The sequence below is a fragment of the Hibiscus syriacus genome, unplaced genomic scaffold (assembly GCF_006381635.1).
Source record: "Hibiscus syriacus cultivar Baekdansim isolate YM2019G1 unplaced genomic scaffold, ASM638163v2 tig00110674_pilon, whole genome shotgun sequence".
Taxonomy (NCBI): Eukaryota; Viridiplantae; Streptophyta; class Magnoliopsida; order Malvales; family Malvaceae; genus Hibiscus; species Hibiscus syriacus.
The window spans coordinates 1-107126 of record NW_024062819.1 but is presented as its reverse complement, the minus strand read 5'-3'; the positions used below and the strand labels follow the sequence as shown (position 1 = coordinate 107126).

General features: G+C 34.9%; 10 protein-coding genes, 1 long non-coding RNA gene and 3 pseudogenes across 14 annotated transcripts; 6 read left to right on the top strand and 8 right to left on the bottom strand.

Annotated features, from left to right (window-relative positions):
* The first annotated feature begins 12761 nt into the window (after nt 1-12761).
* LOC120137493 (phospholipase A1-Igamma1, chloroplastic-like) lies at nt 12762-14442 on the top strand. Its single transcript, XM_039153228.1, has one exon. It carries the CDS (start codon nt 12762-12764, stop codon nt 14319-14321), a length of 1560 nt encoding a protein of 519 aa, XP_039009159.1. The 3' UTR covers nt 14322-14442.
* Nucleotides 14443-14542: 100 nt separating this feature from the next.
* On the bottom strand, nt 14543-19035 carry LOC120137491 (hydroxyproline O-galactosyltransferase GALT2-like). Its single transcript, XM_039153224.1, has 7 exons — nt 17581-19035; nt 16732-16964; nt 16319-16609; nt 15920-16048; nt 15574-15747; nt 15106-15213; nt 14543-14968 (listed from the first exon to the last, which is right to left on the bottom strand). Exons 1-7 carry the CDS (start codon nt 18485-18487, stop codon nt 14762-14764), a joined length of 2049 nt encoding a protein of 682 aa, XP_039009155.1. The 5' UTR covers nt 18488-19035; the 3' UTR covers nt 14543-14761.
* Nucleotides 19036-19144: 109 nt separating this feature from the next.
* LOC120137582 lies at nt 19145-19855 on the top strand (annotated as a pseudogene).
* A 13393-nt stretch (nt 19856-33248) lies between these two features.
* LOC120137488 (auxin response factor 6-like) lies at nt 33249-38908 on the top strand. Its single transcript, XM_039153222.1, has 14 exons — nt 33249-33862; nt 34372-34493; nt 35093-35191; nt 35272-35328; nt 35412-35567; nt 35659-35743; nt 35837-35927; nt 36027-36191; nt 36288-36410; nt 36682-36757; nt 36872-37019; nt 37125-38284; nt 38425-38615; nt 38710-38908. Exons 1-14 carry the CDS (start codon nt 33820-33822, stop codon nt 38906-38908), a joined length of 2715 nt encoding a protein of 904 aa, XP_039009153.1. The 5' UTR covers nt 33249-33819.
* An 861-nt stretch (nt 38909-39769) lies between these two features.
* On the bottom strand, nt 39770-42140 carry LOC120137495. Its single transcript, XM_039153229.1, has 6 exons — nt 42048-42140; nt 41783-41951; nt 41058-41627; nt 40433-40880; nt 40246-40327; nt 39770-40030 (listed from the first exon to the last, which is right to left on the bottom strand). The coding sequence occupies exons 1-6, from the start codon at nt 42075-42077 to the stop codon at nt 39827-39829; spliced, it is 1503 nt and encodes a 500-aa protein (XP_039009160.1). The 5' UTR covers nt 42078-42140; the 3' UTR covers nt 39770-39826.
* Nucleotides 42141-47490: 5350 nt separating this feature from the next.
* Nucleotides 47491-51282, top strand: LOC120137489 (annotated as a pseudogene).
* Nucleotides 51283-51481: 199 nt separating this feature from the next.
* LOC120137581 (solanesyl diphosphate synthase 3, chloroplastic/mitochondrial-like) lies at nt 51482-56066 on the bottom strand. The gene is made up of 13 exons (XM_039153304.1): nt 56027-56066; nt 55318-55433; nt 54726-54815; nt 54361-54441; nt 54189-54251; nt 53832-53963; nt 53651-53737; nt 53489-53560; nt 53295-53380; nt 52684-52816; nt 52431-52520; nt 52102-52200; nt 51482-51797 (listed from the first exon to the last, which is right to left on the bottom strand). Exons 1-13 carry the CDS (start codon nt 56064-56066, stop codon nt 51618-51620), a joined length of 1269 nt encoding a protein of 422 aa, XP_039009235.1. The 3' UTR covers nt 51482-51617.
* A 577-nt stretch (nt 56067-56643) lies between these two features.
* Nucleotides 56644-57734, bottom strand: LOC120137580 (transcription termination factor MTEF1, chloroplastic-like). The gene has a single exon (XM_039153303.1). It carries the CDS (start codon nt 57559-57561, stop codon nt 56644-56646), a length of 918 nt encoding a protein of 305 aa, XP_039009234.1. The 5' UTR covers nt 57562-57734.
* Nucleotides 57735-58183: 449 nt separating this feature from the next.
* On the bottom strand, nt 58184-66528 carry LOC120137487. Of its 3 annotated transcripts, none has more exons than XM_039153219.1 (8): nt 66377-66528; nt 65116-65365; nt 64666-64789; nt 63683-64026; nt 61816-63604; nt 61004-61245; nt 60809-60907; nt 58184-58487 (listed from the first exon to the last, which is right to left on the bottom strand). In XM_039153219.1, the coding sequence occupies exons 1-7, from the start codon at nt 66430-66432 to the stop codon at nt 60839-60841; spliced, it is 2874 nt and encodes a 957-aa protein (XP_039009150.1). In that variant the 5' UTR covers nt 66433-66528; the 3' UTR covers nt 58184-58487; nt 60809-60838. The 3 variants fall into 3 exon arrangements, with proteins under 3 accessions (XP_039009150.1, XP_039009152.1, XP_039009151.1); XM_039153221.1 differs by having other exon boundaries at nt 58184-58484; XM_039153220.1 differs by having other exon boundaries at nt 60813-60907.
* Nucleotides 66529-79592: 13064 nt separating this feature from the next.
* LOC120137499 lies at nt 79593-80858 on the bottom strand. Its single transcript, XR_005517436.1, has 5 exons — nt 80781-80858; nt 80476-80693; nt 80256-80378; nt 79749-80146; nt 79593-79664 (listed from the first exon to the last, which is right to left on the bottom strand). It is a non-coding gene; the product is annotated as an uncharacterized LOC120137499 (long non-coding RNA).
* A 2148-nt stretch (nt 80859-83006) lies between these two features.
* Nucleotides 83007-84412, top strand: LOC120137501 (H/ACA ribonucleoprotein complex subunit 3-like protein). 2 transcript variants are annotated; one of them, XM_039153236.1, is made up of 4 exons: nt 83007-83116; nt 83209-83287; nt 83763-83805; nt 84303-84412. In XM_039153236.1, exons 2-4 carry the CDS (start codon nt 83234-83236, stop codon nt 84398-84400), a joined length of 195 nt encoding a protein of 64 aa, XP_039009167.1. In that variant the 5' UTR covers nt 83007-83116; nt 83209-83233; the 3' UTR covers nt 84401-84412. The 2 variants fall into 2 exon arrangements, with proteins under 2 accessions (XP_039009167.1, XP_039009168.1); XM_039153237.1 differs by having other exon boundaries at nt 83080-83098.
* A 4199-nt stretch (nt 84413-88611) lies between these two features.
* Nucleotides 88612-100357, top strand: LOC120137579 (annotated as a pseudogene).
* A 276-nt stretch (nt 100358-100633) lies between these two features.
* Nucleotides 100634-102619, bottom strand: LOC120137514 (p21-activated protein kinase-interacting protein 1-like). Its single transcript, XM_039153248.1, has 3 exons — nt 101957-102619; nt 101119-101410; nt 100634-100842 (listed from the first exon to the last, which is right to left on the bottom strand). Exons 1-3 carry the CDS (start codon nt 102599-102601, stop codon nt 100784-100786), a joined length of 996 nt encoding a protein of 331 aa, XP_039009179.1. The 5' UTR covers nt 102602-102619; the 3' UTR covers nt 100634-100783.
* A 3873-nt stretch (nt 102620-106492) lies between these two features.
* LOC120137553 (glutaredoxin-C9-like) lies at nt 106493-106868 on the bottom strand. Its single transcript, XM_039153281.1, has one exon. It carries the CDS (start codon nt 106826-106828, stop codon nt 106493-106495), a length of 336 nt encoding a protein of 111 aa, XP_039009212.1. The 5' UTR covers nt 106829-106868.
* Nucleotides 106869-107126: the final 258 nt, after the last annotated feature.

Below are 107126 nucleotides of genomic sequence, written 5' to 3'. Positions count from 1 at the left end.
AATAAAATTATAAAATTTAAATTATAAAAATTTAAATTAATTTCTAAATTAAATAAAAAATAAAGTTTACATTTTAAATTAGAGATTAAATTATAAATTCTAAAAGTGAATGAAATATCAAATTAATATATATTTTAAAATTATATTTTAAAAATTATTAAAATAAATAAATAAAGTAACCCCTCCTTCTTTCCCCGATCTTTCTGCCTCCCCTTCCTCCTTCCCTCCAATGTTATTGTATGAAACAAAAATAAAAAATCTGATTTCACTCTCAACTTTCCCCCCTTCCTCCTCCACCAACCTTTCATTTTTTGAAACAAAAAAAAAATTACGGTTGAAAATTAGAATTATAGTTGGAATAACGTTTATAGGATCATGTGATCGGTGCAATCCACCGTCACCCTTTAAATTACGGGCGCGACATATTACTATTGATGTGAATCCATTACTTACCGTAAAAATCATGAAAATCGGTTTTGGATGAAAACAGTATCGTAATATCACGGACACTATTGCGTTTTTTGTTCACAATTTGAAACCTGGGTTATATATATATATATATATATAATTTTACATGGTGATGTTTGAATTCTTATCACTCGTTGGTCAATGGTTTTGACCTTTGAAAAATATATAAAGGGTCTGTTTGTTTAGTTGTAATTGGTTTTCTGAAAAACCAATTCCAGAAAACCAATTCCAGAAAACCAATTACGTTGTTTGGATGTTGCATTGTAAAATGTTTTACGCTGTTTGGTTAGTTTTCCTGAAACCAATTTACGAAATCTGTTTTTTTGTAAAAATGTATATATTTTTATATTTTTCTTGTTATTTACATTTTAATTTTTTTTAAGTTATTTTATAAAATTGTATTGGCTCAAAAAGGCAATTGCGTACCTTAGTACTGTAGAATATACTTCTTTATAATCCGTGATGTATCTTTGAAGTCATTAGCATGTTAATTGCTTTATCAGCCGTCACCGTAAGGGATCATTTTGGTTGTGTTTTTATTGCCATTTCATTAGTTAAATATCTAGTAAATAATGTCAGCTGCAATGTGATTAGTGAATGATGTATTGAGTTGCATTTGTTACTTTTTCCTTTGGAAGATGAAATTGAAATGCCATAAATTTTGGGTGTCGTTGTTTTGTTGTTATAAACTTCAAAGTTTCAATACGGTCATGCTAAATCACTTAAAACTTTTTCTTTAAGTGAGGCTTGAAAATAAGGATTTATTATATAATCAAACAACGTCACCATCTGACTAATTGGACATTATTGCATCATCTGTATAAAGAAAGGGGTTCGTTGTAAAGATACACATCTCTGTTGTGTCTTCTGCATCAAAACCTTGGGTTCATTTTCCTATTTGATATATTACTTGGACTTAGGGAGTAGTGCAGATACTACATTTGTAAGTATCTCGCATGGTAAATTGAGGAGAGTGAGATCTACATATCGTCTGCCGGATATTTATTTGGCCAACAAAATACTTACGTAAAATGAAGAGTCATTTTAATTGGGTGGAAAACTTGTCTTTGTTCTGTTTATGGTCATTTTGTTCCTGAATTTTAGTGGTACATTGGCACTGGCTTATAGAAAGCTTGAGGTGTCTGAGTAATCTGCTTGGAACAATGAATTTCAAAAGGCAAAAACTTCTATTGGATCCGATAGAGACATAATACTCGAAAAGGTGACAGAGATTATGGAGAAAAATTTGATTACAAACATTAAGATAACGATATTATACAACCATAATAATACAAAGATATTGTCTAATTCATAATTAGTGCTACAACACATCAAACCGACATATGATTAAAGTCTAATAATAGTACTACAACACATTAAAGTTTAAATACTGTCTAAGTCATAAATAGTAGTACTCCACATTAAAAGTTCACATCCTAACTTTGAGGAAACTTTTGAAGCCAAAGTTTCCTATGTTTTGATTTTTTTGCTAAGAAAGCTTTGGCCTCCAACTCATTTTTCGCCAAAAAAATCGAACACCTCACAAAGAAATTCGTCATCAAAGCTTTCTTTCTCCATCGACATAACTTCTTCATACAGATGTGGTGTCTGATCCTCTGTAAATTTTTTTAGCGCTTCTGCAATCTCACCAAGTTTCTCACTTACCAATTTAATATGATCATCATCGACATTGTCTTGGACATTCTTCCTTTTGCGTTTTGATGTACCAGATGAAGATAATTTTGTTTTTTCCTCATCGATATCTTGAGTGTCGATATTTAACGGCATTGAACCTTCATTAACATTATCCAACTCTATATCAGCAAAGGTTCTAGCAAAACTCCCTGTTGCCATATCTTGACCAACAACAAGAGCCATCTCATCATAAAAATCAATTTTTTGTTCAAATATGGTCCATATTTTGGGTGTGCTTGTTAAATATTATACACAGTTAGCATAAAAAGTAAAATTCAAATATCATTTATTAAAATAAGTATATAAAGATTACCGTCACTATAGCATCATATGTCACTTCGTCGCAAGTTATCATTCTCAGGTTCTCGTCCCACCCTAATCCACTTTCTTCACGAATTGTACATATGGTTTTCCATGTATTTTTTATTGTCCTCAAATGATTTTTCACGTGTTTGGTGGCACATTGGACTTGAAATTTTTCGGAAATAGTTGTAGCAACTCAATTTATAGAAACTGCTCTAAATGTATTAGATGGCTTATTACCTTTTTGTGTCTCCTCTGCAAGTATTTCGAGAAATAGACGTTCCATTGGTTTTGTCCACCTAAAATGTTTTGATGTGCTCATTTCTACATTAATAATCATAAAAAGTAAGTAATTAGACTACTAACAAACATAAATTATCCAACAATTATGTAACAGTTTGCAATATCAACCCTCAAATATACACCAAGCACCTAATACATAAGACACCAAACAATCAACTCCCAAGCATATGTAAATGTACAAAAAACATAAAACATAACATTTATAAAACCAACAAACTTTAAAATAATAATGTCAACATCCAACAAATTATATATTCAATGTCTAACAATCTAAAAACATTTTCAATTTCAATATCCAACAAACTAAAAACAACAATATCCAACATACGTAACAAATAAATACTGAACAAAATGTTCTAAATAAAATTAAATGTTTCTATGTATATAATCACTCCACATAGCTTCTGCAATTTCATCTCTCTTAGTAGCCCATTCTCTAGCTTCTTCCCTCTCTTCCCGTTGTGTAAGAGTTGATGTTATCGAATGATGATCGTGTTCCTCATATAATTCTTCGTTAATTAAATCATTAGGATCAACTCCCATTATATGATTATGGATGATAGTACAAGCCAACACTACATCTACTTGTGTTTGAAAATCCCAAAATGGTTCAGCATCCAACACACGAAAACGTTTCTTTAAAATTCCAAATACTCGCTCAACAGTGGTTCGCAATGATGAATGACGAAGATTAAACAATTCCTTTGCATTTTCTGGACGATGATTGGTGAACTCTTTTAAATGATATCTAACACCACGATATGGAGAAATAATTTCATTTCGGATGCCATATCCAGCATCAGCAAGATAATATTTACCTACAATTTGACAAAATGTTATTATTACTAAATATATTATGAAATTAAGTGAATTATTTTTTATTTAAAGCTAAGTATTACCTTCTGGAATACTAAATCCTCTTCGGCGTGTAAGTGCATTAGTTAAAACACGAGAATCATGTGCACTACCTTCCCAACCAGCTAGAACATAAGTAAATTTCAAATCAAAAGTAATGGCAGCCAATACATTCTGTGTCGTTCCCCCTTTACGACTACGAAATCTTCCTTGAATGTTAGGTGGAACAGATGCACGAATATGAGTTCCATCTAATGCTCCGACACAATCTATAAAATATGGGTAAAACCTAGAATTGTTTCTTATCTCAAGAGGAGTTGACTCATCGGGTAATCTAATGGCTAATTGATATAATTTCAAAATAGCTCTCAACACAATCCTAAAGTAACGGTGAATTGTTTCAATTGATCTATAATATCTTGATCCAATCACTCGAAATCTTACATTATGACCTATTATATGTAAAAATATGAGAACTTGCTCTTTAACATTCACCGCTCTTGTCGACTGTAACAAATTGTTCCTAGTAAGGATGCCACACAGATTAAAAAACGCAACCGGTCGCATCCGTATTATGTCGATACAATTCTGGTCTCCTCTATATAAAATACTATTGATGTAGTTTTCTCTTTCACAATCTCGATTCACATGATGTTCATGACTTATTTGCTTTCTAGATTTTAGTCTGTGAATCCAAAGAGCCCCAAAAGCCAATGCTGAAGCAGCGACTCCCACTACTGTTTTATGAATAGAATTACGTTCCATCTACAAAAAAAATATTGAACATAATATTTATGAATTTGTGAACTTTATAATAAATTATAACCACTATTGTTTTATGAATAGAATTATGTTCAATATTATGTATAATATTTTTATTTGTTCAAAACAAGCTGGAAAATCAAAATCAGTTATGTGCAACCTGCAGGATACCCAAGAGTAACTAAAAGAAACCTCAAAGGTTAATTCAACTGTAAGTTGGGCCGATTATTGCACCACCATATGGGTGGAATTAAATCCTGTAACTTGCATTCAAACTTGGCTAATTTCACTTGTTGGACTCATCTAGGCTACATGTCTAATAATCGCTTCATATTCCAATATGTGTCCAATTTTTATGAATATTTAATAATTTTAAGACAAACTTGAAAAAATTAATTAAATTTTGATTAGAAACTTGAAGATATCTTCAAAATAAACTTGATATACTACATGTCAAAACTTGATAAAATATCTTATTTCATAAGTTCAATTCTAAACAATTTTATTTTTCAATTTTATTTTTCAATTTTATTTCATAAGTATTAAGCTTTTACCTAAAGCTAAAGTTCATATTACATATTAGTTTTTACCTAAAGCTAAAGTTCATATTACGTTTAAGCTTTTACCTAAGCTAAAGTGGATGTAATTTATGTCAATATACTATTAAGAATTTATGTCATAAAGATATACGATGAACATGTTAATATGAGGTTTATTGTTTGTGGATCACCACGCCTATTGGTAGTTTCAAGTTTTTCCTTTGTTCAAAAAATAACATATGCTACTAATATTTTGTTCATCCTGTTTTATATTGGTTATTACTGTATGGCCTGCAGGACGCATCCCTATTGGGATCTTTGGAAGATGGACTTAATGCCCTCTTGAGCATAGAAGTAAGTTCATAGAAGTGTTTTTTTCCTCCTTGGATGTATATCTTTAGTTTACCTATTTCAACTTATATGTTTATTTCCACTATCATCTTTTGAACGTCAGAATATGAGAGATTAAACTAGTTATTGCTATATCTAGATTTGGGTAGTCAGTTGGTGAGTTTTAATGTCAAATACATGACATCACAAGATCTTATATTCATTCTTTATTTTTTTTAAAACAATTTCACATCTCCATTGTCTCATCCTAAATGTTCCAAATGATAGTTTTATTATAATTTAGTTAACCTAAAGCTAAAGTTCATATTACGTTTAAGCTTTTACCTAGGCTAAAGTGGATGTAATTTATGTCGATATCCTATTAAGAATTTATGTCATATATCATATATTGAAAAACTCACCTTGTTTCCCTTTTTTTATCAATGATATGCCAGGTTCAATGGTCGATCCTTGTAATGGAGAAAATTTTAACCAAATGTGCAGGTGGACTCCAGTAAGAATAACCTATCAGAAATATTACAATTAATAAGATAAGAACGTCAATAACAGAAATATTAATCGATGAGAACAAATTGACAATACGAAATATTAATCGATGAGAACAAATTGAGAATACGAAATATTAATTTTTGCGGAAAATCCTGATAACATCAACTTAGCATAAAATCCAGTGATTCAAAATGACAAGAACATCGTTCTCGTTTAGTTCTAAATTCAAAAGCCACTTAACATTGTGTTATTCTATTAGTCAGAGTATAAAACCAAAATCAAAAGCCGAGAGTTAGTAGTTATATGTGTGTGTGTGTGTGTGTTTCAGTTAGTTCCTACCATGTTATGCTTGATTCTAACACGTTGCACTGTCTTTGTTTTTTCCGAAAAGAAATTGTTCATGGAGAGCTAATTTCTATTTAATATTCCTATTGTAGGATTAGTTGGCATACTTTTAAAAGAACTTAAGGATGTTCTCACTCAATTGGGGCTTTCGAAGCAGGGGAAGAAGCAGGTCAATGGAATGTTTAGATTATGGACTGTATTTTAATCCTCTTGTTCGAAATGTCTCTGTGGAGTCTTCTTATTTCTCTCTGTTCATTGTTTGTGGTGTTTTCCTATCGTTTTCTAATTTCTCTTTATGTGGCTACTAATTATTATAAATTTTAATGGTGTTTGATGAGATCACACTATTTTTTACCATCATGTGACATTGGTTCTCATAGTGCTAGTATTTAGCTGTTGATATGCTTGTGTCTTTAACTCAATCACAGTCAATATTGCATATTGTTTTTGGCTTTAGTTCTCAGTAGGACCTTGTATCACTTGGTTTGTTTTTGTTTTGTGGGGGGGGGACGGGGTTGTACTGGTCTGTGGGATGTGATCAAGGAAAGTAATTATGGAACTCATTACATTGTTGAGAGAGGTTACAAACTACAGTTCAGAGCACAAGTTGAAACCAGCAAAACTATGGCTTGGTAAAAAAGGAAAAAAAAACATCTCCAAGAGTTGTCATGGCAGACTATATAAATCGGCTACCATGGCCAAAGCCCATGAAAGCTAGACATCGAACTTACTTTGAACTGCCAAAAGCAAAACCACAACTACGATGACTAGAGATTTTCAATCCGCCATTGAAGAATAGGAAAAAAGACCCAACCAGCACTGAACGTACCATAAACATAATAGAATTAACAGAAACACAGAACTTACAAGTCGACGATAACAACCGGACTCCGCTTTGCGAGCGAGAAGAATCTGACGAATGGTAATATGGAAATGGTATTCTGGAAAAGTTGAGTTCGACCTCCTAAATGGTAATTTGGAAAGCATATGGACAGTAAACAATGAAAAAGACAGAAAATTCATAAGCAGGAAACTATCACCACATTCAGAGGGAAAATGGCAGTGCGATTGGTACCTTTTAAAGAGATTTACCCTTGGAAATCAAAGAGAAAAGCAAAAGGGGAGGAAGAACATTAGGGATTCGAAATATTACCTTGGAATCCTATAGCTCCTCCCTTGATTTTGCTGGAAAAATCTGTTGATTTTGTTGTTGGTGAGAAGGAAGATGGTGATAGTTGATCGGAGAATGAAGAAGATCAAAGGCAAAGAAAAATGGGAGGCATGTTCGTAAAATGAATTCCCGATTTTTCCATGGTAAGTTGTTTTACGGGCAAAAGGAGTTTATTTTATGTTGACTGTAATTGGTTTTACATTGACCAGAAGCTTTTACGGGAACCAAACATCGGAATTGAGGGAAAACCAATTCCGGTAATTGGTTTTCCTGAAAACAAACAGACCCAAAAGTTCATCGGACTTTCACACGTTTGCGCAGACAAAGCTTTGAGCGACCTCCGTACCTTTCAGACCGATAAAACTTGACATGTTCCTTTTTATGTACCTATCAATGTTATAAAGTACACTCAAATTTATAATTACAGATACCACCATAATAGAGCAAATTTTTATCGATTCAATCTGATTCGAGAAATATATTCTCACTTTCTATTGATTCGAGTTTTAAAAAATCTTAAGTAATCAAATTTTAAAATAAAAATTAATATTCTACCTGATTTAATCTATAGAATATATATATATATATATATATATATATAATTTTTATTTGGCAAAATAAAATTTTAATAACAAAATTTATATAGAGATATTATAGTATTTATGTTTAAATATATAGAGAAAAAGTATACTAATATCTTAGGTCAAGTTAAGTTCGGTCGAAGGTTTTTTACTCTAAATCTAAACTCGACCCAACATCACCCTTTACAACACTCAATTTGACTTGAACTTATTTTTTTTTAAGAAAAGATCCTTAAATTAAATTGAATCAGAATTCGTCGAATTCAGATTAAATTGTCACCCTATTTATAATCTAAAAATATTTCAAAGTAGTATATAAATCATAATAAATGTTTTTTAAGCTTACTTGATCTGTAATAAGATTGAATTTAGAATTTTAAAAGGGTAAAGTAGATAAATGGTCACTAAGTAAATCAAAATTCCATGAAACAGTGTAGAAAAGAAAAAAAGGGGAGAAATTTGAATACCGACCCACTCCAGGAGACGGCCATGCGTTTCCCTATACGACGCTGACCCAAACTCAGCAAATCATTTAACTGCAAAATTTTATTAAACCCAGAGTCAAAACGACAAGAAGAATTGATGAATAAAGTGATAAGATCAGGGAGGGGGGAAATGGCTAATGTTATCGTAAACAGGTGCAAAACGAATTGTAGTGCGTTTGGGGCGGGATGCAGCTAGCAGTGGAACCGAGAGTTGAAGGCAAGACAATTTTTCTCTGCTCTGCTCAATTTCTGGATTCTTTTATGCCTTTTTACCTTCTAATGTTGTGGATTCTGATTAGATGATTATTACTGCCGATTAAAAGCAGGCCATTATTGCTAAGCCTACCCATCATCTTACAAACAGTAAGACCACAAAAAACTTCTAGTTTGTTTTGGTCACATAACTTTTAGGGTTGTTAAAGAAGAATGTGTGAATTTTATGGTTTTTCTTGGCGGGATCGTCAAGAAGAAGAAGATGAAGAGAGGTAACGGAAGGTAATATGCCACTTCAGATAAAACTAACGGGAGGTAACGACAGAGGCCTGATTGAAAACGAGCAAAAAGTCTAGTGATTGTATTGCAAGATTTAAAAGTTGGGTGACCAAAATGCAAGTATCCTAAAAGTTCAATGACCATTTATGTAGTTTACCCATTTTAAAATTATAAAAATATATAATTATACTATTAAATAAAATATTCAGATTTAATATTCGGATATTATGTTTATTATATTAATAAAATTAGGTAGGAGAAGGATTTAGGAGCTTTGACATTCAACGCGTGATATTAGCTCTAATATTTCAAACATATGTCCCATGCATCAATTTTATACTAATATATTTTGTGTTTTTTTTTCTTTTATTAATTAAATAATGAAGATAGTTATAATTTATAAACGTGTTTTGAGGGAGCATCGGCTAACATGTTATCTCAAACCTAATTTTCGTTGGATAATCAATTCAACTGTTAACAAGGACGGAACTAGGAATTTGGTGACAAACATTGGACTGTGAGTCTGAATCGAGGATCGAAGTGTAGTCGGGAGGCAACGACAGTGACGATGGTGATGACGGTGTGAGCCACCACTAATCGGAGGTGAGGTGAACGGGAACAAGAAAAGAAGAAGAAGGTGGTTTAACCGGAGTTAAGTGTCACGTCAGTAAAAACTAACAGGAGATAACGACATCAACCTTACTGAAAACGAACTAAAAATTCGATGACTGTATTGCAAGTTTCAAAAGTTGAGTGACCAAAATGCAAGTCTTCTAAAAGTTTGGGGACTATTTATATACTTTACCCTTATTTATAATACAACTGTTATACGAAAATGATACACACCTTAGTTTATGTAGATAATACCTTCCAAAGAAATTATGTAAATAACATTTGAGTCTAAAATATTATAGTTGGAGTAACAATTAACATTCCATCTTTGAATATAAAAGAATACGATATTATTTCAAATAATATAAAAGAAACTAAAGGTTTTAAAAGTACTTGAAAAAATTAAATGAGTCTTTACAAAACTATCTTAATTAATTCTTATTGTCTTAGAAAATTTTAATTCACCTTTCGTCGATAGAAAATATTATTGATCAATATAATTTAATTGTTAATGACAGATAAAATGACCTAGTGACTAGCTTAATTAAAAACTAATAACTTTTTGGATTAATAAGAATAATTTATAATAATAATAATAATAACAATGTATAATCTCTAACTAGATTAATAATATTTTAAAAGAGAAAATAACCTCAGTGATCAAAAATGTCTTATAATATACGATTTTAACCAATTTTTTATGGATTTGCCAAAATGACCAACTAAATCGCGCGATCGATAATTCGCAGCGCGATCTCCGGTATCGCAAATCAGTTTCCAGATTCGCAACGCGAACTTCGAATATCGCAATGCATTTGTTTCTTAAGAATTTTCTCTAAAAAGATAGTATTCGCGCGGACGTGTCGACGACCACGTATTACCACGACCACGACCCGAGACGAGACGAGAAGGCGGCAGCGACGGCGCGCGAGAGTCCCCCTTATTCTCTATCACTCAACAAGGAAGTGGGAAAGCCAAGCCTTAAATACCATTCACAATAGTGTTTCCAATACTATGTGGGATTGAGCATTACCAACACTTGTTCCCAATACTATGAGGGATTGAGCCTTAAATAGTGATATTATTTTTGAATGTTTTGCTTAAAATTACAATAATCGCGATTGATTGTAGATTGACTTTTAATTATGACATATTTAATCGTATAATACTAATGCAATTGGTTGTTGATTCAGTTGTTTTAAGGTGCATGATTGTTAATTGTTTCCTGAATAATCACATTGTATTGGAAACAAGTGTTGGTAATGCTCAATCCCACATAATATTGGAAACACTATTGGGAATGGTATTTAAGGCTTAACTTTCCCACTTCCTTGTTGAGTGATAGAGAACAAGGGGGACTCTTGCGCGCCGTCGCCGCCGCCGTCCGTCTCGGGTCGGGTTGGGTCTGGTCTGGTCGTGGTCGTGGTCGTTGCGATAGTCGACTATCGCATTGCGATTTACATATTCGCATTGCGATAGTCGAAGTTCGCGTTACGAATCTGGAAACTGATTTGCGATACCGGAGATCGCGTTGCGAATTATCGATCGCATTGCGATTTAGTTGGTCATTTTGACAAATCCAAAAGAAATTGGTTAAAATCGTATATTATAAAACATTTTTTGTCAATAAAGTTATTTTCTCATTTTAAAAAGTATAATTTAGAAAGGCTTTTGAATTATAAAATGTGAATAAATTTTTTAGAAATGAAAATCAAAAGCAGTTAATCATAAAAAGAGAGATTTTAAGTTTTCTTTCCCAAAAGAGAGATTTAAAAGCTCTTTTGAAACACGAATCGAGCTGCTTCAATGGTGAAAAACTGTCGGCATTTCTTGAAGTCCTGAGCATTAAGAATGTTAAGGGTGTGAACGTTCAATATCAAATGGTTAAGAGTTATATTTAAACAAATATTATATTTAACTTATTCCAGGATAGTAAAAAAATATTTATCTACTATTGCTTATCGAGTGTAGCTCAATTGTATCGTGGTTGATGCTTAACTGTTCAATATCATTTGATTTAAGGATAGAGAGAAGTTTTCAAAATTATTCTGATCCTTTTTATGCTCCATTTTTTAATTTGAGAAATAATTAAGTCTTTTTTAGAAAAGAAATTGCATAATCATTTTAACAACGGTGACGATTTTATTAATTTAAACTTATTAACAGCATTATAAGAATAAAGGATTAAATATTGAATTTTATTAAGGTAACATAGACATTGCCGTCATATTTAGACCAAGTATAACATATTCCAAGGTCATATTGAATACGTCCAACTAAAAAATTGACACAGCCAGCCCTCTATTAGGGTCGCTTGGCCCTTACGGGTGATGCCAAACTCTTTCTTTTTTAAGTATTAAATTGACCCAACCACCCCCGAAGGAATAAATTATATCAACTAAGGTTACTTTTAACTACCACTAGTTGTAGTTGCAACTATAGAAATTCACCAAATATTTTTTTCCTTGGATTTTTTTTAAAAAAGTTTTAAAATTACATTCAAATTTTGAATTAATACAAAGTTTGAAAATCAATTACGTAGGAAGAAGATTAAAACACGCCATTAACATTTAAAAATTAATAACTTATTTGAGAATTTATGTTATCATTTTCTAAGCAAAAAAGAAGATATTAGTAATACTGATAACAAAAAATAAATAATAGATACAAATAATGAATTAGCATGGTTAAAAATAAAATTGGCATACGTGCTATTAGTCGATGCTGAAAGCAAGATTGAAATGCCCTCTTCATTTATTTTTTACAATTGTATTTCTATACTATTGAGCAAATAATATTTTTATCATTGCAGTGGTGGAGCCACGTATAGGCGGACATGTGTCCATTCTGAAATTCAAAAATTTTTTAATTAATTTTTTATTTTATTGATGATTTCCAATTTAAAATTTTGTTTATGTCCACCCTAAAACTTTAATTATGTTTGCTCGTTCAAAAAAAATTGTGTTACAAACTTACTTGTGATTACTTTAAAAAATATTTTTAAATCTGATGCTTACCAGCCGCCGAGAGCTAGTATATGGTTAAGCCTTAACCAGATTCACTTTAACAGCTTATATATATGATTTGTTTAATGCATCCCCCAATTGACTTGTCAGTCTCCATCGAGATGTGGATGGCAGCTCGTAACTCAGAAAGTTCCTTGCTAAACCGCCTACTCTGAATCACAATTTTATATATAAATCCTTCCCTTCCATGGCATTTGCAGGAAGAAAAAGCACCCACTTTTCAGTTGACAGCACATAATATATACACACACATATATTACAAGCTTTTTTCCTTTGATCAGAAAATGGAGTTGTCGCCAATGAGAAACATGGGCAAGAAACCAGAAAAGCAAAGAAGTAACAAAAGGGTGTGGAGATTGAAACTCAGTGTTACATGGCAGCGTATAAAAACTGCCATGAAATCCCGTCTGAGGAACGGCCTTTCCAATCTCAACAAGCTCTCCACCCTGAAACTCAACCACCATGATCTGGCCATCATTAGGCCGATTCGACACGTGATGAAAAAGAAGAAGAAGACGGTACGTCCCACGATGCCTTTGGCTCAGCTCATCCGGTTGCCGTACACGGCGGCGGATTTCATCGACCGAGGCGATGCCATGACGCCCACCAAGTCACCTGTGGAGAATGTATCCACGCTATGGCGTGAGCTTCATGGTTTGCATGACTGGGATGGGCTAATGGAGCCACTCCACCCTTGGCTGAGGCGAGAGATCGTCAAGTATGGAGAATTTGTCGAGGCGACATACGATGCTTTCGATTTCGATCCCTTATCGGAGTTTTGCGGAAGCTGTAGGTATAATCCGAATAAACTGTTTGAAGAACTAGGCCTTACTAAGCACGGTTACAAGGTTACCAAGTACATTTATGCGATGTCACATGTCGATGTTCCCGAATGGTTCGAGAGGTCTTATTGTACTTGGAGTAAGGATTCCAACTGGATGGGGTATGTCACGGTTAGCGGTGATGCCGAAACCACGAGAATCGGGAGGAGAGACATCCTCGTGGCATGGCGGGGCACGGTGGCTCCGACCGAGTGGTACAGTGACCTAAGAACAAGCCTGCAGCGTCTTGGCAAGACCAATATCAAGGTCCAAAGTGGATTCCTCGGAGTCTATTGCTCAAAGGGAGAGTTCACAAGGTACAACAAGTTGAGTGCAAAAGAACAAGTCATGGAAGAAATCCAGAAGCTCGTTGCATTCTTCCGAGACAGAGGCGAGGAAGTAAGCTTAACAATCTGTGGTCATAGCCTTGGTGGTGCATTAGCACTCCTCAATGCCTACGACGCAGCGACTTACTTCCCCGATCTCGTCATTAGCGTCATCTCCTTCGCTGCACCAAGAGTCGGGAACATACATTTCAAAGAGAAGCTCAACGAACTAGGAGTCAAGACGCTAAGGGTCGTCATCAAGCAAGATATAGTCCCAAAATTACCCGGGTTTATACTGAACACCATTCTTAACAAGTTCACAGCAGTCACAGGGAGATTGAAATGGATCTACAGGCATGTCGGCATGCAATTGAAGCTTGACATGCACCATTCACCCTATTTAAGGCGCGATCCCGATTATACAGGATGTCATAACTTAGAGATATACCTTCATCTGTTAGATGGATACGTTAGCAAGACATCGAAGTTCCGTTGGAATGCGAGAAGGGATGTTGCCTTGGTGAACAAGTCAACCAATATGTTGATAAAGGAATTGAAGATCCCAGAGTGTTGGTATGAAAGGCCATTCAAGGGACTTGTGCTGAACCAATATGGTAGATGGGTTAAACCAGGGAGACAAGCTGAGAACATTCCTTCTCCACTTAGCATTGAATCCCAAAACCAACCTCCATTTTAGATAGATCGAGAGTTTTTTTTTCTTTTTTCTCTGTTAATAAGATTCTTTGAGCAAATATAATTTCTTGACTTGGTTTTAACTAAAAATGAATTGTTGAATTCAACATTACACGTTGGCATCCTATGAATTGTTGAATTAGTTTTAGTAAGCTGCAATGTGCACACCAAGATGATATCATTTTCTTCTTATCAAAATATAATCAAACAAAGTTTTTGAAAGCGAGAACTTGAAGGCAAATGGCTTTGCTACCAAGTATTCGAAAGACATTCATGATACGTATACAATTCCGGCTAATAACCTACTTATCAGAAGTTATCGCAGAACATTCCGTATCTTGCACTAGAAGGTTCGTTACTCAACACCGAATTGCACAAAAATGGGTAGAAAGCGGTGAAAATACAGGGTGGGGGAAGGCCACGCACAACAAGAATTGCCCGTTGTCATCTGAAGTTGCAGCAGTGTGCCTTACCTCTTGAAAGATTGTCCCAAAGACAAATCATCTGCCTAGGGGATTGGTAATGTGAGGTATAGTAGTCTACTAAGCATCCATATTGACAGAACTTCCAGCTGTGGGAATACTGGACGGCTGTGGTCTGGTTAAATTGTTCGACCCACATTCCCATACTCACATCCTCCATCTTGAAAAGCTGCAGATAGATAAAATAATGAAGTTGATCAATCTGAAGTGGTAGATGGGAACACAACAGATGTTTCTTTACAGTCATGAGAGACTAGGTAAAAAGAAATGGGGGTGGATTAAAAAAAATACAATTTTATAACTAACCCTTAATTTTCGATTGACATGTTGTGAGACAACAAACTTGGCAATATCACTGGAAATAACATATCCGGGTCCATTGGCATAGGGAGGATAAACTTCTTCCGGCCACTCCTGTTACATCAGAAAATAATCCTTAAGGAATGCTCAGTATTTAATTCAACTCTTGATGCAATTAACTCCTAGGAATGTTTCGAATACAGCAAAGTCGATAGTGAAAGACAATTTAGGATTATAGACGTTAAATCACGTATATATGAGAAACCAAAGCAACCAAAAAGATCATTTTGCAGTTTCTTATGATTACACAACAAAAGTTAACAGTTTCAGAAATCAGAATTGAGATACAACTTTGCTTTTCGTAAATGAGAAGTCCGAAGAAAAATGAAGTAAATTTGTCCCTTACAAAATGAAGAAAAACACACTAAGGTAAATCACGAAAGAAGTCGGAAAAAACCTGTATATCATGCATACCTCATAAGTAACAACCCACTTTCCATTTCTCAAAGGACGGTGCAGAAGGTTGAGATTTCCCATATAAAGTGACTTTCCAGGAGAGATGCCATCAATCTGTTTCAAGACAGTATCGACTCTAACAAATGTGTCATCGTCACATTTCATGATGTAAGCAGCTGAAACATTTTGCACCTGCATCGACAAATTCTGGAGATTTAGAATCACCTTTAAAAGAAATTCAACATAAATCCATAAAAATGATATCTATGGACCACAAGCACATAAATCTATGATAATAAATTGCAGAAAATAACAACAGCCGGACTTTCATAGAAAGGAAATGGACAATACACCATGAACTCACCCCATATTCACAAATTGCTATAGTTTTAAGAACCACAAGTTCATAGCGGTCCATGAATGGCAAAATTACAATATCACCAAAATAGGCTGCTTCCTTCTTCAGCACCGCATTCACCTCCTTCCTTGGATTCTGCAAGTCATAAAGAAGTAGAGACAAAAAGAAGGAATACAAACAATGTGCACATTAATGGCTAAAAAAGAATGTGCTGCAAAGGACAGCTACTCAAGAACCAGAAAGAGTATAGAATAGATGAAAGCCACACTTCCAGGGCAACTGACATTCCAACACATTTTTTCCATAACCTCACATAGATATTTGTGAAACAAACTGAAATGACGATTCATAACAGTTAAGCATTTAACAAGATCTTAAAATCTATAGAGAGTTCAACGACCTTACCAGCGCAACAAAGAATCGGACTACTACATTTAAAGACTTGATGTCCGAAGATTGCATCCAAGTTTTTCTAACCGCCATGCGTTCCGCAAAGTGATTGGTAGCAGAGAGAATCCCAATAAAAAGTTTAATAGATCTATTAGGCAAGGGAGAAGCTTTCCATTTTGGTGACATTTCCAAAACTCTTTGGGGGGAGAAACTTGGATGAGAGGTGGGAAGAGAGGTTGCATAAACTGAATGAACATCCACGTCTCCTTTTATGGCCAGCCCTGTTGCATCTTCAAGTGAAAAACCCTGAAAATATAGTTTTTATGTAATCTTAGTGAGATTTACAAGGCCACGAACCATGAAAGATGCATTGATATAGATATTGGAAAACACAAAAGTCACCTATTAACTAAAATGAATCAACATACCGTACGGTACGTGAATGAAGTCACATGTTGACCCCCAACATTGATATGATATCCATCAACGCCAGCACGAAGAGTCAGGATAAACAGTCTGCCCTCCACAAAAGGAAATGGCCAGGTAACTTCAGGTTTCTGTTCCCGTCCAATGAACCGTCTGAACCAAGAAGTTGTCTTGGACTCTTTTGAGTCTGCAACATCATTCCGGATCCATTTTTCACATCTTCGCTGTCCATCAACTGCCAAAATTATAGGTACTTGATAAACGTCCTTTGAAATTTTCAAAACTCAAACGCATACAAAAATAGAAGACATAAACTGAACAAAGTTACAAAATTACTACATGAAAGCTCTCTCATCCACATGCAAAATACGAAACATGTGGCATTCCCTTTCTCTTCTTCTAGCATGTAACCACATTAGAACTCAAGCACTACAAAAAATTTGCAACTGGAAACAACTTCCCTATAGATTACCAGCTTACATGCCTTCTTCTACTACTACTAGTAAGCACTTTCTAAGAAATACCGTTAAAAGCATTTAAGCAAAAATCATAAGTTTATGTAGATAATCGCAGGTTATCATCATTGATATATTATGGAAATTGAATCCAGTATGTAGAGAGTTCGTAGACAAACATGATTCATAAATTTCTGTGAAGTTCTTGTTTCTTGACTATGTAGTCACAAATTTATTTATCCTCAAACACACAATTGGCATAGCATGGCTTATTTTCAAAGAGTTATGAACTGCTTTGTTCTTTTATTCCTCCAAATAAATGAAAACTTAAATTCAGTTTTAAAACGAAGAAGAAATAAGAAAACAAGAAAAAAACTGCAAACTGGCGATGCTTACCAAGCATGTCTTCATCATCCTTGGATGGCAAACCATCACATCTTTGAGCCGTACCCCATTGCATTCTGTAGCAAGTGTTGTGCTCAATGACTGGCTTGTGACTCCAATCTCCTTTCAGTCTAGGATTCAAATGTAAAATCTTAGGTGGAGCTTCCCCATCCACAGACTGCAACCCTTGCAATTCAACCATGAACTGTGAGACCATCACTATGCCATTGCCATTCCTCAACTTTACAAGCTGAGGTACGTACTCTTGATGAGCATAACGAGGAGTACCAACAATTGTAATTGAAGATCCCGCTTTGAGACCGCATGGAAGGAACATTAGCCTGTCTCCACTCGCCAAATCTTCTCCGTTTACAGATAACCATGAAGGACACAACTCTGGCTTCCCATCAAACAAAGAATTCTGTTCAATCTCCTTTCCATCAAAGGTATCCACTTCTTCCCATGCTTTCAATCCCAAAGTCCAAGCCTCTTCCGCCATTCTCTCAAGCACCGACAATTCACTAGTTTTATTCATTCGCCGCAAAATCTCACCCGTTATTCGACCGTATGGATGCTGAAGCGGCTTAATGGGCTTTACTCCACCTCTTCCTTCCTCCAAGGGTTCCTCAGTAGGCCTCGTAGGAGCATCCTGGATTAGCTTATTCTCCAATTTCCGGTGAAACGTATCTTTATACACAGCAATAACCAAGGGTTTACCCAAATCTGCATCATTAAAATCCCCGACAACCTTCCCATTCAATCCATCATAGTTATCATCTCCACTCAAAACTGCTGTTATCTCCAAGAAATATGGAAGCCTAAAAGCTATGAAAATTAAGTATAAACCTCCTAAACCAAACAACAAATGAGACAACTTGAACCTCCTGACAGTGGGAATTTCACTTTTTACCCTTTTCATCTTACGATACTCAACAAGCAAAACCACGAAATAAACTTCATCTAACTCGAAATCCACTAATTTCTTTAAGCATGCAAAAGAACCGTCGAAAGAAAAGGCAAAATCTAGATTCACCCAAGCCTTCAAATTCGCACCTTTACAACCCTATCAACTGAGATCAATAAAGCCCTAATCCCCCCCCCAAAGAAAGAAGCGAAGAAAAACCAAACCTTGTTCCTCCAAATCTGGCAATGTCGCAATGAAACAAGGTTTGGGGACCGAAATTTGATCCTTTTCAGCGACGTAGAAGCCTAGCTCCTCAACATTTCGCCGGCATTCTTGATAGGAGGATCGGTCTCGAGAAGCGGGGGCCGAACTTCAGAGATTATTGTATGGGAAAATGCTACATTCTGAGTTTCTGAATTAATACGCAACTTGAAGGGACCCAAAAAAACGAAAAAACAGAAGAAAGAGAGACGGATACGGACCGAAATCTTTAACGCGTACAATGCGTAAAATGGAAAACTGTAAGTCCGTTAAGGGGGAATAAGTGAAAGTTGAAGGACTTAACTGCAAAAAAAAATTGAATCTGTTGGAGTGGACGGCATGTAATGTGATACTGTTAGGATTAAAAAAATGGTTCGGAATAATCGCTTTCTCCTTATTATTTAATTAACTAATGACATATTCACAAAAGAGGACGGCGAGTTCTTGGTGAAACATGGGGCACTTCCCCAGGAAAGGTACGCGCTGTAGAAACAGGAGGTTGCCCGCATGCTGCTGCTATCTGTGAAGACATCGGCATCAATCTCGGTCCTCTAGTCTTGAGGAGCTTTCTAACTTGTACAAAACAGATTCACTTCTTTGTAAATCCGGAGGAGGTAGGTACAATTTTTCTATTAAAGTGATTTGGCATGAAAACTTTGAGGACGCACCACATTTTGAAAGTACCGAACAAGGTGTTTTTGTGCTAATTGGAAAATGAAAAATAACTTACTGATTTAGTTATGCGAACTTCTATGGATGCAGATAATTTAGCTGCCAACTTCAGCAGAGAACTAGCTGACTATATTATCTATATAATAGATGTATCTGGTGGTGATAAGATCCCTCGGAAGGATGGCCCTGGCATAACCCAAGCTGATCTCCTGGTGTTTAATTTTATTTATTCTGTTGTTCCATTGCATTGAATGCACTTATTGGGAGTTCTAACATGAATTTGTAACATTTTCTTAATAGGTAATAAACAAGACTGACCTCGCACCTGCAATCGGAGCAGATTTGGGAGTCATGGAACGTGATGCGCTTCAAATGCGTGATGGAGGACCCTTCGTATTTGCTCAAGTTGGTCGAGTAGTCGACTGTATCCTTCACCATATTCTGAAATAAAACCATTGATATTATTCTCATTAGTTGCATCAATTACTCAATGGTTATGATATTAATATTCAACAAAACCGTTATGATATTAATACCATCAAACTTGTATCATCCTTGGAACCATTTTCTTAATATCCTCGACTCCAAATCCACCCTCAGATCTCAAGGAACAAATCTGCTCCCAAATAACACGAGAACCCTTAGTAGCAATATCTGACCCCTTCCAAAAGAAACGAGAACACGGCTGCTCCACACCTTTAATAACAGCTTGAGGCATAATCAATTGTCTACACAAATAGTCAGTTATATTAAATAGCATTGCCCTAAGCAGTTGGAGCCTACCGGTATAACTAAGGTGTCTTCCAAACCAAAGATTCAACTGACTTCATCGTTTCAATAAGCACAACACAATCTTTGTCAGAAAGTTTCTCCATAACCAGAGGAACACTCAAGTATCTCGCAGGCAATCACCCAAGCTTGAAACCAAAGACTCTTTGAATAGTCTTAGTCCTGCTACTAGAGAATCGACCACAAAAAATTCACGCCTGGCAGCATTACGCTTGAGACTGGACATATATACTGTTACTAACATTCTTCCCCACAGAGACATGTGATTTACATATTTTATACCATTGATTATTGAATCTGTTTCACTCAAGGGATCACCAGTTTCGTCCAGAATATATCGAACTCAAGTATAATATTTTTTATTTTTATTCAATTTGAATTATATTTAAATAATTATAAATTCAAAATTATTAAAATATATAATTAGAATTTGAATCGAAGAGGTTTCAACCTTGAGCAGTTGTACCTTGATTTATTCCCCCTATGTCCCACGCTATTTATCTTGATGGCCTTTCGAATATCTTAAAGAACACTTTACATTATTTATTTTATATTTTTAACTTAATTCATTTTTAAAAATAAATAAATGTATTGTATTTATTTAAATTATCTTAAGCCATTTTTTCAATTAATTGTTTATTTTTTAAAATATAATTTTCAAACGTTCACTCTTCTACATTTAACAAAAAAATAATATAATAAGATTTGCATCTGAAATTGGACATTATTTTAAAGATACCCGTACTTTTGTGCACCGGATTTGATGCAAGTGCTTCTAAAACAAATAATAATAATAATACAACATTAGTTTATACTTACTTAATAACTCAAATACCTCTAGCACGAATCAATTTACTTCAATGATTGAAGTAATTGAAATGTTTTTAGATATCATAATTTCAAGTACCAACAATTACAACAGAGTGATTGAGATTATTTAAAACATATAATATCTTTTATAATCACTTTAACTTAATAAAAAACTCTCAATATTCTACGATTAATATTAGAATTTCCATGCATATTTCAAAAATTCAAATTCATTTTGACGGCTAGTCTTTATTGTTTATAGCTATAATTAATTTAAATTGTTAGCATAATAGAGAGATTAATTAGGGGTGAGCATTCAAGTAAAGTCGAGTAAAAAATTTAAATTATTCAAGTTAACGAAACTTATTTTATATCTCAAATTTTATTTAAATTTTTTAGTCGAGTTAAATTTATGAAATTCAAGTCGAATCATTCCATGTTATTCGAGTTTTTACGTAAATTTAATTGTAAATACTTATAATATTATGATATTATACATATATATTTTTTCATATGTAGTATACATATGTCATGTAAAGTTGAGGACTCAACTAAAACTTAAAAATTAATTAATACACTAATTACTAAAAGATGCAGTCGTATTTTATAATTTGAATTTAAAATCTTTTAAGTTGAATTTTGTCACATCAAATCAAATTATATTTTTTTTCAAGTGTTCACCCCTAATACTAATACGACACTAAAACCATTTTAAGATATAGTTTAATGTTTTGTTGGAGCCTCTTTGTCACCCAAAACATTATCAAGAAATAGATCCTGTGATTTGTCGATCTGTGCCTTGCCCCCTTTAGACTGTTGTTGTTGTTAATTTAATCATTGATTAATGATGCTTTAAAGTTTCAACGTCAGTTACTGAGATGTTGTGATTGGACGGAACATTAAACGCGGTTAAACACACAAAGAGGCTCTAAACACAGTTAATGTATATTTTGTTGGCTCTCCATTAGTAGTGCATTATTTTGTTGTTGATGAACTTGTCTTATGCATATTAATTAAAGATTACAACACACTTTAAGTTCAATGTTTGAAAGTGGACATGGTGATTAGGACCAACCATTCTTTGTCTTAATTATGTCCTAATGCTTCACTAGGTTCCAACTTTGGCCATTACATAAGGCATATATGTAGCTAATGTTGAATGCATTGATAGCACTGTTGTCAAAGTAAGATTAAATCAATTGATTAAATATTTTTTTTTTTGCTCAAAATAGATATATTTGTGTGTGCCGAAAATTTATGCCAGAAGATTCACCTATCAAAATCATGTGTGTAACCAGGGTCGGTCAAGATTAATGGAACCGGAGAGCAACCAAAAAAATAATGTATGATTTTATATACTTTCATTGAATCAAATGATTTTTTAATAGTTTAGGGAGATTACAGGATCTATCTATTTGGGATATTTTGTAGTCATTGATAACAGACACACACCTGCAGACCCAACTGCTTGAACCAGTAACGCTAAGAAGAACGATATTTCCTAACTACCGAAACCACTTAATGAATTTTCGAATCAAATAAAATATCATTAAAAAGTTATATCTTACAATACATTAAATATTGATCAATATATATTAATGGGTGCTTATTGGGTTTGGCATCTCAATTTTCTTAACTAATACTCCAAATTATATGCTTCTGTATGATAGAAAGCCAAAAGGCATGTTTTTGAAAATGGATTAAGAAAAAGTTAATTAACAAGACAACCCTCAAAACTGTTTTTTTTACTGTGAAACAACCTTAAAAAGCAAGTAGTTCTCACTGTTAACAACCTTAAATTTATTTACTTCATTATGCCGGCAGGCCTATGTAGCTGTTAGGGAATTCTAAGTTCTAACTCAAAGGGAAACATGTGTTCTGGAAGGGTTGCCAGGTATGCCCTCCAAATAGTGAAAACATGTCATTGATTTTTTTTTTCTGAACCATATATATAGAGTTAAAAAAAATGTTTTAGGGCGTCAAATATCAAATTCCAATACCCACCTCAAGCTGCGGCTCCATCACTTAATTGTGTGATACGTCAAATACATAAACGTGTGTGATTATTAAAAAATTGTCGGTAAATAAAAAAATCGAAATTTTTTTTTTGCAAGAGTCTAGTCGCGCCGAACCGGATAATCATAGCGACGTCAATTTAGGGTTAGGGGAGGTGCGGACCACTAAATCTATGGGGTAAAATGGATGGACCCCACAAATCTGACTCGTGAGCTGTTGCTTTCTCGACATCTTTTCCACTTTCTCTCTCTTTCATTTTCTACGAAAACAGAATTATTTAGAAAATATTAGTTTTGATTTGACATATTAAAATTTTAAAAATATATGAATAATTAAGATAAAATTATTTAGAAAATTATATAAATCGTTGAAAAAATACACAAATTGTTGTGAATTTGATAACATTTTGTGTAGTTACAAGATCATATAAAATACTACCAAAGATACAAAAAATTATGTAAATTTTGCAATAATTTATGTAATTTCATACACTACAAACTCTGATATTTATATGATTTAAGAACATTGTGAGTAATTTTTCAATTACACAACACATTATCAAAATCGTAATAATTTGTATAATTTTTATAACAAAATCTGTAATTTTAGACACTCTTAAAAGTAAATTTTCCTTAATTTAATTATCTTACCCCTAGAACTAGTGTATTAGCGCATGGAATTTACGTAGGTTCACAGGAGTCGGTGTTAACTGTTGCGTCATAATTGAGGCATAAAATATCTTAGCCAATCCTTTTTTTTTAAAAAAAATCGATTACAATAATAATTAATGATATTCAACATATAGCCGACGTTCTTGATATATACAAAAATATTATGTGTGACAGTTTTAATATATAATTAAAAAAAGAAGTTATCGATTTTATTATTATTTTTTAATAAAAGTGGTAAAAGTTATCGAAAATATTATTATTTTTATTGATTTTTTTATTATTGAGCTATTTACCGGATTTGATAAAACGCTATCGGTTTTGTTATTTTTTCTATCAATTTTATTATTATTTGGCATTTTACCGAAAATGTTAAGAACATTAATGTTTTAGATAGAAATAATAATGTTTCCGGTAATTTTTATCGGTTTTGTTAAAAAATAATAACAAAACCAATAACATCTTTCCTTAACCGTATATTAAGGTTGTCGTAATGTAGAAGCCTCATCTGGCTACTTGGCTTCTTCTATATTAGAGATTATTTTGAGAAAAATATAGTTATTTAATAAAAAAACTATAAAATTAAATACAAGTATGCCAGTATGGTAATGGTTAATATATTAACATTAATATATTAGATAAACTATTATATATACAAATTTAAATTATTTTTTATTGCATGTCACCCACTTAATATTGATGATATGATAGTTCTTCTATCATTTACTGAAAAATTACCGTTTATACTTACTAACTTTTGTAGTCTAATTATTAAAATTTTATTTTGTACTTTATGGAAAGTTCATGCACTTTAATTTATTAAAATTTAATTTTTATATTTTCTATGAAATCTGAGAAGCTGGTCTAGTTACATAACATGTTATACTTTTTGTGATTTCATATAGTATGAGATCAAATTGTGACAAATTAGAGTATAGATTAATTCATAGTTTTTATAAAGTAAACTGGTGAAATTCATTATCATACCCATTTTTGGTCAAATTTGTATACCACTCACTATGTAGTCCACAAATTATGGATTTAGCTCAAATACTCTAATTCAGTCAAGGGCAGATACATAAGGGGCAATATTTAATGGTGGCAGATTCAAAAATATTTTTTAGGGTGGACACATATATATATTAACAAATAACAATACAACTTTTATAGGAGATAGGTAAAAATAAAATTTCAAAACGAGCATAATTAATCGAAGAAAATTCAAATTATGGGATGAGGAGTTACCTATGTAAGGCATGGATCAGACATGCAACAAGTAGGGGACGTGTCGCTAAAGGATATAATTTATTTTTAGCCCCTTCACATTTCAAATTATAAAGCTAAAGTAATGGAAAATTTTCCCTTTGGCCCTAAAAAATTATAAAGAATCATACAATTAAAATCTCAAACAATGATAAAATTACATTATTATAATTTGACTTTCCCCATAATAATGTTTTGGATTTACCCTTGAACTTGGTATTTTTTAGTCCATATACTTTATTCTATGATTAGTTCGACTGATTACATTAATTAATGACAGCCTTTTCAAATCAATATATTATTTTAAAAAGACTTAAAAATATGGGTGTTGATGCTCAAGTTTCAACCATCATTCTATAGGTTGAACAATCTTTTCAAAACTTCCAATCATCATTCGAGAGGAGTTAATTTTCTTTTTCCTCTTTTAACATTTCGTGTTACGAGTTGATAAGTCATACGATGTGGGCTCGACTCTTTGATGTGTACATATGAAAATGTCTACATGATTTGAGTTGTCTATTGGCCCCTTGGAAGACGAGTAGATTTGATCTTCATTGTGACTTCTAGTGGGCCTTGTCTTAAATTTCATCCTCAACCGTGAGAATAGTCTTGAAACCCTAAAAAAATAATTAATGGTTTACGAAGCTAGATGGGCACGTTTCAAGTTTCAGCATCATCGATTCTTTAACCCTAACGAATCGGGGTTTTAATATAAATTTTATTGTTGTTTAAATCTCGTCATACGTAAATTGTACATAAATATATTCTAAATATTAATTCAATCGTATTTTATAGTAATAATTAATTTTAATAATAATTGTTCTGTTGTATGTTATTTATGATATAGTTAACTTTGGGTTCTCTTACCGAGCCGATATTTAAGTGACACGGTCAAAATAATCAAAATTAGTTGGCCATAGTGGGATTTAATTATGATATCCCAAAAAGGTCAAAATTCACTCATAGATGTCTTTTTTTCTTTAACAAAAACCCTAGAATTTGTCATCTTAATGGGGGGAATATTATCACAAGTCTTCTTCAAACCATGATTGAAAAGGTAAATCAAAGCTTTCTATTCAAATTATTTTTTAAATAACATTAATTATATTTATTACGTTTTATATACTGCATCAAGAAGATGTAATATGCATAGAGATGAAAATAACATTATTCCACAATTAAATAATCAATAACATTTAGTTTTCCGTATTTGCACGAGCCAATAGATTTTGGAATTAAACCTAAGTACAATGTAGTATTTATTCGAAGATAACTCTCAACCTTTTAATATTGAACGCTCACACCCCTGGCATCTTGGTGCTCGAACTCGAATCCTCAAGAATAACAACGATTTTTTTTACTATAGAGGCCACTCGATTCGTGCGTGTATGTATCGTTTTAAATAAACTTAAGTGATTAACTGATTACAAATAATAATATTTTTTTAATTATTGATAATATTTAAACACTTTACGGATGTAATCGTTTACTTTTTTTAAATAATATAATATTTTATTATTAAATTATTTAATGAATTATGGTTTAAAATGATTTTAAGGCATCCTTATCCATGGAATGAAAATGAAATAGTAATAATAATGCACATGAAGATGGAGCCATTGGCCAAACACATTCAAAGTGGTTGGGAAGTTGCAGCCAAATAATCATTAATTCAAGACATCAATCCAAAGGGATCGTATGGCCACTGCGGGTCACCCCAAATATTTTCTTGGAAAAATGTCAAACGGAATTCCAATAATACCCTTTAACATTTACTAATATTAATAAATGTTAATCGCCATAACAATGAGTATTACAGTTCAAAGAAAAACTATAAGTTCATATCTTGAAACTAATATCATTATAAAAGATGATGATAATCAAGCACTTCAATGGTACAAGCCATATTTGTTATTGCACCTTATCGGTCGATTGGTCGTTATTTTTGTTTTTTTAAAGTTGAATTTGACATCACACGATTAATCATTATTACGTTTTGTTTGTTTTCATGTTGATTTATCTTTTTTAGACTATCGGATTAGATTTGGATACAAAATTTGTATTTGTGGATAGTATTTTCACGTTGTTCAATTTTGATTTATGATTTGTCGATGGACTTTAAATAGCTTTATCTCTTTTTATGATTCGTTTGTCGATGCGGTCAGATTTATTTGTATCTACTTTTTATCCGAGTTTATTTGGTTAGTTTTTTTAACCTTTTTCTTGTATGATCTATATGATCTTAAGTGACTAATTTTCTCGTGTTTGGAAAAAAATATTTTTATTATATGTTTAGTTTACTATTATAGTTGAAAACTTTTTCATTGTAATTTAGATAAAAAAAATTTTAATAAAAGTAACTGATTCTTTCCAAAAAAAAATTATAAACCAATATGAAATTGAAATATTATAATCAAATTCGAAAAATAATTTGTTGAATACCACAATTAGCAATCAAGCATGTCCGTTATCGATCACGGATGCAAGACTTCTTAAGGGTGAATATATATCTATCTAGAAATTTAATTTTTTTTATGTTTATTGTTCATTTTATTAATGGTGCATACACTATTTTTTTTGTCTAATACAAGAATATTTTGTTATTAATATATACGTACTAATCTTAAAAAGTATTTATAGATCTGTCATTAGGGCTGTAAACGAGTTAAGTAAAGTTTGATTTTTGTTGAGTTTGACTTGTCTCGAAAACTCTAAAATGAAACTCGAGTCGGCTCAAAAACTTACGTGCCTAAAATTTTCGAACTCGGCTTAAAATCGTGAATTGAAGCTTGTAAAAGCTCAAAATGGGGGAAAACCCACTTGAGCTCAAACTCAAACATTAACCTTAAACACATGAAAATTTTATATTGCATTTAAAAAACCAATAAATAAATGTTAATATTATTAATAATTTAATTTAAACAAAAATAAAACCTTATTATATTATATTTTGAGTTGCTCGAGAGCTTTTCGAATCGAGTATTAAGTAATTCGTTTTAACTCATTAAGAACTCGGGTCAAGTCAATTTAAATCAAATATTTATCAAATTTTAATCAAATCAATCTCGATTAACTCATAATTTATTTCATCTCATTCATCTCTCTCTGTGTCGCTACCATGACTTATGAATCATTAGGAAACAAAACAAATCAACCCAAGAAAAAGAAAATAAAAGAAAACGGGAAAAATAGTTGGTGAATATTACAATTTCTGCCACTTTGTCACTCAACTCTTCTTATATTAATATAGTTTGAGATAAAATAAGGGTATATTATACAATTAGTCATTAAATTATGTTAAATTTTAGGAGTTGTAAAATAATTGTTAAATTTATCAAACTAATGTAAAATTATCATTATAGGTTATAAAATAGTGATTGATTTCAATACGCTTAAAGATATTTTGTAAGGGTTTGATAAAGTTGAATGATATAATAATTGTATAACTTTACGTGGCTAAAAATAAAAATGTATTTTTTATGTTCCGACTGAATGGACCCTGTGAAATGATGTAACGAGTCATCGAATTCGAATCTAAATCACATGGACCGACTTATAATTTCCGAAAACAATTTTGCCTCAAATACTGCATTTTCATGATTCGGGCGGACCCAATCCTTAAATTACCCAAAAACTTTTTCTAAATTCTTATATTATATCATTTAATACATAAAGTAAATCAAAACCATCCATTTTGTATGGAATCGGATGCAACACTTGCTTTTGTGTTTGTTTAGAGAGAGATACAAAGGAGGGTATGTAATGTAATTTTTTTAATGGGTAAACTACGCGTTTAATACATAAACTATTAGTTTGGTTCGTTTTAGTATCTAAACTTTTAGTTTATTTTTTTAAAACCATATCTCACGTTTAATTTTTACTTCATTTTAGAACCCGTTAAAAACTTAACGTTAAGTTTTGATTTTTTTTAAAGCTTTGGTACTAAACAAGTTAATTTTTTTAACGGCGGATACTAAAATGAAACAAAAACTGAACATTAAGTATGATTTAAAAAATTAAAAATTTAGGTACCAAAATGGACTAAAATCAATAGTTTAGATAGTAAACGCACAACTTACCCTTTCTAAATTTAAATTTTTTAGATTGTTAAGTAAATAAAAATGAATGATTAAGACTAATAATAAAAAATGATAGATTTTTTTATGTAAAAACCAGTAAATCATTTTCAATTTAAAGAATTTAATATCAATTATTGAAATTAATTAATTTAAAGATCCAAAAACAATGTAAATTTATAAGTTTTACGTTATGTGAGTGGATCTTAATTCTTATATATAAAAAACAATTTGCCCCCCTCATATCACGCACGATTTCAATTTGAATAAAACTGTATAATTTTTGATATTGTTATGCATTTCATTTTAATCTTAAATGGCATGAAATGAAAAATAATTAAAAAAACCTGCCTTATAAACAATAACACATCAGAATACATCCTTTAATGGCTTAAACTAAAATAAAATCCTAAATTTGTTCACTTTTTACTTTAATTCCTTAAACTATTTTTAATTGAAACAAGTCTTTAAATTATTATATATAACCACTTTAAGTACATAAATTATTTTTTTGTCAAAATAAATCTATAAGTTATGACTTTTATTTCTTTAAGCCATTAAATTATTTTTTGGTTTAAGTAAGTCTTTAAACTATAATATACAACTACTTTGAGTATCTATTTTTTTTTGTCAAAATAAGTAGGAATGGCAACGGGTCGGGTTTGGGGCAGGTTTTGCTCGCCCCATCCCCGAACCCGAAATGAATCCTCATCCCTGACTTGATCCCCGATGGGTTTTTTATCGGGGCGCCCCGTCGAGGATTTTTTTTGCCCCAACCCTGAACTCGACCCGAAATATTATACCCAAACCTGAACCCGAACCCAAACATATTTTATATACAATTAATATAAAAATATAAAATATTATATATATAATTAATATAAAAAATATAAAATATTATATATATATATATAATCGGGGCGGGGATACCTTGCCCCAAACCCGACCCGAAAAAATCTCTGAAAAAATCTCCGATACCCGACCCGACCCGAACTTGACCGGATTTCGGGTTTTCCGTCGGATTTGTGTCATACTGCCATCCCTAAAAATAAGTCTTTAAATTATGACTTTTTTTTGCTTTAATTCTCTACACTATTTTTTGTCAAAACAAGTATATAATTTTGTGTCTGTTAATATTTTATTGAATGATTTTCTTAACTTGAAAATATAAAATTTAAAACAATTACGTATAACTTGAAAGTAATCGAAGAGCTTAAAACAAGAAAATAATGCACAATCGTATTAAAAAAGGGTAAACTACACGAGTAACCACTCAATTATGGTCAAATATTTCTTTGACCACTAATGTTTCAATTTGATCAATCAGGCGACCTAACTATTCAAATGCTTCAATCAAGTCACTCTATGTTAACATTTAACGGAAGAGGTGACATGGCAGTTAAAATTTTTTGGTATACTTTATATAATTGGTCCCTATTATTTAGATATTGTTTTAATTTGATCCTAATTAAAGAAAATTATAAATCACACAAACATGCAAGTAGAGGGTTTCAAACCCCTATCCCTTGGGTTGAATTAGATGGAGCCAAACTATTAAGCCAAGGCATGCACTTGGTATTTTATGGACAACAAAGAATATATTTTGTATTAATGTAAATGATTTACTCAAAATTAATAATATTTTATATAGCTCAAATTTTAAAAATATCTTTTATTTTTTTAATTTATTAAATATATTTTATATTTTTCCCAACTTATATTTTATTTTAATTTTAACATAAATATATTTAATAAATTAAAACAAAAATAAAATATATTTTTAAAATTTTAGATATATAAAATATTATTAATTTTGAGTAAAACATTTACATAAATACTAAATATATATTATTTGTTCTCCATAAAATATCAAGTACGTGCCTTGGCTCAATGTTTTGTCTCCATCTAATTCAACCCAAGGGATATGGGTTTGAAACCGTCTGATCGCATGTTTGCGTGATTTATATTTTTTTTCAAGAGGGTGACACATGACACCTCATGATTGGAAGATTAAATTTATTTTAATTTATTAAAATTAAGATTAAATTGAAAGAATATATAAATAATATGGACTAATTGTGGAATTATACCAACATTTTTTAACTACCACGTCACCTCCTCCGTTAAATGTTAACAGAGAGTCGTTTGATTAAAGCATTTAAATAGTTAGATGGTCTGATTGATCAAATCAAAATACCGGTGATCAAAATAATTTTTGACCACAGTTGAGTGATCACCCATGTAGTTTACCCTTAATAAAAAGATGTCATTTTTAACAAGCAAATTTTTCTCATAAAAGAACGATTTCGAAATTATTCTCATAATATTACCAAATTTTTATTAATTATAAATAGGTAAAAGTGCTCATATAATGCTACTTACAGTATTTAATTCCCAAACTAACGTGCTTCCAACATTATTTCCTGATCTAACATATTTTCTACAGTAATTACCTAAAGACCCAAGGATATCTCGACGTCTTTGGGCTAAAATTTTCATGGATTACTCGACGTCTCTGTTTAATGTGTATTTTTGGAGTTTTTACGAAAAAAATACTTTTTCCTTAAATATTTACATTTCAGACACCATTTGAGATAATATTTCCGATCTAACACCCTTTGACACACGCACCAGATAGGCACGATGCATGAGTCGCGCCTTGAATAATTATATATGTATTTATCGACTTTTAGACTTTTCTCTCGGCTATGAATACGCTCTCAATCCGAAAACATTCACAGCAATCCTCTCAACTAGAAGAATGTCGTCGCTTCAGTACATATATCCAACATCATTGTTTCCGTTAACTTATACAGATTTTCATCCAAATGAAGCAGACCGATTTTCATTTTATAACTGTAAAAAAATAGAATATTTAAATAAAATAATAAAAAAATTAAATAATACAATAATTAAATAAAATATTAACAAAATATTAAATATAACGAAGCAGACTGCTTTTTATTTTATAACTGTAAAAAAATAAAATATTTAAATAAAATAATAATAAAAAATAATACAATAATTAAATAAAATACTAACAAAATATTAAATATAACGAAGCAGACTGCTTTCCATTTTATAACAGCAAAAAAATAAAATATTTAAATAAAATAATAAAAAAAATTAAATAATACAATAATTAAATAAAATACTAACAAAATATTAAATATAATAAAATATATCTTATAAATAAAATTTGAACGAGGTTTGGTTTTTGAGATAATTTGAAAGGATTTGATGTGGTGAAAATAGTTGAGAGTGAAGTATTTATAGAATGAGATGGATGGTGTGAACAATCAGTTGGGTCGGTAAGATGGATGATGATGATTATGATCCGTAATATTTTATAAAATTATTTATATTTTAAATTATTTAATCTTAAAGTTTTCTTAGAATATACTATACGTACAGGATTTTGAAAGGATAAAAAACGTATCAAAAAATGTCAAGTGTAATTGGTAGACATAATTGTATTGTATAATTTAATGCAGAAATAATTTTATAAAAAGTATTTAAAAATTTGTTAGATTCGTAAAATATTATTAAACAATACCTAACAAGTAAATAATTTATGTTAAGGTGATATTTATGTAAAAACACCAATTTTTTGTTTTCTGCCAATAGATTCCAAAACCTTATAAAAAACACCCTATATCAAAAATGCTAAATTCTTTTTCTATCAAAATATCCCAAAATCTTATAAAAAACACCTTATTTCAAAAATTAATCGAATAAATTCATTAATTTAAGAATTAAAAATTTCCACATTATTATTTGGGCACTTTTACCATTATAAATATAACGGCGGAAAAGGAAGAGTAATGGCGGTCGTATGTTCATTGATTAGTGGAGCAAAGCAATAAGGGGGAAAAAAGGGAGTGAAAGAGGAAGAAAGCAAACAGCAATGGCAAAGAGCAGTAAATAGTACAAGTAGTCAGCAGCACGAAACTCTCTCTCTCCTTTAGTCATCAGTCACAACAACTATTTCCATTACTGGAAACAAGAACAGCTCCCCCCCCCCCCCAATGTCCCTTAAATCCCAGTTAAAAAACTTTCCCCTACTCAACCGTAGTCCAATGTATAACATAGATTCTACTGTACCAAAAGTATCTACAAATTACCCAATACTTCTTATAAACACAATTGGAATGCAAAACAGTAACAGTACTTGTGTTTTGGTTTGTGAGTGAGAATAAAGATCTGGGCTTTTTTTTTTCATTGTTGGTTAGGGATTGGGGCAAAAATAAATCTTTATATCCGAGATCTGTTGGGTGTTTTTTGGTTGCTGGGGTTAGTGGTTTACAAGCTTCGAGGAACTCAGAGAGAGGGAAAAAAAGCTCAGTGTTTTGGTGTCACACTTTTAAGGATCAAAAGTCTTTTTTTGGGAGATGAAATGTGGGGATAAAGATTTGGAAACATAGCAAAAGAGAAGATTATGTTGTTTTAGCATTAACGTTTCGGATCAAGAGAAAGAACACTTGGGTTCTTTTGGGGTGAGGGAGGAAGAAGATAGGAGGCGGATGAGTCCGAAAGCTATTGTCTTTTGTAGTAAAACCGGTTTCGGTTGAATAAAAAAAGTATTGGGGCGTTGAGTTCTTTGTTCTGTTTTTTTAAAGCCTTTTTGCTCAACTGGAGTCGGTTCTTGTTAAGGCATGGTGTTTTTTTTTTGTGTGGACAAAGGAGTAAAAAGAAAGGTTTTGGGGTTTTGGTGTCGTTTGGAAGACTCTGGTCTGGTTAAAGGAGGTGTTTTGGGATTTTAAAGGTGTTATTCTACTTACTTGAAGGAAAAATGAGACTTTCTTCAGCTGGAGCCAATCCACAACCTCAGGAAGGTATGCTTCTATTTTTTGTGTGTGTATTCTCTATGTGTGTAAAGGAATAGATTGAGTTCCTTGGGAGAGATGAAGTTGGAATGATCTTATGGATGCTGATAGTGGGGTGCCAATTGGCTTTGTTTTTGGCTTTAGAAAACATTGGAAGAAGCTGAAATCTTTAAAATGTTAAATCCCAGATCAGTAATTTCAGTTTATTTGGATTTTCATTTGTTGGCTTGTGGAAGTTGTTTTTATTAGTTCCTTTTCTGGGGTGAAGAAGATTTTTAAAACTTCATTCTGCCTTTGATTTCATTACTCTTTTTTCCATGTCAAATTCGTGTATATATATATATATATATTTTGCTCTTCTCAAGCCTTTCTTTGGAGCTTAATGCAAACCCAAATTTGTTGGAAGTTTGGATTTTCCATCTTTCAAGCATCCCCTGACCTTTAGATTACATGCTTGACTTTATTTATTTTATCTTTTAACTTTTTGTTGAAATGGTTTTACATTATTGCAAGAACAGACCCCTCAGGGGAGGAGAGAGTATTGAACTCTGAGCTTTGGCATGCATGTGCTGGTCCTCTTGTTTCTCTACCTCTGGTTGGAAGTAGGGTTGTTTATTTCCCACAGGGCCATAGTGAGCAGGTTGGTATCCTTGAATTTTGGCTTAGCTTGTTCTTGGTAATGGATGGTGTGTATATATCAACTTGTATTTGCTTTATGGAGAATAAATCATGAAATATTGTTTCACTGTCTTTTCCGAGGAAATAAGTGAAAAAAAGTTATTTGCAGGCATCATATCATCATTACTGTACTTTTTCCTGTATGGATTTTGAAAGAATGTAAATATCTAAAGTGTGATCTTTAGATGTGTCTTTGTTAGCACCAAATACCATTTTACTGTATTGGCTTTTTGTGTGACATGAGCACATCCCAGCCTGGCCTGGAATTTTCAAACTTATCGGACTCTTAACACCAACATTAAAAACTTGCAATATACTTGTAATTATATTTGAAAATCCCCGGGAAACTCAGATTGTTTATTGTGAGAAAAAACGGTTCATCATATATGGTGGGAACCATCGGATGTTTTACGTTTAGTGCTTGCATAGCCATGGATCATAAGAAATTGTATGTGGAGCTCTATGAAATACATTTCTGGATCTTTCCATGTACTGTGGTTCGTTGTACTTGATTTGACATCATATTCAGTAACCAAGCATTTATTGGGTTTTTCTTTGTAGGTAGCTGCCACAACCAATAAGGAAGTGGATGCCCACATACCTAGCTACCCGAGCTTACCTCCACAACTTTTTTGTCAGCTTCACAATGTTACCATGCATGTAAGGCTTGTTTAATTTGGTTTTCCGATGCTATCTTCCATTTGGTTTGTCTCTGAAGCCCTGGAATTCGTAAACTTCAGGCAGATGTTGAAACAGATGAAGTATATGCACAAATGACCTTGCAACCACTGACTCCGGTATGCTATTTTATGTTGGGGTTTGTCTTGAGTTTTTTAGTCTTATCGATTGTTTCAAGTATTGAAGACTTCTTGTTCTGCAGCAAGAACAAAAGGAGGCTTATCTGCCTGCAGAATTCGGTACTCCCAGCAAACAACCGACAATTTATTTCTGCAAAACATTAACAGCCAGTGACACAAGTACTCACGGAGGGTTCTCTGTTCCTCGCCGTGCAGCTGAAAAAGTGTTTCCTCCACTGGTATACCATCGTTACCATTAGTGTTGATATCCCTTTTTTGCTTTTAGTTGCAAGGATGTATTTGTAGTTTTATTCTTTTAATCACTTACAGGACTTCTCCCAACAACCTCCAGCTCAAGAGTTGATTGCAAGGGACTTGCATGATAATGAATGGAAGTTTAGGCATATATTTCGTGGTTAGATTATTAAGAATTCCCATTCCCTCTTAAAATATGGATCTTTTTTCTTCATATTCCTTAACTAACAGTAATTGACTTGTCACCATGCAGGCCAGCCCAAAAGGCATCTCTTGACAACAGGATGGAGTGTATTTGTAAGTGCTAAAAGACTAGTTGCGGGTGATTCAGTGCTTTTCATCTGGTAGGTTGCTGGCTTGTCTTCCATTTTAGCTTGCTCCAGTGGAAATTCTAGATTGTAGGTATGTTGATGCTCAAACCTGTGTACGGGTTATATTGATAGGAATGACAAAAATCAATTACTTCTTGGTATCCGGCGAGCTAATCGACCTCAAACTGTAATGCCTTCATCAGTCTTATCAAGTGATAGTATGCACTTAGGGCTTCTTGCTGCTGCTGCTCATGCAGCTGCAACAAATAGTCCCTTCACTATATTTTATAACCCAAGGTATGATGATACTGCTATGCTTCACAGATTATTACTATTGCTATGTTCTGATTATTGATTCCTTAATCCATCTAAATTTATTCCTGTTCGATCCAGGGCTAGTCCATCAGAATTTGTTATACCTCTCTCAAAATACATCAAAGCTGTCTATCATACTCGAGTTTCTGTTGGTATGCGCTTTAGAATGCTGTTTGAAACAGAAGAATCAAGTGTTCGTCGGTAAGCTTCTTTTTATTGGCTTTTAACAGTTGATTCTTCTTAACAGTTGATTTTACAAAAGGATTTGATTATCATCCTTTTAACCTTGGAACTGATGCCTGACTGGCTTGGATTTCCTTGCAAAGGATTAATTTGCAGTCATGCTAAGATATGCTGTTCCATTTATGCTCTCTTCTAATGCCTTTTTCAATGATTCTTTGCTTGTGTCCCATTTCTTATGTTTACATGTGAACATTATTTAATTTGTATCTGATGATTGTGCATTGCCTAGATACATGGGGACGATAACTGGCATAAGTGACTTAGATCCTGCTCGGTGGCTAAATTCACATTGGCGATCAGTTAAGGCATGTTTAGAATGGTTGCATTGATCGTTTGTTTTTTTTATTATTTGTACATTTGTTGTTTTTGAGTTTCTATCTATGTTGATGATAGCGTGGAATTTGAGCTTATTCGTGCAGGTTGGCTGGGATGAATCAACAGCTGGTGAAAGGCAGCCGAGAGTTTCCTTATGGGAGATTGAACCATTGACAACATTCCCAATGTATCCATCTCCATTTTCTTTAAGGCTCAAGCGCCCATGGCCACTGGGATTACCTTCTTTTAATGGTATGCTAGCCTACTGCTAATTCCATGGCTGTACAGTGTAACTACTCAGTTTTCTTATTTCTGTAGCATCCTTATCCCTTTTGATTTGTCTCTCTTTGTTTATAGGCATCAAGGATGACAGTCTAGGAATTAGTTCTCCACTTATGTGGGTAAGAGGAGATGCAGCTCAAGGAATGCAACATCTCAATTTTCAGGGGATCGGAGATACCCCATGGATGAAGCCGACGCTAGAGGCCTCCATGTTGGGTTTGCAGAGTGACATGTACCAAGCTATGGCTGCTGCAGCATTGCAAGAGATGAGGGCTGTGGATCCTTCTAGATCAGCAACTGCTTCCCTTCTGCAATTCCAGCAACCCCAAAATGTCCCCGGCAGACCTGCCGCTCTAATGCAGCCCCAAATGCTTCAGGGTGTTTTCAAAGACAACCAGCATCAATCTCAGCCTCAAACTCAGCCACATGTACTTCAGCAACATTTGCAGCATCAGAATTCATTTAGTAACCAACAGCAACACCAGCAGCAGCAGCATCCGTTGTTTAGTAACCGACAGCCCCAGCATCCGCTGTTTACTAACCAACAACAACAGCAGCCACAGCAGCAACTGGTTGATCATCAGCAGATTTCTAATGCAATGTCTGGCGAATCGCAGTATGCTTCAGCCTCTCAATCCCAATCATCTCCATTGCAACCCATCCATTCACTATGCCAACAACAGAGTTTTTCTGATTCAAATAGGAACCCTGTTACCAGCCCTGTCGTTTCTCCTTTGCATAGTCTGTTGGGTTCCTTCCCCCAAGATGAATCTTCCAATCTGCTCAATTTGCCCCGAACCAACCCCATAATAACTTGTGCTGCATGGCCATCTAAGCGGGCTGCTGTTGTTCTCTCATCTGGGTCTCCACAGGTGGAACATTCGTGGCCATCCCAAACAAACATGTCTCAAAATTCAATCTCATTGCTACCTTTTCCCGGCAGGGAGTGCTCAATAGACCAAGGGGGTACAGAACCACATAGCCCTTTCTTATTTGGTGTTAATATAGAGCCTTCATCTGTTCTAATGCAAAACGGGATGACAGGCCTTAGGGGAGTTGGCACTGATAGTGATTCCTTTTCTATACCCTTCTTTTCTAATTATATGAGTACTGCAGGGACTGATTTTTTGGTTAATCCAACAATGACACCTTCCGGTTGCATTGATGAATCTGGATTCTTGCATTCTCAGGAAAACATGGGACAAGGAAACCAACAAACTAGAACCTTTGTTAAGGTTTGTTCCTTTTACTTCTTTTATTTATATGAGTTCGACTAGGTTTTTGAAGTTTTATTCGCTTCATCATGTTGCAAGTCTGATCTGTCAGCTGTGCTAAATGTGTTGATAATTGATACGAATGTTTTCACCATGAACAGGTTTATAAATCAGGGTCCTTTGGGAGATCATTGGATATTTCTGCATTCAGCAGCTACAATGAACTCCGCGGTGAACTTGCTCGTATGTTTGGCCTTGAGGGCCAGTTGGAGGACCCCCTGAGATCAGGCTGGCAGCTTTTATTTGTTGACCGGGAGAATGACGTTCTTCTCCTCGGCGATGACCCTTGGCCGTGAGTTTCCATTCTCCTTACTATTGTATAGATGTTTTCCACTGCCAACTTTTTCTTTAAATCCGGATTTATCTTTCGTTTTTTCTTCAACCAGGGAGTTTGTTAACAGTGTATGGTGTATCAAGATACTTTCTCCACAGGAAGTGCAACAGATGGGCAAACGAGGCAAGGAGCTTCTGAACTCTGTGCCAGTTCAGAGGCTCACAAATGGCAGTTGCGATGACTACGTGAATCGACAGGACTCCAGAAATCTGAGCTCCAGATTCGCCTCTGTTGGTTCTTTGGACCACTGAACGAATTCTTGACCGGTTATGAAACTGTTTTTCTCCTGTAATATCAGTCTTGCAAAAAAAAAAAAACCTATCATAGTATGTGGAAGCAGCTGCCTAACTAGCTTGAAGAGTGTATATTCATAAAAGCTACACACCATACATATATATTTATTAGGATATATCAAATATCTATGAAGCAAGCTTAGCTTTTTCCAACTCATTTCTTGAGTAACCAATTGTCAATGAACTTGATGTTCAACTATTTCTTAAGTCCCCCAACTTCTGATTTTTTTTCCAGCACATAACTCGAGTGTCATATGATGGGCACCATGAAGGCAATGTGCTGCAAATTGTCTGCCAAATTATGACCATACTTGGTTCTTAGAACTGAAAAATTATTAAGATTCTTCTGTTTTAGTTGGAAAAATAGGGAGGAATTCACATGCAAGCCGATGACAATGGGAGATTTTCTCAATGATTTCCATTAGAATCTAACTGAGATGGGACCAGGGGTATTGATTTCGGCAGACCATGACATGTTACAGAAAATGGCTATAAGTTTGAGCTAATCGACTCCAATTATTTGAATTTTTCAAATTTGAATAAGTTTGAATATTATTAGACCAATGTATTTCTTATTTTTGGTTCAACTTGATTTGATTAAAAATGTTAAATTGATATAAAATATGATTCATCAATTAAATTAACTTCAGATTTTTTCACTCGATTAGATCATACTCGAAAAAGACAGGGCCTTACCATGAGTGCAAGGCCCTTACACTAGGGGAATTTGGCACCCATATAGATACTCAAGGAGCCCAATTGAACTACTAATTTCATCCTTTTCATGCAACACAAAATTACGCCACACCATAAACACAAAAACCGTTCTTGGCCCATTTGTATCATCAGTTTTGCCTTTTGTGGATTGCTATAGTACTACACCCAACCACAACACGTGAAATGCGACGACGGCAATCGTCCAGTCCGGATAATATATTCTACCTGTGCAGCAGTTCTTTCGGCATCTAGGTTTTTTCTGGCCTCGGCCGCAGCTCGTTTCTCCTCCGCTCTTTGACTTGCCATTGCATTCTTCTTTACCATATGTGCTTGAGCTTTGGCCCTCATTTGCTCTACTTTTGCCTGAAAAAAAAAGACTTGTAACTATTTCCAATAGCTATATGATCACAAAAAATTACTGATACTTCGGTGATTGATTGCAGCTGATTCGGTTACGAGAGAAGACTCGAATCATATGCTTTAGATCTTATGAAGTCATGTGATTAAGTTAACTGCATGATCTCAACCGAAAACCAACTGCATTTCGAGTATGTCATGGTGAAAGGGCTTCTAAATACCTCGATTCTCTGCATTTCAGCTTCTAGTTTTGCTCTCTGCCGACTCTCCCATGCTTGAATTTTGATCTCCTCGCGCTTATACCTGAAAAATCGAAATATGCAATCGGAAAACGTAACTCGACGGGAGATAGTTTTAAGAGTATACATCATTATAAACGATTTGCAAAATGTTCCGTCGTATTAGAACCTTGCGGTATGCTTAGACTTCTTGGCTTCCTCCCATGCAACCGCTCGCTTTTCGTATTCAATTTGTTCAAGCTCCTTTATGTTAGTGGCTTCAACCGAAGGCATGCTTTTTCCCGTCTCGTCTTTGCTCGCCCAAGCGGCGATATTCATCTTCCCAAGCTGTACACCAAGGGCTACAATCTCTCTTCTTGTTTTCAGCTTCATGTCTTGTTCGGACAACTCTTTCTTGCTGTTATCAAACGGATGATGCGAGTCGGAAACCGTTGTGTGATTCAAAGGTGTCGATGTCGGTGCCACTCTATGCGGAGTAGACGGGACTGAAGATGTCGGAGTTCGGAGTGGGGTTGTCGCCCCTACAGGTGTGGAAGTCCTTGATGGCTCTTGACTTGCAGCAGGGGTCATTTCAGTTCCCATATCTCTCATGCAAACCGATCGAATGGTAGGCAAAACTACAAGCACAAATCAAAAGGTATGAGATTAAGATTATTCAAAACGACGATTCAGACATTTCGATGTTCTTAATAACGATTTCATCATGATGATCAAATCATACAATATTTCTTTATAATCAACCAGGAAGCACAATATGTACAATCTCCAAGTAGCAAATATGTAATCAAAGCTACCTGTTGTATCTTCTGCCGGACTTTTCGAACAAAATATATCTGTCCGAACCATTTCCCTCGGTTCCCGGCTTAGCATCTGCATTGGAGGATGACCGAAATCGAGTGTCTTAGCATCGGTTACCCCATTAACATTAAATCTATGATCAGAGTTTGCAGATTCCGGAGCAACTCTCATATTGGTAATTGGAATTCGATTAGCTTGGTTTTGAAGTGCATTCTTCTTAGCATTCATATCTTGCACGTTTTGCTTGTTCAATATCCATTTCTCGGCGTCATTCCACTTCGACGACATCGGTCTAGAGTACGACCTTGCCATCGAAGCCGGTACCGCTCTCTCCCCTCTATGAAACTCGAAGCTCGATGAACTGGCGTTACTATCCGAATCAGGATTTTCATCTTCAACCGTTCTAATTGGATGAATTGAGCTCGAATTACCGTTATCGATCTTCGAAAAACGCATGGATTTCGCTCGGCCTACTTCGATGCTCTCCCCTGGCAATGATTCTTTCGAGTGGCTAGTGATTTGCTCGTTTAGACTACAATCCATCATTGACTCATCGGACACTTTAACTGCATAGGTTTAGATAACACAATGCTCAAATACTAAAACAATGTTTACCTATAACTAATTCACAGACACCATGAGAATTCAAAAGTGGAAGATTTTCACCCATATTTCCAGGAAATGAGAGAGGATCATGAAAAAGAGAGAGAAAATAACAAACCTTGTTCATCAAAGTGTTCATTTTTAGAGGCTAAGAGGCTGTTGACAAACTCAGAATCTTCAATCCTAGAAGGAGATGTCCTCGAAGAATTGCCATTTGATCCATCTTTCTTTCTCAGATGATGAGGCCCCATCAGCTTCATCCTCAGTTTACTTGGTGAAATACCACTCTGCAGGTGTGGATAAAGCAAGGGATTTTGAAGGAAAGAAGAAACAACTCGTAAAACACAAACTTCAAAACCCACCATTAACATACAGAAACTTACCTGAACTTTGTCTATTCTTTCATACTCCATTAGATGTTTCTCTCTCTCAAATCACTTTTTTTTTCTCACTCTAAAGTTGCTGTCTTTGTAGACGGAGAGGGTAAAAAACACGAGAGAGACTATGTTTTTAGTGTTTTGTAGTTGACAAGTGTATAGGTCTTTGACCACTGTTCAAATCATGATTTTTTCTTCTCCACCCACCTCATCATCAACCTTCTGCAACTTCCATCCAATAAGATCTCGCCACATCATTACAATGTGGTTTCACCTGACGTGGCCGTATTGGCGGCCCCGACGCCGTTTTAAAGTTTCAAACTCTGGACTCAAATGGAAAAACAGGGAATTCTTCCATTACTACAAGAGTGAATTACAAATTGTACCACTGAGCTTTATTCTTGCTACTATATTGGTTACTAAAATTTACTTTTTTCAATTTAATCACTGAATTTTTCAAATTGCTCATGTTTTGAACTTCTTTCAATTTTTATGGATTCCGTACTCTGTCTACCGTGACCAGGGATGGAACCAGAATTCTTTTTCAAGGGGAGAAACATATAATTAACAATAAAATTAGAAGTGACAAAATCAAAATATATCAAAACTTAAAAGTCTAAATATGTATTTATCACTATATATTTTTAATAATAAAAAATTGGGGGCAGTGGCCCCCCTTGAAGCCATGCATAGTTTCGTCACTGACCGTGACTAACTATCACGCTGTCTATTGTCGATCATCACCAATGTCAAAAAATTTCATTAAGTTAATTTCACACTTTCGAACGAAAATATAATATTTAAATCAAATGAGATTACATGCTAAAATATTAGATTAGATATTGATTATTAATCAATCGATTAGGCAATGATTGTGTTGATTTCACACATTATATGTCTATTGTATTAAGATCTCACAATGAACTAAGGGTGCGTTTGGTTCACGGAATGTAAGATTACCAGTGGGAATGTAAGATTACCAGGGAATAGGATTACTGGGAATGTTGTATTTTGTGTTTGGTTGACTTAGCAGGAATGTAAGATTACCGTGTTTGGTTAAAAGAATAAAATATTATTGAATGTATATTTGACCAAATTGTCTTTATTATATATTTGTATAATATTACAAATTGGAAAATATTTATATATTTTCTTTAAAAAAAATTAAATTTATAATATTTATATATTTTTTACAAAATTAAAAATATAAAAAAGGTTTAATGAAAGGGTAAAATTTTATTTTAACCCCTGAACTTCATATAAAATTTTAATTATAGATTTTTTTTTATAAATCTAAAATAATTTAAGGATAAATTTGTAATTTAACCTTCGTATAATTTTTATTATTCAATGACAGAAGAATAATATTTTTGAAAAAAAATAAAAATTTAAGGGCATTTTAGTCCAAAACGTCGGTAATCCAACAATACCTAAGGAAAGGGAGGTAATGACATTCCCGGTAATATACCCCAAAAAATCCACTATTGGTAATCTTACATTACCGGGAATGAGATTCCCGACCTAACCAAACGTGGGAATGTGGATTCCATTCCCATGGGAATCCCACATTCCCCCATCCAAACACCCCCTAAGGGTGATGCCACTGAAGGTTTGACACTTAAGATAACCGGTGAGAGTTTGGGGGTCTTGAAGAATGAGGTGAAACTGATTAGGGTTTGAGATTTAAAAAATAATAATGTGAGGTAAGTGATAGTTTAGGGTCGAGACGATGAGTGTTTAAAGTACAAATAATTTAAAACTCGAGTAAGTAAATTTAAAAATTAAACTTCAACAAATAAAATAGGAATAAGGGTAAAATAAAGTGATTAATTTTGTAATTTACCATTACTACAAACAACTAATCTTTGTAGCAATGTTTTAGTTCCTCTGAAAGGGGTTTTAAACCAAAATACAAAACAAATTCATGGAAATGATGAAGACCACCATGGCCTTCTCAAGGACAGTAATGATGGGGGGGGGGGGAGTGGGAATTTCATTTAAGCATGTATAGTAACTTGCATGGCCTGCCGAAAACAGTAACAGAATCACTGTCAATCATTCCAATTGGAAATCCATAATCATCAACATTTCTTTTTTTATTTACATTGCTGGATCATGGCCTGCAAAGGAACAAGCTTGACACCCTTTAAAATTAAAAATACAAAATTGATTCAGTTTGACTCTGAAATTATGCACCAGAATTGGCAGAACACATAAAATAGAGTAATAGACTGCAATTAATAAATAATATGTTATAAATATAAGGTAAAAAGATACCTAACGCCTTCGTACTTAAAAGAAAAAACTAATGTGGCATTTTACTCTTTTTTTTTTTTACCTAATGTGCCCTCTAAGTTAAAAAAATTTAATGTAGTAATTTGATCAATATTTTCTGTTGTTAACTAACTGTTCTGTTATTTTGTGATGTCGTAACACGTTAAGCAGAACATCCTATTTCTCTATCTTAACAACTCAAGAAAAATAACTTAATCTGACCCTCCTATTTGTTTGTCTTCTATTTTGTTCACTAAAATTTAATTTTTTTAATTTAATCACTCAACTTTTGAATTACTCTTGTTTTAATCATCATGATTTATTTTCTTAATATTTATGTATGAAGCAGAATTTATTATTCTTATTTTATTAATATATGATTAAAAATTTAAGATTATATTGAAACAAAAAATATTCCAAAATTATAATTAAATTGAAAAATATTCTTTATGCTTTATATATTTCCAAATCTCCAGTCACCTCTTTATCCTCTCATTTCATTTTTCTTCCTTTTGAACCAAAGATTTTTTTCCTTTCATTGCCCGATAAAATAGCTCATCCTCAAATTTTTTTAATTTTTTTACAAGTTTAATATGAGTTCATTGAATCTTGTAATGAAAGAAAAAAAAGAAATCTTGGGTTGAAAAGAAAAAAATGATACATCATACATAAATGACACATCATAAATAAATACTAATAGAATAAATCATGATGATTAAAATAGAAGCAATTCAAAAGTTGAGTGGTTAAATTGAAAACTTCTAAATTTTAGTGACCAAAATAGAATAGAAACGAATAGGAGGGCCAAATTGAGTTATTTTATCGAGTTAGAAGACCAAATTGAGATAGAAAAATATGATGTCGGTCTGCTTAACGTGCCACATTAGCACAAAACTTCGGTGCCATTGATTAAAGATGAAAAACATTGGTCAAAGAACCATATTAGGTGCAAAAAAAGTTGACGGCCACGTTGGTTTTTTTAAAAGTACAAGGGCCTTAGGTATCCTCTTGCCTAAATATAGTAATATGTGACAATAAAAAAAATTATTTAAATAATAAAAAATAGAATAAAAATAAATATATGATTAGAAACGCGTTGAAGCATGTATTTACATTGTTTTCTTAAAGATAGATTTTCGGTCACTCGATCGTATGTCTCTCAAGATACAATAATTAGATGATCAGTTACAAATGCACTTTTTTTGAGATCACGAATTATTCCATTGCCTTCATCTATCACAAAAAACTAAATGAGAAGAAAATAATAGTTTTTTGAGTTATTTTAATTGTGTTTAATCTACTATGTTTATATGATATTTATAAGGATTTCATATTGTGAAAGACCTAACAAAACCTTTCATTAATGGGAATCAACCAATTTCTAAAATTATAGTTTGATTAAAAGAACCTTTTAATATTTATTCTTTTAATTTTAAAGTATAATTTATTAAAATGCATGTTTTATTTGATTTAAAATATTCGTAAACTCATAGAAAACTCTATCGTTTGTGACATTCACGTTACTCACGCCGTATACATCTACATTTTTATACACCAACAATTAATTCTACATTTTCCTCAACAACTTAAATCAATTTTAATTTTTCATTTAAAACTCTAAAATTATCCAATTTTCCCCCACCATAATCATCATGTAAGTTATAACTCTTTTCTTTACCATCAATGACTGCAAATTTAGACTGTTTTCCTAAAAGGAAGATTGTGTTTGTTTCTTGTGGTTTGACCAAATTGCAAGCAAAAGATAACAACAGTTCTGCTGCAGAAAGGCAGCAGAAGAGATTAAAATGATGGCAGTGGTTGAGATTTTTGAAAATATTTTGGCAAAATGAGGCTTTGAATCTGTGTCAAAGGTTTGGTGAATGATTGAAGGATTTGCAGGGTTTGTTGTTCCTTGTGAGTTTTGACATAATATTTCAGCTGATTTTGTGCAACATTAGATTTGGTATGGTACAAAAGTCTTCAAACTTGGTCCTCCATGAAAGTACTTCTTCATTAACGAGTATAAAACATTATTTTCATTTTCAAATAAAAATTAATATTATTATCTATCATTAAATATTGTATTTGAATTTTGTCACTGTCGACCTCATAAAAATGTATCTGTTTGTCAGGAAAGCTGGTACCTTTTGGCTTTTGCTTAAAGCCGAAAGCTTGGAACCTCTCTATCCATTATTATTAGGATAAAGTATATCAAATGTTATTAAATTATGATCAAATAATTATTATTGATTTGCCCTAAAATTATTGAATGCATTTCTTAAAGGAAAAGATGGTAAAAGAAAAGGCATAGTTTCGTTTCTTTTGAAAAACCTGTGTGTTTATTCCCTCCAATTTCATTCAATCAATGAAAAAAAAACCCCTTTTTTCAAACTTTCTCAACTAATTGGAGAAATTTTAGACCAACTAGACATGCATGGCCTAGGGGTTTAGAAAACAACAGCTCTTATTTGAACTTGATTTTGCTGTGGAAATTCCATTTGCATGTGGAGGGAATAATAATGATAAGTTGGACTTGTTCAAACAAAGGGAAAATGAGTGTTTTGAAAATGGACAGCATGATTTTAATCTGTTCTCTAGTGGGTCCCTTTTGTTTCTCAAATAGGTCTCTCTTCTTCATGTGGGTCATAAATTTATTGGCAAAGAGGTGTATGAACAGATACAAATTATGTTAGAGATATGAATCATTAAGAAGTATATTAGAAATTTAGAAGTACAAAATTGAATCATCAAAAGAAAATATAAAAATAAATATTTGAATTATGAAAAATTAACATTTTTAAAAAATGTGATCACCTTTCAACATCCCAACGGTCTATCTCTGGGCATGGCCTTCAAAAAGCTTGGGACTTTATGTTGAAACATGAGGAAACATGCAGCAATTTGGGGCTAAAAAGTGATTCAAAAAGTTAATTGATAGCTTGAGGAAACATGGCTCAAAAAGTTTCGGCCTTGGGATGAAAAAAAAAACTAATAACTTTAATGGGCTAAAGCATTATACCCCCAAAGTTTGAGGTCCAAGGCCCAAATCCAAGCCTCAAAGCGACGCCTATGGAGCAGAGGAAGGTGCAAAACGAGACGGACCAACTTTGATTGGGAGATTCGAAGAAGCTTGGCGAGCTCAACTGAGTCCCTCTACGCAAATATACCAAGTTTCCCAGGTCACATCACTTTATATTTTTCACAAAATGCACTCTGGTTTCTCATCTTATCATATATTTCAGAGAATCCTAGCTCGGCGTTCTAAATGTGTTGGTTTGTTTCAGTTTCACAGTTGTTTTTATTGTACTAAGGTTGGTTTTGTTGCAAAAAAGCTTTCTTGTGAGCCGACAAGCAGATTTTATGATTACCAAATTGTCTATATTAGATTTAATGCGTATTTATCATATTCTTCTGAAAGGAATTTCAATCTTGATTCTCGTTTATCGAGTGATTCTAGTGTTAATAGTGTGGAAAGAGATGATTTTGATGAGGGAAATATTGGTTATAGTAAATTTAGAGAGATGGGTGTTAAGGATTCTGGGGAGTCGAGTTCGTCTGGTGACAATGATGGTCGGTGTCAAAAGAGTCAAAGCCTGAATTTTGGTGGTTTTGATGAATTTGAAGAGGGAGAAGGAGAGACTTGCTGTGACATCGACGATGACGATTTTGTGGCATTGAATTCATATAGTGTGCAGTGTGATAGAACTGATGATGTTTGGAAAATTGAGTTAGAGGAAGATGAATTTAGGCATCCTTTGGTGAGAGAGATTAATCGATTGATTCAATTGAGGTTGTCTTGGAATTCGAAGCTCGAAAGCGATATGAGGCACCTGTTGAGAAGCCTCAGACCTCGTCAAGTTTGTGCTGTCTTGCTTTCTCAGGACGACGAACGTGTTGTTTTGCAGTTCTTTTATTGGGCTGATCGACAATGGCGGTACCGTCACAACCCGATTGTATATTATGCAATGCTTGAGATCCTTAGTAAGACAAAATGGTGTCAAGGTGCTAGACGGGTTCTTCGGCTCATGGCACGTAGGGGGATTCAGTGTCGGCCTGAAGCATTTAGTTATTTGATGGTATCATATAGTAGGGCTGGTAACTTGAAGAACGCACTGAAGGTTCTGACTTTACTGCAAAAGGCTGGAGTCGAGCTGAATTTGGCACTATGTAATACTGCAATCCATGTTTTGGTGATGGCAAATAGGTTAGAAAAGGCACTGAAATTCTTTGAAAGAATGCAAATTATCGGAATTATCCCTAATGTCGTCACCTACAACTGTTTAATCAAGGGGTACTGTAATCTTAATCAGGTTGAAAATGCTTTGCAGTTGATTGCTGATATGTCATCGAAAAACTGTTCACCAGATAAAGTTAGTTATTACACCATAATGAGTTTCTTTTGTAAAGAAAAACAAGTCAATGAAGTGAGGGACTTAATGGAGAAGATTGTGAAAGAAAGTAATCTGTTACCGGACATGGTTACGTATAACACTCTTATCCATAAGCTATCGAAGCATGGCCATGCAGACGAGGCTCTTGATTTTTTACGGGAAGCTGAAGCGAGAGGATTTCAGATCGATAAAGTTGGGCATAGTGCAATAATTCACTCTTAATGCAAACAGGGAAAATAGAGGAGGCAAAAAGTATCGTGAATGAAATGTTGTCAAAGGGTTGCAATCCTGATGTGGTGACTTATACAGCTGTTGTTGATGGTTTTTGTCGCTTTGGGAAGGTGGACCAAGCTAAAAAAATGCTTCAGCATATGTACAAGCATGACTGCAAGCGCAACACGGTATCATACACGGCTCTGTTAACTGGGCTTTGTCGGTGTGGGAATTCGTTACAAGCAAGAGAGATGATGGATGGTAGTGAGGAAGAGTTTTGGACCCCAAATGCCATCACTTATAGTGCCGTGATGCATGGACTGCGTAAGGAAGGAAAATTATCTGAGGCGTATGATGTAGCGAAGAAGATTATTAGGAAGGGCTTTTTCCCAAACCTGGTTGAAATTAACTTGATAATCGAGTCGCCATGTCGAGAGGGAAAATGGATGAGGCTAAAAGGTTTTTAGAGGAGTGTCTGAATAAAGGGTGTGCTGTTAACGTTGTAAACTTTACTACTCTTATTCATGGATATTGTCGAAAAGATGACTTGAAAGCGGCTTTGTCATTGCTTGATGATATGTATCTAAGTAACAAACATCCGGATGCAATAACTTATACGGCAATAATTGACGCACTCGGAAAGAAAGGTAGAATAGAAGAGGCAACTGATCTTACCGTGAAGATGCTAAAACAGGGGTTGCTCCCAACACCTGTTACATACAGAACAGTCATTCATCGATTTTGCCAGATGGGAAGGGTGGAAGATCTGTTGAAATTATTGGAGAAAATGCTTTTAAGGCAGAAGTGCAGAACAGTTTATAATCAAGTCATTGAAAAGCTCTGTAGTTTCGGGAACCATCAGGAGGCTGATAAATTGTTGTCTAGGATTTTGAAAACGGCATCCAGAAATGATGCCAACACCTGTAACATGCTTATGGAAAGTTACTTGAGCAAAGAGATGCCTCTATCAGCATATAAAGTTGCTTGTCGAATGTTTAACAGAAATCTGATTCCCGATCTTAAATTATCTGAGAAGGTGAGTAAGAGACTCATGTTAGAAGGAAAATCTACAGAAGCAGATAACCTCATGCTACAGTTTGTTGCGTGTGGACACGTTTCACCTCATTGTGAATGATATTTGGATATTGAGGCTGTTCACTTTCAGGCTGCTGTAGATGTGTCTCCGATGCCATATTCCAAATTGTAAAAAATGTGGGAACTTTCTCTTTGAAGTTCAATGTCTTAAAAATGGTAATCCTAAACTCTTCTTCTTTTGGTTTCGCCTTTATTCGGGTGGGGTCTAAGCGCACGTTAACACTTTCATTTAAATTTGTGGGACAAGATAAATAACTTCTTTGTATGTTTTGGAGCTTCTAGTGAAATTTGGTACATCCTATAGTGTCTAAAGTCTAAATCAGATCTGCTAAATGTTAGAACTTCATTCCCAAGGAAAGTTGCTTTGACGCAAATGCAGGAGCTGAAAACATATGCTTAAAAGTACACATTTACTGCAATTCTATAATCATGTAGATTTTCGAAGGGTAAGGTGGTTGTTTACTAGAGAATTCCTATAGCAGGTGTGTCAGCATATTAGAATGGACTCAACTTCCATCTTGATTGATAAAATAAATTGATAAGCATAACTGTCATATTTGCAAGTTATAACCTACCTAGTCTGGATATATGGTGAATGATGAATAAAACTAACATTAGTTTCTTACAATAGTTATATCTAAAATGCAGATTAGCCAGGTGCTTTGTTGTATTTGTTTATTTGGTTGCATGGTGCAGTTAATTCTGGACAGAACATGATTAAGAGATTTGGAGATGGATCCTTGGAAACAGGATTACATATATGCAAACAATAGTTTGTACACGGAGAATATTACTCCTGAGACTGGAAAATCCTTTTGCTCACTGAGGTGCCATTTCCCAGTGCAAATTTGCTGCTGATGTGGACTCATATGACATGCAAGTATAATGATTCAAATTGGAGGTATTGCAGTACAACAGTGACCACTTCCTTGATGTTAGTCTTTAAACAAAGCCAAACCTGGTTGTTCTCTCATATGGCTAATCACTATGTTTTCATTTCCGTCCAAGAAAAATATGAATTGAAATGAGGTTGGCTAAGGGGAAGCAGAGATTCTTTGCAGATGGAGCTATGTGGTCGTAAACAACGGAATAACGGAAACTGGAGTTCAGAACAAACGGAGCGTCCTGATCATCAGATGTCTACATGTACCACCTAATTGTTTGCAACTACTCATTGAAAGCATCACTCTGTTGAAATGAGCCAAAAATTATAGGAAAAAGGAGAAATGCAAAAGGCTGAGGGCCCTGGTTTAAGAAAATGGTGGCGTTCGAAGTTTAGGCTCTTTTGTATCAGAGTTTAGGATCTTTTGCTTGTAAAACTTATGATTACTCTGTTCAGGAAAAAGATATTCACCTACCAAAGATTATAATATTCTTTTCCTTTTTTGGTGTATTAATGAAATTTCTTTATCCCAGAAACTACAATTCACAACAACAAAAAAATTATTATTATGAAATATTTTGTAATAATTGAGCCAGACTCAAACAAGCAGGGGGGTTTCCCCTTAACCTTGAAGAAACAAAGATCAACAACAATAAGCAAAACCTCTTGACACAATGCAGAATGAGTTGGTACAAGATGAAAGTCTTCATCTATCATGTCTCACTTGTTTCTTGTGATTACACTTTGAGTAAGTTCCAATAGTGCCCGCCTTGACTTCATCACATGGTCGTCATTGCTCTCCGGTATAGACTCAATTGCCGCAGCAGCGAGGTTAGCATGCTTCATGGCTAGCTCTCTTGTCCTTTGTATTCCATGACTCTTCCCAAGGTACTCGAGCACCTATATTTTTCATACATAGACCAGTTCAAGTGAATTTGGACAAGATAAAGGTTCATATAGTTGCAAAAACATATGTTGTCAAGAATTAAGATGAAAGAAGCAACAAAATGATGACCGACAAGTCAAATCTGCAACCATGTAATAAGTAAACGGAAATTAATCACTTGAAACTCCTTAAGTAGTATACTTCCCTGGTCATCGATCGTTTGAAGAGAAAGAATGCATTCTATGCAGATTCACAAATTATATGCAGAGGCCAAAGCGAATATAAGTAATGTTTAATACATAAGTTATATATACTTACAATGTTGATGTTTTCAGGGCTGTCGAAACCTTTATAAACAACAGCATGTAACTGGGGAAACTCTTCCATGGAAAACAATATTGGAGCTGTTACAATTCCCTGCAACAACAGATGGTTGTGATGAGCTCACCATTATGTCAGCCATTTAAAAGCACATTGTGAACCGAGTATGTCCTAGAAAAGAAAGGCTTTGTCAAAGTAGGTGAGAAAATGATCTTTCTACACTTCCTACAGAGACACTAGGCAAAAAGGTCTTTGACAAGAGTAGAAAACAATACTAGCTTAAAGGCATTTAAACTTTGCTCAAGACATCAAGGATAAAGAATTACCTGCCGGATTTCTGATAGAGAACCCTTTCGGAGCAATGCTGATGTGCCGGTGAAATCAAGAACATCGTCTATCAATTGAAATGCCAACCCCTGAAAAAAGGGAAACCAATAGATAGATAGATAGAAGGATTTCAGCCACTTAAGAGGTTATTGCCAGGTCAAACATCATTTAAGTCTAATTCACCGGGAAGCATGCCGATCTTGCAATTTAGGACGTGTTGAAGGTAAGTGAAACATAAACTAAAATACAAACCAGATTTTTGCCGTACTCAAACGCCAACATCGCAACGTCAATTGTTTGCCCAGCAAGAAGTGCAATTGCCTCGCAACTGTTTGAAATCAGGGAAGCAGTCTTGTAGTATGTCTTTTGCATGTAATATTCCATGCTGCATATTGAAAATTGTTCCAGTAAATACAAGCAAAAGATCCTTAAATCCGAATCAGATCAAGAAGATCTACCTATCAGCAATTATTTGCATGAAAATGCATAATGTCGGATAAATAGAAACCATTCTCACTCATAGAACCATTATTACAAATTCCATAACAATTTATGACTATAAAAGCAAGTGTTATCTTCAATATAAAACAGCGTGTACTAAAAGACGGACACTTAGTCGAAGTTTATAAATCTTTAAGCTTTGTGGTAACATTAGACTACTGTAAGCTGTAACTATTATTCACTTATTAACTCGATAAAAGACAAGCATAAACATATGAAATAATATATGCATGCTAATCGTGTTATCTGGTTTGCCGCTACCATAATGACCATCACAGGACCCAAACATAGCTGGACATCCAACTAATTAAACACGGTTACAATACAACGACGTATCGGTACAGAGCAATAGACCAGCATACCTACAACGTTGTTCAGATGAAGTATTCATTTGCATGGTTTCGCCCATAACCAGATTCTCCACAACTGTTGCTAATAATGATACAACCTGCAGCCATTACAAATTTACAAGCAACTGATTTTTAACTCAACATTTACATTTGCAAATTCACCACACAGACCATGTAAATGGTAATAAAAAATAAATTAAAAGCACCTCTGTATCTTTTAAAGCAGCAAGGGCTACACAAGCCTGTGAAAGCAGAAAATCTCCTGCTAATACAGCCAACTGCATTATAAACAAACTGGAATAGTTGAGCAATTGCTTAGGCTACAAAGTTTTTCTGTCAGTCGCAACAAAACAAGAAAAGAAGAGTACCTTATTGCCCATTACAGCATTCAATGAATTGATACCACGTCTTTTTTCTGCGTCATCCAGAACATCATCATGGAGGAGGCTAGCAACCTAGATGGGGAAATGATCATGTTAAAGGGAGTTATGAAGAAGCATCGGCGCATGAAGCACATGATAAAGAAAATTTAAATAGCGAGGAAATGACATGGATCATCTCTGTTATCTCGGCTATAGACTGCTGTCTGGTACGCAATTCAGTTGTCAAAAAATCTCCTGCACCAGCAGCAGCCGGTTCGGGTATATGAACATTCAAAGCTGTAGCCATCAAAAGCAAAACCTGCATAGAACATAAACAATAACTATTCTGGAGATTTCCATAAAATTATTTGTACATAAAGAAACCATCTTGATAAAAAAGTAACAGAGAATAAGATTAATTTCGGTGAAATGGGTTTCAGTTTGAAATGAGTCGAGAACTGATTGTGGCTAAGTTTAATTTTTATCAAAATTATAATAATCTGCCAGTAACCTCAAGATTAACACATAGGTAACGATACATTACCGTGGGACAGAATCTCTTTCCTTCCACCTCCAATTTGAAGAAATACTCAGCAGCTGAAGCAAGCTCATGAAATTTTCATAATGCGACAATTTTTTCTTTTTCTTTTTTGCTTTCTTACATAAGGAAATGTAATAAATTCATTCGGTAACCATGAAAAAGAACAGCATGATACCTCAGCAACAACCATGGCCCGTAACCTGTTAGCGACCAGTGACAGCTCATCGGCAACAAGTGAAAATGGGTCAAGTTCCTCCTGAAGGAAATGCCATGCCATCCCAATATTGCAGTAAACAAAGACGAGATCGAAAAAAGGGTGACATGCGTGAGAGTGGAGAGGGTACGAGATACACAGACTAGTAACCAACAATTAAGAACAACAAACATGACAAAAGGGAAAATAATCAACTTAAGACCAAAGTAGTATAAAATGTTTCATCTTTGAGAACTAGAAAAGTTGACATATTAGAAAAAATCATATCCATGGCAACCACGACTCTTGTCCTAAAACTGTAAGGAATTCGGCAATGAAAGGATAACCTCTATCACGGAGCTGCTCCGATGAATTTGTCGTCCAAGGCCAAGCAGTGAAGGCAAACTCCAGGATGGAGTTCCTCGGCCACTACAAACCTACTAATCCACAGAAACAGCAACAAGAAAAAGGATAAGTGATCAGTACATATACAAGATTTACAATCACTCTTTCCTGTCACACATTTCATCAAAAATAAATTGATCGAAAGAAAGAACCGGACGACAGATCAGAAAAAATCGATCTATAACATAGTCATCTTAAATTATCCATTTGATTCAGTCATCATGTAACCTTAATTCACTGTACCAACTCCACTTTGAATATAAAGAAGTAGCTTTGACCACCGATTCATTCCGTGTAGTGACAACATCATTGCATTTCAAAAGTGCACCCAATACATGCTTTAAGGATTAACATTAAAACCCAAGGAAAGAATAAAGCAGCATATAATCGATTAACAAAATAGATCAACTCTTACTAATTAATCAATAGTAGACAGCTGGAATTAAGGAGCAGCTGCCAATTACAAATTTGTAGTCTTTCAAAACTTGAACAAAAGAAACCGAAGAAAAAGCGGAGGGTAGAGTCAAGGTATACCTTTATAGTAGAATGAACATACTGATTAGAAAAAACGGATTGGGGAGGGTCAGCTGAACGAGAGAGAATGAAACCGACCGAGTTTTTTCTGGGAATTGCAGAAATCCTGGAAAAACCTCATCTTCACCTTGTTTCTCTTTCTGTGTTTATGTTACTAATATTTTTCCAGGAACCCAAACAGAAGAAAAAACAAAAAAGAAAACCCAAAAATTAAACCCTTTTTTGCTTAAAGAAAAATCTTGGGGTTTATGATACCGAAGCAGCCCAAACCTAAAGTCTGCTGAAGAGTAATCTCGCGTGTCTCAACACCGCTTTAGCCACGTAACAAATAAAAAAAAAAACCCATCTTTTTCCTTGTATTAGTTTTCTTTTGCTTGTAATGGAAACCTTGTTTTTAGTTTAACTAATTATTTCAGTGAAAATTTTATGTTTTTGATTGGTTTAGCCATTAACATGGGTTGATGAAATGAAATGAAATGCGAAACCCTTTTGGGACAAATTAGTGAGCTTTTCACTAACGTGAATAGCGATCACTCTCAAAATAAGAAAGTGGGCATTAATAGGAATCACGAGGTTGGGGACTTGATTCCTAGAATCACTTGGTTTCAAGTAAAATTATGGTTTTAATTGAGTTTTGTTAAAAAAAATTATAAGAACATTTTCGTATTAATCTTTTCCAAATGATAATTAGTGACGGACGGCAATTAACCATGGTTGCCGTTGGAATCATCAAGCTCGAGTGCCCCCATGATTATCTGCTGCGCATCTTCTCGACCGCGCCAACTGAAGTTCAGCGGCTGCTCGAGAGAGACGTACACGGCCCTGCTTATCCTAGAGCTGTGTACTGTTAATTAGGCATTAGCCTCCTTTCAATTAAAAAAAAAATAATTTATGACTGTAAAATGACATGTAAACAAAAATTCAATGCTTAAAAATGAAGAGTTTTAAAATTTAATAATAAAATTGATACACAAATTTAGGTCCACAAGGGAAAAAAATAATCACACATGTCTTTAATGATTTAACGATCAATGCATATGTTAAAATCAAAATTCAGTATTACAATTGAAATATTTTAAAATTCAGTCATAAAATTAATACATATACTAAGATTACTGAGATTTAGAATTGTTTACCCAAAACTTTATTTTAAGCTATCCCATTCCAAATCCAAATCAGGGGATCTGAATTTTTGAGAGAACAAAACTATATTTAATGAAAAATCTTTACTGCTTTGGATTATTTTCCGACCGCCGTATGAAACTGCCAAATTTACATTTGAAACAAGGTTCACAAACAAGAATATAAACATACATATGATCATCATCAGCTATTAACCTCATTGTTTCTCAGCAACTCCTTAAACTCTTCATCAGTGCTCTTTAGAATGTTAGCCAATGGCAATTTAACCCCACTTTTCATGACTTCAACGTGCCTTGGTTTTATCCTCTTCTCTAAACTAAAAGCAAAGAACTGGGGGAATTCCTTCAACTCCTCCAAATTCCCATTCATCTCCTCCTTGAAGTACTCAAATTTGGGCTTGTAGTTGTTCTCTATGCTGAAAGTGAACAAACCAGGGCACCTCAACACCATGCTTTTAGCCTCACCTGTTGAAATCCCCATACTTTCCAAGAACTTCAACTTGGGTATCAAGGTGTGTTCCACACTGGACACTAGCAACACAGGGTCTTGATAAGCCAAGGCTTCCAAGTCTTTAAACCCTAGCCTTTGGAGATAGAATAAAGCTGGTTTCAGCTGGTCTCTGACACTTGAAGTAAGCAGTCTTGGACACTTGTTTATGACCTTCCTGTAGTTGTTTTCTGGGACATTAAGGTCTTGGGAGAGGAAACTGAAAACTGGGTTAAGGTCAGTTTTGATATTGGAGGTCAGGATTTTGGGGCACATGCCAAAGATTCTAGGGAGGTCCTTTTGATGAATGCCTTTGGATTGCAGGAAGGAGATGATGGAGTTGAGGGAATCAAGGGAAGTGGTGCGGAGAGAAGGGTTGAGTGAGAGTGCTTTACCTGAGTCAATGCCCATGATTTCGAGGCATAGGATTTTCTCCTTGATTTGAAGGGAGATGTTGTGGCGAGCCGATGAGTAGAGTGGGTGTTTGTGGAGGAGGCTTTTTGGTTTTGATGCTAAATGGGTTTTTGGTTCCTGGGAATTTGTGGGAGAAAATGAAGGTTTCTGGGAAGAGATGCATAGGGAAGATTGGAATGCTGTTGCAGCTGTTGCAGACATGGTGAAAAAACAGGGAGGGATAGGCTTGTTGTCTGAAAACTGATCTTATTGGCCGTTATTTGTATGTTATGTGGCAATGACACATGGAGATTGAGCTGATAAATGATTGGATGAAGCTGGATTTCTTTTAGATGACTTAACTGGATCCTGAGTGGACCTTGAACCACCCTATCCTATCGGTTGCAACTGCTGATTACCATCACTATAATTGCCTCAAGTACTTTAAGATCAAATTAAATCATAATTTAATTGACATGATTACTATTACAACATCTTAAAAGTAGCAAACTTAAACATGTTTAAACATATATTAATCTTTCACTTCAAGGTAAATTTGATTTAAAAATATTGAGTAATCATTTCAAACCATTTTCGTTTAACAATCTATAGTATTTGAACACAGGAGAGGGAGCGGGAAAGCATATATAAGGAATTAAAATATGTTACTATGTCATACTAAGATTGATCAAATACCAACTCAACATAGTGTTAAAAATTAAGTGTAAACTTCAGGTACCATATCTTAAAATTATTTGAAGTAAATATAAATCTTATGTAAGGATAGCTAACAAAGTTTACATCATCTATAAAACAATCCAAAATCCTGAAGGAGGAGAAGATCTTAAGAAAAAAGGGATTTTACTTGACAGCAATGTTCACTGTCACATAATAATAAATATTCATAATGTTGAGAAGAACCAGCTTAAAGACAAAAATATAGATCATCTATGCAGCAAGTATTGACACAAAATACTTGATCATGAGATAAGAAGGGAAAGTAAGAAATGACAGAAGTTCCCCTAGGGATGGTGCCAGCTCCAACCGTTGAAAATGCCTTATTCCACGCTCTACATCAGCACTTCCCCAGGGGGTAGTGGAAGACAATCATGTTTGCAGTACAAGGTTTGTCCAAATTTCTTGTTCTACTGACCAAATCACAAAAATGAAGTTAGAACTTATAATTTCATACTTCATATTATAACATCATTGAAAATATTGGAATAGAAAATCTCTTTTTTCCCCTTCGAATCTAGCAGGTTTACATGCATTGTTGTCAATTATTTAACTTGGGGATGCCAAAACTTTGATGCATGTTAATGAACATCTTTCTCCATTTTTTACTGGAGTTCAGAAGGTTGCCTTTGTTGCTATATTCAACTTTAGGACACGAAATGCATAATGTTCATACTATACACGTATGCCTCTGTGTTTCCCTTATATTTTCTTGTGATCTTTTGATTTGACCGCATCAATAAGACAATAAATTATGTTCGGCATTTAGACTTTCAAAACTTCAGCTCCTAGCCCCCTATTTCATTTAGTTGTTACATAGAAAGTCGAGTATTTCACTGCTTTTAGACTTCCCGAATATGGCCCCTCTTACAAGAGAATTAGACGACGGTTCGTTGGAATATTTATGAAGGAATTGAAATCTATAAAAGAATTGAAATCCAATTCCATATTCTATTTGGTTGATAGGAAATGGAATTGAAATCCAATTCCATATTTTGTTTGGTTCGCAGACATGTCAGATGAATTTGATTTCAATAATATAAAATGACAAAATTACCCTTCTTATTTTTTTTCTCTTTATTTTAGTTTATTTTATAACTTACATGTGATAATATATTATAAAAAATTAAAATATATTAAATTTTCATTTTATTAATTGATTATTCATTTCAATAAATTATAAAAATCATGCTAATAAATATTATAAGTTAAAATCATCGCAATCAAAATATGTTAATAAGTTACCAAAAGATAGAGCAATATTTCGATACATTCCAATCGGAGTATGTTAATTACTTACCAAAAAATATACCAAAAACTATTTTTATTTAATATATGAATTAGAAACTCGACCCGACACGACTCAAAATAATAAAAAAATTATTTTTATTCAATAAAAACATTGACTTAATTGGAAAAAATTATATATAAAGAGATATTATTATAATTATTCTTAAATATATAAGATAAAATTATATATATTTTTCAAAGTCGATCCTATTTTTTTCGGGTCAGTCCGATTTTTTCACCCTAAACCCGAACCCGACCCGAATATCACACTTAAAAAACTCGACCTGAACAAAATAAAATTTCATCCGACCCGACCTGAATATATGAATTAGAAATCCGACCCGAAATAATAAAAAAATATTTTTATTTAATAAAAACAGTGACTTAATTCGACCTAAATTATATATATTTTCGGGTCGGTCCGGTTTTTTTCACCCTAAACCCAAACCTGACCCGAATATCACACTTAAAAACACCCGACCCGACCCGAATATCTCACTTAAAAAACCCAACCCGAACAAAATAAAATTTCATCCGACCAGACCCGAAATAATAAAAAATTATTTTTATTTAATAAAAACAATGACTTAATCCGACCCGACCTGAATTATATATATTTTCAGATCGGACCGATTCATTTCACCCTAAACCCGAACCCGAATATCACACTTAAAAAAACCCGATCCGACCCGACCAAAATAAAATTTCACCCGACCCAACCTAAATATATGAATTAGAAACCCGACCCGACCCAAAATAATAAAAAAATATTTTTATTCAATATATAAATAAGTTACTAAATAATTGATGAGAGTAGTATGGTCAAATTTCAATTCCCTCCAACAAGGGAATTGAATTCCATCCATTTTTTGATTGAATTCACTTTCCCTCATTTGATGGAATTGAATTCCATCAGGGATTCCAATTCTCTTGAAAAACTTGAACCAAACATGGGAAAGTAATAGAATTTGATTCCAATTTCCACCAATTCCAAGGGATTCCATCCAACCAAACGTCACCTTAAGGTATAATCAGATCATAGTCAAGATTCTCCTTCCATTTTGGTATCAACAAGATCCCTTCTTAAAAGAGTCAAAGATATGTAAAGAACTTTTATTTACTGCCAAAAAGAAATGTTTGTAATAGCTGTGTAATGAACAATTAATTGCATAAAAGCTAGCACATATAAATATATATGATCACCCCCCCTTGCAACAGAACCTTATTTTAGTTTTGTTAACCTAAGATCAATTATCCTGATCTTTTATACATAGCTTATACACTGTAGATTTGGACCAGAATAAAATATACACTCACATATAAATGAGAATAGATCCTAAACTTTCAGGACAATGATCCAAATCCAATTAAAACTACGATAACATGAAGAAAGATGCATGATTAGGAGCTACAACCAATCATTTTACATAAGTGACATACTTACTAGCCATTGCAGGTGTCTTTACACTTCATGTTACTGCCTGTGATTTTTGTTCGTAGGATGCCGTCGATGGAGCTTTTTACCAGGAGTTTGGTGATCATCCTGCAAAAGAAAATTGACAACAACTAAGGAAATAAAGGGTTATTGTAGTAGCCTCTAGGCCTGGATTTACGATACTTCAGTACCAAGACAACAAACCTTATGCAATGATGCAGCAGATTCAGATTGTCCTGTCTGCACGGGAATATGCCCCTGTGACCGCAGGGCATCCAGAGCATCCAAGGTCAGCTGCCACCCACAAAGTGCAACGACATCAGCACTGGAGCTACTACAACCAGCAGCAGCAACAGTTCCATTCACCCATGGACAGAATTGGTTGTGATGAATAATTGGATCAAATTCTACAGTTTCTTCATAATTGCTTTCTCCTTTTGGTGGGCCTAAAACACAAGTAGTCTTGATAAGGTATCCGGAAGAGACATAAGGGAAAAGGAAACAGAGAAACACATCCATTGAAACCACATTCAAAATGTCATACAATTGAGTGAAACATGAATTCCCATACAAACGAAAAGTCGGATATGATTAAACCAAAGAAAGTAACATCAAATAGAACTGAAATGACACACATTTCCTTGCACATAGGGCTCAATGCTAAATGCTAATTAGATAGAAGTAAATGATCCAGAAAATTTTAATTAATTCAGGCTCATAAGACATTGTTATGGTCCTGAGAATAGCTCGTTCTTACTGCTTCAGCAGCAGAGTGAAAGAAATTGATAAACCAAACTACAGGGTTACCACTTAAACCTATTGCAATCTGAAGAAAAATTAGATCATACCTCTGCACCAAAGAGGGGAATCTTCCTTTTGTCATCTTACTTATTAAAGTGAAATAAATAAATAAACAAAAAGAGGGCCAAGCCACCCAAAGTGCCTTGGAAGTAAATCTGTATATTAATTGGTGCTGAGGCGTTTCATTACCAGAGTACATAGTCATAAGAGTTTACCTATTCCATTTGCAACAGCATAATCCAACTCCGGCTCTGGACAATTGTTTATGGAAGATGATTTTCCAGCATCTTTGGCCTCTCTCTTGGGTGTTTCATTACCAGAGTACATATTAGCATTGCAGGAAAGAGACGGATGAACAAAGTTATCGGGGACTACTTTGCAGCTTTGGCTTATCTTTTCACCACTTTCAACAGACTCTGCCTTAGCAGAACCATCAACTTTTGAACCATTGTCATCCCTTCCCAAGGAGCGAGACAACATTTCCTGGCTATCACCATGAGGATCCTCCCTATTTATTTCACCAGGGACAACCTCATCCATCAACCCAGGATCTGGAGCAGATTCTCCAGTTTGACCCTGATTTTCAGCATCTTCCATTCTGGGTTCTACGTCGCTAACTACACTATCTGTTCTATGCACAGAGACATCTGCTCCATGGATTTCAGCTTCATGGCTGGCACACATACCAACACTCCCCCCACTAATTCCAAAACTAAACCCATCCCTAGCCTGTACTGTCACAGTTTCAGCATTAAAAATTTCCTCACCGTCATTTGTGCTACTGATGCCCATTTCACCTGGAATTTCTTCAGCAGCTGGTTGGAAATAAATACTCTGCTGAGCTTGATTACTGTAATTCAACTCTGATGTTTCATTCATGTCAAGGTGGCCATATGTGCTAGAAGAGGGAAAATGAATATCATCAACATCCCCACGATAATTTTCAACACTTTCCATAGAGTCACCATCAGCACTGTGACACAAAGTATCCATTGCAATGACAGAGGATGCGCGCATTGAATCTCTGGCTGATGGGATTTCAATAATCTTGTTACTTCCTTGCCTAAACAGAGCAACTCTATTACCACCATCTCCATAAGCTTCAAAATCCACCGAACGGCTTGGGCCTGCATCAGACGAGTCTCTTGGATATGGTGAGCAGAAAGTATCAAAAGCATCTGAATCACGAGCACGTTTTGAAGGCCCGGCAGAATATTGCTTGCAATCATTGAATTTCTCACCATCACGATCAATGACAGTTTCTTCAACACTATCAGCCTGTTGTGGACATAGCTGTGGCCTATCATCTGAACTGGCACCTACTTCCAAGGTTCGCTTGCGAGAAGTGGGACCCCGTGATTCATAAGAAGCTGCACGATCACCAACCTCACTACCTGATGGTTGCCTAATAATTAGATCCCGACCCATGTCTGCATCATTCCTATTTCTGGATGTTGTGGTTCTACCCAACATATTGAAAGACAGACCCCCAGCCATTGTAAGGTTCAAATCAACATCTGCTTTTTGCACCAATTTTCTCTCATCAGTTGTTCCTACTTCATCACGGTCTTCAGTCTGTTCTTTCCCTGGATCATCAGCAGCACCCCAACCACTAATTCCACTGGCTGCACTTAATCCGCGTGTCAATCCCATTTTCTTGGTTGTACCAGGAATATCAATGTTGTTGGGAGCAACACGAGCAGGTCGAGGAACAGTTAAAAAATCCAATATCCTGACAGTAGCACCACATAAGCTACAGTCTAACAAGGGCAGCCTGAATGAAGATCTAGACTCCACGACTAATAACTTATTTTTCCCCGTGTCCTTGGCAGAAGGAGCAAGAGCATTTTTGCTAGGTCCAGGATCCTGTGAAAGAGGGACTTGTGTTCTGTTAGCGCCAAAAGAACATCCATTTCTAGCTGATTGAACAGAATGTTCCTCACAGTCTTGAACATTTAGAAGCCATCTTGGTTCCCATCCACACAAGCTTATGAGCTTCTGAGACTGTTAAATCGTAAAGCACATAAGAGCACAGAAACATTGCCAATTACAAGCAGATAAAAACATGTTAAAATATCTTACATGAGAGTACAGACAAAATGCACCATCTCGAGTAGTATCAAGTTCTGGTACGCTCTCTGATCTGGATTCAAACTCTGCCATATAATTCTGCAATAGGGACAGAAGGTGATCGACCTGTGGACCCCGAGAAGCTTGCATATTCTCCAATGCGGACTCAGCTATTATGGGAAGAGACTGAAACTGCATAAGTCCATCACATCTATCCTTGTATCCTGCAATTAGGGCAGACTGGGGTGTTGGAGGGAATTGGACCAGGCTTTCTGGACAGATGTTTCCTCTCCAAGGACAAGCAACTTTGTGACCAACATCCAACTGCTTGGAAAAGGCGTCACCAGCATCTTCAACTTCAAACCAATAGAGAGAGGTAAAATTCAATAGTGTTTGAGAAAAGGAAAAGAAGAGAGAACAAAATATCTTGTACCATTAGAAATCAACTGCTAGACAATCCCCCCCCCACACACATACAAAGAAGAAGAAGAAGAAGATAATATTAACTTCAAGTTTAGACAGTCAAACCGCCCAAAACAGTTTAGTTACTGAATCCAAAACAACTGTTGCAGCTACTGACCTATCATAATAAGTAAAAGCTAATGCAACACCATGTACAAATCGAACACACAAATGGTTCACTTCATCAATTCCCTCACTGACGTAAAAAAAATGAATGATCAAAATAAGTATTTAGAATCAATCACTTAGAAACATATACCATGCCAAATTATTGTCATATTCCTTGGACAGGCAAAGAACTAATGTTTCCAATAAGCACAATTAATGGAAAATGACCGTCTGTGAAATTAGCTCTTTCAGTTATCTGTCCATTACAATGTTGCTCATCTATTTTCTTATATATAATTAAGCACATCCCAAAGTATCATTACCTAGAAAGGTCTGAGGTTTTGTGATGGCCTTACTACAATGATTATATATCACCAGGAAGCTGCAAGTAAAGGAAAAGAAATGGTCGCATTGCAATAGCTAACCTTCAGAAGGAGTCCAGGATGGGGAGGATGCAAAATGCAGGCTTGTCCCACAAGTTTCACATTCAATTTTATCAACATCTATATTTATCCAACCTCTCTTAGCACAACCCAATGAGCTGGCAACCTACAATTGATTTGAAAAAGGGAAGTTTGTCTTAAGACCAGAATAAGCATATTCAATAATTAAAAGAAACTAAACCTTTTATGTGCTGTACTCAATGAATATACAATCACTTTAACACCAAGGAATAACTTAAAAGATTATATAACAAAGTGTATTGATGATGTCCTTTGTGATAAGGGTGACAACCCAACTGTGCTGAATATAAAAAAACAATACAAATGAGAGGGGGGAGGGGGAGGGGGAGGGGAGAACATGCCAGACAAAATGCAAACTCCACAGGACTAAATTTCTACTAAGGAGATTCAGCAGCTGAATCAATTGTGTACCTTGGGTTTCCCCAACCAATTCATAGGCTTAAATGTAGCCAAGCGCCTGAGAAGATCCCCTCTTTCCCATGGTCGACATGAAGTTCTTGATGATCCAAGGGCAGAGCCACCAGCACTAGTACTTACTGAAATCCGTGGAGCTTGCGATCCAACACAAGACTGAGAAGCTGCTTTGGAATTCTGACCAGGACCAGACCAATCTACACTGCCAACATTTGTTTGAACAGCCGGTGAGGATGCCCCAGCAGAACTGATAAAGAACAAGATGCGTCATTTTTTCATAATTCTTAATGAAGCATGAATGGGACTATTTCTCTTATTGGTCAATATGCATGATTTTCTTATGATCCCATATCTATTTTTGAATATCACTGAATAGTAGAGGGTTGATACTATCCATTTTTTATACTAGTAAAGGTACAATCAATAAAAAAATTAAAGAAAACTTCAATCAATGAGAACTTTTTATTTCCTATCAGGGGTGGGCACCAAGCATGTCAGGGGTAAAAAAATAAATAAAGAAAAACCATGTCAGGGGTGGGCACCAAGCATGGGCTTGATCAAAATGTGTCTTGGCTGAAACGTTCTAAGGTACTTTAGCAGGAAACAAAAACTTTCCTGCCAATGAAATGGCATGCTCCTAGTTGACATAGTTGCGTGGACCCTGTTTCCATCCTCTACTATACGTCTATACCAATAAAAATTATCCAAAAATAGCATAAATAATGAGTTAATGACCTAGCAAGTTAGCAAACAACCATAGAAATGATAAAAAACATTTTTTCTAGATCATCAGCACTTTCATAGGAAGCCATAATTGTGTACATAATACATACATAAACCTAATGACCTAGTTATGACTTCCAAATGCAAAAGCTTGCATCTTTTCTTTTAATTTGGGCATAGAAAAGAAAACCAAGTTAATTCAATGCTTTCAATTTTCCCTTCTCCTTACTTGGATTCTACCAAAAGTGTGCCAAATCTCAAATTTAGGATCTCTAGCCAAACCCCCAACTTATGACTCGTTTTTCACTTCCTAACAAACAACCATTTCCCCTTTCTAAAACAATCAACCCAAACTTCCCAGTCTTCTTCTCACCCCGCTTTTCGCAGCTGCTAAAAACAGCCAACGAACCTAACCCAAAACCTAAAATCACGTCGGAAAACAATGAAAGCCCAACATTCAACCAGAAAAAGGAAACCCTAACCTGAGAAAATTGAATCGCAAAAGCAAGTAAAAGGGGTAGCAAGAGTTGGGTACCTCGCAGCAGGAGCGGGATCTATGGTCCCACCAGAGCTAATGGCCACTTCTCTCATTGCTGCACCAGGCGCCTTCTCGCAGTACTACTCTCAAAAACGGATACCTACCGACTCGAACTCGAATTTTGAAACCCGAAGTGCTCCGTTCGACATTGTCGGCTCCATTTTATAGCGCGTGTATATCTACTTTCCAGGCCGGAAACAGTATTTATGTTCTCTCTCTTTCAGTGGTGGGGATGGGCCCTGGAGTTTTCTAAGTATTTGGGCCTCTCTTCCTTTTATGGCTCATTAATTGATAATAAAACAAAGGGTCAACTACACATATAATTATTTATATTTGTGTTTTAGCTTTTGATCATTGATTTCAAAAAAACATAAGATATAGTCACTTTTGATTTTATTTAATTAAGATATAGTCAGTTTTATTTTTTATTTAATCAAGATGTGGTGATCACGGGTTACCTGTTGTTAACAATTAACAGAATATGTGACGTGATAGTTGGTATAATCACACATTTAATCTTTGTTATTTACATATTCTCTTAATTTAGTTATGCTTTTAAATAAATTTTAACATATAATATATATTTTTAAATGAAAATAAAATAAATTATTTTAAAATTAAGTTAATAATAAAATATATTTAATAAGTTAATATAAAAATACTTTTTAATATATTAAAAAATTATGAATTTAAGTATTTATACACTAAGATACAAAATATATACATCATGTTGTCTACTTTAGACCAAATAATGGTCTTGCCTTAATGTTTGGATACATGTTTAGTTTCCTAAGTGACCAATGTTTAAATCTTTTTTTCCCCAATTTGTTTTTCTTTGTTTCTTTCAACCAGAGTGTGACACATGTCACTCTTTGATTGGTGGAAATAAATATATTAAATTAAAATAAAGTTAGTCTTCCAACCGAATGATTACACGTGGCATGACATGTGACATCATTCAATTGGAGGATTAAATTTATTTTAATTTATTAAAAGTATACCAAATTGAGATAATATGTAAATAACATGTACTAAATGTGTGATTATATCAAAATATTTAACTATTGTTAACGAAAGTTAACTCGAGGTGACCGCACCTTAATTAAATAAAAATGAAAGTGATCATATCTTATGTTTTTTTGAAATCAAAGACAAAAAATGAACAAAACACAAACATAAATAATCATTCATGTAGTTAACCCCAAAACAAAACTGAAAGTCCTTGAATTATCATTCGAAACTTCAAATTATTTTGAACTCACTACGACTTCAATGATTAAAGGGAGTTTTAATTGTAATACCTGATTTTCTTCCGATCTACTTTTTTCTAAAACATAAACATTTTTATTGAAATTGATTTTGAAGCACGAAATGTCAGTCGACTTGCAACAAATTTTCAAGCAATATTTGTACATTTTCAAGGTATGATGTCTTGAAATATGACCATATTTTAGTTAGCTTTTCAACGTATTTTGAAAGACCTCAATCAGATGTCAGAAACTCAAGATATACGTATTTTAGCGAAGACATCACATGAAAATTGAATAAGGACCTGATAAGGAAATTTTAATTTATTACAACTTTTCAATAAATTTATTAAATATTTGTAATTAAATTCATTTATACTTTCCATAATTTATTTAGGGTAATTTAGGATATTTTATTGTTTTAGTTTTTTAATTAATGTATATAACATTAATGAAAATATTCTAGAATTTTATCTTGGTATAATGCAATAAAATAACTAACATTTGACACTAGTGTCAAACTTGCATATATTGTTTTTTTTTTGGAAAATTTGACCAGTGAACGTTTAGTTTTGGGTCAGAAACAACCAAGGGTGGATGGAAATCGTCAATCAACTGATAGTCAAATCCAGATGCTGATGGAACAAGCACACGTGGAGGGAAAAGTTAACGTGAATGTTCAGCTCATTGGGATTTATGACGTGGTAATGCCACGTCAGATTTTTTTTAAAAAAAATAAAAATTATTATTTTTAATTATATTTTATTAATTATGACCAATCAGATAGTGACATGTGACATGTGTCACTATTTGACTGGTTATTATTTGATGGATTATGAAAAGGTCAAATGCATGGGGGACTTAAACCTGGGTATAAGGGATGAAATGGGATTCAATTTGCCACTGGACCAAGATGGTTACTTGGTTACTTAAAGAAATAAAACCTATTTAATAGATTATTAAGTTTGAATTTAATGAGAAAAACACGCCCTGCTATTCCCCTTATATCTTCTCACAATTTGAATTCCTCATACCCGATTATGCCTAAAAAATTAGGGTTTAGGGTTTCATTAACCCTTTTATTTTTTTCAAATTCATTGAAGCTTCCTCCCCAGTCGAAAACGAAGGTGAGTTTTCTTATTTTCCTATCGATTATTCGCATAACATCAATGATTTCGAATGTGAGTTTAGTTTTTTGAATGGAATAATGCACTATTTCCTTATTTTCGAATGGGTTTTCAAATTAGTTTTCTATAATGTTTGGGGTTGTTTCTTATTTTCAAATGAGTTTTATAGATGTTATGAATGAGTTATTCATAAGCCTGGAACATTGTTGTATATCTTAGTTCGAAATGAATCGGTTTGGAACATAATGATAGAGTAATTTTTTTTGTTTTTATTTGGGTTTCTAGTAAGAAATAGTATTGATAGTATGTTGAAAATGTATGTAGGGTAAGAAACTCTCTAATGGACAGATTCGATTCTCCAAGTATCTTTAGTTGTTCTCAACGAGATTTCGTGTACGATGGAGAACCCAAAAAATGTTATTGCAATAAATTGGATCCCAGAGAAACTTTATGGAGTGATTTAAACCCCGAAAGAAGGTTGATACTTTATTTTTGAATGTTAGTTGGCTTATAATAAGAAATGTATATATGAGCTGGTAATGGAATTTGTTTTTCCCTTTTTGTAGCATGGTTGTAGGTATTTTGAATGATATGATGATAGCATGCCTAAATGAGCAAATCAATTACTACGACAATTACGTGACAGTGAACAAGATTTAGTGAATGAGAATAAAAGACCTAGAAGACATATTAGAAGTTGTGGAGGTATTTCAACTGGTCATGCGAACAATATGCCATTGGAAGAGAATGAAAGTGTGCAAAGTGAAGTTAATGACAATGAATTAAAATGAAAGATTAAGAGCATTAATGGAAAAACTAAAGCATTGAAGAAGAAAAAAAGATTTTTATAAGACAAAGTTCATTTGATCTATATTGTGTGTCATATGTATCTTTGTGATAATATTACTTCTAGTAGCAGTTTAGTGTTTAAGCTGAATTAATATGTTGAAAGGAGTTTATGTTCGTCTATTATTCACAGTTCAGATTTTATTATTTAGTGTTAATGTCAAATATTAAGTGTTGACAATTACTTTTTTACAATGAATTATTTACTGTTGTGATAACCTATTTCATTCACAAAATAATTGACAGTAATTTCCATATCCAAATGTTTGCTAGTATAATTTCATCCATAAATAACATGTTTCATGAACAAAATGATTGACAATATTTGTATCATTTTCTTATTATTCTACCCAAAAAGCATCTTTAACAAAAAAGTTATCCATATCCCTAATAACTACTGCAATTCACAATTCATTTCTTATCATGGTAAACAAAAATGCATCTTTAACCAAAAAGTTATCATATATCCCTAATAACAAAAAAGTTAGACAAATATTTGGGTTTAGGCACAAAAAGCAACAACACCCGTATCCCTAATAACTACTGCAATCAACAATTCATTTCTTTTTCTTTGGTGCAATCGATTCTTGAATACCCATAGGTTCGTCAACTCATTTCCTCTTCTTTGGATTAAGTGAATTAGACTGTTACAAAATAACAATATTAAAATATTCATGAATTATTAATAACAAAAAAATAAGTTTAAAACTTGATCTTACATAGAAAGCCTGCTCCTTAGTCCTCAAACTAGTGTAGAGGCTTATCCCGTTGTATCTTCTATTTCTTGTTGATCTATCAAAATAATTATTGACATTTTCTTTTTTCTTTTATTTCCTTGAAGCTATGTACTATTTGATACCGTTGCACTTGTTGATCTTGCTAAAGAAATGTTATCCATATTGCTCCCCTGAACAAAAAAAGACAAAAAAGAAAAATTGAATATATAAATGGAACACAATTAAAAAGTAAAAAAAAGTCCTAATAAATGCAGCTTACCTGGTTTGTAGTTTTAGGTTGAGTACATGATCTTTTATTATGTCATTATCCACCACAATTTCTACAACTCATAATAAGATCAACCCTATTTAGATGTCCAGGCTTGACTTTTTTTTGTTCATCTTTTAACTTCCTTCGATTTTTCTTAGGCCTTCCAGGCATATCTCTATCAACTGATGGAAGAACAGGCTTAATTCTATATTTCTTCCAAACTTGAGGCCTATTAATAGGTTGTAAAACATATTTATATGTTTTACTGTAAGTGTCCTTGTGATAACAGGAGTACAAATACTCATATGGGTCCCCACCACTATGTCATATTGCACAACAAGCATGAGGACAAGGAATTCCACATAGTTTCCACTTTCTACGGGTACATGTCTTTTCATTCAAGTCCACGATATACTGTTTCTGTAACACTCATTTCCCGTACACAAGTCACAGATGTCACATGACTTTTAAAAACATTTTTCTCTTTTGAAAACTAGTAAAATTTTGTTTTATACCTAAAACATTTTAATGTAATAATAATAAAATGTTCATTAACTTATAGTATGTAAAATAGTCTTAAAATTCTAACATATTAAATATTACAGTCATCATAAGTCAAATACTTTCCAGAGCATTATCATAAGTCTATTACATGCTATCTACTAATATCAAAAGTAGACATAATAGTTATACAGTTACTGATGAGGCAACATTTGATTGACGATGTCAGCTGCACTCCTTACTCCACTTGTACTAATACCTACGCGTGAAACCAATACACGCTAAGTATTCACTTAGTGAGGCATAATAATAATGAGGTGAAATCAAAACATAAGTGTATTATAAAATATCAAAATACAAATTGAATATTTCAACTCATTATAAATTTCATGGTTTTGCACACATAGTGTCGATACGGTAATTCACAATCCCATTATGAATTACGTGGGTTGCACACATATACATTAAACAAAATACATCTATGACCATCATAACATATAAATACATAATAAATGCACTTACCTAGTTTGCCTCATTATTATGCCCAAAATGTAGTTCGACTATTCAGCGACTTTATCATTGCCTTTATGTTTGCTTGACTAAGGAGCTTGATTACGATCTACACAAGAATCCATAATCACACATTTAAATATGATGTCAGATTACTTACTAACATTTATCCAAGGTAATAATACTCCAAAGTACTATAAATTCCGAATTTTATTAAAATTCATCCTAACTTAAAATTCCCGACTGAATAGTATCGGTACCCCTCTTATAGTATCGATACTTCTCTTTTATAGTACCGATACCCACTTCGGTATCGATATCATTATAACATTATGGAATTTCATTTTTGATTACGGTATCGATACCTTCATATCGGTATCGATACTTACACCTTAATATCAATACTTCTTTAAATTGATATCGATATTGTTCATCAGAATCCTTCAATTTAACCTTATAGTATAAGTACTGTTCTTCCAGTACCAATACCCTTACCTAGATTTTACTTCGAATTTTACACAAATTTCACCTAAATATCTTACTTTTATCTCTAACCATACCATTAAACTTATTATCACTTATCTAAACTAACTTACATTTATAAATCTCTAAAGAATACTCAAAACTAATAATCACCCTAAATTTTCAAACATGTTTTCAATCACTTCTAAGGCTCCAAATCTCTTATTTACATCTTTAACAAGTCAAATATGCTTTTAAACTACAATAATTGACCATATTTCATCAAATCACTTAAAACCCCATTTTATTAATATTCGATCCAACCACGTTAGTTTAAGCTTTAACTCTGCACATAGGCCACCGTCTCCAGTTAAAGATAATCTTACGTCCATAGCTCGTAAAACTGCAAACGTTTTCTTGCTCAAAGCATCTGCTACCACGTTAGCCTTTTCGGGATGGTAGTCAATTATCACATCATAATCTTTTAAAAACTCAACCCATCTTCTTTGCCTCAAATTAAGTTCTTTTTTGAGTCATCAAATACTTCAAGCTCTTATGATCTGTATACAAGTAACAACGTTCTCCGTAGAGGTAGTGATGCCATATCTTGAGAGCAAACACTACAACAACCATCTCCAGATCATGTGATGGATAATTCTTCTCATGCGACTTTAATTGCCTCGAAGCATAGGCTACCACCTTACCTTCTTGCATTAGAACGCATCCCAAGCCATTATGGGACGCATCACTATACACCACAAAATTATTACCGGATTCAGGTTGAACCAATACAAGAGCTTCTGTCAAAATTTTCTTTAAAGCTTCAAAACTTTCTTGGCACTTCGAAGTCCAGATAAATGGTACATTCTTTCTCATCAGCTTTGTTAAAGGTAACACTATCATCGATTTTTTTAACAAATATTCGATAATAACCTGCAAGTCCAAGAAAACTCTGAACTTACGATACATTCTTTGGAACTTACCAATCCATTATAGTTTTTATCTTTTGAGGGTCCATCCTAATCCCATCTGCAGAGATCACATGACCTAAGAAAATTACTTCATTTAACCAAAACTCGCATTTAGACAATTTGGCATACAACTTCTTATCTCTGAGAACTTGTAAGATTATGCTCAAATGTGCGCTATGCTCTTTATTGGATTTCGAATACACTAGTATGTCATCAATAAAGACAACAACAAACTGGTTCAAATAGGCCTGAAAAAACATGTTCATGAGATCCATGATATCCAGAGCGTAAGTCAACCTTCAAAAATATCGAAGCTCCCTTTAATTGATCAAACAAGTCATCAATTCGGGAAAGGGGATACTTGTTATTGATTGTCACCTTATTGAGCTGTCGATAGTCAATGCAAAGACGCATTGAACCATCATTATTCTTAACAAATAACACTGGAGCTCCCCAAAGTGACACACTTGGTCGAATAAATCCCTTCTCTAGTAACTCTTGCAATTGCTTCTTCAATTACTGCAATTCTTTCGGAGCCATATGATAAGGTGCCATTGCAATAGGAGTTGTTCCCGATATGACTTCAATTTGAAACTCTACCTCTCTATCTGGAAGTAATCCTGGTAACTCAGCAGGGAACACATCAGGGAATTCTATGACTATCGGGATCTCATATAACCCTTTCTCTTTAACTCTTGTATCTACTACATTTGCAAGAAAACCTTGACATCCTTGTAGCATCAACTTCTTTGTTGTCATTGCCGATATTACATTTGCTAAAGGATTAAACCTTTCACTGATCACATTCACCTCTATTCCTTCTGGACTTCTCAGGGTTACCTTTTTCAATCTACAATCAATATTCCCATAATAACGAAACATCCAATCAATTCCCAGAATTACTTCGAATTTATCAAAAGGTAGTTCCATAAGATTAGCAGGAAATTTAATTCCCTAAATCCTTATGGGACATCCCTTACAAACTTTATTCACCCGAGCACTGTGCCCTAAAGGGTTAGTTACTATCACCTCATTACTCGTAGCTTCTAATAGCATTCTTAATTCTTTTACTAATTTACTACTAATATAAGAATAATTGGAACTCATATCAATCAACACCAATACTAATTTATCATACAATTGGAAAGTACCTGCTATAACATCGAGATCATCACAGTCTTCACTTGTCTTTAAATTGTATACCCGTGCAGTAGAGAAAATTTTAAGTTGTGTAGAGGATTCAGATTGATTCCTCCCTCTACCTCTTCATCGTCCTCGTTGTGAGGCAGAAACATTTCTTTGAGATGGTGCAGGCTCACCAACCATTAATGGACAATCCCGAATAAAATGTTCGGCCTCACCGCATCGAAAACAGACTCCAGAAGTCATTCGACATGTTCCAAAATGATTTTTCCCACAATGATGACATTGTCTCGCTTGACCTTGAGTGGCTCTCCCAGTACCGGATCCCACTAATTGCATCTGCTAGCTCTCATATGACTTGCTCCTCTAGCAGATGTTGCAATTGATTCTGATCTAGCTTGAGATTGGAATCTTGAATCTCTTCCTCTTTTAGGTGGTGTTGTGCTTGAAGAAGCACCAGTCCTCTTAGATGTATGAACTCTTGAGTCCCCAAATCTTTTATTATGAGCTCTCTCAAGGTCTTTAGCACGATTAATCACCTCTTGGAATGAGGACAAGTTCAGTACTATCAACATCTCTTTCAATATAGGGCATAAGCCCTCCACAAACCATTCACAAGCGTCTTTCTCTGTAGTAACAAGCTTAGCTGCAAATCGACTCAACTTATTAAATTCACATTCATATTCATATACGGAGCGATTCATCTGTTTCAAATTCATAAACTCCTGCTTCATTTGCTTGATGAATTGATCTCCAATATACTTGTGTTTAAACTCTTCCAAGAATAGAGACCAAGTTACTTGATCACTTGATATCCTCATGGTGACATTCATCCACCATATTCTAGTTTTTCCTCTAAGTAAAGACACAGTTCTATCCAACTTCCCCACATCAGACCAGTGGAGACCATCCAACATGATTTTCAAATCATTTAACCAAAGATCCACTGCAACCAGACCTTCATCGACTTCTCCCTTAAATTCGGGAGCTCCTAATTCTCTCAACTCCTTTGCTATATTTACTCTGGGAGTTGATGGAGCAAGAGGTTAGAAACGCGTTAATACCGCATCTAACGTTCTAAATAACACATATTGATCAGCTACAGGCACTCCAGAAGATGCATGTTCTTCACCTTGCCTAGCCAGGACAGGTGAATTACTACTTTCAGCGGACCTTTCATCTCCCGCCTCACTTCTAGAACTATCATGTCCGGATATCTATTAAGAATAAACATATAATTCTATTAGCACAACATATTCATTACTATACCAGATCAGAAGTTTTCACTATTTTGTTGGCATGTATACATTATAAGACATTCTAAACTTCGGTTTATGAAAATAATCGACTAAATCATAGCTCTAATACCATTAAATGTAACACCCCAGCCCGTACCCGACCCAGATACGAGTCTGAGATGTCACATTAACTTTTTGAAATAATATTCTTACAAAATAACAAAATATTTGAACTCATATTAAGAAAATATAATAATATACTATTAAATTATGTTTCATTATAAAAAGTTAAGGCAAAAATGTATTTATGAACAATACTATATGGTATGAATAGTACGTGAACCGTACTAAATAGTACCGTGAACAGTGCTACAGTGTATCGATGCACTACTACAATGTACCGATGCACAAAAATATCGAATATAAATTGTATATCGATGCACTGCTATAGTAACTTTCGTAAAACGTACATAAAACTCGTAAAAATTTAACCTTTCATCGCTATATAGTTACATTTACATAAATACGTTTAAAACATTACAAAACTCGATCAGAGCATAAATACTTAATTTACCGACTTTGTTTACATGCCAACCTATTTATCACATAATAAGACATATTGTTTAAGTTTCTTCTGATCTGATAGTTGTAGGAGAAATGTTGTCCCAGCTGTCTAACATTGCTTGTCTATTTTTATGATCCTACGTGTAAAACACTCACACGCTAAGTCATCGACTTAGTGAGGCATAATAATAATGACAATAAAATATAATGAAAATGTCATAATGAAATGCAATATCATAAAATCATATATTCAATCCATGCAAATTGCATAATCATGTATTTTACCCATAATCTGATCAAATGAACCATCATGAATTAATATAATAAGTTCAATAGCCCATTATACAATACTGAGAACCTGAGGTATGTGAGTACTGTGAGGTTGTGCACTATGCTGTCACCACAGCTCATATAAATTGCACTAAAGTGCCACGTAGAATTTGTCCTGAAGGACAACGTAGAAATTTGCACCGAAGTGTCGCGTAGAATTGCACCGTAGTGCCATATAAGATTGTCCATAAGGACCACATAGAAATTCCTTAAGAATCATATACATATACCAAAGATCAAGTAGGCGTCTCAAAAGACCTCATACATGTTCCAAAGAATACATATATGTCCCGAATAACCACGTAGAATTGTCCCGAATGACCGCGTAGACCCTCTACTATTGGCATGCCAACTATAAATATAGTTCTCATCTACATAACATGGGTTTTCATAATTCACATAGTGTATCTCATAGACATATCATTTCCATACCTTTATCACGTAGCTCATATAACTTTTCCTGCATATTCATGTCACATAATGCATATAATATGAACTCATGTCATGTATCATACTATGGAATGCATTCATGTACCAATGATATTGGAACTAGACTTATCACAAGTCTAGAGTTTAGTAGGCTATTATAACCATGTTATGCATATGCACTAACATATATTTCCTTGCCTTTTCCTCGATCGATCTTACTTGTCACTTGTTCCGGAACTCATTTAGGCTCGATATCTACATAAACATAAATTCCGAGACGATTTTCAGAAGCCTAAACTTGATAACTTGGTATTAATAACTTCGGCTAATTTAATGAACCAAAATTGGTCTTAATGCATCGGTACCCATTCATAGTGTATCGATGCACCTGTTAATAATAAACTGGTTTCACCCGAAAATTCCACAACTTTTCATTAAATTTCCTCGTATAAAACTCCTTTCATGCCACTAAACTCAACTACAACCATTTTAACTAACTTTTTTCATTTCAATACCTTATTATCTTCCACATCTAATCCAAATTCTTAAAGCTAAGAATCATACCAAATTTTCCATGTTATCCAAACTTAATTCCAACACTTATAGCTTCTTATTCATATTGATGACAAGTCAAATTCCATCTCAAAGTTCATTTATTAACTCTTTTTCAGAAATTCACTTTGAAACCCATTCTCTTTAATCTTTCATATCTTCTTCATCTTTTGATTATAAGACAACTTAAGTTTTCCTTAAGCTTAAGTATCACCTAAGGATCAAAACTAGGGATTGCAAAAAAAACCCGAACCCGACGGGAAAAAATAAAAACTGAATTAAACGGGGACGAGAAAAAATTGTTTATGCTAAATGGGGATGGGGAAAAACTGTTTATGCTAAACGGGGATGAGGACGGGTTTAGTAATCCCTGCCCCGATTACCCGATTACCCAGCTCGATACCCGACCCGAAAAATATTAAAAATAATAATAATTATTTATATATATATATAATATTAATAAATTTAATTTAAATTAAAAAATATATATATAATATTTATATATTTAATTTAAATATATATACCCAGCCCGATACCCGTTTAAATAACTGTTTATGCTAAATGGGGATACATGTTTCCCCGCGGTTTTCCCTGATTACCTGATAGGGATCCACATTTAAATCCCCGTTGTTTTTTAAGTGGAGACGGATACGGTTTTTTTAAACGAGGACGGGGACGGGGGGACCAATACCCGGCCCGAACCCGGCCCGTTGCCATCCCTAATCAAAACCCACTCTTGAATTTTAAGGATTAACCAAAATAAATCAAACTTACCTTGGCTTGTGGCTTCACGTTGGAGAAGAGAATAAGATGAAGAAGATAATTGTCTGGAACTTGTTTCCCAAAACATATGCTCCACATGGGTATTATAATACTCATTAATTATTATTTTATTATTTCCTTTGTTTAATGACCCTTTTGCCCCTTTCCTTCTCCTTCATTTGTTAAATCATCCTACACAATACATTTCAAATAATTTATTCACTTTTCAATTTATCTAATTTGGTCATTGAATTTTAAAATCTTACACTTTAATCATTAACCCGGTATTGAGGATGTTACAAATGTTATGTAAAGGGGAGCAATTTTTTAGAGAAAAAAAAGAGAAAAAAGAAAACCACCATAAGATTTGTAAGTTGAGAAAACACAAAGTATAAAATAGAATTTTTAATCAAATGTAAGTCTTATTTATTTATTTATTATTTTATTCTTGCTATTTTACTTTTGTGAAAATTCCATAGAATGAGAAGAAATCAAAGAACGAGAAAAAAATTTCGAATATATTTTCTTAAATAGTCTTCCTCGAGGTTTCTCGGTGGATATTGACAAATTCTTTTTTTTTCTTTTGTTTTTATTGTTTCAATCAATTTCAAACTTACTTTTATTTGAAAATCACATTGAAAAAGAGAAACTCGATGAACAAGAAAAAAAGTTTTCCGTTGAATCTTCTTAGATTTAGCCTTCCTTTAGGTTTCTTAACGAAGAACGACAGTGGATCTTTAGTGAGATTTTTTTAAGGAAAAACGAATCAGTATTTTAAGATTTTGTAATTTGTACTCAATTGAATGAGCTGATAAACCAATTCGAATATTTATGGAATCCATGTGTTTTTACACAGATAAAAGATAATTGTTTCCATGAATCTTTAAAATTGTTTTTAATTGTTTAGGGTCTCCTTCCCATAACCTAGTCTTAATTTATTTCGAATTAACTTTTCATTTTTTATTGTTCATTTTGCATTTTTTTAAATTTATTTAATTTACGTTTTGTTTTTTAATTCCTTTTTAATTCCATTAATTTCATGCTGATTTGTGAATTACCGTCTTATAATTTTATTCATTTAACTTAATTAGATTTTGTTTTACTCATTTTACATTTTTATTTTATTAATTTAATTTCCTTTTAAACTTATTTAATTCTTGTCATGCGTTTGCTTCCTTTATTTTATTTATTCTGCCTTAATTTAATTCTTTTTTATTTTCTTTTTCATGTTTAATTTATTTTTTATTAAAATTACTAATTTGAATCTTTAAATTCTCGAGAATAAATATTGGCAATTCACTGCTTTGGTTGGAAAAGAGACGGACGTCGTACTACTTCATATTATGTAACTAATTCTCTTCAGTTAAATGCAACGAATTGTTAACTTTTTTCTCTAAAATTTTAATCGATTAAATAGCGTTGTATTTATTCAGTTAAAGGAGATCGTTAATTAAATTAGATTTGAATTCTTAATTTTTCATTGCAAAAACAATAATTAATTGATTATATATTAATTTCCGGACATTGTGGGATGTTAATCATTCTTCATACGTTATCGTAATAGGTAGTGCAGGCCTTTCTTCCCGCCATTCGAAAACGAGGTTTTGAGAATACTGCTACCGAAATCATGCACACAGACTCATCATACCATTTGCACCACCACCAACACTACAAAACCACATTCCATATGTGAGAAAAACACACCGAAAAAGGAATCGGGATCATCAAGGGTAACATCGGCTTGCTCGAACCTTGGCGGTTTATATATCCTTTCTTAAACCACTCGTTCTCGAGAATCTCGGAGATTGTTATCCTCTGGTTTAATCACAAAGAAATGAAGAATGAAGCCTATATATCTGCATACACCTTCAAGAGAACATCGAAAACACGAGTAAAAGGAGAAAGTCACATACGGTCGACGGATTAGGATCGAGAAAGCTCTTGATTAAGACCCTTGCACCTGGCGAGAATCATGAAGTAAAATTGAGGTTTGCCTTGAATATCTGCAGGCAGACAGGGAACTCCTTTAGAAGACATAAATCAAATTGGTCACCAGCATGACAGCATTGTTCTGTGTAAATACAAACATCGCAGGTGTCTGTTTTCTGTGCTTGTATGTGTTCATATGTTTTCTTATTTATATTTCCGAATTCTGGCTCGGTAGGGGATTAAGAATTCCGAGAGACGGACATGGAGGGAATAAGTACCTGACTATACAGACATATCAAATTGGAGTCATCAAAAGGCAGGTAACCAGCCATTAAGACGGAGTATAACACCACATGACCACACATCTGCTTTAGCTCCATGATACCCTTTATTTTTGTCACCTAGAAATCAAAGATAAACGGACCAGTAAGAAAAGGAATCTGGTTTACAACGAAAGCCGATCAACCGTTTTTGCGGAGAGAATGAACCACGTCTTACCTCTGGAGCAACATAATTTGGTGTTCCACATGTTGTGTAAAGTAAACCGTCCTCCGACACAAAAAGGATAAGATGTTGTATGTATATTATCACACACACACAGAGAAATGTCATAAGACATGAAGACGACGTGCTAACGCGAACTTTTACGATAAAACAGTCAAACCAAAATCTGAATCTTTAAGCACCCTTTTAGAATCTAGAAGCAAATTCTCAGGCTGCAAATGACAGAAGACAGATCCACTATATCAGATAAATTCACAAGGCAAAGGGGTTATTGAACATAATAAAACTGTATCCCACACCTTAAGATCTCTATGGTAAACACCTCTGCTATGGCAATAATCTACAGCATTAATAATCTACACCAATTATATATTTCGTATTCAAACACCGATGAAGAAACATAGTTGTTTTGGTTGCTATCTTACAATTTTGTCGAAAAGTTCGCACTGGTGACAAATTCCAGCATGATGTAAATCTTCCTTTTGCTAGACATTACCTCGTACATGCGGATGACATTCGGGTGTCAAATGAGCTTCGTGGTTGAAATTTCACGTTTAAACTGCAGAGGACAAAGAATTAACTGGGAATAAATCAGTGAATTGAAACGTTAAAAAAAAAAGAAAATATTTACCTGAGCAGTCATTTTATGCTTGGAAACTTTATTTTTTTATCAATAATCTTGATTGCTACGCCCTCTTCAGCCAGGAATTTCACCTTTGCGTATGTTCCTTCTCCCAACGTCCTCCTTAGCTCGTACTTCCCGACACGTATCCCGCTATTCGAATTCGTCCGAGTCGCCATCGTTCGTTTTTTGTTTGTGTGTTACAACTAAAGCTTGCTATTGATCAAGGACACCTCTTCTTTCATGATTGCCATATCTGACTGAGACTTAGACACCCTCATTTCCTTTTCCTCCTCAAAAAATTATCAAATTCAACAACATTAATATCCTATTAATGAAGATTAAAATTGGAAGAAGAAACAATGCTGGATGATTAATGGGGGCCGGGAATAATAGAAAGAGAGCAGAAGAGGTGGACGTGGAACCTATGAAATCGGTTCATTACCAAAATTTAATGTGGACTAAATTGATTGAGTAGATTGAATGACATGCACGAATTTTCGAGGACTAAATACACGCACCAATAATAATTAATATTAATTTGATTGATATCGTTGCTTATATAACTCAAAAGTTTTTATTAATCAAAATTACTGTCTCTGCACACGCATATAGACCAACAAAAGTCTAGGTCAGTGGTCATCTGTCCAATACCTTGTTGAAGAAGGAAGAAAGGGTTTAAAGAAGAAACAAAACTGGAAAATGAATTGAAGATACATCTTCAATACATAGTTTTCTAGTTATCAAAAATCGAAAAACTTGACACTCCTGTGAAAAAAACATATGGAGTCAGCCGTCACTGTGGTGGCTGAAGACGATGAACCAGCAGCAGCAGGAGCCGCAGGGACTAAAGTATCGGTGTAGCTGTCATCTCTATCCTCTTCAGTAATAGTGTCCAACATCGTCATCGTTCTTTTCCTCATCACGGTGATAAACCACGGCGGAGCAACCTCAGAGGTGAACCTATGGATTAGCAAATTCACCATGTATGTAACAGATTTCTGTAAGAGATTTGGATATGCAGAAGGTAAGAGCTAAGGTGAGGGTTATATAAGAACATGGCTTGGCTTAAATTGAGAGAATGGTCGTTGTCTCTCATTAATGAAGAAAAATTACCTCATAGTGCCGCCACTTACTTTTTGATGTTAATTTGCAAAAGTGATGTTTCAGAAACAAGATCTAAAGAGATAAAGTACACAGTGGGGGACCTTTTTGTAGATATGAAAATTGTTGGGGGATCATTGATTGCTTTGAATTCGCAGATTTATGAGCTCAACCGGCCATCTTCTTATTTGGTGCCATCTGCTATTTGGTTTGCCTCGTCCTTTGTTGCCTTTGTGGAGTGGTGAAAGGGCAACTTGGTTACGTGCATGGCAAGACTCTCTCAAATAATTTATTATTTTGCCTTACGTGTTTGTTTCTCCGACATGAGAAGAAACTTGGACGTTAATGTTAATTATCGTTAATCACATCTATTAAATTTTTCATATACGAGTAGTCATTGTAACTTTATATTTGACGTTAATGTTAAAGATTACTATAAAATTTCAAATAAGGATTTGACACCATATTTTCTTCTTTTTATCATTCTTTTTAGAAATACAAGATCTCGAAGAAATCAAAAGACTTCGATAATAAAAAAATTATTATTATTCTTTAAAAATCTATTAAATTTTGAATTGACGAGACATATCTTATAATTTAAATTTTATTTTAAAATTTTAAAATTAAATCTAATATATAAAACTTAAATTGAATTGATTTTTCAAATCGAATTAAATTTTACTTATCCCTATATTCTTCAAGGATGGCTCGATAAGTATAGAATCAATGAGGTTCTCTATACTTATGGCCCAATTACAAGTTCAGCTTGTGTTCATTAAGCCTGTAATGGTCCATCACCCCTCACAGAGTCACAGTTGCAAAGAGTAAACCCTAGAAAGCCTCTAAATTTCCTTTCCCTTTAGTTGCTTCCCCAAGCCTCCATCAGAGAAGGTGCAGCTCCATAAAAAGGTTCACAATTTCCTTTCTATACCTAGTTTTTCTTTCTGGGTTTTCGTTTAATTTCATGAAAGTTCTAATATTTCCTTCTTCTTTTTTGACAGTTTGCTTCTCTTTTGATTGTATAAGATGTATCTCCAGTTTTACATAAACGAGAATGGAGACAAAGTTTACACCACTAAGGTAAATCCCATTGACCCATGATCTCTTTCCATTGATAATTAGGTAAAACTACAGATGAACATTCTTAGGCATGTAGAAATTCCTTTACATGTTTTGTTTGTGGTGTTTGAGACTGTGGGAAGGTCAATCTTGTGTGTACTGAAACTGAAACCTTCTTCAGAAATTTCACTTTGAAGTTTAACCCTTTGTTTTATTTTGGAAATCGAGGTTCTCTGCGGAAGCTAAGAACTTATTGGTAGGATATGTTTACATTTCCATAATAATTTAGGGTGTTTCTGGCTGAATAAACTTGTTATATAATGCATCGAAGTTCCAGACAGTACTTAAGTTTTAATCTCTGCACTGCCGTCGAACGTCGACTGGTCACCATCATATGATCTTGTTATAGCAATATTTTAAGGTTTCTGATTCATGGATAATGAATATTTCATTAGTTATTTCTCTATGTTTACGTTTGCATCGACTTTGTGTGCAGAAAGAATCACCATTGGGGTTGCCTACTCAGTCTGCTCATCCGGGTAATATGGCCTGAATCATATATTTCCTTTCTGTCTTGCATCTTATGTTTGACCTGGGTTCCTATTGATGCATATATATGTGTATATCAATAAATATATATGCATACATACATACATATATATATATACACACGTGCATTCATATTACCTTCTTTGATCTACATTTTTCTTGTCTTGTCGGCCTTGATTTGAACTCAGCACAAGATGTCTATTGTGGTTGAGAATTGTAAGTGTTATGAGTTCTGAGCAAAAGGTACCTCTTATTTGTCATGTATTGGCAAGTTGGTACCTCTTCATGTCTTCAGTGGCACTCGACAGTAACGGGTGATAACATTGGCTTGCACTTGTTAGGCTATTATATGATCTTTTTTCTGGTTGTGTTGAAGTTAATAGGATTAGGAAATTTTGTTGAAAGTTGCACAAAAATCTTACTCACAAGTACTGTAATTTTTTTTCTGATGATTGTTTCTTTTTCTCTTTTACCAACATTTATGCAGCCCGTTTCTCCCCTGATGACAAATTTTCAAGACAGAGAGTTCTTTTGAAGAAGCGTTTTGGATTGTTGCCGACCCAGCAGCCGGCTCCGAAATATTGAAATCGTCGAAAATGTCATGCATGTTGTACTTCTATCAAGATATATGATCTTTGGATCTATAATGAAGTTTCTAGCGCATAGCAGAGTCTCTTTAGAAGGAGGAGGATGAGTTAAAATTACAAACTCTTTAATGTATGGTTCCAAGAACATCTTAAGTAATGCAAGTAGTTTTATTTTTCGAGATTAACGATTATGTTAAGTGGTGTTATCCCACGTTTGTTATGTTTTATTCAAATGTTTAAGCGTGCTTAAACATGCAAATCCTAAATTATCGGGTGTTGAACTTGCAGGACTTACTGAATTGAATCTTTAATAGGTTCAAGCATTTTCCAGCATATGCCAGAGAGCACATTCCACAACACAGAACGCATAAAACAACAAAATCCTGATAGCTGATACGACCAGCAGCTTGTTTGAACAGAACAACGGCGAAAGCAGAGCAGCCATTGCTGTGTTATCTTCACCTGTGCCGTATCCATGAGGGCAGAAACCGAAAGCCAATTGTCTAATACGTCCGGCAGAAACCGAATGCCAATTGCCTAATACGTCCGATCCAGATACCACCAAATACCAGCTTTTGGGGTTTGATTGACCTGACCTTTCAGTCTTTTATCAGTAATAAAAATTCAAAAAGTAGGTTGAAGACACAACTCTGAACTTGGCATTTAAGACCGAAAGCTTAGCTGCAGTACCACGGCTGAAGTCCCCTATCTCTTGCTGTAGTAACGCGTATGGAAGACATGTGCCGTGTCTACCAAGGCAAACAATGGAAACAAAACGCCAAATATGTCTCAATGGAAAAATCCTGAAGAAACTGAAAGATCATAGATCTTTTATCTGATAATATTTTATAATAAATATTTTTATAACACACAAAATAACATAAAACCTGATAGCTGGTCATCAGCAGCTTGTTTGAACAAAACACCGCCAAAATCAATGCAGGAGCCGTCACCGTATTATCTTCACCGGTGCCGTTCCCATGAGGGCAATGACCTAAAGCCATTCGCCTGATATGTCCGATTCAGATACCTCCAAAAACCAACTTTATCCGTACCAAAAAGGCAAAAAAGGGGTTGCAAACAAAGCTCCAAACTTTGCATTTAAGACCCAAACCCCACGGCTAAAGATCCCAACCTCTTACAACTTGTATATAAATCAAGCATGGAATTCACCATTTGTTCACATTCATTCATTCAAGTTACCATAATTTCCTCATGGCTGATATCATCTCTGTCTCCACTCTCCAACAAACCCCCTGCATAGTTTCTCCACCACCTCTCACTCCCTTTTCCGCCGTCGTGCCGGCCCAGTTCATCTCCGAACATAGGCTCAACATCCATATACCACTAGAGACCATTCATGAAGAAGAGGAAATCAACATGGAGAAGGAGTTACTCCAAAATCCATCACCAGCTGACATCTTTTTCATCAACCTGTTTTTACAAGGGAAGAACGGCCCCTTTCCGTCATGTAATCATCTGTTGACAAACATACATCTGATGTAATCCATATATTCTTGTCTTCTTTTTCACTTTTCCCCTTCTGAGGGTCCTAATTTTAGCAACAGCCTATAATTCACTTTTTGACTTGTCTGAAATTTAACTGTCCATGTTCATTACATTACATAGAATTATCTGTCCTTTGCATTTATTATGGATTACTCAAACAAACATAATGCGTTACTACCTACCTTATAGTTTCAATCTCCCATTAAAACATAAATAAATAATCCAAATCTTTTAGCAATTTGATTCAACATACATCTCCCAATCTCAATACAAATTCCCAGGTTAACACCAAAAGCCTCATTCTCCTGCAAAACAACAATGGCAAAGGATATTAGATACATGCAAGAATTGGAAGAAGTAACGCCACCTCTCATAATATCTCACCATAAATCTAAGAGTTGTCCTCGATTGAAGCCCATACCCGAAGAGGAATGTGGTGATGTACAAGTGAAGAAGACGGTCTTCGTCCTTCTTCCTGTTCTTCTTTCTTTGTCTATCTGTGTTTTCTCGTAGGTGATGGCTCAAACTTGAAAATCTGACCAAACCCATTTGAGTTTAAATCCGATCCAACTCGATTTGATCATGAAAATCAACGATTATTCAAATTTGTTTAATCCAAATTTAGATTGACCTGGAACTTGGTTTTACCTCTTATTCCTTTTGTATCTTTGCATTTTAGCTTATGCTTTGTCTTATCGATACATTGTTTGATCTTTTTAATGAAATTTCTAATTTCTTTCTCAATTCACAAAAATCATGATGCGACTCCTTTAATACCTTATGTTAATATTATAATTTGATTACGTTATTTTACTAATGTAATTTAATACTAAACGACATGCTAATTAAAAGGTACAAACGAAATGAAACAACAAATTTGTCCTTAATAGCAGATTGGGGTAGCCAATCATATGTAACTTGAGCTCCCCAAGCAGTCATTGCCTTTGTTGCAAGTCTGTCCCTGATGGCCACCTAAACAATACAATACTGCCTTCGAATGGTAAGAGTACACCCCCGTTATGCCATGGACCTTTTCCAGCTGATCTCGCAACTGGGGAAGAACACAAATTTTATATTATGTAATTCCAAGGAAGTCGAGAGTTCTCTGTTAGATTTGTAAAGTTTATGGTATTTTTTTTGGTTGAAATGAACATTAGATTCATGTTCAAGAGATAAAAAAAATTAATGAATTAAAAATTTCGGAATTTAACTGTCAATTGATGATGATCAGCATTGACCGATGAGGGTAGTAAGTGATGACCGAAGTAAAGGGACTTTGGTTAGATTCATTGGTTAAATCGATTTTATATCTAAATTTCCAGAGTCAAATTGATATTTTATCTATTTTAGGGGTTAAATTAAAATTTTATCCAAAGTTTAAAGGTCAAATCAAAATTTAACCCATTTTATTAAATGCTACATTTCCAAACTAACGACATTTAACATCCAATAATTAAAATATTATAAATCAATAATATAAATAATTAAAAAAATTACAAATGAATAACATAAGCTATCAAAACGTTACCATTTTAAATTTAATGATAAAAATGAACACTTATAAAATAAAAGTGGTTATTTCAGCCGTTTATCCTTCTTTTCTAATATTCTTCTATGATCAATTAGTTCCTTTTAGTTTAGAAAATTTTCGGTAGCTTTTGAAAAATTCCAAATATGGATCTTGATTTGTAAAAGAAAATTATAGATTGCATCATAAAATAAAGGCTTAATGCCAAAATAAATGCCCAAACTATGCTTTTTTGCCAAGTAACTGCCTATGTTTTTTTTTTCATCCGGGTACCTAACGTTACAAACGTTACACTTTTAGGTGTCCAGGCCGTTAACGGTGTTATTTTTCCCTCTAAGTGACATGTGTCACAATATGGTAATTTTAAATTTTTTATATGAAATTAAAAATATAAAATTATATATTTTTTAAAAAAGAACACATAAATTTTGAAATAACCCATAAACTTTGAAAACCTTCATTTCAACCCCTAAACCTGCACCGACTGCTGACCGCCAGCCTTTGCACTCGAAGAAGCTCCACCCGACCTCCCCTCCCCCCGGCGACCAAAACTCCTATGAAATCGTGACCAGTTTGATGACTGATTGACGATAAATCGACGTTTTAAATCCACGAAACCTAGGATGAAAATTATGATCTCACGAGATTCCGATGGTGAATCGGCGACAATTATGGAAGCATATAACTAGGATAATGGCAAGGACTATGTCGACGACGGTGGTCGTGGCCGGAGAAGGCGGCGACAACGGATTAAGGTTAAGATTTGGGATTTTGGGTTGTTTTATAATATAAGAAAAATTATAGTTTTTTTATAAATATAATAATATTTTTTATATTTTTTATAAAAAAATAAAATTTAAAATTACCATATCATAACATGTGTTACTTAACTGTTAAAACTAGCTGTGTTAATCACTCAGACACTTAAAAAAGGTCACATTTATAATATAAGATACTCGAATGATTTAAAAAAATATTGACACTTATTTAACACTATAATTTGGCCACTTATTGAGCATTAAGCCTAAAATAAATCTTTTGGTTGTAAGCCGCCAAACGTTGCCTGCGGATAATAATCAAAATGCCTTGAATGCAGAAAATCTTTATTGAGAGGCACCAACAAAGTCAAAGTCACGTGTGCGATGCAATAGTACAAAAAAAAAAAAATCAAAATGCTTTCCGCTCAAGGATCAAGCCATGTTGTTAGCTCATTCCCACGCTTTCTGGCCACCCAAACAAGGTTATTCAGCAGCATCGTTTCCTCTCTGTTAAACTTATGCAGCAAACAACGCCATCTCCCACAAATCCAAGCAAGATTCGTCCTCCATGGCCTTCACCAGAACACATAAGATTCTGTCGCAACCGTCTTTCGGTTGGGCCCGGAATTGGGCTTCGACTTAGGAAAAATGGGGTTAGAGTCGCCACCGATCATTTATTTTATTAAATAGGTAGATCAGATACCTTATTTCTTACCTGATCTGCATCTTACCAAAGATGTGTCGGATTCGGGAGTCGGTTACAGTCAAGGAAGGATTAGCACCCTTGAACCGCCCTTTCGGTACCAATTAATTTATCGGTTGTCTTTGATTGCGAAAAAAAATTAAATTTAAATTTAAAATACCCGATTCAAATTAATTACATTTGATTAGTTGGAATTCTTCTAAAAGAGTCAAAAATGTTAGATAAAAGATAATAAATAAATCAAAAAAAGAAAAAAGAAAAAAATACAATAAATTAAAATAAGATAATATAAAAAACTAAATAAAAAAGGAAGGCAATAACAATAAAAAAATTCGGACGCAATCGTGTTGAAGTTGATGATGTAAAACTACACATTTAACATCTTTAGGAAACTGTTAACAGATTAAACAAGAATTTAGCATGGTAGCCAAGTATAAAATATACGTACTTTCCAGGGATGAAAAACGAGTGCAGAAAACTTCATATTTCAATTCACCGTTTGCAATGTCAGAAGCCCGCCATAAACTCGATCGAAGCATGTTGCTCCACCTCATCATCGGCAACACCAGATGATTGGCGCAGATCTTGGAGTCTTTGCGGATGACCTTGCTCGGGTGCTTCTTTATCCATGCAACCCAAACAGTGGCCGTAATGGCGGTCACGTGTGCCATCGTCAAAGGATTTCACGACCATGGCTTTGCGCTCGGCTTATCGACCTTGGAGGACGATGACTGCTTTGTTGGGTTTAAGAAACTTAACCATGGAGAATACGGGTGCAACGGCTCTGAATCGATGGATTCTAATGCATCAGATGCCCGGTTGAGTGAGAATGGAGGCCATTGGAACCATTTCGTTATGGGTGTGTTCTGTTCTCCTCCAAATCGCCCCCTCCATTTTCGTTTGTGCAGCCTCATTTAATATTCCTTTTAGTATGTAAGCACCTTTTCCCTTCCCAACATTTGCCATGTTTCCATAACACTATTTGATGAGCTAGAACCAAGTGCATATCTTCATCAACTTCGTGTGAATCATGTCCACTACGAGGCACGATACCAAGCAAATAAGACGGTTATTGCTTCACCGTATACACGAAAGATTTCTCGGCAGCCACCAAAAAAGCATCAAAGTAAACCATGGTTGGGAAAGTTCGATCACCGATGCTTCAAGTCCACGCATCCCACGTAATGAACTGCTGGTTCTTCCATTAACAGGGTTGACGCTACTTCCGTTGGTGTTGTTGGAGCAGTGGGGTTATAAAAGTGTGACAATGGTGAAGAGAGAAAATGAAGAGGGGCGAAGTTGATCCAAGCAAGAATCTCAGATCTTCCCATGAAGTAGGCCCCATCCCCCATTTTTTTTCTTCTGAAAAAACCGAACACCCCAGCTTGATTTCCTCTCTCCCCTTGCTCTTTTCTGGTTCGGGTTTGAAATAAATCGACCCCAAACGCTTGAATATGGTGAGGTCTCTAGATTTCTTTCGCACCACTGATCTCACACTGTCACCGTTGGATCTTCACAAGGTCGAGATATATTGTTACCCCCGTCATCACCTAGCTCCTCGCCGTTGGAATTTACAAACTGATCGCCGGAGCCACCACCATCTACAACCTCAGGTAAGGTTCTTAGCCTTTTATTTCTTTCTCGAAGTTTAACAAGTGTAAACGACTTGTGTTTTTTCTCTGTATTTTCGTCGTATACTCTCTGTGATCCTTCCCCCTTGCTTTGGGTTTACACGTTTTATTTATAATGAAAAGAACACCTATTTTTAGCTTGAGTCCTATGTAAATTGAGACTCTTGATCTGTTGGTTGTTGGTGACGTGCCGAGAAGAACGGCGTCAATTACTATTGTGGATCACTGCTCTATGTGTGGTGAAAAAAGGCTCAGTGGAGGGGGTGGGAACGAAAATTTAGTGTCTACAGCTGCCCCTCTTTGTCCTTTTTCGTGGAACGAAAAATAGGGCAAAGATAAAAGGACACAAATTTTTGTTCGGTGAAGTTGAAAAATGACTCTGATATTTCAATTAAGAATAACTCCCTGTCGATTTGAGTTGCGGATGACTCCTCCGTCGTGAAGTCGAGTCCATCTTGAGGCCGTTAGTTTGGAATTTGAATCGAAATGTGGCTCATTGTTGTAGCCCGCTTCAGTTTTCTTCTCGGTTTATAGATCTTTGTTCCAAAAATTCGACTTGAAAGTAATTCTTTAACTCCAAGCTGTGGTTGACAGGCCCTTGAGATGAATGAAATCGAACTCGAAAGGTCTTCGTTGACAGATAGCTTTTCTTGACTTAAGCAATGTTGTCGGGAAACGTTTTTTTTGTTACTGAGGCACGGTTAACCTGGGTCTTCTTCTCGTCTTGAAAAACCTCGATTGCAACCGGACAGTAGTGAATGATGTGTCATCGAGCTGAATAGAATCGAACTCGACAATCTTATTGACAGATAGCCCTTCTTGCCTTGAGATATGCTGTAAATGATGTGCCCTCGAAGCTGAGTGTAATCGAAATCAAGGGTTTGGTGTTTCAAGAGAAACTGTCTCAAGAGAGACACCAATTTGTTTCAAGGGAAACTGTCTCAAGGGAGACGAATTTTGTTTCAAGGGAAACTGTCTCAAGAGAGACAAAATATGTTTCAAGGGAAACTGTCTCAAGAGAGACGAAATTTCTTTCAAGGGAAACTGTCTCAAGGGAGACGAAATTTGTCTCAAGGGAAACAATCTCAAAGGTTTTTGTTGACAGATAACTCTTCTAGTCTTGAGTTATGCTGTAAATGATGTGCCCTCGGAGCTGAGTATAATCGAACCCGAAGGTCTTTGGCAGATAGCCCTTCTCGACTTAAGCTATGCTGCAAATGATGTGCCTTGGAGCTAAGCGTAGTCGAACTCAAAGGTCTTTGGTTGGCAGATAACCCTTCTCGACTTAAGTTATGCTGCAAATGATGTGCCCTCGAAGCTGAGTGTAATCGAAGGTCTTTGTGGCAGATAGCCCTTCTGGCCTTGAGCTAAGCTGCAAATAGTTTGTTTTTTAAAAAATGGCTTCCCTTAACGGGTCGAAGCCGGTCATGATTCTTCAGGTGGTTCATTTGAACAAGTCTGATCAAAATGAAACGATATTTGAATGACTCCCTTTGACGGAAAAAGCTCTCTGATAAATTCTGACAGCCAGATATTTTCCGTTATAGAATTGAAATCTGGCTTGGAGACGTTAACTGGAAACATGTTGCTCATTGTTGAGTTGAACTGAACTGAATTTGATCTGAATTGGTTCTCGAACCTATCTGAAATTGGTTCTGAAATTGGGAAGTTGTTTAATGACAACCAGCGGTCCCTTCGTCGTGAAGTTAAACTTGCGTTGTCTGGAGTCCAATATCCTTCGTTGTGAAGTCGAAATTGGCTCTGAAATTGGGAAATGTTTATTGACAACCAGCAGTCCCTTCGTCGGGAAGTTGAACTTGCGTTGTCTGGAGTCCAATATCCTTCGTTGTGAAGTTGAAATTGGCTCTGAAATTGAGAAATGTTTGTTGACAACCAACGGTCCCTTCGTCGTGAAGTTGAACTTGCGTTGTCTGAAGTCCAATATCCTTCGTGGCGAAGTTGAAATTGGCTCTGAAATTGGGAAATTGTTTATTGACAACCAGCGGTCCCTTCGTCGTGAAGTTGAACTTGTGTTGTCTGGAGTCCAATATCCTTCGTGGTGAAGTTGAAATTGGCTCTGAAATTGAGAAATGTTTGTTGACAACCAGCGGTCCCTTCGTTGTGAAGTTGAACTTACGTTGTCTGGAGTCCAATATCCTTCGTTGTGAAGTTGAAATTGACTCTGAAATCGAGAAATGTTTGTTGACAACCAGCGGTCCCTTCGTCGTGAAGTTGAACTTGCGTTGTCTGGAGTCCAATATCCTTCGTTGTGAAGTTGAAATTGACTCTGAAATCGAGAAATGTTTGTTGACAACCAGCGGTCCCTTCATCGTGAAGTTGAACTTGCGTTGTCTGGAGTCCAATATCCTTCGTTGTGAAGTTGAAATTGACTCTGAAATCGAGAAATGTTTGTTGACAACCAGCGGTCCCTTCGTCGTGAAGTTGAACTTGTGTTGTCTGGAGTCCAATATCCTTCGTGGTGAAGTTGAAATTGGCTCTGAAATTGAGAAATGTTTGTTGACAATCAGCCGCCCCTTCGTCATGAAGTTGAGCTTGTGTTGTCTTGGATTCAAGATCCTTCGTTGAGAAGTTGAAATTTACTCTCGAGCAAATTGTGAGTTCGAGAGAAAATTTTCAATCTGTCGAGTTGGTCGAAGTGTAGCTTCCTGCTGCCGAGTTAAGCAACCACCATCGTTCTTTAAAGGCGCTTACGAATCAAGTATCATTGACTCTAAAAGCTGCAAAAATCATGTATACTAAAATGAGGAATGTGATGCACCTAATTATGTCTAAGATGCATGCAACATGAATGAATTATGATTTATCTCTTGGATTGGAGTCTCGTGTTTTGCCTGCCAATCTGGTTCATGGATTTGATCGTGCCCCATTTGCTTCTCGAGCTTTGGCTTTACAGACCTTTTATATTTGAGAATGTCCCGTTTGAAAATGTTTTTTCCTTTTTCTTGTTTTAAGAGGGAAAAAAGATAAAAATTCTGTAAAATATTGTTCGCAATTGAATCAAATTAATAAACGTGAGTTCAAAGAATATCAAAGGAATCAATAGCTCTTTTAATGCTTTTAGAGTTACAGCTCTTTGACAGATGCTCAAATGAATAAGTTGGCTTTAGGTTGACCATAAAAAAATGTCATTGAAACATGTTCTTTCTTTGGCTTGGTATTTTAATTGGATGCGGACAAAATGACGCAACTAGCATTATCAATTACTTAGACCTTTTACTTCGGTTCTCTGAAATCTTCCATTTGTTCAAGTTTTATAAGCTCCTATAACAAAGGTAGTGCAAAAATATCGGTCTAAAAATGAAATTCTTGAGTGCTCGTATGAAATTGACTATAACAGGTGTTTCTTGACTCCCTTAGTCCATCATTACCGAAAATTTTTTGCTTAGATAAATTTGATTTAATTTGCCGCGTTATCTGGCTAGCTGAATCCATAAAGCCGGGGCGTTTAACCAATTGCTTTAGAGGGACAACTTAATATTATAATCACTTTTATCAAGTTAACTGAAGGGTTCATCTCATCACAAAGTCTTCAGCCTGACAAAAGCAGTGGAGCAAACACCGAATTGCCAAGTGTTCGAACAATGTCATGGTTTGAATGTAATCTATTCATAAAGCCAGGGCTTTCGAGTTTCCTCTATAACCAATTGCCTTAGTGGAATAGCTCAGTTTTACGGATTTAATTTCTTAAGATTGTAAAGAAGAACCTGTTATAGTCTAGGTGTTTTGTTGAAAGTTAAAAAATTTCATTTTTAGAGTTCAATTTCCAAGCAACTGACCTAAACTAGATTCACCTGCTCGACTATTCCATCTGTGAAGATCATTATCATCACTGAACGTCTTAAATAAAAAGTATAATAATGTCATATGCAAAAGGATGCCCCATGTTGTCCGCACCATATGAAAAGAAAATGTTATATTGATTAACCGCAAGAGCAGGGTACAATGTTTGAGGGTATATTCTGGGTAAGGTCAAAATCCTTGTTTTAAACTGCGTCAAAGATCTGTAACTTTGAACCATTTACATAGTTTCTTAATTCATATGATATTCAAAGAATTGTAAGTTTGCAAATGTGATTCATTGCTTAACATCTTTAAAGTAGCATAAACTTCTTTAAAAGTCTTTACAAAAACTTGAGAAATAATGAAAAAACAGATTCAAACAGAATGCCTCAAATGATGAAATGATCTTCCTCACTTGGATGCCCTCAAGTTGTTGAAGTCGATCCGATTCTTGTTACGTATTTTCTGTATGATTCTCTTGATTGTGGAGTAATTCTCGATAGTGCGCCCTGGGACTCCGCTATGATTTTCGCAATGAGCGTTCTCATCATACCACCTGGGGTACGGGGCTTCATGGATTTCCCTGGATATGGTGACACCACATGTGTGTGTCAAAAGGTTATTTGTAGAGCTCTTTGTAGGTCATGGGAATAGGGTCGAAATGTTCCCATTTTTTATGAAACATGTGAAGATAGTTAATGTGAATGTAAAGAAATGAACAAAATGCAAAATGTTTAAATGCATGATGCATGAAATGTCCGAGGCATTGATCCGAAAAATGTGCCTATTATCCTGAATAATCCTTATTGGGGACAAGAATGTTACGTCTGAAGAGACAAAAAACTCTTTGATGGTATAGATCCCGCACAACCTTGGGAAAGTTGATTCGTCTTCCGCTTTTTCACCGGTTGAATATCCTGTCGAACCATTCCGGTTCCTTTGGCTAAACTTGTGCGGGTGATGAGTTGCTTGCCCCAAAAAAAGTCTCGAATCACTGCATCTCTGGCCTTCACTCTATGCCGAGCTCGTTCCAAACGAAAGTGCCATTGGAGCCCTCCATCCGAAGTTTGTTGACTTGTTTTTGGAATTCATCAATGATGGTCTCCGGCTTAGCTAGGGTTTCACCATCTTGTTCTCGTAATTTTTGAAAGGACTCTCCGGGTCAGTAACCGTTTCCTCGTCTTGCCCCTGCAACCTTTGCCTCTGAGTATTCTTTGATCACGGTTAGACTTCTGAGATTTTTATCTCTTTGTATTATAACTCCTTTGTCCATTAATGCAGATTATTTATGTTTAACAAACACATTTTTGGTGGATCAACACCTCGTTTAAATGATGCGAATGATGAAAACAAAACAAAAGAGAACAATTAATGAAAAAGGTTAGTGAGGTGAAAATAATAAAAAACAATCATGAAAATAAAAGTCCTACCCCACATGATATCTACCCCACATGCTTATGATTCCTACCCGGACATGATCTCTATCCCGCATGTTAATTTTGAACTAGTCCTAACCGTATACATTTCTAGTTCACATGCTTTGAACAAAAAGTAAAGCAGGAAATAAAATCAAAGCAACCTAGGGTTTGGAATGAGGTTTCGGGGTGGGCTCTAATTCTCCATAATCTCCCGGTTTAGGTTCTAAAAAGGTACTCGAGTTCTCCTTGCTGGTGCCCCTTGGGGTTGCCAGACCCTTAGTCCTAAGCCCATTACAAGCTTGTGTGGACTAAGTTAAACTCGAGAGGAAACATTCCCTTATGCCCGCACGGTGAATAAATTCACACGAAAACATAAGGTACATGAATCCCGAAGGCTACTTGCTAGGCCCGCACGGTGAATAAATTCACACGAAGGCGTCGCTTTTACCCCCACTTAAATAGGGTTCGGAGCTCGGGTATAGCACCTGAGATAGAAACTTTTCAAAAAATCTCTGAAATCATAAAAAAAATGTTAGTACAACTATTTATTTGAAAAATAATCAAAGGTAAATAACTGGAATCGAATAAATAAATTTAAATTTACCATTTTCGCATAAAAAGACAACCGAAAATTAATTTCGGCCTGACTCACTTACCTGTCCCCAGCAGAGTCGCCAAGCTGTCGCAACCGTCTTTCGGTTGGGCCCGGAATTGGGCTTCGACTTAGGAAAAATGGGGTTAGAGTCGCCACCGATCATTTATTTTATTAAATAGGTAGATCGGATACCTTATTTCTTACCTGATTTGCATCTTACCAAAGATGTGTCGGATTCGGGAGTCGGTTACAGTCAAGGAAGGATTAGCACCCTTGAACCGCCCTTTCGGTACCAATTAATTTATCGGTTGTCTTTGATTGCGAAAAAAAATTAAATTTAAATTTAAAATACCCGATTCAAATTAATTACCTTTGATTAGTTGGAATTCTTCTAAAAGAGTCAAAAATGTTAGATAAAAGATAATAAATAAATCAAAAAAAGAAAAAAGAAAAAAATACAATAAGATAAAATAAGATAATATAAAAAAACTAAATAAAAAGGAAGGCAATAACAATAAAAAATTCGGACGCAATCGTGTTGAAGTTGATGATGTAAAACTACACATTTAACATCTTTAGGAAACTGTTAACAGATTAAACAAGAATTTAGCATGGTAGCCAAGTATAAAATATACGTACTTTCCAGGGATGAAAAACGAGTGCAGAAAACTTCATATTTCAATTCACCGTTTGCAATGTCAGAAGCCCGCCATAAACTCGATCGAAGCATGTTGCTCCACCTCATCATCGGCAACACCAGATGATTGGCGCAGATCTTGGAGTCTTTGCGGATGACCTTGCTCGGGTGCTTCTTTATCCATGCAACCCAAACAGTGGCCGTAATGGCGGTCACGTGTGCCATCGTCAAAGGATTTCACGACCATGGATTTGCGCTCGCCTTATCGACCTTGGAGGACGATGACTGCTTTGTTGGGTTTAAGAAACTTAACCATGGAGAATACGGGTGCAACGGCTCTGAATCGATGGATTCTAATGCATCAGATGCCCGGTTGAGTGAGAATGGAGGCCATTGGAATCATTTCGTTATGGGTGTGTTCTGTTCTCCTCCAAATCGCCCCCTCCATTTTCGTTTGTGCAGCCTCATTTAATCTTCCTTTTAGTATGTAAGCACCTTTTCCCTTCCCAGCATTTGCCATGTTTCCATAACACTATTTGATGAGCTAGAACCAAGTGCATATCTTCATCAACTTCGTGTGAATCATGTCCACTACGAGGCACGATACCAAGCAAATAAGACGGTTACTGCTTCACCGTATACACGAAAGATTTCTCGGCAGCCACCAAAAAAGCATCGGAGTAAACCATGGTTGGGAAAGTTCGATCACCGATGCTTCAAGTCCACGCATCCCACGCAATGAACTGCTGGTTCTTCCATTAAAAGGGTTGACGCTACTTCCGTTGGTGTTGTTGGAGCAGTGGGGTTATAAAAGTGTGACAATGGTGAAGAGAGAAAATGAAGAGGGGCGAAGTTGATCCAAGCAAGAATCTCAGATCTTCCCATGAAGTAGGCCCCATCCCCCATTTTTTTTCTGAAAAAACCGAACACCCCAGCTTGATTTCCTCTCTCCCCTTGCTCTTTTCTGGTTCGGGTTTGAAATAAATCGACCCCAAACGCTTGAATATGGTGAGGTCTCTAGATTTCTTTCGCACCACTGATCTCACACTGTCACCGTTGGATCTTCACAAGGTCGAGATATATTGTTACCCCCGTCATCACCTAGCTCCTCGCCGTTGGAATTTACAAACTGATCGCCGGAGCCACCACCATCTACAACCTCAGGTAAGGTTCTTAGCCTTTTATTTCTTTCTCGAAGTTTAACAAGTGTAAACGACTTGTGTTTTTTCTCTGTATTTTCGTCGTATACTCTCTGTGATCCTTCCCCCTTGCTTTGGGTTTACACGTTTTATTTATAATGAAAAGAACACCTATTTTTAGCTTGAGTCCTATGTAAATTGAGACTCTTGATCTGTTGGTTGTTGGTGACGTGCCGAGAAGAACGGCGTCAATTACTATTGTGGATCACTGCTCTATGTGTGGTGAAAAAAGGCTCAGTGGAGGGGGTGGGAACGAAAATTTAGTGTCTACAGATTCCTCTCATCTAATCGATTCCTACGCCAATTTTGGCCTCCTCAACCTCTCTTTGCAACTCTTTGATTCCATTACCAACCCAAGTCCACACCTTTACAGCACAAAGTTAAGAAATTTAGTGACTTTGGGCGAATCTAGAAGGACCCTGTTGGTTTACAAGGACATGGTAGAAAAAGTGTCCATGTACCCTGATGAGAACTCTTACCCTTTTGTTTTAAGAGCTTGTTCTTGTTTGTCAGAAGTTGAGTATGGGAAAATGGTTCATGGGCAGTTGACAAAACTGGATTTTGATTCATTTGAGGTCGTTGTTGATGTTTTGTTTGAGTTTCAGCATAAGGTGGTTTATGAAAAGGCTGTTAGGTATTTGGATTGTTGGAAAAGTGGTTGATGAAAAGGCTGTTAAGTATTTGGATTGTTGGAAAAGTCTGGTTTTTGAAGCTTCCTCTTTTATTAAATTTTTAAGGGCTAGTGTTGATTTTGGTTCATTAAGAGCAAGGAAAGCTGTCCATTGTTTGGTTCTAGTTAGTGGTTTAAGTAAGGATTTGTCTGTGAATACTGCTTTGTTGTCAGTGTATTCAAAACTAGGTAGTCTCAGAGATGCAAGATTGGTGTTCGAAAATATGCCTGAGAAGGACTTTGTTGTGTGGAACATAATGGTTTCTGCATATTCTCAACATGGAAAACCAAAGGAGTTGGTCAAGAATTTGAGGTGCATGGTAAATTTTGGGATTAGAGCTGATATGTTTATTGCTATTCCTGCTATTTCCTCTATCAGGCAGTTGAAATCTATTGGGTGGGGCAAACAAATGCGTGCTTATGTGATGAGAAACGGTTTAGATCAAGTGTCTGTTCTTAATTCTTTTATTGATATGTATTGTGAATGCGATTGTTTAACCTATGCTCGAAAGGTTTTTAAAAATTTAGCCGAGAAAATTGTGGTTTCATGGAGCTCAATGATCAAAGGATGCGTAAACCATGACCAGAATCATGATGCTCTTTCTCTTTTCTCCAGTATAAAAACAGATGGAGTTAAAGCAGATTTCATTATGGTTATCAATATCTTGCCTGCATGTGTGAATTTAGGGGTCATAGAACAAGTTAAAGCCCTTCATGGATACTCATTGAAGCTCGATCTGAATTTGCTGTCATCTGTTAATTCTGCAATTCTTATCGGTTATGCGAAATGTGGATGCGTAGTTTTGGCCAGAAAGCTTTTTGATGAAGAGGGAATTGATGTCAAGGATATCATAACATGGAATTCAATGATCAGTGCTAATTTGAAACTGGATCAAGTTACTTTTCTTGGCCTACTGACTGCTTGTGTCAATTCAGGGTATGTTAAAGAAGGTCGGATATTTTTTAAGGAGATGAGGGAAATCTATGGTTGCCAACCCAACCAAGCACACTATGCCTGCATGGTGGATTTACTAGGGCGCGCCGGACATATTGATGTAGCTAGAGAACTTATCGACGAAATGCCATTCAAACCTGATACTCGAGTGTGGGGGCCCTTGTTGAGTGCATGTAAACTGCACTCAGAAACCAAGTTAGAGGAATCTGCAGCCGAGAAGCTATTAACAATGGAACCTGAAAAAGCTGGAAATTATGTTTTACTATTGAACATATATGCAGCCGCCGGGAAGTGGGACAAATTTGCTAAAATAAGGAGACTTCTTAAAGAGAAAGGACTAAAAAAAGTCCCCAGTTGTAGTTGGCTGCAACTAAATGGACATGTACACGAGTTTCTTGTTGCTGACAAATCTCATCCAAAAGCAAATGAGATATCTGCTTTACTTGGAATCCTGGAATTTTCAATCAAGGAGGCCAGAGAATACAACTGCAGGGAAAGTATCCCAAATGCTCATTTCATTCATTGGTGAATCCACAATAGATTTTAGCTAGTTCTGATCACATGATTAACCTTTAACATGTTGAACGAAAATTTACGTCGAATATATTGCCGTATCCGGCACAAAAAAATGAAGCAGGTAGCCCAAATTGGTGATGCCTTTTTCTCTGAACCACTTACATAACAGATTATTATGCTCGGAAATTTTCTTCATGGTTTCTAATGAATTTCACTTCCATATTTAATCTAAAATATGGAATTTAGCCTCAGCTTCTAAAATTTGGCATTCAATCATAATGGAAAGTTTAATGAGAACCTCTATTAAGTAAAAAATTTAAATAAAATGATACAACTCAGCATTCAAAATCAATATGAACAGAATTATCAGCTGTGTCAATCAAAAACAGGTACAGCAACCATGAGAGAGCTACTAAAACCCCTTTTGTAAAGTTCAACCTCACCTGCATAATTTGTTATACTTATTCTGCAGCATCGTCTTCTTCGGGTGCGCTTTTCCCTATCTTTGGTCGTTTAAAAGCTGAGAAAGAGAGAGAGAGAGAGAGAGACCAAATCATTGAATATCAATTTCAATTCACAATAAATCAAGCGAGGACTTCAGAAGGTCCAGAATAGAAAAAAAAATCGGATTATGGAGCCCTGCACGTATTCAGTGTCATAATCTTATAGCATTCTGAAACACAAGTTACTATGGCGTGAAAGGACCACAAATAATGCATATACTCCCGCACAAAATGGTCATAAGTTTACCAGACAGACAAGAAAATAAGAATACTACAACAAGCAGAATACTCACATTTGAGGGATGATCCAGCAAGACAAGTCAGCCTGGACTTTGTATTAGCCTCAGCCAATGGATTTGGCTTCCCCTTGATGGCCATTCGAACATCCCAAACACATATAAGCCCATCGGATGATGCAGACGCCACTAAATACGGATCATCCTTGTTGCCACCATCTTTGGTAAGCACAACAATACCTTTTACACGGGTAGAATGTGCATCCTCGATGGAATATGCGACCTTACCGCTGTTTGTGTCCCATGCTGTAATACTACGGCTCTCACCGCCAGAAAATAAAATTCCACTCTGGAAAAACCATAATACGCCTTTAGAAATTAGATCTAAATGACAAGGGACCAAGAATGCACATCAGGGAATAAGTAGCATAAGAATCTTTTAAGAAATCTGCCACAACAAAGGATCCTATAACTTCATCCACTACATCATTGTTTTTCAGGTTTTATAAACCACTGAACTTTTGAAGATTGCCAACATCTCATCTTTGAAGCTAAACTATGCCCCATCAAAATCACATTACATGATCTTCTAACGCGCTATCAAACACGAGGTACAGGCCTATTAATATACAATATGCTTGAGCTTGCAGCTCTGACCATTTAGCTCCCTTCTTCTATCAGCGTTTCATGCAGAACACAATACCACTAAACTGTAATCCTAACACAATTTACAATAACATACCTACAACCATAACTTATGTGGCTATAAAAAGTAGACGTTTTAAAGCAATGGAATTTATACGAAGTTCATTATCTTCATATATTTCCAATGAAACAAATGTAGCAGCTAAAATAAAAACGGTAACTTGATCATTAAAATTAAAAGAAAACTAACCTCTCCAGGAGCCGCACAAAGAACTCGTTTTTCATTATCCAACTCAAACAACAACCTGGCATCTTCAGCCAAATGAACTCCAATTTTCGCCTCGGAAGCCATAAAAAACCTCTCTCCAGTCCCATCAAATTCAACGATCGTGGCTTCTTTCCCCAGCCTACAACAAAAGCTCCTTTTCCCTCTCATCAAATTCGACATAGCCAAGCACCCATCACGCGAAACACTCAAAGCGAGCTTTCCAGAAGGATGGACAGCCAAATCGTTGATACCCTTTTTATGGGACCTAAAGGACTTGAGGAGAACAAAGGGTTCGGTGTCAAAGATGGAGATGGTGCCATCGGCAGCGGCTGAGAGGAGATTGCGAGGGAAGGAGAGGTTAGGAGGGCAGTAGAAAGAGAGGGAAGTGATGGAGGAGTTGAAGTGGTGGAGAGGACCAAGGGAAGCGGCGGATGAGAGGTCGTAGATGTGGATGGTGTCATCGGAGGAGCCGGATGCGGCGGCTGGACCGGCGGCGGCTACGGTGGCTATGGGAGCGATGTGCGATGGGTAAGAGAAGATTTGGGTAAGAGCGAGGGATTCGTGGGTTTGGGGTTTTAGTTTGAAACCCCATATGAAACGCTCGTAGGATCCCGCTATAAGGGACATGACGGCGGAGGCTACGGAGAGGAGTTGAAGGAAGGGTTTAGTTGGGTTTAACAATGCAACAGAAAAATCAATTTATAACTATATATGCATACAAAGGGCTAATTACATAAAACATCTTCAAATTATAATTTAGATTCTAAACTAATCCCAAAAATCTAAACATTTTAATTAACTCCTTAAAATATTAGTATTGTATTGATTAAATCCTTCATTCAATTTAACCATCGAACATCAATTCAAATATGACGTGAAAGATATTTAGAATGCATATATTATATAATGGTGCTATGAGAACTGAATGATTTCTATTGCTTTAACCTAGGTTTTGATCTTTGTCTGCCTGGATTGTGAAGCAATTGTTCAATCACAATTGCATCTTATCAAGGCCGTGCTGTTTAGTATTTCTAATTTTTGGTGCAGGCAGTTGGTTCTTCCTAAAGCTGTGATTAGAAGAATTGAGCAATTATGCATGAGGTTCTTTTGGAAAGGGAGTGATACTTCGACTAAGGGAGCGAGAGTGAATTGGGGGCAGATTTACAGGTTGAAGTCTGAGGGAGGCCTGGGTTTAAAGGATCTGTCTTGCTGGAATAGGTCATGTACTGTGTTGCTCATTAAAAACATTCTTACAGATGAGGGCTCTTTGTGGGTGGCTTGGATCAAGACTTATGCTCTGAAGGGCCAGGATTACTTGTCGACGAATTGTAAAACGTTTCATAGCTGGGTTTTGAAGAAATTGATTAAGTTGAGAGGAGGGGTTGAGGTTCTGTTTACTAGAGGATTATGGGTGGATTTAGGAGAGTATTAGAGATAAGAAGGTGAAAGTCAATTGGCAGAAGTTAATCTGGTTTTCTTGGCATGTTCCTAAACTATCTATTGTGTTCTGGATGGCCATTCTTGATAGACTCCCTATGAAAGATAGACTAGCTCGTATGGGATTTGAGATGGACAGAGGTTGAACATTGTGTGGCTTGGATGAGGAGTCTAAGAATCATATCTTGGGTGATTGCCCTTATGCTTGCCTTGTGTGGGATGCAATATTGCAGGGTTGTAAGCTTCCTTGTAGGCTGTGGGGTTGGGAGGAGAACTTGAATTGGTTGATCTGTAACTTGAGCGGCAACTCTTTAATTGTTTGCATCTTGAAGATTGCTTGGACCAGCTTCCTATACTGTATTTGGAAGGAACGTAATTTCAGAATCTATAGGGGAGTTGAGAGATCTTCGGAGGCGGTGTATGGAAAGATTAAGGATACTATGTGCTTAAGATTGGTTGGCTGCTGCATTAAGCAGGATGGGGTGAATTTGCAGCTTTGTGAAGTTTGGGGGTTAGTGTAGGGGGCCTAGGGAGATGCTCTGTTTGTTTGTTTGTTTGTTCGCTCGCTTTTGATTAGTTTGCTTAATTTTTGGTTATGTATGAGGTGCCATTGACTGGTGTATTGTTGCAGCTGTTGCTGCATTCTTTTGGATTTGAAATGAAATTTACTTATCCAAAAAAATTTGTTCAATCACAATGGCTTTATGCTAAGCACTCAGCCCTTTTTTAGGCTAGTAATTGATTAACCGAGGACGTGGAATCCCCAAGACCACTCAATGGAGGAATTTCCCCGGAGGCTTAAACTTTGATCAACAGAGGAATTTCTCTACTAGTTTTGATAGATGAAGAAGTGCCAGCAGAAATATGATTTGCGAAGATACTAAAAAATATATAACAATCCACATTCTGTATTATATGATCTAATTTCCATAATTGTTCTATATTATATGTAACATTAGTTGTTCAAGACACAGTCACATGATTATTGTAACATGCTAAATCTTACTAGCATTATGGAATATCCATGTGTTTGATCCAACTACCACCGTGACATCGAAATTACTAAACCATATTTGTTGTTATTAAATTTATCGAGTGTTCTCATTAATAAAAGTAGATAAATCAGAATCAGATTGCAATGTACGCTATCGTACAGAACTTATACAGTGCCATTACTAAACCTTTGATGATAAAAGGACAGTAATGTAAACAGGGTATTGAGCTGAGTGCAAGCTTCAAGCATTTCCTTAATACACAGAGAAAGCTCTGTCAGCACTTGCAAATGAACTCATCCAAACTATTAGAGTGTGTTTGGTTGGGGGAACGTGAAATTCTCATAGGAATAGAATCCACATTCCTCCGTTCGGTTGGCCGGGAATGTCATTCCCGGTAATCTTATATTACTAATAGTGGATTTTTTGGGGTATATTACCGAGAATGTCATTACCTCCATTTTCTTAGGTATTGTTTGATTACAGGCGTTTTGGACTAAAATGACCTTAATTTTTTTTTCTTCAAAAATATCATTGTTCTGTTATTGAATAAAAAAATTCTATGAATGTTAAATTATAAATTTATACTTAAACTATTTTAGATTTACAAAAAAATCTATAATTAAAATTTTATATGAAGTTCAGGGTTAAAATAAAACTTTACCCTTTCATTAAACCTTTTATATTTTCAATTTTGTAAAAAAAATTATATAAATTTTATGAATTTAATTTTTTAAAGAAATATATAAATATTTTTCAACTTGTTAAAAAAACAAATATATAATAAGGACAATTTGGTCAAATATACATTCCAATAATCTTTTATTCCTTTAACCAAACAAGGTAATCTTACATTCATGCTAAACCAACCAAACATAAAATACAATATTCCCAGTAATCCGTAATCTTTTATTCCCACTGATAATCTTTTATTCCATAATCTTACATTCCATGAACCAAATGCACTAGGAAATTTACAGATAGCAGGGAAATGTTTGGGACCACTTGAATGAAGTAAAAAACACCACCATTTGATTCAAGTGATGTCTCGGATCATCTCAAGTGCCCAGACAAAGCAGAGAGTAAAAGAATAGGAAGAAAGTGAAAACTGACAACAATGAAAAGGCCTGTTATTGTCTATAACAGTGACATGTTTTGGTGAATTCCTTGAAGCCAAACCAATAGTATCAACAGTTGTGCGTATAAGTCACCGACTACGGTATATTCCTCATATGTGATACAGAGTCATTAGGCCATTAAGAAAGCGTTATATGTAATTGTTATATCTTTACCAGAGCTCTTCTACATATCATTTACACGTATTAAAAAGTTTCTTTACCTTCTTTCATTTAAGGTAAAGTTCTCACAGCTTTAAAAGTGATTATAAAACCTCTAGATCAAAATTAAAAAAAAAACAAACCATTTGTAACTGTGTAACCTATTTATTCTCGTCACCAGTAATCATCAAGCGGCTTTAGACACATGCTTGTTGTATAACGTCTTTCATCAATCATTTTCACTCGCGATGTTGGTTTTCCCATGGCATGCATGCCGGAATTTATAACAAGGAATACCATGCTTCAAATACAGATGGAGTCCTCAATTATTGGTATGTCGGATAGAATAAATCATATATATGATAAAGCAGTAAAGCACAAAGGTTCATTCATGTATAAATCATATATATGATAAAGTACATAGATGAACATACAATTTTAAATTATAAAAAATAATTATAAAATTTTAAAACACATAATTAGATTATCAATAAAAATATAAAAAAATAAATTATATAAAAATTTAAAAAACTCTAAAGGTAATCTCACTCTCAATCCATCCCTAATAATAGACAGCCTTGTTTGGTTAGAATATTTGGCATGAAACAACATTTTTTTTATTAGCTAAGGTTGTTACAAAGTAACATTTGTTCTAAATACTCTCAATCATTTATAATGAACGTTTAATCGCACTACTGCAATCATTGGTGCTCGAACTCGTGACCTCTATAAACAATAACGATTCTTTTAACCACTGAGATAAGTTGGTTCGCATATGAAATAACATATAGGTCTCATAAGAGGAAAAATCATTAGAGCCAAAGTGCACCAGCATCTTTGTGGAGAGGAACCAAAGTGCCATTAATGTGGCAAGCCAAGAGGGTTTCAATGCCACCAAGGAACTTGCCACCAACAAACACAGCAGGAATAGGCTGTTGTCGACCACCGGCAAGTTGAAAGACAGCAGCTTGGATGTCGGGACCGGCGACATGGTGGTCGAGCTCAATGGTGACGGGGGCAACCCCGAGGCCTAAGAGGAGTCGTTTCGCCACGGTGCACATGCAATCGCCACTCGTGCTGAACAGAACAACCGCGTTGGTGGAAGCTAGCCGCCTCACTATCTCGTTTAAATTATTGTGGAGCGTCATTTTGTTCGTTGCTGGTGGAAGAGAGGAAGGCGAATGGTAAAACTATAAATAAAACTGCAGCAGCATAGGTGAAAAATCATTAAATGATTGAGAAATTGCAAAAATTCTATAAAAAAAAAAATCCTTTTTATATAAAAATCAGTTTGAAGGTCTCAAAGACCATTAACCTAAAATAAAAATGATATTTATAGTTGTAAATGAAAATATTAGCATTTATTTAAAAATTAAAATAAATTAATTCATAACAGTAAATTATTACCTTGACAGAGACATACTAAATTAAATTATAATATTTTTT

Excerpts from the sequence above, each read along its gene's own strand:
- LOC120137488 (XM_039153222.1), top strand. The coding sequence starts at position 33,820 with ATGAGACTTTCTTCAGCTGGAGCCAATCCACAACCTCAGGAAG. Across the intron at positions 36,192-36,287 it reads ACTATATTTTATAACCCAAG|GGCTAGTCCATCAGAATTTG; the intron begins GTATGATGATAC and ends TGTTCGATCCAG. Across the intron at positions 38,285-38,424 it reads AAACTAGAACCTTTGTTAAG|GTTTATAAATCAGGGTCCTT; the intron begins GTTTGTTCCTTT and ends CACCATGAACAG.
- LOC120137580 (XM_039153303.1), bottom strand. The coding sequence starts at position 57,561 with ATGTCTGCAACAGCTGCAACAGCATTCCAATCTTCCCTATGCATCTCT.
- LOC120137487 (XM_039153219.1), bottom strand. The coding sequence starts at position 66,432 with ATGAGAGAAGTGGCCATTAGCTCTGGTGGGACCATAGATCCCGCTCCT. Across the intron at positions 65,366-66,376 it reads GATCCCGCTCCTGCTGCGAG|TTCTGCTGGGGCATCCTCAC; the intron begins GTACCCAACTCT and ends GTTCTTTATCAG. Across the intron at positions 64,027-64,665 it reads ATCCTGGACTCCTTCTGAAG|TTGAAGATGCTGGTGACGCC; the intron begins GTTAGCTATTGC and ends ATTGGTTTGAAG.
- LOC120137514 (XM_039153248.1), bottom strand. The coding sequence starts at position 102,601 with ATGTCCCTTATAGCGGGATCCTACGAGCGTTTCATATGGGGTTTCAAA. Across the intron at positions 101,411-101,956 it reads TTTGTGCGGCTCCTGGAGAG|AGTGGAATTTTATTTTCTGG; the intron begins GTTAGTTTTCTT and ends TGGTTTTTCCAG. Across the intron at positions 100,843-101,118 it reads TGCTGGATCATCCCTCAAAT|CTTTTAAACGACCAAAGATA; the intron begins GTGAGTATTCTG and ends TCTCTTTCTCAG.
- LOC120137581 (XM_039153304.1), bottom strand. The coding sequence starts at position 56,066 with ATGGGGGCACTCGAGCTTGATGATTCCAACGGCAACCATG. Across the intron at positions 54,252-54,360 it reads GGGCCATGGTTGTTGCTGAG|CTTGCTTCAGCTGCTGAGTA; the intron begins GTATCATGCTGT and ends AAATTTCATGAG. Across the intron at positions 53,381-53,488 it reads CTGCTTTAAAAGATACAGAG|GTTGTATCATTATTAGCAAC; the intron begins GTGCTTTTAATT and ends TAATGGCTGCAG.
- LOC120137553 (XM_039153281.1), bottom strand. The coding sequence starts at position 106,828 with ATGACGCTCCACAATAATTTAAACGAGATAGTGAGGCGGCTAGCTTCC.
- LOC120137491 (XM_039153224.1), bottom strand. The coding sequence starts at position 18,487 with ATGAAAAGGGTAAAAAGTGAAATTCCCACTGTCAGGAGGTTCAAGTTG. Across the intron at positions 16,610-16,731 it reads CTTCATTCACGTACCGTACG|GGTTTTTCACTTGAAGATGC; the intron begins GTATGTTGATTC and ends CTATATTTTCAG. Across the intron at positions 14,969-15,105 it reads ATGTCAATCGAAAATTAAGG|CTTTTCAAGATGGAGGATGT; the intron begins GTTAGTTATAAA and ends ATCTATCTGCAG.
- LOC120137501 (XM_039153236.1), top strand. The coding sequence starts at position 83,234 with ATGTATCTCCAGTTTTACATAAACGAGAATGGAGACAAAGTTTACACC. Across the intron at positions 83,288-83,762 it reads ACAAAGTTTACACCACTAAG|AAAGAATCACCATTGGGGTT; the intron begins GTAAATCCCATT and ends CTTTGTGTGCAG. Across the intron at positions 83,806-84,302 it reads TACTCAGTCTGCTCATCCGG|CCCGTTTCTCCCCTGATGAC; the intron begins GTAATATGGCCT and ends ACATTTATGCAG.
- LOC120137495 (XM_039153229.1), bottom strand. The coding sequence starts at position 42,077 with ATGGAGTATGAAAGAATAGACAAAGTTCAG. Across the intron at positions 41,952-42,047 it reads AAAGAATAGACAAAGTTCAG|AGTGGTATTTCACCAAGTAA; the intron begins GTAAGTTTCTGT and ends CCACACCTGCAG. Across the intron at positions 41,628-41,782 it reads TGAACACTTTGATGAACAAG|TTAAAGTGTCCGATGAGTCA; the intron begins GTTTGTTATTTT and ends AAACCTATGCAG.
- LOC120137493 (XM_039153228.1), top strand. The coding sequence starts at position 12,762 with ATGGAGTTGTCGCCAATGAGAAACATGGGCAAGAAACCAGAAAAGCAA.